At 39.8% G+C, this 140127-nt stretch overlaps 1 protein-coding gene across 1 annotated transcript; it reads left to right on the plus strand.

The window, feature by feature from the left end:
• Positions 1–27893: 27893 nt before the first annotated feature.
• LOC144521873 (solute carrier family 23 member 2) lies at positions 27894–84949 on the plus strand. Its single transcript, XM_078256512.1, has 12 exons — positions 27894–28037; positions 39622–39774; positions 50976–51133; positions 53251–53416; positions 55938–56119; positions 59047–59164; positions 61266–61422; positions 67084–67337; positions 72060–72224; positions 78514–78622; positions 82182–82277; positions 82377–84949. The coding sequence occupies exons 1-12, from the start codon at positions 27966–27968 to the stop codon at positions 82556–82558; spliced, it is 1812 nt and encodes a 603-aa protein (XP_078112638.1). The 5' UTR covers positions 27894–27965; the 3' UTR covers positions 82559–84949.
• The last annotated feature ends 55178 nt before the right edge of the window (positions 84950–140127 follow it).

A 140127-nucleotide genomic window follows, 5' to 3' on the forward strand; every position in this document is an offset into this window, starting at 1 on the left:
TCTCTGAGCATCACAACCATGAATTTATTAGAAGCATTAAACATTAGATGAGAGATCCGAATAAGGTGGCTCACTCATTCTGATGAAAGTCACCCTGAAATTCCACCAGAAATGGAAAACATGACATGATAGTGAAGTCATATGGATCTAGGTGACATTTAAAGGTCCCATATTATGCTCATTTTTAGTTTTCAGTTTACTAAACTATAACATTCAATCAAGTCAGGGTTGACTATGAAATGTAAGTCTCATCTTAGTTTTTTTGCAGACCTCGAGTGCAGAGATTATATTACAAATTGTTTTTTACTTTTGTTTTTTTGATTTAGGAATAAGGCTTTTAAACTTGATACTATGATACTGTTACAAGTAGGGATGCAGCGGTTAAACAATTTCACTATTAACCGAGCTTTATAATGTCACGGTTAATTAATCAAAAAGGCTCCGCTACACCGAGTGTTAACTGACTGCAATGTTAAGAGTAGCAGTGTGTGCAGTTCTTATTAAACCTCCTTGACAACATACAGTAAATGTTGTGAACAGAGTGACCGTGGCTTTACGAGGTGGGATAACTTACTGCTGCATTTTTTTAACGTTACATAAAGTTAGCAAACACCAGGAAAACACAGAGCACAGCCCCAGCAAACCCAAGTTGGTAAGCTTGCTAGCGACATTATTATTTGTTAACGTTGTTGTGAAGTGTTTGTTAGCTTGTTAACATTACCAGTTAGCTACCGTTAGCCTGTTTAATGTAAACTGTAACATTACAGTTAACAGTTAACGAGTCAGAACCCGACGTTTGCATTTACAGTGAGCGAGCTGACTTAGCGTTATGTTCGTACGAGTCAAAACTCCGCAACGGCTCAATCATGTCACTGCCGTTACCACTTAACGTAACTTACTTCTCTTCATCCCCTATTGGGGATAAGGCTGCAAAGAGATCTCTCCTGGCTTTTATTCCTTGGCAACATGCTGCACATCTCCCTGTGACAGCTGCATCTTGTCTAGCAGCAGGGCCATTTCTAGCCCAAAAAGGGCCAACTTCTTCCTAACATTCAAAACTGTAAGTGTGTTATTTCTGTTTCAAAAGGCAGCAATAAATAACACATTCAAATCTAGAGTGTTCATGTAACTTCATACATTAGCAGTGAAATTAATTAATGCATAATAATCGTGATAATCGTGAAACTGTGACTATTTTTTAGACTATAATCGTACCAACAAAATCTATAATCGTTGCATCCCTAGTTACATGGCTAAGCTGGCCTGGATGAGTGCACGTCTTTTCTCCTTCTAGAAAAGGTGTATATACAAAAGTTGTGTTGTGGGAAAACAAGAATAGCGTTAAATTTAACCTGGGTTAAATCAGAACTAAAGACACTATCAGCTGACACAGACTAAAACGTAACAATGCGATTTGGCTTCTTGTAGACATTCTAGTAGGAAGGGAAATCATTGTTCCAAAACAAATTACAGACTATAATGTAAGAAGCAAAATGCAAGAGATTGCAGTTATTTAATTGTACATTGAAGTTCTGAAAAATGTTGAACAAGCCTTTAAACTGTCTCCAGAAATACCTCAAGTATTTTTATTATTGACTAAGGATTGAAATCCTTATATTATCTGAAAGTGAATTCCAGGGGAACAATACAAAACATTTTTTATTAATGACCAGTCATGAGATATATGGGGAGACAGGAGGAGGAGAGTTTGGTGGGTGGAGGTGTTTGATTCATATGCTCCCTAAGGCTATTTATTTTGGTTGGATGGAATAGCAAAATCCATGAAGGAAGTTTGGATGGCACTGTATGACATCAAAGGGATGTCTGTATTTGGGAGGGTGATGGACTTGGTGTGACAAACACAAGTAGACCATCGCCTTGACATGGGACAACCAAAAGATACGATACTGCACAGTAAAAAAAATCCAGAAATTACCCGCAATTCACACAACCTACATAATCTCATATCTGCTCATCCCATTGGAAGCACTTTACATGTACAATACATTTAAAGTACTTACTTATAATTGATGCTGAATTAGATGTTATTCATTAGTGAGTGTTTATTTGTGTGGCCGGTATCACATTTGCAAATGGTTATTTACATGTTTATGTCATTTATTTTTATTGTAATAGCCTGCAGAGATTAATATAATAGTTTGAAAATTATTGCTGTCCATCATTTCCAAAAACAATGACTTCTTTCTACATACTTAATACTGTATATGCACGGACATACACGCACACACATTTCTACATTTATTTACAGGCCTCATTCCCAATAGATAACACTCCCCCACAGTCATGTGTTACCGTGTGATGGCCCATTTCTAAATTGGTCTTTACACCGTGCTTTCTGCTCATGTGGGACAGGGACTGAACTCGCTGAACTCAGGGATGTGGTCTGTTGCACACAAACACTTCCTCTGTAGTGTCCATTTACTCGATTTGGTTTCTTTGTGAAGCATTTAAACTTGTGTGAAATGCATTATAAAAACTTATTTTAATAAAGGGCATTAAGAAACTAAATCCAACTTTTATGCAAAGTATTTATTTTAAAGGAATAGTTTCACATTTGCCAAATGCATTCTTCCATCCTCGTCATGACTAAGGGCCTCTTTACAGTCGCAGTTCCCGACCTGTCGCGCGACAATGTGATGTCAAAATGACGTAGATCTCGCTGGCGCGCCAGGATTTAAAGTACTCGACCAAAGGTTGTGCACCACTCTATTCTTTTCAGCGGTTAACAGGAAGCATGGACGCGTTCGAGGGCAACCGCATGCCAGGACTCTCAGAGTGACTGCAAGGCTTGATCCGAAGAAGTAGGTCATCAAATCGTTGTGCAGACATTCTGAAGTATTCAAAGTGCTTCTCTTCATCAATGCTGCTGCCAGTTCTGCCATTGTTTACCTTTTTGTTCTTCTTCTAGTCCGTAGAAATAGAAAAGTCGGTAGCCTTTCCTCAGTTGAGAAGACTAGTGTCAGGAGAAGACTAGTGTCGCGACCACCACACGCGAGTATAAATAGTTACGCTCCCAAATAGGCGCTGCCATGACGTCACACTGTTGCGCGACAGGTCGGGAACAGCGAGTATACCAGACGTTTAGCCCCCAGGAACACTGCCAAGCTTTGAAGCAACCATGAGCTTAGCGGCCAATGGTGGAATTGCAACATCTGGCAACCCTCTGGCCCAGAAAGACTAGACACGTCTATATATCAGCTGATACATTTTATTTTACATACCTGCAAACTAGTCACTTTTCGGCGAAAATCGCCGTTTTGAATGGGAAAATGTCGTCCATGTGAATCGTGTAGATCCGAAGAGTTTTTATTTGGGGGGGGGGGGGGTTCGAGACCCGGTGCTAATACGGCACCGGTGCCTTAAAGGGGTGATAGAATGCAAAACCGATTTTACCTTGTCATAGTTGAATAACGACAGTTCGGTGGGTAAATAGGATATACATAGAAGCTCAAAATCCCATTGATACCCCTATCCTCTGCAAATCTCACATTTTGAAACTGCCGCTGAAAACGGGCGAATCTCAACAAGCTGGAAGCTGACGTAAGCATCCCAAATCCTAGTCTTTGTCACGCCCCAACATTTGCATAGACTACAGCACTGACCTGAGGTCAGCTTAGTCTTCTGAATCTAGCTAGGTCATGCAGATCTCCAGAGGTCCACTATTGAATTACTAAATTCACTTCTGAGACTTTTTTATGTGAGAAATCTACTATGTAGAGGTCAAATATGGTTTTACGAGAATTGATGGCTAATTGCAAATTTTGTCCGACTGCGTGTCGCAGTTCAGCAGGAGCTCAGCAGGCTACGTGACAGCGGTCGGTGCTGCCTCGCCGCCCGGCGTGTCCTACTTCATAGACTTCGGCTTGCTGTGAGCTAGCTGGATCTCCTTCACGAAGGGAAGCCCACGGTGCTCGATACCCGCGCAAAGTCACCGGTTCTGGGTTACTGGACTACAAAATGCCAAAGCCCTGATGGGGGGCCTGCAGCTAGCCGCGATTAATAGGATTGAAGGGACAGTAGCAGCTAACGAAATCCCTAATGTTCACAAAAATGCATTAAATTGAAATCGGACCACATAGTTAGCTTTATAAGACCTTGGGGTAGATGTTATATAAGTGTTGTGACGAAATTCAAACTGTAAATATACGAAAGTTATGCCGAAAGTGTAGCAATGATCTTTTCCAATAGGATTAAATGGGACACATAGCCTAGCTTGCAGCTCCGGAGCTCTGTGGTGCCCCAAGCCCCGAGCCCCGGTCGTCCAGTAACCGAGAAACGGTGACTTTAACTGGGTATGGAGGTTGCCGCTTTCTCGTCAGACTGTGTGGAGCTCCTAAAGTCCGACACGTCTTACTAAATTTGCAATTAGCCATCAATTTTCGTAAAACAGCCCATATTTGAGCTTTGTATAGTTGATTTCTCACTTTAAAAAGTCTCAGAAGTGAATTTAATAACGAAATAGCCCGACAAACAATGTATAACGTTGCAGTGTCTGAAATATGAGACCTGCTGTCTCGTCTCCAATGTGTTTCTATGGGGTTCGCTCAAACCAATCAGCGTGCAGTTCATCTAAATATTCATGAGCATAACATATTTGGAAGAAAAGCTCTTGTTCCAAATAGAGCCATATTCACAGGGTAGTTAAGGGCCTAATAAAATAGCATTCGGGCAATTTTCAGCCCAACCAATGTTACATACCCTATTAGGAGACCTTAAGGAACAGTGTGAAATACCCTATATAATCATTCTATCACCCCTTTAACGACCGTTCTCTACCAGACCGAATAGTAACGCGGATTTCGGTGCCTTATTTATGTGCCACTTAAATGCCTACGCTTCTCTCTGATGCTCCGAAAACGGACGTTAGAGGGAACTGAAACATCGCTGCACGGGACGCTAGTCAACACTACACCTGACAGCAGCTAACGTTAGCTTACCGTTTGCTAGCAGCTGGAGTAAACACAGTTAAAATGCTGACAGCTAAACGGTGTAAAAGTGTCTGTATTTCACTGTTGAGGATTCCAACAGTCAGTTCTTTAATGTCGCCGACTGTTGTTTTTGGCTCCTTTTTTTTTTTGTAGATCAACTTTTTATTGTTTTATATTTTTGAACAAATACAATTGAACAAGATGCTCCTTTTTTATATATATATATACATATATATATATATATATATATATATATATACATATATATATATATATATACATATATATATATATATATATATATATATATATATATATATATATATATATATATATACATAGGGCTGTCAGTGTTAACGTGTTAATCGCAATGCGATTAAGGGCCGACGTGATGCGATTCATTTTTTTTAATCGCATTAATCTCATGCCGGCATTTATTAATTTATTTTACACTTCACTCGGCTTTGCATCGTGCCTAACAGGCTACTATTTTGACCCTTTGAAGCACCATTACTTATCATCAAGCTGCCACTTCCTCGTAACACATCCCGCTGCTGCAGGCTGCAGGCACGATGGAGAAAGACAGCAGCAATGAAATCCTGAATGGCGCTTTTTATTTTCCAAAACTCCCGGACGGCTCGTAGACAAGTCAAAAGCCATATGCACATTGTGTAAAGCCGAATTAAAATATCACCGAAGCATGTCAAGCTTGAGCTACCACCTACGGAGCTAAGCATAGTAGTAGAGTTCACACCGCGAGCGGGTACGCGCGACACACGGCGGAAAAGTTGAGAGAAAGGAAAAAGAGACTGTGCTGTCGCGTCCGTGTGTGCGTGCGTCTTTGAGAACTGTAACTCGTATAACTTATGTTGTCAGTTAATTGTAGCATTGACCAGTATGCAACTTGCCGACCTGTGGATGAAACCAAATCCTAAAAAATGACTACAGCTCTTGTGAAACGGGTGGCAACTAACTGCAGACCTGTCAGCATCGTAGAAGTCTCTGGTCTTAAAGACGAACTACGGTTGACCTGTCTCGTTGCCGTCGAGGGGGACAGTAGTTTTCACGGATACACAGCCTGTATGACACGAAGAAAGCAGCCACAGTGGAACTGCTGCAAGGTGCTGCAAACGCTGTCTCATTAACCGGTGATCACTGGACGTCAGTGAGTAATCAACATTATTTAGGAGTTACTAAACACTATATTGACTCTAGTAAGGATAGGGATTTTTAGTGTTTTAGTTAGGTACTTGGAGGAAATGTGCAATAATGACAGATTCACACATTTTTCTTTTGTTTACAGTAAATAAATAATTACAAATCTTAAAATCAAGTTCATAAAGTAACTTTCTTTGCATTCATTTGATTCCCAATCAAGATACACTGGTAAGAATTGCTTTCGATTGATAATATGTACTCAAAAACTGTTCTGAAATGCAAAATAATAGAATTTTAATAATGTGATAAAATATGCTACAATAATAAAAAATATAAGATTAATCGCGATTAACTATCGAAATTCAGCGATTAATTGCGATTAAAAAAAAATTATCGTTTGACACCCCTAATATATATATAAAGTATCGTTTTAGCGCCAGGAAAATGTTTTCCCTTTATTTTCGGCGGGGGGTGTCACCTTCTTCAGCTCTTCTGAGTTTGCAGGTATGATTTTAGGTACATAAACTTTAACCAGTCAGTTTCTGAGTATGAGGGCGTGCCACGCTAGCAGCTAGGTGAGCAGGGAGAGATGGTCCCCCGCACCCTGAACAGCATCGGAATAATTATGGCCAGCAGAAGAAATAAATACAGAAGGACACTTGTGCGCTAGCGCGTCCACTCCTAGCGGCACGCTCTGATCGTGCAGGGAGAAGAAGGACAATGTGCATTCTACCACGATGCAAACAGATCTACTGTTGCACAGCCAAAGCGCCACCAAATCTGATCCACCACCACCGGATGTAACCTCAATTTTCCATAGAGGGGGCACCCTCTGAACAGGAGATCCGCACCCAAATTCTTAACCTCTGGGACGTATGTCGCTCTCACTGGGTTATTCTCAACAGCCACACCGAGATGGGGCTCGGGTGCATGGGCAGCGAGAACGGGGCCCCGGTCGGAGAGGCTAGCCTGTTGGGCTAGCTAGAATAAGCTGATGAGGGTGGTGAGGTGACCACGCTGCAGCAGAGTTAGTTTGCTTGGAGTAGCCAAACAAACTTGTGCTAGCTAGGAGAAATATTCCAGTGCTTGGAGACAGACTGGAGTATTTGAAACTAACGTTACCTATGGTGAAGGCAGTCGCTGTGGTATTTGGACCCGGCAAAGGAGGTGTTCGCTCCGGTCTGCGGACAGTTAAGCTAGTTAGCCCAATAGATGCTGAAGAAAACAAGAGCTTGGCTCCTGAAGCGAGAAGAGGTGATTGAATGACAGGTGACGCTGCGTCAATCGTATTTAAGGCAGGTTGCCTGATGCAGACGTCACGACTGCCAGCCACTCAGGGTACGAATGCCAAATACGAATGCTATGAAAGAGAACTCCCTTTCTCTTTCATGTTACTTCACGTTATGTGCCACTCATTATGTCTATTTTACCGATTTTATTTTAACAATTTGAAACAAATACATTTTTTCCCCCACAATCCGTTGAACCAGCGTCCAACTCAGAATGCTTTGATTGGCCAATCAGGAGTCGTTCCAAGTAATAATCGCCCGGAGTTTAAACATACATTTTTACCTGCTTCTTCAGGCTTTGCAGCCTGGCCAAGTGCCAGGGAAAGCATCAAGAACAATTAACCTTACACACCAGCACCATACGAGTTAAAATACGTAATACGTCTCCATAATACGTAATACGTCTCCATAACAGTAGGCAGCGCTAATCTGTATTGTCGCCCAAAAAATTAAAACCAGCAGCTGATTGGACGAACACGTCACGTGGGTCTGGCTTCTACCAAATTTGATAATGGCGGCTCGTTTGGAATGCGATCTCGTATTTTACAAAAATAGTTCACCGAAACGTGTTTCTGAAAACATTTTAAGCGAGAAATAGGCCATGCAGTTGCTGAATCTGTCTTCATTTCAGATTAACAAAGGTCAGTTTAAAAGATTTTCGTCAGATTTTGAGAGGCGTTAGTCAGGCTCATCCCGCTCGTCATTTCCGGGTTAGCGCTCCACCAATCAGATTGGCCATTGAGTCCGATTGGCTGCCTTCCGATTCAACATGTGAAATCGGCCCAAATGAAGGCCGATGGCTCCTCCGACTGACGATGGCACGGAACACACTGAACAGACTCGAGTCACTGATCTCGCCAGACTGTCCGACGACCGATAATCGGGTTGGTTTGTAAGGACCTTTACATGTTATTGCATTCCTTCTCCTGTCCCAACCCACTTATCTTTTCTTAAGTTTCTGCAACAAATCGTAAGTTCAATGCCAGTTTATTTTAAGAAAAGAGATCAGACAATAGCCAACTCAAGATGTGAATAGGACAGCAGTATCTATGCTAAGAAGTTAACTATCTTGCAAATGATAGCAAGGTCAGCCTGTTATGCTCTGTCTAGACAAAGTCTGTTGACTGAAAACAGCAGAGTTGTGGTCTGACAAAGCCTGATTATCAGACTAGCTGAGGCTAGTATTCAAACATCTTTCACGTTTGAATCAGCATGCTGAATCCCTATTATAGGATTGGTCCTATAGATGTCATCGGCCATCGCATTCGTGATGAATTCATGAAAGACATCGTAATGCCTCTCCCCATTCCTTTGTGCTTTTTGCCCCGGGGAAATACCGTTAGTCAAATTAATAATAATACATACAGGAAAGGACACATCCTCTTTGTTTCAGCTAATCCAATGGATGAAGTCATGGTTATTTTTCTCCTTTTGTTTTAGAAACATAGTGCCCAACCATTACAACAACAGCATCTGTACTGTATGCACTACTTTCCCTCTGCAGCTTTGTAACCATTGTGACATCACAAATTACCATCATCATCATCAAACTACAAGAATCACATCTTGATAGTGATGCTAAGGCGATCAGTTCAGCAGTAAAAATATGGGATTAGTGCAGCCTGCTGTGTTGCTGCTTGTATCGTTTTCTTTCTCCATTTTTCCTTCATCTCCACCCCACCTCACCTGACCTCACCTCCTGTTGCCCCTCCCCCTCTCTTTCTTACATAATAGGGTGATCATGGCTGTCCACTGGGCGGACAGGCGATCTGAATGAAGAGGAATTAATTCAGGCATTTATGAATGAATAAGCAGCCATTCTAAATCTTGTCTCTTTCTCCCCGCTGCCTTCACAACCACTATCTCTGGGTCTCTTTCTCGCTCTGTGATCTGTGTCTCCGTTTGTCATTTTTTAGCTTTTCTGTCTTGCGCTGTTTCTTCTGACATTTCCTTTTTTTCTTCCTCTCATGCTTTTCTTTCATTTCTTTTCTTATACCCATCAGCTCAGGATTACAGCAGCATGGGGACTGTTGCCATGCAGATTAAGTGCTGTAGTCTTGAAGCGCAGTGATTTAGCGCATGCCTGTGAGTGTTCGTGTGAGTGTTGTCTGCAGAGGACCGGATGTTTCTGGATGCCTTATAACATGGCAACAGCAATTATCATCATTCTTGCTCCATCTTTCAAATGTGGGGGGGAGGGGCACAGCTGAACCAATGGTGAGGTCATAGGATAGTTTCACTGCTCATTCAGGAAAATAGCAGCTGGATGAAAGGGGGGGGAAGGAGAGAAAAGACTGGAGAGCCTGAGCGAAAGGGTAGCATGCCGTCATCGAAGGAAATATACCCATTCAGGAAAAATTGGCTTCGACAGAGAGTGAAAAAGAGAGAGGGAGGAGAAGGGAGGGATATAAAGACGGGTTTATATCAACAACTAGCTTACATAATAATAAAGTGGAGTCTGTTTTTTGAATGCAGTGGATGGAATTGGAGGGAGGGTAAAAGATAGACAGACTGAGAGAGTGAATAAAGAACGAGGAAGGATTTTCAGCTAAAAATGATACGAGCAGAAGGAGTAATGTACAGAAGAGGAAGCAATGCATTATACAGAATAATTCCAGTGCTGTGCAGAATGAATTAAAGAACCCTGAGACAGCAATATTCCTAGTTTGTATCAGTCATGCATAGTCAAGCCAATGAAACGTTAGAGGGCAGGCACAGCCAATGTACTGACCAACTATACAATGAATTTGTAAGCTTTAAAGATGTGCCTTGCTCGGTGCAGTGTACTTAAGAGGAAAACAAAAACTGAGAAAGCAAGGCAGAGGGTGAAAAGAGCTCTACATGTGCTGTGATGAAAGGGACAGGGTGTGATGTCAGGTTTTTGCTCTCAAGCTACTTCATTATGAAAAAAGTGACATGACAGGAAACAGTGTTAAAGAAGATATGGAGGTCAACGTTGTCCTGTTCCAACTGTAGTGAAACCTAGGCAGGCCCAAAGACTCAGCAACAGAGTAAGATAGAAAATATATCTGGCTTATCGAACAAAGACATAGAAATATTGGTAACACTTTATTTAGATAGTCAATCTGTAGATGATCTACAAACTATCAACAGATTATCAGTACATTTCTCATCTAAATGTCTGTAGACTTTCAACAATTAATCTGTAGATGATCTACAAACTACTTTCATAACTGAACATCTGTAGATATTTGACAATTAATCTGCAGATGATCTACAAACTACTTTCATAACTGAACATCTGTAGATATTTGACAATTAATCTGCAGATGATCTACAAACTACTTTCATAACTGAATGTCTGTCGACATTCAACACTTAATCTGTAGATGATCTACAAACTTTCAACACTTTTTATTGTGATAATCTATATTATATATACAGATATATAACTGCTTGAAACAGCACATTTGTAGTGTTTGTGACTATCCAAATAAAGTGAAACACAAGTGAAACTTAGTCGACTGTTTATGGCTTATCTACTTCGCATTAACTAAATATATATTGATCAACATGTTCAGTGCTTTCACAAACTCTAGAAATAATCTTTGATCTACCTTATGACTATCCAAATAAAGTGAAATTTATTTGACTGGTTATGGCTTATCTACTTCACATTAACAAAACATCTACTGATCAAAAAGTTCAGTGCATTCACAACCTAGTAATATTCTATATGCCTATGAATTCAATGGGGAGCCATATTTGGCCATTTGGGGGCAGTGCAAAGTCAGGCAGTTTAGCAATAGAATTGTCAAAATCTTGATTTCTTTGGAGCTGGATTTTCTCCAATTCCAGGGTAGATATGGACATGCTGGGTATCAATGGGAAAGTGAAAAGCTGTAGTATGTGAATCAGCTTTCAAATTCAACGGGGAGCCATATTTGGCCATTTGGGGGCAGTGAAATTCAGGCACTTTTAGATAGATTAGATTAGATCATCATAGGATACTTAACCATGTGCACTGAGTTATCTGATTTCCAGGGAGTGACACAGAAAGACATGTCGACGATTGAGAAGAAGCATTAGGACTGGGTCCATTTTCTATCGGTCTCACTCGGATGAAATACACAGGTAAATACCTTCTTAATATGTATTTGGTTATATAACAGATAAAAGGTAACTGCAGTAACTTACATGGTCAGCAAGGGTTTCTCCCTCAGGTAGGTTGGGAGCCTGCAACTTAACATTGACAAGTGATCGACAGCTCACACTTGTCTGAGTTTTAGGTTGGACGAGCAACATAGAAAGAAGTGAAATTGCATGTCACTAATGCCCAGAAGCAATGCTTTATTTGACTCACTCTATATTGCTTCAGAAGACACAACTTTGACAACTGTTAAACAGTATTGATTACTTGCATTATATTCTTTAAATCCAGTTAGGTTGGTTGTGCCATTAGATTAAACACATAGAAAACTATATTTTGTCCTTTCAATTTAACATGTTTGACATTTTTATCATGTTTGTTTATTGTGCTTTTAAATTGTTAAGATTGCATTCTTCACCCATATGACAAAAAATACAAAAAATCTGACATTCCTTTTGCATTGGATGCAGTTAGCTGATTTTACTTGTATATGCACTTAATATAATTCTGTTTGGTCTGGAATTTCTATTTAATAACACAATTGCTTGAGAAAAAAAAATAGTGTTCTATTTGTCATAGTGCAGCTATATTTCTTTTTTTAAAGATTATTTTTTTGGAGCTTTTCTGTTTATTGAAAGTGGATAGATATGAAATGGGGAGAGAGAAGGGGGATGACACGCAGCAAAGGGCAGCAGGTCGGACTCAAACCCTGCGCCATTGCAGGACTCAGCCAACATGGGGCAAATGCTCTTCCTGGGTGAGCTAGAGGTTGCCCCGCATCTATTTTAGGGTATTGACTTGCTGGAATTTGGTTGTGCTTTTAACTGTAGATGGTTGAAAGCATAGTCGAAAAACTGGGAATTCAACAAATTTACAGACCTGTTTTGAGTGGGTGAATGAAGGTGTAAATTTCCTTTCTCAAGGACAAACTGTATAATGTCCACTGAGAATTAACCACATAATGCCAAATTACCTGTAAAAATTGCTATGTGTTTTAAAAGTGTATAAACATTATTCACAATAATGAATCAAATATCTAATATTATGTTTCCAGATTTTCACAAGGTTTATGTATGCGGCAAGTGGATATGCTGCAAGATGAGATTTCTAAGAGTAGCTCCACACTCTCAAGGATGGCAAAGAAAGTTCGGCACATCTGCACATTATCTACAAATCTGTACGAACAAGATGGTTCATTCAATTATATTCATTTCTAATTAAATTGATCTTGCAAACCAGCTCAATATCTTGTACTACTAAATGATTTTTATTTTTTTAATTGCAAACTGTGTCTTCAAAGCATTGGGAGACTCCTTTTCCACTCATTATATTTAAACATTATTTTATTTCAGTATGCCAGAGGATGCTTTGGTAACACATGGAGGAGAAAGACGTGGGTATTTGGGATGTTGGAGATACGGGGCAACTCCAGACGTCCCATCCTTCGTCTTGTGGAGAGGAGGAACAATGCTACCTTGGTTCCTATTATCATGAAGCACATAAAACCTCAGAGAACGGTAGTAAGTGATGAGTGGAGAGCATATTCAAGTCTTTCACAGGAAGGCTACAGACATGTGAAGGTCAACCACAGTCAAAATTACGTAGACCCAGCTACAGGTCTACACACATAGAACATTGAGAGGGCATGGCAGACCTACAAGGAGGAGGTATGGTGGTTGCGTGGAAACCGAACAGAAAAGTCTCTGAAAAGGCAGCTCTGCTTCATAGAATGGACCTACTGGTTGGGCAAAAGACATAAACATGGACTCCTTGGTAGACTTTTTAAGAACATAAGATATTCATGAATGGAGACACATTGTAGATATTAGCCATTGTACAGTTTATACTCTCCTCCTCCTATACTAACCACTCCTTAGGTTAAGGTTAGCCATCCAACACTAAATGTGACCTCCAAATGTGACTTGTAGAGGCGAACACCCTTTAGGGGCACATATACACTTTTGTTGCTTGACATACTGGAATTTCCGAAAAAAAAACATTCAACATAATGTTCAGCGTTAGGCTCTGTAATTTCTTAAATTATGTTCAGCAATGTTGCGGCAGATTTCGGTGCGTCGTTTGTATTAGAGGCTCTGTTTTTGTATAAGATGTGCACATTTTGGTAGACCAGGCAATACAATGCTGTGGTTTTTTGTTTCATTAAAATGTTGTTCTTTGTGAATGTACTGAACATGTTGATCAGCAGATATTACGTAAATGTGAAGTAGACAAGCCATAAACAGTCCACAAAGTTCCCCTTGTGTTTTATTTTTATTTTGATAGTCATAGGCATATAGATTATAACTAGATTGTGAATGCACTGAACTTTTTGATCAGTAGACATTTTGTTAATGTGATGTAGCTAAGCCATAACAAGGCAACTAAATTTCACTTTATTTGGATAGTCATAAGGCACATGCTGATTGGTAGATGTTTTGTTAATGTGAAGTAGATAAGCCATAACCAGTTAAATAAATGTCACTTTATTTGGATAGTCATAAGGCATATCATAGATTATTTCTAGAGTCTGTGAATATACTGAACATGTTGACCAATATATATTTAGTTAATGTGAAGTAGATAAACCATAAACAGTCGACTACGTTTCACTTTATTTGGATAGTCACAAAGCATACCTACAGATAGTTACTTGAATGACAACACGTGTTGTAAAAGTGTTACAGATGCATTAGTGATGCTGCTAATAGACTTAGACATTTGCGGTAGATACACTACAAATGTGCTGTTTCAAGCAGTTACATATCTGTATATATAATATAGATTATCACAATAAAAAGTGTTGAAAGTTTGTAGATCGTCTACAGATTAAGTGTTGAATGTCTACAGACATTCAGTTATGAAAGTAGTTTGTAGATCATCTACAGATTAATTGTTGAACGTCTGTGGACATTCAGTTGAGAAATGTACTGATAATCTGTTGATAGTTTGTAGAGCATCTACAGATTGACTATCTAAACAAATTTGTTGTGTGGTTAACTCTGTATGTCTAGATAAAGGTTAAATTAAAAAAAATAAAAAGTGTATTTTGGATCCCGCTTTTAGCTGCCCTTAAAACATCATTTCAATACCATTTCCCACATACATACATCTAGTCCAGGCACAAGGGAAGGCCCAAATGGTTTGAATGTTTGAAGCATTAGAGGTCACAGATTAAGGTTTGTGAATATGACATTGGACGAGAGTCTTGGTGGATATCATGGGTAAAAGAAAATCAAATGAAACTATAATGTACTGTGTTGCACGATCTGGCGCTGAGGTCCTAAGGTCTATGATGGCAGTCCACAGGGAAATGCTTTTTTATTGTTTTTAGCCGCAGATGGCCACCTGAACATATTTCCAGAAAGACATGACTGCCACAACGTATCCAGCTTGCAATACAAAGACCGTACTCATGTCCAGCAATAGCCCATCATCATTACAAGTACGGGTAGAACATAAGTACTTACCGCAATCCCAACACTGTTGCCACTTGAAAATGTGACTTTAATTTTCATTTTGAGATGTAAAAACAATGTTGCAAGCAAAGAAAACTAAAACTGAAAAAGATATTTAATTAACTAAATACTGTATAGCTGACTATTTCTCACAATTCATTTTTTTTTGCGCTCACAGGTACAGTATTCATCCTCGTCCAATATTTTCTTAATGTAGATGTTTGAGGAATTTAAATATTCTCTAAACTGCTCCATTCAAGTCCAGAGTGAACTAATGTTTGCTAAATGCCTAAAACATCAGTCAGTCAAACTCACTGAGGCCTGAGGCCATTTGTGTCGACCAGTGCTTGCACACACACACACACACACACACACACACACACACACACACACAGTACAACCATAGGTCAGGAGTCAGGAAGTACGTGTGTGTGTCAGTGGTGGGGTTAAATGGATTTTGACAATGTGCTTGCATCAGTATAGAGTTTGTGTTAGAAAGAGATGCAGTGATTGAGAGTTTGATGTGCCTAAACGTGAAACACCAGGAATTTGCAAAACCGTGACAGATAACAGAAAATAGTTACCTAGTTACTAGATGTAGGTAACATGTTGAAAGCACTAACTAAGTGAGGGAGTGTGGGTTTTTGTGAGAGTTCACCTTTCTTTGATGGTTTTCAGGCTTTCCATTAGCATTGAGAATACCACTACAGATTCTGTGTGTGTGTGTGTGTGTGTGTGTGTGTGTGTGTGTGTGTGTGTGAGTGAAAGAGAATAATCAGTGGACTAATGGAAAGCCAGAGATTAAGGGGAATACACACACACACACACACACACACACACACACACACACACACACACACACACACACACACACACACACATAGATGCACATCCGCAATACCAATAGTCACACACAAACACATAAGTGCAAACACATGCACAGACAAATATGCTCAAACAAACATGCCCTCATTTTTGCACACACAAGAAACACACATCAACAGTAAAACAGTAAACAGTAAGTTTGCTTTCTCACTCACACACACACACACACACACACACACACGCACACAGGCGCACTAAGCACTGTGCTGACATACAAACACAATACCATTAACATGGCTAGCCAACCTCTGTTAGCAGCAAGGCCCTAATTAGCCACTCACTCCTAACTCAGGGCTTCTGCCCGTTTCCTGTGAATTTACATAAACGCTGAGCCATTAGAGGACTAGCCTTCCCTGAAATGTTAAATACCAGCATCTCATTGCTGTGTCCCTCCATTTACCTGATTAAGAAAGAAAATTAAAGTTGTGGACCATCTATTGTCTATTAACATCTACTGCTTAAACAAATGTTTACATCTTAAAAATCTTACAATATGACCTCAGGGGGTTATGGCTACAGATTATGATTTACCACATTCACCCTGGGAATGTTACCTTTGTAAACCTTAACCTTATGCATCCATGGGGTGTGTGTACTCAATGAAAGGGATTACAAGGGACCTACACAAACAGGGATTTTGTTTACACTGCAATAATGAATCTTTACTGCTGAAGAAAGTAGGTAATTATTTTCGCTGACTTGAGTATGGATTTCAGTGTGTTTGTAGGGAACAAAAGACCTGTACACCCACAGTTATTCTGACTAATTAGACTTTTGCTCTTGTTGAAGTTAAGAGGAGCTATGCAGGAAAATGTTTAGATTGTGTACCGATTTTGCATCGATATGACTACTGTATGCAAATATATACAAATGTATTTATTAAAGAATATTTAACAATATTACACATTATATATGCAATTGTTACATTGTCAACCAGTTCTATAAATGAACACAGAGAAAACAAAGAATACATGAAATGGCCAAATAAACATCAACTTCAGTATCAGTCAGTTGCTGACCATTTAAAAGAAGATTAAATAAAAATAAAATAAAAAGCTATATGACACAATGTCTGTCGCCCCTAGCATCGTTTTCTGCATAAGTTTTGTAAATATGCTTTTCATATCAGCGCATATCGAAAAACACGGCGATACCGCAAGATACTTATGTCTGTAATAGGGCAATATCAGCTGATATTATCCGCCACCCGATATATGTGGTCTAGCTCTGTGTTCTATTATCTTGATTTGTTTCCACTTTTAACAGCTTTATCGGCTATAATAATAATAATAATAATAATAATAATAATAATAATAATAATAATAACAATAATATATACTTATACTTATACTATATTAGTCCCTGCAAGGGGAAATTACAATGTTTTCACTCTGTTATTACACACATTACACACAGGCCTGAATTACACACACACATGCTCAGTACCTATACATGCACTAATGGAGAGATGTCAGAGTGAGGGAGTTGCCCATGGAAAGGCGCCCCGAACAGTTGGGGGTTTGGCCCAATCCTCCAGTTCCCAACCCAACTCCCTACAGACTGAGCTACTGTCACCCCTATATGCAGAAATTAAACACACAGTTCTTAAAATATAAATAAACATGCTGTCTCATTCAGCTTTTTAAAACCCTTAAAATGATCCGCAATTACTGCGGATGTAAATTTTGGTCTGTGCACGTTTGTATCTTGACTGCTTTAGTGCTTCCATACCCTAAACCTGGTACCAAATTGTTCAGATGTGATGCAGAACTTTTGTTTTCTAGCATAGTGTTTGTGTTTCTCTGTTTATTCAGCAGTTCAATCAGTTTAGCAGAGAATTGTCAGATCCCATCTTAGGATATACCACCATCTTGTGGACAAAAGAGTTTACAGCCTAAGTATTATCAGCTTTCTTTTTGTAATATGGGAAATATACCTAGTGTTAAAAGCTATTTCAAAGAAAATCAGTTTGATTCAGTAAATCCAATTAATTTAACAGTGCACAGTAAAGGGATTTAAGTATGGAGAGAAGACTGGGAGGTTGGATACAATGTGAATACAAAGACTGTGCTTCAATTGCCTGATTATATTACAATTTAACTTTATTTTAATTCCTGATTTAAGCACTGCCATGTTTGATGCACCCATGAAGAGAATAGGAGTTTTTATCTACTATTAAAATGAAAGGTTCTGATTGGGGTTATAAAAGATGTTCCACGATAGGCTCTTCAAAAATAGACAGTTCTCGAAAGTATCAGAAATCCTTTGTAAGATATATAATTTGATTTATCATTTTTTTAGGGTTGTAGGGCAGCATGTCTTTGTACTCAGTCGGAACAAATGTCTTTGTTCAAAATGATCCGTTTAGAACATATGCTGCTGATTGGACTTGCATATTTGATTTTCTGATCTGTACAGTTTTTCATTTTAATAGTAGATAAAAGACCTCCTACTGGTATGTTCTTTCATGAGTATTTTTCCCCGTTCGCTCTAATCTAATCTAAAGGTGTGATTGTGTCAAGTTATTATCCAGGATTAAGATATTTTACTACTAAGAACAGGGTTTAAAAAATCATTTGTTCTTAGTAGCTTAAAACTTCAACTATTGATATCACGTTAGCTGGTCAATTGCTCATTCTCGAATGACCCTGTTGCACACCAAAGTCTGATCCGGATCTTGAGGTGATTTATCTGCACTGGTTGCTGGACAGAAGCAGATTGGTGGTGAATGACTGAAACATCATTGCATCAGAATACGCCAATTTCCCAGCATCAACTCTTAATGCTATAGTGCGTAGTTTCTGTCTCCCCCATGAGGAATTCTAAGTAATGACAACACTGTTGGCACGTCCATTAGAGTGGGGATCGGGCCATATTTTTCTGTCCAAACCTGGCCCGCGTGCGACAGAGCAGTAACCGAACCCGACCCGAGCCCTGAGCCCCGAGAGAATCGAGAATCGTTTTTGAATCAAATCGATTTTGAATCGAATCTTGAGCCTAAAAATCGATATTGAATCGTGACATTTTCTGAATCGTGCACCCCTAGTATGCAAGGAGGACACGGAGGATTAAAAAAAAAATGACGGGCTCTTCAGAAGAGGTAATTATCTTCACTCGAATTTCTGCATGGGAAAGTCACCGGACGACACAATCTTCTGAACACAGTCATGCTGAGAAATACAGAGAGAGTTGTGTGGAGCTGATAGTCTTAATAAGCTTTGTAGCAACTCATTTAGCAATGGCTTGAATGTAACAGATGTTCATTAATATAATTAATATAAAAAGTTACGCACTAAAGCTTTAAAGAAAAGAAAAAGTGAGTTAATCACATTACTCAAATTGTCAAACTTAACTAGTTCTTCTGCCTTTATGATACAGGGCTGCTCGATTATAGAAAAAAACATCACAATTATTTGGATCAATATTGAAATCATGATTATTTAACACAATTATTCATTGTCTTTTGTAAAGATGTTGCAAGTGTTGAATTTAAAAAAAGTTTAACAGTTAAAACAACAGTGAAAACACCTTCAACTTTTTTTTTTTCCATTCAGAACACAAGACAAAATAAGAGTTTACTTCCAAACGTAATGTGCAAAATAATCGTTTTTCTTGATTACTCTGTTTTTGGGATCATTAGCAGCCAAAATCGCTATTTCAATTATTATTATTTAGAATAATTGCACAGTCCTAGTCTGATACATGTGGATTTCACAAGACGCTTGAATTTTGAGGAAAAGTACTGGAATACCTTGAAAATGGACTCTTTTTTAACAAAGTACTCAAAAAGTCCTCACATTTCAAATATACCACATAACGCTATCTAATACTATCACAAAATGAATTACACGTGATCGACACGTCATGAGCTGTGTCAATAGATTAGCAATGCTCTGTGTACAATTCAGTCTAATCAGGTCTTCCATTCTGTCGCGTGGGTCTGTGCCAATATGTCAAATATCAGAGTGGATCCGAGTAGTCATATGATTAGCTCAGATCATGTGCTGCGTTGTACTTATCACAAGAGAAAAAAAAGAGAAGGTGTGTGACCTGTAAATTGCAGGTGGAAATTACGTTTTACTACTCTTTTCAATGGTGGCTGCTTGTTATGTGATTTTGGATTGATTAGATTTATTCTGGGCTCTGTTTCAGACCAGTCCTGATCATAGACAGTAAAAGAACCAACAGTTCCCGTTGCTCTGGACGGAGACCAGTGAAGGATATTAGAAGCACTTTTCCGGTGATGGCTGAGTGTTACTGCGCAGCCTCCAACTGAGCTTGAGGACGTAAATGTGACGTGAGTCACATTTACCAGTCTTCTGGTAGCTGTGCCAAGAGAAATCTCAATCATTCATCTTGCAGAGACGGAGAGCGTAGGTATATGTAAGGAGATAACATAGGCACAGGCTAATTATTGCTAACTAAAATGCTAGTTAAAATTAGTAATTAAACTTAAACGGCTAATGTAAGTCGAAACTGCCTGTGATCTTCTCCTGTACTATATACGGTAATTCCTCTACTATGCGACAGAAAGTCGCGTGGTTATGACACAATCGTTAGCCTATTTTTACAAAATCATCTACTACGGAGCCATAACGTGAGGTACAAGGTAATAGAGCCTTTTATACATTGTCATGTTTTTTTAGAAATAAACAATGGACAAATAAAGTCTTTAAACGCTTCAGATGTAAAGTTATACGTTGTCAAAGTGACGTCAAAATGAATGGCAGTCAATGGAATGCTAACGGCGGGTGAGTGCTTGTTAGCATCAAAATGGCGCCATAGGAGATACACGCTGAGGAGAGAGGCTTACCCCCTTGGTTCTGACTCTCTTTCTCTTTTTATTTTTAATTCGTTACAATTCCGGCGCACCTAGGGGTTATTAACAGATGTGTACCCACTCTGTCACTCTCTGGGACATGTTTTCATGCTAATTGAATGCGTTTGGAGCTTGAAAGACGCTAGCGCAGACCGCTGATTAGCTTTCAATGCTAGTATTCGGGGCACAGGGACCGTAAAAACTAATCGCTATTTATACCCCTAAAAAGGCTCAAAATATCACCAAATGTCAACGGTAGCATAATGAGGGTCCCAGGATTGAGAACTTTGGAAGTATACAGACAGTTTATTAAACGAAGAGCTGCGGGAGCTCCGTAAAAGGGCTACGAGAGAGAGAGCTACCTGTAGTCAATGCCGCAACACAACCTCGTACTTCGGGAAACTGGTGGTGTACCTGCGGACATTGTGAAGCTATGGCCACCGAACAGGAGTGTCTGTGTTGCAAGGAGTGGGACCTATTGCGTTGCGATGACCAAGAGACGCAGTGTTTTGTACAGTCTGAAGATTTCCCCTCTCTGATAAACAGGGCTGTACTTTTTCAGCGACCCAGACCGGAGGGACCAGATGGACAGTTATCCACTGAGTAAGTACACTAGACAAGTTATGCAGAGTGCGATTATTTCAGATATATTGAGCAAATTGCTTTGGATTTTAGTTTGCATCGCCAGCTGTAAGTCATGACTGGTTTCCAATACGACGGTGTCTTTATAATCTATCTTTTCAATAAACTGTCTGTACACTTACAAAGGTTTACATTCGGTTAACATTTAGGGACCCTCATTATGCTACCGTTGAAGTTTGGTGATATTTTGAGCCTTTTTAGTGGCATAAATAGCGATTTGTTTTTTACGTTCCCTGTGCCCCGAATACTAGAGTTGTAAGCTAATCAGCGGTCGGCGCTAGCATCTTTCAAGCTCCAAACTCATTGGATTAGCATGAAAACATGTTCCAGAGAGCGACAGAGTGGGTACACATCTGTTAATAACCCCTAGGTTCGTTTTGCGCCGGAATTGCCCTTTAATGCATGTCAGGTTCAGGTAGCTTTTCCATACATTCTCTACATTCCATAACAACCCCTATGGGAAAAGATTTGTCCTTATTGAAACTGTTAGGAGGAGACGGGACGACCTAACCCTGTCTCCAGTGTCAGAGTCAGCTGCTTTGTACACACATCACCCACCCTGACCTTCTTATGACTTTTCGCTACGCTATCATAACATCACGTTACTTCCTACTATGCCATTAGAGGTTGATTTAAGCTGTCTTTCTGCCGAGGCCAGTAACACTCATGCTGATCACTTGCTTGTACACGGGTCAAGAGCTGCTCCTCTTGTCTGGAGCGTCACACCATCACAAGGGTCCACGGTTCATCAAAGCCTGGAAATTAAGCTCTGATCGATTTATTTTCGATGGACATCTACTCACATGTTTTATTAGTCACTGTCTACCATGTCTGTTCTCACCATGCTTTCAGTTAATGAAGCTACAAAATGAAACCAAGGCTAACTTTCTTATGATGGAAGTATTCCGAACTCTTTGGTTTCATCACGTGAAAGACTCACCACGACATTGTTGTGAACTGTGAGAAGCTGAAGGTACAAAGAATCTTTTCAGTGTAAGTAGTACCATGTCAAATCCCTTCAGACACCTGCTTTACAGACTCTTAGCAGCAACTTTATGGAAAAAAAGTCTGTAAGCTGCACTTAAGGCAAATGGGAACCAGTAATCAAGGGAGAAGAATTACCTGACTGGAGATATCTGTTGATGATTCTGAGGTGTCCTTTGAAAACAGACATGAATGACAATTTTGCATGTGAGCAGAAACAATGTAGCGTGAAATGCTATTTACAGGGCCTCTTTGTGGTGATACTGTAGGTACGTGTAAATCAAAGAGTTGCTGTTCAGGGCAGAACATTGAACGGCTTTGATGTTCGCCAAGTTGGCTAAGAGATTCGGCCTCACACCAGGCAGCATTTCTAAAGCGAACAATCACAAACTGTTGTATCTCTTTTGACTCAGCTCTACATGGTGCAATGACACACAATATACAAAAGTCACAGAATTGTTTAGTTTCTTCATTCAGTTTTGCTTCAATCCAAACAGCTGCACTGTTTCTTCATCTCAAGCAAGTACGGACTTTCTTTGCTCTGTGCAAGACAAAAATAAATTTAAACATGCAAAGCTAGAAAAGAAAAGGAATTTGTGTCTGAAATATCCTTATAACCTTTAGAGTGATGGAGGGACAAGAGTGGTATAAAATGTTGTACATATTTGTATTTTATTCCTTTTGCAATGACGTGATTTATCTTTCTAAGTAAGTGTATGTAGACATACATACTGTATGCTTACTGTGACCTACAATAAAAAAAAAACTATCGCAAACTGGCTATAAAACCTTTCACAATATGACACCTTTGCCTTATCAGAGCTAAAAGTATGGTAATATTAAGCAAATTAGAAATGAGAATTAGTGAATATTAGAAACATTCTTGATTCCATAAATTAACTGGACACCAACAAGTGTTTGTTTGCTGTTTTAATATTGTTAACTGTGACGATAACAGATTGGCAGTTTAGCCAAAGAGCTTAAAGTTGGATGTTTTTTTTTAGTTCATTAGATAATTGAGAACCGCAGATTTAAATTAGTTTTATTGCATATTTAACAACTAAACTACTATTATTACTACTACTATTCAGCTGCCATTTTCTGTTTAAAAAGGAATTCACAGCTATGGATTTGTCACCTTAATTCAACTCTGTAATGAACCCAAACTTTTCTGTTTTTTTTTTTAAACTGTCCTTTGTTTTTATGATATGTGCATACGTCTTCCATAACTAGTACATTCAATTCAAAATGATTCACTTATTCGTGGTCCCAGCTTCTGTGCAACTTAATCTGTGCAAAGTTTGTTCAAATCCCTCACATCGGTGACATGTGAACTTATTCCCTACATCAAATGTACATTTTCCAACTACCAAGCTTAGAAAAGCATCAGCCCTCAGCTGCTCCTAGCCCAGCAGAACCTTTTCTCAGTGACTGCCACCTTTTAAGACAAGTGTCCCAAAATATGCCATGACATAGGAGTGAATTGATTTCTTGTTCCTTTAGCAAGTAAACGGGTTCCCACTTGGCATGCGGGACGGTGATGCTAAACATAGTATTTAAAGTGTGCATGTATAGTGTTTGCTTTCACATACCCAGAGTGTGTCCAATTCCTCAGCATTCTTGAAAAAAGGAACTTAGACTTCAGATGAGGTTTCAATTATGGATATATTTCAAAGCTTGTAAAGACGGAAATAAAGGTTTAGAAACCCAACGTTCAAAATCTTTTTTAGGATTGTTTAAAAAAAAAAAAAATCACAATCATGAAATACATTCTACTTAGATATTATTGTAGCTGAACGTGGGCTGAATACACACAATTCATAGTACTCTGAAAATACTGCTGACATTTGTTCAAATTGACAACAATATCAGAGCATGCTAAAATCATCTGTGTGTCTGAAGACCCCAGAGGGTAGTAGTGGTAATGTGAGGGGACAAGACCCAAGGCTCCACACTGTGACCATGTAGTCTCAACTCGCAAACCTGACTATGAAATTGATCAGGCACGGCATTGCAAATATACTCTTATATTTATCACGGCATTTATCAGAGTTTACCCTTCTAAATTGTTCAATATACAGTGGGACAGAGTATATATGATATTTAATTCCCTTTTAATGCAATGTTTTTGTTTTTCATTGTTGGTACATCTTGGAAAAATGGACTTGAACTTGTGATGAAAAAATAGTTTAGTGTTTCAAAATAAAAAAAACTTTTTTTTAAGTAAATGTCTCTTTTTATAGGACTTCTTTAAAGGTAATACTTTATTGAGATATCTAACTCAACTCTTAATAATACAGTACCATTGAAGTATGATGAATGAGCCTGTATTCAAGTAAAAGTATCTTTATTGTTAATAGTATTTAGAAAAATATGATAGCCAGCCCTACCTTCTCAACCTTTGCCTGTTCATGTTTACATACAGTAAAGGAATGTGGACAGACTGACCATGTAAAGCACTCTTTAGTGAAGTATCCATTCAAACTTAGTGTATAATTTTAAGTGAATTTCCAGAAAATCAGGATTAAATATTGATAAGCAAACAGAGCTAACTAACCAACTTTCTTAACCTTTTTAACAAAATCCTCAGGTTGCAGCTTAATCCGATGATAATTTCAGATGTTTATTTATACCAGAGGAAATTTTCTTTTGCCTATCGACAGTTGCAACAAGACAATTCAGTAAATTACTGCCCTTCAATATGATTACTGAAACTTAACGTTTCCTCATCATGTTTCTAAAAAAAAAATTAGGGAGCATTACATTCCGGGAAAACATACTTTCGTAAATTAGTAGAACATGAATGTAATTTCAAGGAGACAAGTTTGAGAACAGAGCACAACAACAAATTAAAGACATTTAAAAACACAAAAAATAAGTTTTTTTAAAGTTATATGAGATATATGAGAATAATGAGTAAATAACCAAAAATACTAGTAGTAAGTGAAGATACAATAGAAGATCCTACTAGGGCTGCCCCCTCAAAGTGAAATATTCAAATCCTCAGTCAATTCTTCAAGTCAGGAAGTCATTTTGTTTTTGTCAGTCAGCGCTCAGGCTCGGGGATGACGTTATCTTCTGCTTAGAAGTGGTGAACTTACAGCTCAAAGCCACTTAATGCAATATAGTCTCTGGCTTTTTTTAATGTATCTAGTGTCTGCAAAATATGTTGTTAGCATAGTGTAAGATATTTTATTGATTTGTCTTATAGTGTAATGCTCTCAGTGATAAAACATAAAATGTGGTAAAAACAGAAAATGTAAAGCTGTAGCGTTATGCGCTGCCGTGCAAGTGTGTTGGCCATCTTGGTTCACGCTGGTTAAGATTACAGAGCCCTGTCTTTTTATTTTATTAACCTTGGCTACAGTAGTCAGCACCAAGGTTATAATCGTTAACGAAAACGAACGAAATAACGAAAACTAAATGGGAAAAAACATTGTCGTTAACTGAAATAAAAATAAAAACGAGTCATCACAAAAAAACGATAACTAAACTAAAACTGTAATGTCTGTTTGCAAAACTAACTAAAATAAAATAAAATTATCGAGTAAATGTACTTAGTTTTTGTCTTTGTCGATGTCTTTCATAGAGCAAATAACGTTATATCTTTCTGACCATGACATTTCCCGTAGACAGTTTCCGACTGGGAACCCAGAAATTCTGACATTCCATGTCAAATTGAACACAACATGTCCGTGCCACTCGCCTGGCATCATGGTGGTACTGAAAGTCGGAAAAAAGCGGCAGTCCTATGTGATTATTATAAAATAAAAAGCAAGTGCCTTGCAGTGGAAGGTGGTAAAATATGTGGACAATTTATTACAGGGAAAAATCCCACGAATTTGAAAGTACATTTGAGAAGCGCACACAAGCTAGGAGGCTAACCTAGCTTACCTTAACAAGGTAAAGAAGAACGCAAAGGCCCCTTTCCCCGAAACAAAAAGAAGCTAACCCCGGTAACGTTACGGGCAAGAATGTATGGATACAGGGCCAGGCAGCATGACAGAGACAACAACAGGACAGAAAACACTACAGGAAGGCTTTCACTGGTGACCCGATAGCTGCTGGTTAGTAAATACGCCGGAACACCAAAAGCGGGAGGAAGCGTGGGTTAATATGTGGATTGATACTGGGATGTCTACACAACTGTGTGAGTCGATTGACTTCAAAAAGTTCGCCACTTTTCTCGAACCAAAGTTCAAAACACCTGTTCATGTATGTCTTCTTTAGTCTGTTGGCTATTTAGGTTTCTTTCCTGGAACACGTCACTTATAGCCTGACAAGCCAGACCCACATCAAGCTGTTGGGTCTGGGAACTCACCATTGGCAGGGCTCAATCTGAGGGGCGGGATAAACGATTGTCTTTCAAATTCCCTCTGCACGCAATAGCCAACCAGAGCAACGCTAGTTGATAGATTAAACTTTCCGGTCGGCAAAACTCCGAACATATCTTCCTTTTTTAAGAATGACTTCAGTGCTTAACTCCAAGTCTTCCAGAGTTGCGGCCAAAACCGATTCGAAACACAGCTTTTCGCCAGCAGCAGCAGCCATCTTCTTTGTTTTCAAGTAGCAGGGAACCGTCGCAACTCTGCCGTCCTTATGTTAAGCCCGCCCACCGACTCTACACACGATGTGATTGGCCTGACCAGAATTTGTTTTTTCCAGCTCGCAAGCCAACGGAGAGTTGCTAGACTGATCCTAGCTGCAAATTACATTTGCTGTTGCTAGGGTGCGTCTAGATTTCTAGGCTACGTCACTTACACATTTTGCATTTACTGTGGCGTCTTGTGTAGACTGTTTACATATTTATGACTATATGTAGGCTACATTTTATGTACTGGTGTTATTGTTAAATACATTGTGAATACATATTTCTAAAATTGTATGATGTTTTTGTTGAGTTATTATAACACAATACTTTTTCTGACCTTTTTGAATCCCCCGACAAATAACCCATATTACAAAAAAGACAAACTAAGACTAAAACTAATGAAAACTAAACTGAATTTGAAAACAAAAACTCAAAACGAAATAAAAATAAAAACTAATGACAAATGCAAAACTATAATAACCTTGGTCAGCATGCATTAGCTCAGAGGGCTAACTTGGCTTGTTTACATTATTACGTGAACGTCTTTGTCACCCGCCAAACAGTGTTCCAAATTCTGTCAGTTCAATAAAGCGTTGCTTGATACTGAGTACCTGGAAAAAAGGGACGTTTAAATCAAACAACAGAGGTTGATCTACTGAAACTCAATGACTCTTAAGTCACAAAATGTGTGAACTACAAACTTTTGATAAAAGAAGAACTTCTTAATGAGTATGACAAACTAAAGATTCATGTGACAAACGTGCTTGTCCCCTCTCATAGGATCCATCATCACAGCAGCAGGCGCATGACTGTAAGTCAGAGTAACTACAGTAAAGCCTATATTAGCTTAGCAGCAGACCAGAAATGTTTCAGCACCGTAGAAGAGATTACAAAGTAACTGAGCCACTCTCTTTCTCACTGTGATACCCGGTTTCCCTGGTGACATGAGGCGGTCGTTGATGTTGTCCTATTAGGTCTGCGATCAGTCAGAGTTTTACTCCCACCGTGTGTGTTCGTTGATCTGTGTGGAGTCCACTTCAGACCAGAAACAACTATACGCCTCCTTGCCTCATTTTATCAGAATGCGTCTCAGTACAGAGGAGAAAATTGAGCTGGGACTCAAGGACCTGGGGACAGTCAACCATGCATTTGGGGTAAGTGTAGTGTCATATTAATTCTCTCTTCAGTTTAGTTTTGAGACAGCCACAAAATTAAACACAGAGTGAGGGTTTGAGATAAAACCAAGTCACGTACTAATCTTTTTCTTATGAATACACATATTTATTATTTAGTTTTTACTTACAGACCAAGAGAAGGAGAAGTACAGTACTATTTTCTCACATTGCAGCAGTAAGAGCTAAATGTAAGCCACTGTGGAATGTGAAATGACTAAAGTGTGAATGTGTTCCACAAAAGACGGGATACTTGTGCAGTGAAATCAATTGCATGGTTTCAAAGAATGTGGCAAATATCAGTCTTGAGTGTAGTTGAGACGGATCAAAAAGCTCTGAGTTTAAACTAGAAATGCTCTTTAATTAAATGTCAGAAAGAAACAGAAACGCATATTGAAGCGGGAATGGTTGTTTGTTTGTGAGGTTGCAAGGTCTGGCTGCATAGGGTGTGCAAGTGTACACAGCTGAGCCCAGCATTGATGTTTCCCCTTTTTTTCTCCCAATCCCAATTTACTGAAGAATTTAGAAAAATGGGAACACCAAACAAACAGCACAGCTTCAACTGCAGATGGGTGAACATGTCAGTAGTCAACATCTGCAAAATAATACAAGCAAGAAACAAGGCCTCATTTATTATTATGCTTAATTATACTACCTGACACTATACAAAAGCCCAACGAGAGACTTTTACCATACAACGATTTCAGAGATGTTAAACTAGGATTTATACATTTAATAAATCAATCAATCGAGATTGCTGACTTTGGCATCCAGATTAAGTTTTCATTACATTTTAGGCTTTGAGCACGTAGATATATTTCACAAGGACCTCTTTCGAACTTTAGGCCCTACTTTTTTTTCGTTCTTTTTAATCAGTTGTAGTCACACTTAAAGAAAAAAATATGGGTGAAAGGAAGATAAATACTTTTGCTGTCTCCTGAGAAACGTTTGCACTTTCTCGCAAACCTTTTCAGGTTGAGGGGGGAAAAAAGTCGATGTACTTCCGGGTCAGTTCAGCACCATGGAAACAACCACAACAAAGGACACCCATGGGAGAGTTTCATAGAATAGAAACCCTAGTGCCATATATTAATATATCTTAGATACAGAAAGTGTGTATGTGCTAAATACCATATTTAGTGGATTTTTAAGATTTTCTGCATTTCTGTTAAGAGCTAAAAACATATAGCATGTGAGAAATAATGATAGTGGATAATTGATTCAAACCATAATAAACTGGAAGCAGATAAGTATATAATTTCAGCGAATGCAATAATCCTGTTTTTATTGGATGCTTTCATTTGATAATGTTATTACTTAAGGTTTTAATGAGGGGGTGGGGTTGACCTCAACAACCCAACTGCATTTTACTGCAAACGTGCAACTAGTTAACTTTCTAAAGCAGGCACAATCGCTTGTTTGCTAAGAGTCGGGTCGGGACTCCAACATTATCACACTGGCAACATTGCATTCAGAATATAAAATATTTTTATAGCACTTTTTAATGTGTGATTGTGTAAAGGTTTTCACAAGATAGATACCAACCTTTTGTGAACTTGTAAATTTCGCCTGGCGTCTTCTCACCTTTATGGAGACAGACGCTGTGTGCACGGTGGGAGGAGCTGTGTGTGTGTTTTATGTGTTTGTGTGTTTGTGTTTGTGTGTTTGTGTGTGTGTGTGTGTGTGTGTGTGTGTGTGTGTGTGTGTGTGTGTGTGTGTGTGTGTGTGTGTGTGTGTGAGCGAGACACAGGTGACAGAGAGACGGAGAAAAGCAGGGAAAGGAAATGCAGCTGAACATGTTTTAAAAAGAAATGTAATAACGAAACGCAATGTGCAGCGGCCGGTGTTGATAGTGTGGCGCACCACCACACATTACTCTATGTGTGGGAAACACTGAAAAGTCATATACTGATTATGCCTGGATTGTAATTCTGGATTGTACACACTTTCATACACAGTACACCTGGTACAGAATGTCTTTTCTACCAAGGCTACAGTTAGGACTCACCAGTGCAAAGCAATGGAATAGGAAAGCAAATGTGTTTAAGGCATTTTTCTTGCCATTAGTACAAGTGAGCTTTTGTTTGTCAGTGCAGCTTTGAGTTCAGTGAAAGACAATTTAGGGTTTCAGGTATCAACACAGGATAGAAGCTAAACTCCAAAAACAAAGGCTGGCTTCACGTGAAACAAAGCAAAAACTCACATCTCTCATTCATTTTTTAGTGGACTTTAGTAGCCTCTGGATATTGGAACACTGCCATGGTACAAAAACTCTGACCCATGATCTCCTCACTGGCGATTGTTTTTACTCATTGTAAATTATTTTGGATGTAAGTAACACAACTGGCAAACATTTTACATGTTTATACAAAACTGTGCTAGAAGTAGTAGCTATAGTGGTATACAGTATTTTGTTGTAAACAAAATTAATTAAAAGAAAGCAATGCATTTATGGACAGGGAAGTAAACATTAGCCATTATGCTTACAAAATGTTGTCACCCCCAAAAAACTCAAAGTAATGGCAAACAAGTAGAAGTATTTAAAACAAGGCAAGAACATGTCTTAGAGTGGATAGTAGTTGGTGTTATTGAATATGGCAAGTACTGTATGTACGTTTGTTGCATGGATGTTTGTAATAGAGTGTGGAAATCAAACAAACTCAGTCACCTGCTTGTCTGCCAGTCGCACAGAGAGAGAGAGAGGGTCACAGAAATAACAGCTTTTTTTGTTTGCTTGACTTGTCTCCTCAAACAGGTATTAAGCCTTTAGTTGAAGTTAGGTAAGATGTAGAGCATTTTTCAAAACTTTAAAATTCAGTTTCATATGGAAAAACTACTGTCCCCCCTTGGAAATAACTAGGTATAGTTCCCACTTTTCCCTTTTTTGTAATTAAATATGCAGATGACATTGCTGTGTTGCTTTGCAAAATTATTTTATTCTACCAGAACTTTATAGTTAATGCTGTGACCAGTGTTTCCCCTATATTCAGTCCCTCCAGGCAACAACTGACAACATCTGAAGCGTTTAAAGAGTCTATTTGTCCATTTTGTTTATTTCTAAAGAAACATATCAATGTATAAATCCATTACCTTGTACCTCACTTTATGGCTCGGTAGCAGGCGTTTTTGTAAAAATAGGCTAACGATTCTGTCATAACCACGCGACTTACTGTTGCACAGTAGAGAAATTACCGTAAAGTACAGGAGAAGCTTGCAGGCAGTTTCGACTCACATTATCTGTTTAAGTTTAATTACTAATGTTGACTAGCATTTTAGTTAGCAATCATTAGCCTGTGCCTATGTTATCTCTTTACATATACCTACGCTCTCCGTCTCTGCAAGATTCGGAATGATTGAGATTTCTCTTGGCACAGCTACCAGAAGAATTACAACTTTCAGACAGGTTGCTCACGTCACATCTACGTCTTCGAGCTCAGTTGGAGGCTGTGCAGTAACGCTCAGCCATCATCGGGAAAGTGCTTCTAATATCCTTCATTGGTCTCCGTCCAGAGCAACGGGATCTGTAGGTCCATTTTATATATGACAATGAACAATTCACGCAAAGTCAACCAATCCCCATGAATTTTGTGCGACTCGCAATTTTTACCAGTCACTGCAACTTTTCCGCAACTTTGACCAATAACAGCAGACCCAGGAGTTTGTATCAGTATGTGACTCTGAGAGCCACTGACCAAGCGGGAGTGAGAACGGGTTGACGTACACACGTACGTCACCAAATTAATTTCCTTCTGTCTGATGTGAAGACGAGACATGTGTGACTCGAACATCGCACATTTACCAACAAAACGTACAACGAAAGACCGTGCAAAACATTTCAGACCGTCCTGCCAACCTGTATACATTTTAACATCAATGTACACTGTAACGTTTTTTACTCTAAAGACACTGAAAGCTGCTGCTGTTTCAATCCTATTGGCTCTCTGCAGCGGGCGGGGCTGCTGCTCCGTTCCCCCCGCGACTGATGCACTCACACACACACACACACACACACACACACACACACACACACACACACACACACACACACACACACACACACACAAACACACATGGTGGATGCAGGAAAAAACGGAGATGAGATGTACAGGATGACCTAAATTGAGGACAGCTACGCTCTTTATCGTAAGTACAATGATAAGTTAAAGTTCAATAAGTACTTTATCAAACCGTATGAATGTGTGTCCCAGCCCAGGATAGGAAATTAACTAACAATGTAAAGATCAACAAGCCACTGACACATATGTTCAAATTTGATTTATTCAATAAATTATTATTTTTTGTCTTAAATCCACCAGCCATTTTTATATTATACCAATATTTGCAGCATCCTGAGCCTTTTTGATAAGGATACTAGGAAAACTCAGCCCAGAGTAGTTTTATTCTCCCCAAAATAAGTTTCCTTTTTATTTTTAAAGAACTATACAAAAAAACAAAATCGCGACTTTTTTTGTGCAACTTTCACTGTCTCTCGCAACTTCATTGCAACAAAAATACAAAACACATCGCAATTTTTTACAAAAGCTCCCGCGAAATCAGGCATTATGGGCCGCAACAATCTCAAAAAAAGGCCGCGAAATCCTGGAGGGACTGTATATTCCTTGCCTCAAGTGACACACACTTGAGACAGCTGAGTTCCGACCAGCACAGGTGATCACAAAAGTCACATTGAAAAGACAAGTGTAACCACGGCCTCTGGCCTCTGACAATCAGTCATCCGTAAACTAAAACACTTGTCTTCCTGCTGCATCACAGCGTCATTGAACCAGTTCTTTAGTATTCTTCAGTATGCTTTACAATCATTGACTAAAAGGGTCTCTTGAAAATCATCCATGCAGCCAGCAAACTAATCTTCCCACACTCAATTTATTTAGTCACAGCTGTGACGTGGAAGGCACACATCTCTGCACATGATGCTGTGCACTAAATAATCACACTGGCCAGCATCAGTGATGATTAACCACATGTTAAGCGGCATCAGTTTCTATCTATTCAGGTACTAGTTCTCCACTTTAGGGCTTTTTTGAATGACTTTAATTTTGCTTCATTTTAGAGTGTTGTGATTGGTGATTGGTGCTTTTTGATCATAATGTTTATATCTACTTGTAGCATTATTAACATTTTATAGTTATGTTTAGGCAGTCACATAACCAAGGTTAAGTTTAGGGAAAGATTGGGGGTTAGGGTTATTGTGTGTTAGGGTTAGTTAGGGCTATTGTGATCTTGACATCTATTGTGGTCTTGGCTTTATATTAAAAAGGTCAATTGTGACCTTAAGCAAAAGTTTACTGCAACTACAATCCTTCCATAACTCGTAACCAAAGTCCTGTTACCTAAACCTAACCACCGACGGGACTCGGGATGGGAAGCCCGGTCCCTGTTGGCATAGTCCTGCACTCTTCACACTGACCATCCACCATAGCCACCTAGAGTATAAACCAGAGAAGTATATTGAAATAGTCAGATCTCCATCTGGACCATTACAATACACTTTTAAACTGTTAGTTCTTCACAGAAAGAATTTAGTTTTGATATTGATTTACGTTTTTACTGCTAATACCTGTGTTCTATTACTTGAGTGTGATTTTGAATACAAAGCTTTTACATGAATTTTCTGTATTTTTCATGTTAACAATGCTACTTTTTAGTTCACCCAAATCTCTCTCTCTCTTTCTCTCTCACTCACTCACTCACTCACTCACTCACTCACTCACTCACTCACTCACACACACACACACACACACACACACACACACACACACACACACACACACACACACAAACACAGAAAAACACATTTCCCTCCCTAATGGTGTTGCCATGCAGATAGTTCTTTATTTTAAGTATTTTTGGGCATTTTTGCCTTTTTAAGTTGATATAGCACAGTAGAGATATGACAGGACACGAGGAAAGCGAGAGAGAGGGGAGATGACATGTGACAAATGTGGTTACTGGAATGCAGTTGGAAAACCACTAGATGGAAGCAAATGGCCATGTAATCACTGAAGCAAGCGTCTCTGTACACTACCTGCTGAGAACTTTGTCGGGCTCACCCTCTGAGAAACCGCAGCTTTCAGAGCGATTGCTGCAGTATGTGGTTTTGTTCCTTGTCTTGGGACCTTGGTGTGGAATATCCTTAGATTCACTGGTGTCTGGATTTTTTCTTGTGTGCTGGCTCTAGTCTGTAATATTTGAGACATACAGTGAGAAGAATGAATATAATATATTAAACATCTATTATAGGGGAACATTTTACCTGTGGTTTCTGGTGTTAGAATATCAACATTGTTTTCATTGTTAAAAGTAGTTTATGGGGTTTTTAACCCTTTATGTTACTGGTGCTAGGTTTTAAAAACTATTTTGAGGTTTCATACTCAAATATTGATGTGATATATTTGGTGTTAACATGTAGACTTAATAATTAATAATAAATAGTACACAGGACAGAAACGTAACCAATCAGTTTCTTTATGTTGTTTCATTGAGGGTTCGAATTGAGTTTGGGGTGAGGGGTTTAGTTATGTCGTCCACATTACAGAGAGAAGTTCAACCTTTCCCATAGTTCCCAAGCTATTTTCGAAAATCAGAAGTTGGTCAAAATTAAAGCCATGATGCACGTTATCTTCTTCTATGAATGAATAATAAAAAAGTAAAATTATTAATTCCCTCATTATGATTTGGGATGTACAAACCCTTTGGAAATGGATCTATCTAATGTGGACTGTGTTAAAATGGGACTGACCTCTTTGCATTTAAATACAGCTCATGTGTCACATTGGGCGTCCCATAACCTACTGTTTCCGCATAGAAAATATATGTTTCGGAAGTTTATGGTACCAATTACATGGTAACGAGCAAACCAGGCATACTTACACTTCAATCACATCCTCAATGGTGTGTGTAAAATCCCACAGGAAGTTGATCTTTCCAATGTGGCTTTTTTAAGAGGGAGTTGACCTCTTTGTCTTTAAAGACCGCCCCTGGTCGTACATGTATCAGGTGGCAGAATCCCTCCGTCTTCGTACAAGTCACGCTCACATCTGCCATTATTAGCTATCATTTTTTCCCAAAGGATGCCAAAGAAAATACTATAAAACCCTGGACAGAACAGGATGCCTATGCATCACAGGGACATAGACAACTTCCTGCCAATGACCGAGAAATAACAAAGTTTTAAAAGTAGCTACAGATTTGAAAATAGGTAAGGAGAAAATGGGAACAGACGGGAAAACAAGTCATTACAGCACAAAAAACATCAAATTCATTAATTTCCTTTATATGACAATGGTAGGGATATTATTTAGTTCCTTATTTGAAATCTAAAAAATTATAAGATACCCGAGTTCAGTGGCACCAAAGTATTGTATACATTTAACCCTGTATGACTGAAATCTGCGTACTCTGCTTTTGACGAAATAATTGCTCCATTACATACAGTAGATAGCTTTCATAATTTCAAAACTTATTGTAATATAGGCAGTTTAGGCTGTAACCATTTTGTTGTTATATTTTTCGTACTTGCAGCCTAGATTATTTGAAAACAAATACTTATGTCTGTACGATACTATGTATGTAGTCAAATAAACCTAAATAGAATTTTGGCATCAAATACACTCTATATAAACTTTTGTATGCCCTGCCAAAAGGAAATGAATTACGTTGCAGTTCCAAAAACATATGATTTCTTAATTTGTATTGTTTGCTTGTTGGTTGTTTGTTTTTATTTCTTATTTTGCTTTGTCCTATTCCTTTTTCAGTTTGTGCTATGTATCTGACAACATTTAGATAGATAGAGTCTTTATTGTCCCATAGGGATAGTCATTTCCACACATCTTTCAATAGCACAACACCATTATTTTTTTAACATTATTAAAAGAGTAATGATGAGAAAATGTCTATGATGTGCAAACCGAATGAGTTTGGAAAATAGTTTTATTTATGTATAACATTTGTCACTCTTATTGGGACGTATTCCCCTTCATACTAACCATCTGACCTACTCTATCTGTCTTTGGATTGTGGGAAAAAAAACAAGAACCTTCAGTGGTACATACCTGAAGAGTAGAGGACCACACTTGATATCCATTTTTCTCACATGTATATGATTTGTCTTGTTCTTCATCTTAACCAAATGATTTGAATGGCAAAGAAAACATGTATTTCCTGGAGAAAGATCCTTTTAAGTAGAAGTAGTGAAGAAATACATAGGATCTCTGGTTTCAAGGTTTTTTCAGTATTTGTAAGAGTATAAAAGGTGAATCTAGCAAAGGATAATGACTTTGCCTCTAAAAACATGAACGGTGAGGGAGTTACATGTCACATAATTTATCTTATTTAGCCGACACTTAGCTGTAAAATACCTTAAATCCCCTCCGTACACATTTAAAGCGTCCTTGGGTCCCTCGAAAGGTGCTTTCAAAATTCAAGCTGTAATTATGGGAACAGAACCTCTGGCGCTGTTGGCGTCATAAATAAGAGCACAGAGGTCCAGTCTTCAGTATTTATTTTTTATTTGTTAGATGTTATGTTGCTGTGCTTTGTACACTGTGGAAATGTGAAAGTTGGACACCATTACTGTTGTTGGACTTCTAGCCCACTTGTATTCCCCTCCCCCTTACTGCACTGTATGTCGATGTTCGTTCAGGTATTGTAAAATTAAAATAAAAAGTTTCCCCCGGGGGACAAAATACAGCTGACAGTTGTTAAACCTAAATACAACTGAGTGGGTACAGACGCTCATCCCTTCAACAAAGGTTTACTTTTCATACTACTGATAGCTGCTGCATAAGGTTTAGGAAATTGATAGCTGCCATTTTATTTATCTGAAGAACTACAAGTTGGTGTTGGGCACAAGTTGATTTTCCACAATGACCATGAGATATTATAGAATACAGCCACTGTATTTCCTGGTAAACTATACAACAGGTTTAGAGCCCTTAAACGGAAACATGGACATTATATACTGTATGTCTATTAAAAAATGCATTACCTCTTTTCTAGGGGTGCACGATTCAGAAAATGTCACGATTTGATTCAATATCAATTTTTAGGCTCACGATTCGATTCAAAATCGATTTTCGATTCAAAAATGATTCTCGATTCAAAACGATTCACAGTATCTAAATTTAGTTACTTTTCCCATGTGATTGCAGTTTTTTTTTTATTTAAATATGAATCGATTTTTGGAATTCTATAAATCGAATTTGAATCGGTAGAGCTTGAATTGCGATTTGAATATGCATCGATTTTTTTTGCACACCCTTACTTTTTTCTAGTCAGTGTTTCTTATTTCACCATTTGATTTCTAATTATTCTCCACCTTATTTTAGTTTTTATATACTCACAAAGTACTTTAATCTGCTTACCTTGCTTTTCACACACGCCTAAACCTCTGCTGAGATGGGGGAGTGCATGCATGTGTGTGCTAGCAGCTACATACAGCATGCTAACCTCGACAATCAAGATCGCAGAGAGGATCTCTGTGGCGCATATCCCTGGTGTGGCAGTTACTGTTTATATTTCATATTGCGGAATCCAGAAATACATGCAGGGCTGTAGTACTCAAGAAGCTTTTTTGGTTGTCTCGGACTCGTTGGTATTTGGACTTGGACTTGACTTGGCCATTGGACTCACCAAATTTTCTAGTTGGTCTTGACCGAGTCCAGCACTATATGCTTTTGTTCTAAAGTAACTTCCTGCTTCAAAACAAAACCATTGATGAAGCGTGCTCGTTCAGAAAACGGGAATTAGTTTAATTCAGAATCCATCTAGAACAGCCATCGAGATTGGACGCCTGGTATAAGCCTGGCTGCATCATATACCTCAATCATCAGGTATCAATCATTTTCATTTTGGCCACAGACAATGTCAGCGAGAACTTTGTACTATGAATTCTTCAGGACAAGTAGTAAGTTCCAGAATGGGAACATTTTAATTATATATTTTAAGTTAATAATATGGCCTAATTTGATCCTATAGTGTGTTACTGTGCACTACACTGATTATTACAAATAATAAAGCAAAATGATCATCTTAAAATACAAGATATACTGTCTCTCTCGTCACATAAATTAACATAAACAAAAAAAACAGGTAAGTAAGTGGTCTTAAAGAGGATTCTTTTTTTTCTGTCTCGGTATTGACTATATCATGCAGACTCGGTCTTGACTTGGACTCAAACAATTTTTGGCTCGGTCTTGACTTGGACTCAAACTATTTTGGACTTGGTCTTGGCTTGGACTCACACTATTTTGGACCTGAACCTCTTTGGACTTGGTCTTTACTCAGTCTCGACTAGTCCTGGTCTTGGACTTGTCTTGGACTCGACAATGGTGGACTTGACTACAGCCCTGCCCCTTTGTGCCAGAGTAATTTGTTTAAAGAAACATATAGACCGTGCCAGTTTCCCCTTTTATAATAAAAGTGCATGTGAACCAAAATAAGGTGAAAGATGCTACAACCACATACAAATAGAAGCTTAAATCAAGGTGCTTGGCAGCTGTGTCTTTTAAGAGTGAATGTGTTTTTCACATGTGACATGGAACACCGTCTGCAAACAATTACCTTACAAGCATTACATTGAATTGATTAAAGTTAATGCAAATATGTAACATTCATTATTTATTATCATTTTTCCCCCTGTAAAACAATATGTCACACACATACCTGCATGCAAACATACCAAACTACCCGTGTAATTAATACAATGCAGAAATATCTACTTTCTCTCACTTTCTCTCTGTAAGCACTTACAGCAGTCCCAGTGGCTACAAATAGTTTTCCTATTTAAGTTTAACAATGAATAGAAATAGAAGCACATGGAGCTATAGGCTACTGCATTTTATATGATCTCAAAACGTCCTCTCTTTATGTTTTTATTAACCGCTTTGAATGCAAATCCAACCACTCTCAGTAAGTTGACCAAACTCAGTTCTTCCTCGTCACAGCCACACATCTTAATTTAACACAATAACAGGGATATTGGGATTTTTGAAGTTGACAGTGATTTAATGACATTGTTGCACTATTTCCCTTCACTCCCTCTTTTAAAAAACACATTCAAGTTTCTCTTAAAAACATTAAAATTGTCTGTAGCGCCCAAGCAATTTAGTTCTAAGCACCTTCATCATCAGCATCTTGATGGAATTTGGGTTGGTATGTTGTTCACCCCACCTGTCCTCCAATATCGCCCACATGGATGTTTCGCACGTCATCGCTTAATTCATTAACTCCATTGCGTATGGTCACTATTTATGTTTCACATCTGAGCTAAACTAACGGCTCCAAATTACAGTGAAGGCAAAATAATTTCTCTGAACTACCCTTAGTTTCAAAGACAAAGGAAAAAAAAAAAACATTATGAAACCTTTGGCCCTGTGAGAGTCCCTGGTATGCTCACAACAACAGTGATTTGTTTAAGGTATGTTTGGTGTTCAAATAGCTTGGGTGGAATTCGTAAGAAAATATTGTTTTTTTTATTTGATGTTACATGGATAGATAACATTGCTGAATTAATGACTTGTTTCCCTTTGCTTTGCTTCTCTTCAAGGACAAAGACAGTGATGAACAGCCACAGCTGACTGTTGACATTGGGGAGCCACACACAGAGGCCCTGGGGGAGACTGTGGACAAACGTGCAGATTTGGTTTACTCCCTCAATGACAGGCCGCCGTGGTACCTCTGCATACTGCTCGGTTTCCAGGTAAATTAATCCCATGGCTTGTTTTCGGTTCAGTTTGATAGTATTAGTTTAAGCCCTCCTATTATCCTCCATAAAATGAATATTGCTGCAGAAAGCCTTCTTTAAAGCTGAATTATTTCATTTTTAACAGAAGAATACAAAAATAAATTGACAAACACAAGCTGGTTGCTAATTTTTAGTACTGGGCATGTGTACAGTGGGCTTATCAAGGCTTGTTTGCTGAAACACCTTGCTGCTGCTGCTGGAAACGAGGTTGATGAGTGTAACGTGACTGGACTAGAGCTGCAAAGTTAAATCGATTAGTTGTCAACTATCAAATTAATTACCAACTATTTTGATAATCAATCATTCGGTTTCAGTAATTAAAAAAAAAAATTCTCTGATTCCAGCTTCTTAAATGTGAATATTTTCTAGTTTATTCACTCCTCTTTAACAGTAAACTGAATATCTTTGAGTTGTCATTTTTCACCATTTTTTTTCACAATTTATAGACGAATAACAAACCGATTAATTAAGAAAATATTCTACAGATTAATTGACAATAAAAATGATTTTTAGTTGCAGCCCTCGACTGGACCATACAGTAAATGTTCCAAAATTAGTGGAACTTCAAACGTTACATTTGTAGGTAAACACTGCAGCATTAACGTTAATGTGTCCACCTCGGCTGAGAACGGAGAAATGTCATTGCCTTTCCTACCGTGTATTATATTTATTTATTTTTTATTTATTTTATTTATCTCAAACAATCAACAATGTTGCAAGACATAAAAAACATAAAATGAAACAAAAACAATCTGAATCTAACAACAAAAAACAAAATAAAAATATAAAAGGGATTAGTACGAGAAGGAGCAGGCGGAAGCAAATAGCTTATTTGGTCCTGGCCCTTATTTCACAAAATCATATTATACAAAGTAAAATAGATATGCAAATACAGTATACAATCTTTCGGTCTTACAATAATTTACAACAGTACAATAATATACAACAATACCTTTAAATTACAAATTCCAATCCTATGTTTCAGTTTATTCTTTTCTGTATTGATCAAGTAATAATGTCTTTAATCTATTTTTGAACTGGATGATATTATGGCTCTGTTTGATGTCATTGTTCAGTCCATTCTATAAGGTCACCCCACAAACTGAAACGCACATGCTTTTAACTTAATTAATTAGTTCACACAAGAGGTTGCTTGAACATACAATGACCTCTTAGATGAAATCCCCCGTCTCATTCATTAAACATTGCACGTATGTAAAAACATTAATTGTGCAGTTTTGAATGTAACAATGTCCATAAATTTCAGCCAATGTGAATTAAAGAACAGATGATTGGTGTGCTCATAATACCCAATGTGATTTATTATCCTAATTGCTCTTTTTTGCAATGCGCACATTATTTTCAAGTTGCTTTTGTAAGTATTCCCCAAACATCCACACAATATAACATATATGGTACAATAAGTGTACAGTACAGAGTATGTAATGTATTTTTGTTCAAGATTTATCTAGTTTTGCTCAATATACCAATACTCCTGGCCATCTTTATGCACAGATATTTAATGTGTGGCTTCCAGCAGAGTTTATGGTCAAGAACAACACCCAGAAATGTATTTTCATAGACTCTTTCAATTGTTTCATTATCAATTACTATTTTAACATCTCTATTTATAGTGCGATTTCCGAATATCATAAATTTAGTTTTGTTTAAGTTTAAAGAGTTTTAATTTATTCATTTAATTAGTGACCATTTCCAGCGTCTGCTGCAAGTTATCCCCACAACCAAAAATATTTGTGTCGTCTGCAAAAATAGTACATTTTAGTACATGTGATGATTTACAAATGTCATTTAAGTAAAGGATAAACAATTTAGGGCCTAAAACTGACCTGTGGAACACCACAGGAAATATTAAGAATCGCTAACCGGTGATTACCCATTTGAACAAACTGACTCCTGTTTTCAATATAGTTTTTTATCCAGTTAAAGGCCACACCTCTTATGCCATACCTTTCCAATTTTTTTAACAGGATTTTGTGATCAACAGTATCAAAAGCTTTTTTCAGATCTATGAAAATCCCCACTGCATAGTTTTTATTTTCAATACAATTTGTTAATCTTTCAACTAACTCAATAAGTGCCATAGACGTTGATCTACCGAATCTGAATCCATACTGACTGTCCATTAATAAATTGTTTTTATCAATGGAGTTATCTAGCCTGTTGACAAATAGTTTTTCAAGTATTCTTGAGAATTGTGAAAGCAGAGATATTGGTCTATTGTTATTGAAAATATGTGAGTCACCAGATTTATACAATGGGATGACTTCAGCTACTTTCATCTTATCAGGAAATGCTCCTGTTTCAAATGATAGATTATGTATATATGATAGTGGGTCAACTATCCCGTCTATTACTTTTTTTACTAGAGACATATCAATGTCATCACAATCTTTGGAAGTTTTATTATAACATTTATTTACAATCTCTATAATGTCCCTGCCTTCTACAGTTCCCAAAAGCAATGAGTATGGGTTATTGTCCACATGGTCCATCACATAGTAATTCGTCCCTGTGTAATTTATGTCTTTGGCCAGATTAGGACCCACATTAACAAAGCAATTGTTGAATCTGTCAACCACTTCATTCATATTTGACCTCGTCTTGTCATTCTCATTGAAGTTTTCCGGATAATTAATTTTATTAAGTCCTTTTGTAATAATGGTATTTATTGTATTCCATGTTTCTTTAACATTATCTTTGTTATTTTCTAGTGATTTGTTATAATAATCCTTCTTACATACCCTCATTATGGTAGTTAATTTGTTTTTATATTTCTTATATTTTAACTCAGATTCTTTCCTTCTATATTTGATGAAATTCCTATAATTTTTTACAGGCATTTTGAATTCCTTTGGACATCCAGGGTGTTTCTGAATGTTTCCCTTTATTACAGTATTGTTTTCTTGGACAGTTTTTATTATATAAAGTTGTAAATATGTCTAAGAATAGTTCATATGCCTTGTTAGGGTCAGCGTCCTTCTTTACTTCCTTCCAATTATACTTTATTAGCTCCATTCTAAATGCAGAAATAGTTTCTTCAGTCCTTAATCTCTTGAATATAGTCTCATTGCACTCAATGTTCCCAATAAAATTACAGTCATGAGTCACAAAGATTGGTAGGTGGTCAATTATGTCATTGATTAATATTCCACTTAAAGAATTGATTTCCATATTGTTTGTAAACATGTTATCTATCAGAGTGGCACCATTGCATGTTATTCTGGTAGGTTTTGTGATTGTTGGAAAAAGACTCAAACTATAAAGTGTTTCAATAAACTCTTCCGTTGATTTGTATTTGTTGGGATTTAGTAGGTCAATGTTGAAATCCTCACATGTATAGTTGACTTTATGCTTTACTTTATTAAACATTTTTCCTCTCTTTCTGTGAATATTTCAACATTGGATCCTGGTTTCCTATATACACAACTTACTATGACATTCTTCATTTTTTTCATACATAATTCAATTGAGATACACTCCATTATATCATCCATGACTACTGTCATGTTTTCAACAACCTTGTAAATTAGCCCTTTATCAATAAAAAGTGCCACCCCTCCCCTCCACAACCGTTTACTCTATTCACATAATTAAATTCATATCCCTGTAACTCAAAATCCATGCCCCTAACGGCATTAATCCATGTTTCTGAAATGGCTAAAATATTAATGGGTTTCTTGAACTGTCCTAAATATTCCTTTATATTCTGGAAGTTTGAATACAGACTTCTGCTGTTAAAATGAATGATAGATATGCCGTAAACAATTTTAGTATTATTATTTAACTGTTGCTCTGTGTAATAGCTGCAGTTATTATTTATGTTAACATAAAAGTTATTTTCTGGATCAATGTTCTGTTCAAAATCAGGCTCACTTTGGTCATTGTCAGAACAACTAGAAAAATGAAAACTAGTCCTATTGTTAGACATAACAAAAAGCTAAAGCTTTAACAATGGAAAAATAAAATAATATAAAAGCTACATGAACCAACTCATAGGAATTTGAATTAGGTACTTCCAAACTAGCCGAGCTACTCAATGCTTCTGATACACATAACTTTAGCCTGCTCTGGTGGGCCATTCAATTTAACAAACACCTTGCAGTTGGAGGACCAGGTAGCTTGAATCTTCCCTTGTTTCTTCAAGAACCTTGCCTTTCTTGCAATATCTGCATTCATTTTGGTTAAATGCTCATTGATGTAAACATTTGTGCCCTTTAATTTGCGGCCCTGTCTGAGCAGGTCAATTTTATGCTTTCTGTTAGGAAAGCGTACAATGACAATGTGATTGTCATTCTGGTTTCTTGATGGAATAATGTGATATGCCTCAATATTGTGTCTGTTTATGGATATGTTTTTGTCATGAAGGAAGGCTGTTACCTGAGCCTCAGTTGAATCATCATGGTCTGCGCTCTCGACTCGCACATCCCCCTTCAGAGCATGAGCATAAGACCGAGGCTTAATGTTCAGTCCAGTTATCAAGACATCATTCATCCGAGTGTACTGCTCCAAGTCAGAAACACGAGCTTCCAAAGAGTTGATCTTGAGCTGCTGTTCCTCATTCGAATTTTTTAGATCAGAGATTTCATTCATAAGATTAATTATAGTATGCAGTTGTTTGGCTATGGTCGCCAATTCCTCACCCATCATGTTCATGGCTGTTTTTAGCTCTTCAATGTCTTTTTTAATTTCTTTGTGGCCATCTTGATACTTTAATCCCAGTCGGAACACTGAGTTGCTTAGGCCTGATGTTAGCTGGCTGCTCCTGATTCCCCAGCCTGGTGTCTGATGGCTGCCCTTGGATCCTGGGCCTGATGTTAACATGCCGCTCATGGTGGTAGTTAGCCTGCCGCTCCCGGATCCTGAGCCTGGTGTTAGGGATGGACACCCGGTCAGCCTCTAGCTCCGCAGCCAGCCGCTAGCGTCGCGGCTAACTGCTCTGTGCAACCGAAGCCGAAAGACAGTGTCCAGTGGTTCTCACTTTCTCTCTCTGGCTCTCTCCCGTCCCAAGCAGAATCCTCCCAGTTCCACCCGGGTAAAAAGTTGACTTGTTAGAAGTAAAACTCGGCTGTCAGCAGTCGGTTCGTATCCGTTTTTCCAGCGGGGCAGCTGAGTTGAGTTGGGAATGACTGTTCTAGAGAGTCTTTGGTGTAATATTAAACGTTACCTGTAGAAACCGACCCGACCCTGGATAAGCGGATGAAGATGGATGGACCTGTAGAAATTATTCATAATAATCTGACACACAAAAGAAATTCCCCATATAGCTATCTATATATATCTATATATAGGATAGAAGACAGTCAATGAGGATAACTACACAATGATTATTGCTTTCATTATATTTTATATCACAAGACATCTGTTCTCCTGTAACTTTCAGCAGCAAAAGAAAAAAAGCAGTGATGATATCATCTCCGCTGTAGTCTTACGTCACCGCCGGATATGGTTATCATCGCAGCCCTAGGCTAAACCAAACACAAAGGAAACGCAAGAACACAGTGTCTTGGGGTGTGTGTTGATTTTTTAACAGTTTTTATAAAATTGATCATGTCTTTACCTTCCAGCGGGTAGTATGAAACAAGACGTGTGTGTTGACCGACCGCTGTGATAATTATAACCATCGGCTGCTTAGTGTATTGTTTTCTCCAATGTTTTTTTAATATTGATGTGTGTGTATTTCTTTGAAGGAAACATTAAGTCACCTCACAATTTATAACACATCAAAGGTAAAAACGATAGCCTCGTACCCTTGAGGGAGACATTTGTCAGTGATTTAAAACATAATTTGCTTGTTGTTCATTAAGGCATCATTGCTGTGAACATTTACCTCGTGTTTTAGGGCAAAGATTTGTTTTATTGTTTTGTAGCTTGCCGTGCGATATGATACCTGGCATTGTGTGGAATGGTGGGCTCCAGTACAAGTTCAAGACTAACAGATTTAAAACACAAAAATGGAAGAAGAAAAAAAAAGTTACATTTGGTTGAAAATAGGTACGTTTATCTTAATTTGTGAGTCACATGTACATCATTTGTGAATATGATGTACATGAACAGTATATTGAGCCAAAAAAAGAAAAAAGGAATTATGAATTACTTAGCTTTGTTCATCCTGTAAGAACAGAACCCTCTTCCTGCTTTGTGCCCTAAATCCAGCAGATCTAATTCAGTGGCTCTCAAGTATAAAATTTAGAGTAACTCAGTCCTGTTCTCAGCACAACAATGTGGTAAGGGAGTGTCAAGTTATGTGGTCAATCGTATTAGGATGTTTAAACACTGCTTGTTATACAGTACAGTAGTTAAAACAATTCACAGTACTTAGCATTTTTATGTGAACATGTTACACCCCTTTGTAAACAGCTGTCATTTACATTAGGTCCGTACTCCACAGGGATTCGATTTTGACATTAATTCTGACATCCTCTGATCCAGCAGTTGTCAACATGTGACCATGATTTAGACTCATGAAACTCATGTTGCAGGACAAAACTTGTTTCAGACAAGTGTTCTTAGTTGTTAGGCAACATCAGAGATGAGGGAAGGTATTTTCCACAGAAAAATGAAAGATTTAGAGAATATTTATAATATACAGGGTAATGTACAGGCAAAATTTACATGATAAAAGGTCTTGCTTGAGTCTACATAAAAAACAGAAGGTCATGAGTTTGATGAGTTTAAGCAGCCATGACATTTGAATCATGTAATAAAATTTGTCACAAGGAAGCCCTGCAAAATGGATAAACGTTGAAGAGTTGGTCATGAATCAGCAATGTAGAATTTTTTAGAGTGTAATATTTTCCGTGACGGTATAGTTTTTTTCTTACCGCGGTGAAGAAGCAACATATCACCGTGGTATGGCGATTAACCGCCACACCCTTACGAGAGTAGCCTAAATTAGAGCGAGAATGGCGGGCTGCCATGAGTGAGTGACGTCAGTGCCTGAGTGGTTGCGCAAGGAGAGCGAGCGGTAACGGAGAGTAGCGTATGAGTGCTGCTGTGAGGAAAAAGAGATAGCTGTTTGTAAAGTGAGGTAAAAGTGAACAATAAAACAACAAGTTTGAGCTTCTGTTCTTCTTCGGCTTTATCTGCTTTATCAGTACTGCCGGTAAACTGAATGGCTTTACCCCCAAAAAAACATTGGCTAAAACCTTACAGTTAGTTAGTTTTATTTCATTTCTGTGTCATGCCAAACCCTTGGCCCATCCCGTAGCCTATGGGATTACAAGACACCACAAACCTATTTAAAGGGGTGGTTCAGAATTTTGGACATAAGACCTCAGTTCCAAGTTAGCCAGTGTGTTATTTATCAGTGGAGACCATTTTCAACACTTTTCATCCAGTCCTTCCAGTTGCAGAGTTCGCTGGTGCTAGGCTAGCTCAAGTCAACAGTATCTGCTAGCCTGCCACTAAAAACAGTCTAAATTATAACGCCAGACTATCGATATAAATATTTGTGTTGATAGAATAATGTTAGAAATAAAACTACCCTTATATCGCATTGCAATAGTTATACTTTGTTCCCTGTAGATGGTAGCATAGGCCAAAGTAGCGGCGGAGTGATATTACCTAGGCTACTGAGAAAGCCAGTTTCCAATCTCTTGAATATAGAATAGAAGACAGTTGATGATTATTGCTTTAATTATATTTCATATCACAAGACATCTGTTCTCCTGTAACTTTCGGCAGCAAAAGAAAAAAGCAGTGCTGATATCATCTCCGCTGTAGTCTCACGTCACCCCCCATATTGCGGTGATATGGTCACAGGGCTAAACCACACACAAAGGAAACTTCCAGCGGGTAGTATGAAACAAGACGTGTGTGGTGACCGACCGCTGTGATAATTATAACCATCGGCTGCTTAGTGTCTGGTGTTCTCCAATGTTTTGTTATTATTGATGTGCTTTTCTTTGAAGGAAACATTAAGTCACCTCACAATTTGTAACACATCAAAGGTAAAAAACTATAGCCTCATACCCTTGAGGGAGACATTTATCAGGGATTTAATACATCCTTTGCTTGTTGTTCATTAAGGCATAATTTATGTGAACTGTTACCTTGTGTTTTAGGGCAAAGATTTGTTTTGTAGCTTGCCGTGCAATATGATACCTGGCATTGTGTGGAATGGTGGGCTCCAGTACAAGTTCAAGACTAACAGATTTAAAACACAAAAATGGAAGAAGAAAAACAAAAACAAGAAGAGAAGTTTAGTAAGAAAGAATGTATTTTTTCCCCCAGTTAGACCGATTACTTTTACAGCTACAACAACTTTTTTTTTTAACAAGGAGCATTACTTTTCTCCAGCTTTTCAATTTTTAGAACCCATTGCATCTTACTTCCTCTTTTGAGCATAACAATAATGAGCTACATCCATTTCTGACCATGTACCTAGCTATGAAAGCTTGTGTTTTCTTTTGTTTTTACAAAACATATGTATTATATTTAATGATTGATGAGCAAGCAGAAATGCCAAAACTCTTCTGGGTCAGGTTTCTCAAATGTAATTATGTGCTGGTTTTCTTAGTTTTCTAAGACAGTAAACTTGGTGTTTAGACGGTTGGACTGTTGGACTCCAATCATTTAGTAACATGGTGCCACTGTATCTACTATAGAAGTATATTACTGGGGCTGCCTTGCTGGTTTAGTGATGAGGCTCAACTGAAAGGTTTTTTTGGGCTGATACATCTTTTTGGACAGCCACAAGCCAAGTTAGCAAGCACTTACTGTAGTATCTCCATGGCCTTGCCAAATAGTTTTCTTGTTTTTGTTGTTAGTATGAAGTCTTGTCTTGGTTATAGGTATTTGTATTTTTGTGGAAAAGAAGAAAAATGACATTAACACCCAACTGAAACCATGATAGAAGCTATGACCAGTTTAGGGTCTATAAACCAAGCTTTGTGCCGAATGGAGCTCTTTCATTGGCCATTTTAAAGTCTCTTACATAAACATAAGGGGAAGAGTAGTTGAGCTATAAAGGTGGATGACATGCTGTAAATTCCCAGGGTGACTAAAAACAAAGTCAAAAGACCACATGTGTCCATGTTATCGGGGTCACCTCAGAGTCAGAAAAGCCTGGACTTTGTATTTATCACATCATTAAATAGCATACAAATCTGCAGGATTGTTTGAACGTTCACTAGCCACCGCATCTGAATGTTGAAGGGCACATCGCCGGGGGTTATCAGGTTGTCTCCTCCTTGCATTTCATTTTATTTAGACCCTGATTCTTTGAGAAGGCATATGAGTAGTTCTTTCCAGCATCTGGCCATCCTTTAACCTTTATCTATACAATTTCACACCGTGAGGCTCCTAGGATCTGAAATAAGGCACTGACTACGACTGCACCGCTCCTCCATCATACACACATACAACACATATATATGTATTAGTAGTAGTTTTTATTTCATAAATTGAAGGAACTATATTATATTATATTTAATATGATTCAATATGATTTCACATGTGTGTGTGGGGCTGGGCATCGTTCAAAATCTTTCGATCCGGTGCCAATTTCAATACCTCAGTTTTCGATGCCGGTTCCTTAACGATACTTTTTTCGATACCATATGTTTTAAAATCCATTTCAACATCAACAAAAATACATTAAACACAAAACTTTTATTTTCCACCTTACTAATTCTAATTTAAAAAATCTGGTAACACTGCTCACTCAGAGTAACATTAATACAACTAGTTGTGCTTTTGGATAGGGGTGCGCCAGTCAGATACTCAGGATTGGTATCAATCCGAAAAAGAGAAACCTTTTTGCCACAACATGAACATATTATAAATTATAAATAAATAAACAAATTATGTTGTGTACAGACTAATATAGAACTAACTAAAATGCAAAGGAATGGAAACAATAAAGACTTTTTAGTGCAAACTCCATAATGACATAAACCTTTAACAATAAACTTGGTGACTGCCCTGTTGTCAACATTCAACTAATGGAGAACTAACTTAAGTGCAAAGGAATGTAATTGAATTGCCTTTTTGCTGAAAGGTGCTGTAGAAATAAAGCCTTACAACCTCAGCCTGTCAGTCAGTCAACAGGGCGTAGAAACCACTGTTGCGCCTGCTTGTCTCAGAGGAAGTGTAACATCAACAGCACCGCGACCGCTTTCGCCTCTCCATTAATATTATATCGCAGCAAACGCTGTCTGCATGAAGTTTTGAAAAAGTGTTTTTTTGGCATTGCCGTGACTCACTGTGACTTCAACAAAACTGCTGTCAGTTTTGAAATTTGGGACTCCGGGTGCTTGTTACAGTAATGGAATCTGTTTGTGTGTGCTGTACTGTTCTGGCCAAATCGTTGCTCACCCCACACACTATAGGAACAAAATCTTTCATTGCATGTCATTATGTGTAGGGTCTTTCACATTTTCAACATCTGTTAAGATTTAAAAAATATTTTAGTGTGGGCCAGGCATAGAGTACGGCCCTGGATCAGACCACACTCATAGTTGTTGTTTTAGAAGGCAATGATAAACGACTTGTTCAGCTGTTAAAGGTGGAGAACACCCACACAATGTGATCTGGCATTGAGCTGATGTGCCAGGTACAGTATTACCATAGCTTTCCAAGTTACTGCTGAGCTACACAGGTTGGCTTCTTTCCTCCTAATCTGAACTAAAACAACACTGACATAGGGGTACGCGGCTGCTTAGTGGTTAAGACGCATTTAATGTAATTGCAGCATCCCAAGTTTGGTTCCGTTCTTGGACCTTTGTTGCATGTCATTACAAATCAGTTTTCTATATTCACTGAAAATACACTGTGCCAAAGGTTAGCATTTTGGCATTTTGACAATTTCAGCTGTGTGGTCGTTTTGCTGCAGTTCTGAGTCTTAATTTGTATTATTCTATATTTCAAATAAACTATTATTTATCTAGATATATCAGCAATTATAAAGGGCTTTTAGCATCTTATTTTTTCACCATTCCTTGCAATGTAGTAAGCAATAAAGACAAATGTTTTGGTTTAAAGAAACATAAATACTTCCTACTTAGAATGGAGGCCAGCTAAATTCAGAGGAAACCAGAAAGACAGGATTAATTGGGTGTAAAAAAAAAAAGTTAAAAAAAAAAGTACCCCTTCAAAGAGTCACCAAATTGATCCACTTTTGTCTTCCTCCGCAGCATTACATCCTCGCATTCGGGGGCATCATAGCAGTCCCGCTGATCCTGGCCGAGCCCCTCTGCATAAAGGACAACAACATCGCCAAAAGCCAGCTGATCTCCACCATATTCTTTGTGTCGGGACTATGTACACTGCTGCAGACAACTGTCGGTATCAGGTAACTCCCACTTATTGTCTCACAGCACCAGTAAACCGTGTACGAGGCCACACAGAGATATTGACATGTACTTAAGAAGTTACACAAGTTGTAACCCAACAATTAACAATTGTAACCCTTTATGGAATGATAGTTATTGGTGTGTGTGTGTGTGTGTGTGTGTGTGTGTGTGTGTGTGTGTGTGTGTTTGTGTGTGTGTGCGTGTGTGCATGTGTGTGTGTGCACATTTTAAGTAGTGCTGTCAGTCAGGCAGCTACAAACTGAGAGAATGCCCTGGTTAAGAATGTTCCCAAGATGAAGGAAACTCCAGCATATTTACCTTTTTCCACACCTTTGCCCTGAATGTTTTACACCTTTATTGATGAGGACAAGGAAGTATTTAAATCTTAATTTATTGACGATTACATGACAGTATGCCTCTTTCCTCCAACACTTTCCCTACATACATACACTGCCTCCTTGCAATGGTCCTGTGATGGTTTCACAATCTTCATGCCAGGCCAAAGCGGCGCTGAGCTGTATTTGCAACAGCCTGAAGCTTAGCTCAGCTCAGCTCAGGCAGAGGCCCCTGTGGTGGCTAATGTGGAGTTAACCAGTGAGTCACACCACCACCGGGCTCTACGTGACTCTAACAGTGGAAATGAGATTTACCCTTCAGGATGAGTTCTAAAGTTTTCCTTACTATCTCCAAAGTTTACGCGGCTTAATTTGTGGCTTTCCTTTCATAATAATGTGAAATCCTGGGAGCTGTTTGGAAAATCCTTCTAAAACCGATGCATCAATCTCTATGCCTTACCACAGTGCAGCTGCCTCCCACACATACAGTACAGTACAGTACAATAGAGCACAAGGCTCCACACACACTTTCCTGCCCCCACTGATGTAACAGTAAGCCTGAGCAAATAGCTAATGCTTTTGTTTGAGTTCTCCACCTACACAGTTTGGCAAAAGCTTAAAGGGACAAAAGTGGGATCCCACACTTTGACATTGAATAATAAGTAAGTACATTTTTATTTTTCAAACCTGTGGAATGAATGGCTTTGTGAAACAAGGGAATATGAGGATAAAAACTCAAATGGGAAATGGGTTTCCATTTAGTTTTAAACAACTTCTTGCAAAGTTTAAGTTGAACATGTACAGCCACCTCAGATTCAGTTTTCAGAAGTTTCTAAAACTATTATATTAAAGTGCCCATATTATGAAAAAAACACTTTTTCTGGGATTTGGGGTGTTCTTTTGTGTCTCTGGTGCTTCCACACACATACAAACTTTGAAAAAAATCCATCCATGCTGTTTTGAGTGAGATATGGTTTCTGAATGTGTCCTGCCTTCAGTCTCTGGCTGAGCTGTTCAGCACGGCTTATAACGTCACAAGCCGAAACGAGCTGGCTAACCGCAACCGTTAGCTTGTAGCGTTAGCATGCTAATGCTAATGCTAACACTAGCATGCTACCTCGTTCTCAATAGCAAAGCACTGCTACACACACAAGTTCACCATAATCTACAAAAGGACTACTTACATGTGCTCCCTCATTTAGAAGTCTCCCAGCTAATCCTGCCTTGTAACTGACCGAAGTTGTAGAACCAGCCTCTCTTTTACTGTCTATGGAGCTAGCTAGCTGACATGATCTACATCTGAGCTACTGCGCATGTGCGAGTGCAATCAAAGATAGTACAGAAGAAGAAGAAGAAGAAGAAGAAGAAGAAGAAGAAGAAGAAGAAAAGAGGTCTCACTCTGTAGCTAAAACAGAGACCAGGTGAAAAGAGGATCTGCAGCAGTGAGAGAGAGCTGTGCAGTACAACAAAAATATGGTGTTTTTTGAAAATTAAACCATGTAAACCTATTCTGGTACAACCTTAAAATACAATTATGAACCTGAAAATGAGCATAATATGGGCACTTTAAGAAATTCTGCCATTGGGTAACATAATGTGAACATTTTGAGCTGGTTTGAAAGTAGGTACCTCATGTAGCACTGTTTGTGAAGTTCTTGCTGAGATCATTTTTTTTTTTAAATAATCAAGATTTGTCATGGGATTTTTTCTTCAGTTTATCCTGGCCTAATTTGCTCCATCGACCTATGACCTCTCAACCCCGTCACCTTACTGACTTGCAGGTTACCGATCCTCCAGGGAGGGACATTCAGTTTTATCACTCCGACCCTGGCTATTCTCGCTCTGCCGAAGTGGCAGTGTCCAGCCCCAGAACTGCAGCTGCAGAACAGCACCAGTCCGCAGCAAACGGAAAATTCTGATGAGGTGTGGATGTCACGAATGCGTGAGGTATGTAAAATATTCACTTGAGGCAGAAGATGATTCTCAGTAACTTAAGTGCTTCTGCAGGGAATCCAATCGTTCACCTTAGCAGCGCTAACAGTTTTAAAAGGAAAGAAGACCTGTATCATTTTGTCACACTTTAATGTTGGCATGACAATAGAAACAGTTACATGGTTACATCTGTGTGCATGCAGAAAACTCTCACAAAATGTAATCATTTAAGAGATTCCAACATTAGCAAGTACAAAAGTTAAGACTTGATTACATTAAATGTTTAATATAGTGTTTTTGTCATAAACTATGGGAGCAGATAAGAATGATGAAAAAAATCATGTGAAATTGTCAAAAAAGCTGGAGACCTGAAAAAAAGACAGGACGCGTGAAGTGTGTTTAAATGCAGTAATGCATGAAACAAATACCCCAAGGTGAAACAAATTGCTTAAAATATTTATTTTTAAATGTGAAAAGTAGACAAATACACAAAAAATAAATAAATTATAAAGACAACTGGGAATACAGGTGAAGTATTACCGAAACACCTAGTAGTGTAAGTAAAAAAAAAACATGACCCAAAAACTGGACATTTGGGGTAAACAAAAAAAATCCAGAATTGGGTGAAAGAATACCCCAAAATTGTGTTCAAATGCTTAGATTTTGTGTGAGTAAACATTTGGGTTACATTTGAGTCGAACAAACTGTATTGAAAAGAAAAACAATTACAGCCCAGAATTTCAGATAAAAACCCCAAACCCTCAATTTTTGGTTTAAAAACTTTAATTTGCCCCACAAATGTATGGATTTTATGAAAAAGCAATCATAATAATATCATAACATTTAATTCAAAGATGTTTTTTTTTTTTCAGTTATAAATGCTAATTGTCATTATAATAAGACAGTATATACTTTATTTCCGTCATATAAGGTGTTATGTTGCTTTAATAGAGCTCTTCTCATGTTCGAGCGGGTACAACGGGATTTAATGTGAACACTTCCAGAAGGACTCAATATCTGGAATTTCATCTAAATCAATTTCAGCTTATAGCTTGTTAAATATGTTCTCTCATATCTCCTCCTTGTCAGCAGGGTTTTGCACAACATGTTTCCCTGTTGCAACATATTACAGATGCATGTTTCTAAAGGGGGGACCTCTAAAGGGGATTATACAGTTACTACACCTTTCCTGTTTAAGCTTTCAGTAGGAGAGATTGATAAGAAGTGCTACAGCTCTACTAGTGTCTGTAGCAGGGAATGTTCCCATGTGTCTGAAAAAAGGTTAGAACAATAGTTCCCAAACTTTTTTTTACTTTTGTAGATACACATATTTTTAAGCAGATTCTACTATAGTCATAAGTCATATTCCCATTTTAGCAAGAACCTTTTTTTTAAACTTTGAGAACAAAATGAAGTTGTTTTTCAAACAATATTTGGTGAACACTGTGGTTAGTCAGCATTGTCAGGAAATGACAAAATAAATGACAAAATATGAAGATATGAAATATAAAAATGTACACAAAATACACTGGAGTTAATAGGTTAGAAGCCGTTGGAATAGTAATACGCCATTATCTAGAATCTAGGCTCTATAAGGAGGATGATAAGTAAAACACAACTACTGCTTTATGAAACAGACAACAAACATGTATCTACAGTACAAAACATAACACAAATTTTACATAACTCAAGTTTCAAAATGGTTTTTCACAGTATGAACAAATAATCTTTATCTTTGAATCTCTTATCACAGTTATTGCTTATTTAAATGTCCGCAAAAGAGCTTGTGACTAGAAAGGCAATATTTTCTGCTACCTACACTATTTCACACTTTAAACCTCTCATGATCATGTATCATACATTCTGCAGTGCTCAATTTCTGTTAGACACATGTTCCTCAGTAATGAGTTGAGCACGAACTAACCTCGTAAATGGCAACTCCTGTAATATGAACTCACCTTTTCACAGTACTGGAACACATTAAAGTTAATTTAAAGTTGGTCTATATCCAGTACCATCCACTTCCAGGATTGCTGCTTTGCCACCGGAAATTCCGCCAGATGTCCATTACCTTCCGTTTTCTTTGTGTTGGCATTTTAATCTCCGGTGGATTTATGAGGACTATGGTTAACTGCTCCTCAGATCTCTGCAGGGTAAATCTCATTTTTCTGTTGTCATGACTAAAACAACTTTTGAACATACACATGTTCCACCAGAAAAAGTTCCTTCCCGAGGCTGTTTTGCAGCGGTACCGCTGCTCCGTCTGCCGCTTAGCACCGACGATTGTGATTGGTTTAAAGAAAGAAATAAACCAGAGCATGTTTTTCTCCCATCCCGGAATACTATGTGGACTAGCCAGACCCTCTGCAGCGCTGTGGAGGAAGGTCTGTCATAGCGAGACTACTTTAAAGTTTATTAAAGTTTAAAGATGCCTCCAGGAATACCATTGGTATGCTATATGATGCACACACGAGTACCAAAGAACTGGTACAGTATATGTATCTCAATTGTGTCCGTCTTGCCGTGTCTTCCACAGATCCAGGGGGCCATCCTTGTGTCCTCTCTGCTCCAGATCGTCCTGGGATTTTCCGGGCTGGTGGGTCTTGTGCTAAAATACATTGGCCCGCTGGCTATCGCTCCCACCATCAACCTCATCGGCCTGTCACTGTTCATTGAAGCTGGGAAGAAGTCTGGAGGTCACTGGGGAATAGCTGCTCTGTGAGTGGATGTGTTTTATATCTGTGTATTGCACAAAATATATGAACATATTCGTATAGCAAAGATATGTGTATATGTACTTCAACATCTGATCTTTTTATTTCTGATTTGGGCCCCTTTTTGTACGTGGTCCTAAATCAGATACAGATTAGATTTTTTTTCTAACATCGTAATTTATGCAACTTTTACTGTACGTCACTCTAGATCATATGTGTCAAACTCAAGGCCCGTGTGCCAAATCCGGCCCCTCGCAAATTTTGATCTGGCTCGCGTATCAATTTAGGTTCACAATAAATTTGGGCCCACCTAGTTTAGTGCTCTAAACCAAAACGTTTTAAACTACAATTATGCAAAACTCAAAGCAGAACTTGGCATTCTATGGTGGCTAAGGAACTTTTTTGCTGACTTTTTTCAGGCTTTGTGCAGACTAAATTGGATGTGAGAAGACTATATAAAACATGCAACAATACAGTCAAAAATATTTTACTTTTTCGATTAAATAAAAGCATGTCAATAAATCAATCAATGTGTGGCCCTTGATGTGTTGCCCTTGATGTGATTCTCATTTTCCAATGTGGCCCTTAGTGAAGTTGAGTTTGACACCCCTGCTCTAGATCAACATTAGTTCCTGACTCCAACTCCGCATCCACACACACCTCCATGCAGAATAAGCAGCTGTTGCTCCACAAAAAAAGGCATAATTAAATTGCTGTTCTCTTTCTCCTCATCCTCGTTATCATCTGCTCATGAATTTGCTGGCTTCCAGTGTCAGTGGCCTCCATGTTTACTCCCATACTTGTTCTTTTGAGCATGTGGGTTAGTTCAGGGCCGTGACCAGTTCACACTAGAATTTGATATTGGCCACACAAAAAAATAAAAAATCTGATCCGTGCAATAAATCCGATTTCAGATGTGAACCTAGCCTTGTTCACCACAAACCTCCAGAGCTTCAATTTGTCTCCGAATTTCAGTGACGGGATCAATACCATTCTGCCAAAAGATAGTTTCTCATTTTATGTTTTTATGATGACCCCTGCCCAAGTCCCAAATCTCCCACACATGTTCAACTGGATTGAGCTCTGGGGATTGTCAGGTCCCATAGCATATTATTCACATCATTCTCATCATACAGTTTAAGAAACTTTAATAGCTTTTTTTGGAAGCATCTGTATTAGATTTCTCATCTAATTTTATCCTTTCTGTCTGTTTTCTGTTATCTGTCTGTCTGGCTGTATTTACTATAATGTACTGTACGTCTCTCATAGCATAGATAGGAGTAATGATAAAATTGCAACACTTGACTGACAAAATAAGATTCACGTGGATATTATTATTCTCCATTTATGTTACCGCTAGCTCATTTTTTTTTAAAATAACTACTGCAACTCAATATGCTACATTAACCCTACTTTCATTTACCTTTGCTCCTGACCTGTCCAACTCCATGAAATCTGTCTTCATTTACCGCCGCCATCTCCAGATACGTAATGCAGACTAAAGTCATTACGCAGAGTGAGCCTTGTGGGTTTTAAAAGGTTCAGCACATCCAGCTTCTGGTGGTATGGATGGTCATCAGTCACATCCTTCTTAACCCCTTAATAATAATGCAAATTATTCGTAATAATACGTCAATTATGTCATCACACCATACCGATGATGTCTGCATTCTTCACTTCACTCAGTATTAGCCTTCTGATAGTGTCGCTTTGCCATATCCTCCTCCACAGTGCGGAGGAAGGTCTGGCTAGTCCATATAGCCAGGGGTGTAGCACAAAATTAAACCATGTAAACATATTCTGATATAACCTCTAAATACAATTATGAACCTAAGCATAATAGCATAATAGCATAATATGAGCACTTTAAAATAGTATATATCATTTATATCACGGTATAAATAAGGGAGGAGACCTCAGAGGTCTGGAAGCTCTAGATTCTCAGAAGATGAGCCTGTCGATTGCATCACATGTCCCTCTCTCCTATATCACATCACCGTCTCCTGCATCTTTCCCTCCTCGGGCGTCCTGGCTTTGTCTCGGTCTTTGATACAGGGTCGATTAAGATTTCGCCAATTTCTGGCGACCGGATAGCTCAGTTGGTAGAGCAGGTGCCCCTATATAGAGGTTTACTCCTTGACGCAGAGGTCCAGGGTTTGACTCTGACCTGGGGCCCTTTGCTGCATGTCATTCCTCCCTCTCTACCCTTTCATGTCTTCAGCTGTCCTATCAAAATAAAGGCCTAAAATGCCCCAAAAAAATACTTTTATTATTTAAAATAAGATTTCTCAGATTTGTATTGTTTTTGTTTTTTTTAGTTCAAACACATTTTTTATTCTATATGTTCAACCAGATGTTTAGACTGGTTTTGCTGCTGCTGCAGTCATACATTTAATCTGGATCAGGTACAAAGTAAATGTTTAAATCGGATTTGAGTGACTTGCTAATTGTATGAAGTATCCCTTTCTTCTTCAAAATAGAATACGTCTTTCTTATTTCCCACAGTTACTTTCTCTAGTAGACATTTCAGCAGGCTGCAGACTTTCTAAATGAAATAACATGCACCATGACACTCGCATTGGTCCAGAACAGTGTTTAATGCACAGTGTGCAGTGTTTTCATGCACAGCATGAAGTGCTTCACGCGCAGCATGAAATGCCATTCAAAGGCAGGAAACTGAGTAAAGTATTTAACAATGTTCAAATGGCCTGTCATGCACTGTTACTTACCCATAATCCTTTACACAATTATTACATAGGCATGCCTGTTGGGTAAAATGGCATGTGTTCACTTGCTCTGACCTCCCATTAACTGTACGGTGTGGAAGCATGCCATGCTTTAGCACAATTATACTAATAGCTGTGAGCGGGGGAAAGGCCTTGGGGGAAACAACTGAATGACACATTTGTCCTGTCTTCTGTTTTCCCACAGCACGGTCTGTCTGATCCTCCTGTTTTCTCAGTATCTCAGCAAAGTCGATGTTCCAATGATTGCTTACAAGGATAAGAAGTGGAAGATTTTCCAGTATCCCCTCTTCAATCTCTTCTCTGTAAGTTGACAACATTACCCAGGTCTCATGCGTTCGGGTTATCTTCTATTGTGAAAAAAAACAAACAGAAAAATGTAATTTAAACACCTATGGCCCATAAAACCTGCATAGAACACCCATGGCTTGCTTCAAAACAATACATTTAAAAAGAAATACACTGCAAAAGAAATAGCTAGTATCAAGCTAAAGTCTGCCAATCCAGAATGCAAGAATAACTTACAGTGAAGACTGGGGACCAAATCAAAGATAAATCAATCAAATAGTGTGCTGTCTATATTCAAAACAAGCGCAACTTGATTTTTACTTCAAATAAAGTATATCTCACGTGCTTACACATCTGTTTATTTTTTTTACAATATAGGTGGTCTCATCTCCATTCCAGGAGCCTCTGTGCAGATTTTGCTGCTTTCATCGCATATGCCTATAAAAATAATGAGTACAGGAACTCACACTTGAGTCCACTTGATCCATAAAATCAAAGCAAATAGCTTCGTCAGAGAAAATAGTGCTTGCTAGAGTGCTTGGTCCTTCACAGTAGGTAACATCTTAATGTCAAAGAGGCCTGGAACAGGAAATCCTACTGATGTGGAGTATTCAGTTTGTACAGCTAACAGCATACCAACAACTTTTTAGAAGTACTATAATAGATACTAATTATCTTCTTATTATTTTTTCATTAACACACAAATAGCAGTCAATTGGACTAAGAAAAATAGATACAAATGTATGAAGAAATTACAGGTTTGCGTCTTTTCTTTTTTACTTTTTTGGGCTTGAGTAAACACAACCCCAGTCAAAGTCTTTTGTGGAATGATGTGAGCCAACATTTCTAAGCCCTTTAAATATGTTTGTCCTGTGACTACAGTAACAAGCTATCAGGTAGAGATCACCTGTGGTTATGAGCCGCCTGTGTGTTTTAGTCATATCTGTAGTGACTTAATAGCCTATATCTAAATAAGACACTGAGGGCGAACATGTTTTCCCATGATGTAATTCACATCATGTGAACACCTATGAAACAAAAAGACCTGAAGGTCTCTTGATCTTAGAGTAAACAAAAACATGTTTTAATAGATATTCATTAGTAGTTTTGTCCATCGAATGAAGCCAAATCATACAATGCAAAGCTTTTAAGCGTGAAGGGACAAAGCCAGTAATTTTATAGCAGCGGGGAAAGAGCACATCTACTTTCTGAGGTTAGCTAACACTCAATAGTATACACAGTCAATTGCACAGTTTACACAGTCCTTTTCATCATTAAGTGGTCATATAATGCATACAATACTCTGGCACTTCATCATCATTAGTAGTTCAAATATGAGGAGCTTATGGATCTCACTTAAGTTATCTTCTTCTTGGATCTTATAGATGATGTCAAGATAGTATCAAAGAAATGAAATATGAAGACATTTTTCTGATGCCTTAAGCTACTATTTCAATTCAGTTTCAATTCAGTTTTATTTATAGTATCAAATCATAACAAGAGTTATCTCGAGACACTTTACAGACAGAGTAAGACAAAGCCCCAACAATTACAATAATTCCCTCAAGAGCAAGCATTAGCGGTAGCTATTGCGACAGTGGCGAGGAAAAACTCCCTTTCGGGAAGAAACCTCGGACAGACACAGACTCTTGGTAGGCGGTGTCTGACGGTGCCGGTTGGGGGTGTGATGAACAGTGGCAGAAATAGTCACAATAAAGATAATGGAACAGTGACTACAATGGTAGTCGTAGTAGTTCATATTTGACTTTCCTAGGAAAGCCCTGCAAATGGTAAAAGCATTCTTTTGCTCCACTCTTTGCTCCCACTTTATTGCAATCAGAAGTGCAGACCTGTGCCCAAGGCGTGTTGTATGAAGACGTATGCAGGCTCAAATTGAATGCTTGTGATACAAATCAAACAACAAGCAGGTAATTTTGGCCACGTGAGGCTAGGCATGTAGTTGAGTTTAATACTTTACTTAATAACTTTAATGCTTTTAGTCTTCAAAACATGTAGTAAATACTGCCTTGTCAGGCCTAAAATCAGTAATGTTTTATATGTTGGTTGAACTTCAGTTTAAATGTAATGTGACATTCTGGATCTGATTACAAATTCTAGGCTTTGTTCGGGATGTGTGGCGCCTGGCTGGTCTGCTTCTTACTGACCGTCTTTGACGTCTTTCCTTCAAAGTCCGATGAGTATGGCTTCTCAGCCAGGACCGACATCAGCCTGGATGCTGTGGCAAACTCCCCTTGGATCCATGTGCCTTACCCAGGTAAGTGAATGAATATCATACTTTAACAATTGTTTTATGCGGTATACTTAATTGGTCAAACCTGGTCACCTTAAGGTATATTTCCCAGAGTGTGATTTTAGGAGTAGTAGGAGCAACACAGATGATAGATAACTATGAAGGGTGAGTTATTTGCCAACTCATTTTTAATTGTTTAGCCATTAGTTGTGGCACTAACAAACAATCTGTCAATTATTGCTGTAATAAATGTCAAAGTGTTCCAACTGTTAACGGTTGTTTGAAACTGCTGAGTACTATGGTTCCTTTAATTTAGTCAACTTATCTGTCAGCCTCTTTATAATTTCATCTTTGACAAACATCTAAATGTAAATGTAAAGAGATGACATTTTGTAGCTTAGCTGAGGGTTGCACAACTGCTCTTTAATCATCTGTCAAACTGTCGCTGAATCTCTTGGAGTGGATTCAAATTATCAGTGTTTGCTTTAATTGCTTAATCTCCTGATAATTGAGTGTCTGAAATGGGATGATGATGATGATGATCATGGTGATGATTAAGATGATGATGATGATCTAGAAAGTGATGATCTACAAAATGATAAGATCTTTTATAACTGCAGTGGGACAAGAAGCCTCCCGACAGTCAGTTGGCTATGGCTTGAAGTTGAACTGGCAGCAACCTGTGCAGGATTTCCATGTGGAGCATGTGTTCCTTAGTTTCAAAGAGCATGTGCTGCTATAATAAAATTCTACAACCTTTGGACTGATTTTCAAAACCACTCATGATCATCATTTTAGTAGTTCATGGTTCTTATCTTATAACAGTGACATAGATATACTGTTTTTCACTACATATTCTTTGTTCTGCCAAATATTAAATGCATATGTGTGTCAAAAACAATCTATAGATTTGTGATATCGGAACACTCACTTGCAGGGTCAGTTTGGTGTCAGTTTTTTATTCATGAATGTGAACGGCAAAGTCAGTTTCATGACTCTTTGATTATTTGCACATGGCCCCTGCTGTTTGCAGACGGTACATTAACTCAGGTCCTGTAATCCATATTATTGCCAGAGAACAATCTAAAATGATAACAGGAACAACTGTGCCAATGAAACACATAAACAAAACTTCTTTTTTTTTTATGATAGCAGCATGTTAACAAATTGGAAAAATGTCTGTACGCAATGTTTTTGGCAGGACATTGTATTATTCAGTGTGCATAAACGGGTATCAAATAATTAACAGAATAGAAACATAAAAGTCAGCTGGTTTCACTTTGTTATCCAAATATGAACCCAACCTCCTCTACTCTTCTAACTTCAAGAGTAGGAGTAGTTGGTTATCAAAGGGAAAATTTGCCACCTTTTATTTGGATGCCCAATCAGTGTGTTGATTGTAGTCAATTTATGCAATACATTCTTCAGTGTGTGCTATATTGTTGTCGCATGTTTTGTTATGCGTTTCTGGATTATTCTTTTATATATATATATATATATATATATATATATATATATATATATATATATTGGCCGATATATCGGAATATCAGATTTTTAAATCACCAAATATTTGTTTGCTCAGTTAAATAAAAAAAATAGTTTATCAGTAATGTGTGTAGTGTATGGATCTGTGAAGTTTTAGCGATGTACAGTAAGAAAGTAAAAGTAACTCAACCAAAGTCCAAGCAACCTTAAGGAGGGAGGGAGAGAGAGTGACTGCCCAGGCACTCTCTCTCCCTCTATAGACATGTGAGCAATCAACTCATCCAGGCGTCAGTCATCAGTTGTTATTAGCCAATCCCCAGATCCGAGCAACCAAAGGGAATTAAAATAGGTCTTGAGGCCTAGGAGCTGTTACACCCCCCCCGAATAGAATTAAACAGAATTAGAACATGGATCCGTCTTGCCTTGTTACCACTGTGCAGGCTGGTGGTGGTGTAATGGTGTGGGGGATTCTATCCTCTCAATATGGGCCAACATTTCTAAAGAATGCTTCCAGCACCTTGTTGAATCAATGCCACAAAGAATTAAGGCAGTTCTGAAGGTGAAAGGGGGTCAAACACAGTATTAGTATGGTGTTCCTAATAATCCTTTAGGTTCCTGCAGTGACATGCACAAAAAATAACACGGAAGAAAAGACATGCCATGGTTTTTCAAGGACTTTCCATTACATGTACACATTAGGTTTACATTTCAGCATTTCAGACTGTAATTACAGTTGAGAGAATAGTTTATTTTGGAGGTAAAGACCTGAAAAATATGTTTTGATAAAATAACCTGTAGGAAATGGATATGAAAGGAGCCTGCTTTAGAAGTTCCACTAGATTTTAATAATAATCAAAATATTTCTGGGAAAAAATAGTCCAACTGATCAAACAGCATGCAGAGTGCTAAAATACTTCTATTAAATATATTGTAAAGGAGTGAACCATTTTGAACCATTTGTGCATTTCAACTTGTACATAGAAAATGATGGGTGGAAATTGTATTATTTCATTTTTTGTTAATTAATGAAAACATATTTATGTTATACAACGGGATCCTGCAGTGGCTGCTCCTGCTTCTTTTAACGTAATTTAGATGAACATTTATGTCATATTGCAACTCATTGTTACAGGCCTACACGCCACCAGAAAGGCCAATAACTAAGCAACAAAGAGAGCAGGGATGTTTGGTGTTTAAATTACCACAATGTCCCTGAGTCATTGCAATTGCTATATGTTACTCCTATCTTAAAGGTGCTGTAGGTAGGATTGTGAAGATCCAGGACTTGTTTGAACATTGACAACTTCTCAGTCCCTCCCCCCTTTCTGCTAAAGCCCCATACCGGTCTCCTAAGCCCCTCACCCCACAAGGCAGAGCTGTGCATGATAGAGCGCATGTGAAGAGGGGGGAAGGGGAGGAAACCTATCTGCAGCTCGTGTGCGGGGAGGGTGGAGGGAAGGACGCTATGATATGCGCGTGCCTGAGCAGTGATTGACACGCAATTAGACACCTCCCCTGGCTGTGATTGGTGCATCTGAACAGGGAGCGGTGGATATCTGCAAAGGAGCCAGATTTTTTTTTAAATGACCTGCTTCATATAGTTCTACTGGAACATAGGGTCAGTTTTAGCAAATATGTTAGTTTTATAAGGCTTACCTACTGCATCTTTAAGTGGAAAGTTAACAATGCAATGCCAAGATGACTCAAGAACTCAGATGCTCAATAAATATAATACTATGTAATCATGTCATGTCTTTTATGTCAACATTTTAAATGGAATCTGGCTAAAAAAATTGCATGAACTTAAAAAAGGTAAGTTTTTCAGTGGGGGGGTCCATAACCTAAAAGACATACTGTATGCCTAAAACCACTAGCAGAGCCAGAAGCAAAGCTATTTGGACTCCTCAAACAGCCCAACAGGTTAACCATGGCATGTGGAGATAAAAAATGTCTCCTAAACTGAAAATTTGCATTTATTTAGTTTGTGCTGTAGGTCCTATGAGGGCATTATCCATATGGATCAAATGATCAGTAGCTCACATTCACCTGTTGCTTTTTTTATGTGCGGAATTCTAAAATCCTGAATGTTTTTTGCTGGGATGGGTTCAATTCCAAAATGGTATGAAAATAAATCTTTGCATGATATTTGAGTAAACTGGACTAGGGCTGGGCGATATGGAGAAAATCAGATATCACGATATTCTTGACCAAATACCTCGATATCGATATTGCGGCGATATTCTAGGGTTGACAACAAAATATCTTCACACTTAGATTTTAGATAAATAATCATCAGTAATGTGGACATAATGTCTAAGTGGGGTAAAGGCAAATAATAGAACAGCTAGAACAGTCTGGTAAGTTCAGAAAAGTACATCACTTTACTGTAATGCAGCCTTTAAAACCAGAAAAAGACAACACTTATATCATATCACGATATTACGATATCCAAAATCTAAGACGATATCTAGTCTCATATCACGATATCGATATAATATCGATATATTGCCCAGCCCTAAAGTGGACATAGTGTCATGTAAACCTTTGGTCTAGCAGATGTTTTGGTTTAGGAGGAATGGTTTGTCTGTTGACATATGGACACTTCTTGGCCTCTCAGGTCATCTGGGATCCGTTTCAGGAAGGAGGTTGAGTTTAACCCTGATGTCTGAGTTGATTTACCCTGAGATGGGTGTTTTCGGTTCCAGAACAGCTTATAGGAGTTGGTTCAATCAACTCCGAGCATGTTCACGCGCGTGCACCACCACAAGAAAAAGGCAGTATGAATGGAGCCATGATACTACGATTCACCATGATAACAACCACAAACAAACGGGCCGGCGGAAATACTCATGCGCACAAACAATGAATTTGAACATGTATTTCGTTAAAAAAGCAAGACAGCGGTTGCTGCTGCAACAGAGAGAGAATTGGTGTGGGAGAAAATTGCTGCTCGAGTCAATGCGTAAGCATTAACAGTGTATTAATTTCATATTTAATCACAGTTAACTTATAATATTACTGGTGAAAACTGGAATTGTATTACACCTATAATTTCATTTGGGTGCAATCCTGCGGTCGAAAAAGTAAGCTACTACTATATCCCATTCTGAGGCTGCAGCACCATGATCATTAACAGAACTATAATTTATAATCATTTATTTCTTTTTAATGGTTCTCACTGGTTTGTGTCCAGGGAACAACTACACAAAAACGTTTAAAAACCTCGAGGTTTCTTGAAGAAAACCTGCTCCCGACCAGGTTAGGTTCACAGACTCAGTTACCATAGTAACTGACTCTGAGGTTACGTTACCTCTCTTTCTGAAACAGAAAACTCAGAGTTTCCCTCATCTCAGGGTTAACAAACTCAGAGTTTTCACTAAACCTGCTTTCTGAAACGGACCCCTCGTAGCAGCCATTCCCCCAGTCAAAACGAACTTTCAAACTTTCAGGTAATGTCAACCACAGCTGGATCTAGCCTATGAAATATTTAAAATGTTGAAGGATGTTGGCAGTAATCTAGTTACGTATATGGTTGAGTGTTTGTAGCTATTAGGGCTGTGCAATTAATTGAATTTTGATTTTGATTTTAACGATCACAAAAACAATGTAATCAAGAAAATCAAACATTTTGCGTCGTGCAAGTAAACTCTTTTTTTGTCTTGTGTTCTGAATGACACTCACACTTTCGCCCCTCCCGAATTAGTTGAATTGAGTTTGACAAAATGTTATGTTTAATGTTACATGTTCAATACATTAAGACCTTTCAGTATATCAGCAAATTCATTTTGATCTAATTTATAAATTTTTTTCTTTTATTTGCATTTTATTTATTGTTTTCAAGAGATTCTGAAAGTGCACTACAGCAGTTAATCTCATTTTGTGTTCATTATTTAATACTATTTAAACATTTGAATATACATTTTTATATTATTTATTTTAAGGACAATTCAACGGGAAAAGTATTAAGGGAAAGGTAACAGTCCAAGGTGTTTTCACTGTTGATTTGTTTTACTGTTTCACTGTTTTTTTAAGTTCAATAAATGCAACATCTTTCCAAAAGTCAAGGAGTAATCGTGTTAAATAATCGTGATTTAAATATTGACCAAAATAATTGTGATTATAATTTTTTTCCCATAATGGAGCAGCCTTAGGAGCTGTATGTATGGAAACTAAAGTATGCCTATTGTGAACACACAGGTCAATGGGGTATGCCCACAGTGAGTGTGTCTTCAGTGTTGGGTATGATGGCAGGCGTCTTGGCATCAACCATGGAATCAATCGGTGACTACTACGCTTGTGCTCGCTTGTCTGGCGCCCCTCCTCCACCGACTCACGCCATAAATCGAGGTATCGCAGTAGAGGGCATCGGCTGCATCCTGGCTGCACTGTGGGGAACTGGAAACGGAACCACCTCCTACAGCCAGAACATCGCTGCACTGGGCATCACCAAGGTACGCAACGTAATAGTTTCCTGAGCAAACAATTGATTATTTGTACATCATCTAGACAAGCTACATAAGCATGTATCTGGAGTCATGTTTCTGTTGACCTTTTAGTTTTGTTTTTGTCTCCACCAAGAACATATCCAGCTATTTCCAATATTCCACTTTCATTACCAGTTAGTTCCTTCGTCTGTGGACAATCTGATGCTGGGACGGTAGAGTAAACTGGGTTTATCTTGTTTGCTTAAAAGAGCTTCCTGCTGCTGCTGGAAAAGGGGCTGAAGAGAGCACTGAGTGTGAACCATTAAGCAAATGTTATGTAAATCCAAAATAATGGGTTAAAAGATTTATTTATTTTTGTAAAGCTGCAGAGTTAGTGATAACTCTCTATTGGCATGTCCCTACGAATGAATCTTTTTTACATTGCTCACAGTCATTTGAGTCATAAAAAAAATCTAAGTGCAGCTTAAACATCACTTTGTGTCGGATTTGTAAATCCCTTACGTTTGCATCATCTGGGGGCTGTTTCACAAAAGCAGAATTTATAAATCCAGGATAACCGATAAAGCGAGGCTTGACCTAGTCTAATCTGGGCAGTCTGGTTTGGTGCGTTTCACGAAGGCCAAGCCAGGCTGATGAGGAGCGACTAGGTCGAGCCAGGCTGAAGTATTTCAGATAGATGCACGTTCACGTTTACTTGACAGACCACGAGGTCGATAACAGATGTACTGATGCTAAAATGGAGAATATGCATTGTTCATACTTTATACACAGTGAGCAGCAGCTTCTTGTTGAAGTATGATAATGTGAAACATATTAGCGGCGCTGTAAAGAAACAGCGAGAGAAAGCTTGGCAGACGATCGCGGACCGACTGAATGTGTAAGTAGCCTAAACATATACATTAACTGACCACTGCTCTGAATTGAAACTGTCATAATCATACCATTCAAGGATTAGGCTACTAATCATTTGCACAAATTAACCGTTGTACTCTTTGCCTTAAAAGTAAGCAGAAGAAGGTTACTCTGGAAATTTACCATAAAGATCCATTTTCAACTACGCTAGAAATATGATGCATACATATCTCTTTCGCTCTGTTTCTCCCTCTCTCTCATGGGCTAAAATGGGCATATAAAAGAAAGACACTGAAGAAATTGGACTCTAAAATCTAGAAACTATAAAGATAATTAAGTGATAAATATAATGCACACTGTAAACATGAATGTAACAGAGTATATTCATCAGTTATTTCCCCCCAGGCAAAATATAAAGTAAAAAACCATCGGGGTGTCCTCTCCCTGTTGTTACATGAATGTACAGTAGTCTACACTATATAGTTACTGGTTCAGTGAACTAAGACTATAATTAAGGAGGGTTGTACAATTAGGATAGGTTTTTATAATTGTACAATCCTCCCAAATTATAGTCCCAGTTTACTGGACAACACAAATTGTGTGCTAAGAATGCCAATTTATTGAATCCTTTATTGTTAAAGAATACAAAAATTAATCAACCAAAATAATTTATAGTGCATAAATGAACAGCAATATGCACATGTTGTATTTTAATGCAGGCTGATAACAATAGGGTAAAACCACTGCTGAGTGAACAGAAAATGCCCCAGGGTTAATAAATCCTGACTGTTAGCCTGGTCAGGAGCAGGCTAGCTGTAAACAATAAATCTCCATGCTAATTTAGGTGCCTCTGCTTTTGTGATACCGAGTCAAGGCTAAATTGAGCCAGGATAACTGGGAAATCCCGGCTTAATCCTTTATCTAAAGGATAAGACAGGCAGATAAGACTGACTCTGTGGCAAACAGATTTGAAATGAATGAACCAAAACGAAAACAAAGATTGTTTCTACAAACAAAACCTTATGGTATGAGAATAATTCCAAAGCTAGTATAATCACATACACATTTTCACACTGTAACTTTAATATACACAGTGGAAACCAGCTATAAGCCTCTTGTTTACATACCTCTAAGCCTAATGCTGCCAGTGTAGGATTCCGCTTTTGGTTATTTTGAGAGCAGGAACAATTTACTGTGTCTTGACATACAAATGCTTGTCACTTCATGCCTTTTAAGTCTCGCAGAGCGTTAGAGTTAACTGCCCCTCGGCCCTTTCCCTCGGAAGAATCCGTCTTTAGTTCCGGTACATTACAATGAAAACTTGAGTGAACTTTAGTGAGCTCAACCCTTCAGAATGCTTTGGGATCTTCTTCTATCAGTTCCTCTGCACTTTGCAAAATGAAAGGTCAAATTATTAAATTTAGGTAAATGGTTTTGATAGCAGTGAATTAATTATTCTCAATTGTTTGGCCTGTTTGTGGGCAACTGTGTTTGCCATGTTAAAGTGCCCATATTATGCTCATTTTCAGGTTCATAATTGTATTTTAAGGTTGTACCAGAATAGGTTTACATGGTTTAATTTTCAAAAAACACCATATTTTTGTTGTACTGCACAGCTCTCTCTCACTGCTGCAGATCCTCTTTTCAGCTGGTCTCTGTTTTAGCTACAGAGTGAGACCTCTTTTCTTCTTCTTCTTCTTCTGTACTATCTTTGATTGCACATGTGCAGTAGCTCAGATGTAGATCATGTCAGCTAGCTAGCTCCAGACAGTAAAAGTAAAAGAAAGGCTGTTTCTCCAACTTCGGTCAGTTACAAGGCAGGATTAGCTGGGAGACTTCTAAATGAGGGCGCACATGTAAGTAGTTCTTTTGTAGATTATGGTGAACTTCTGTGTGTTGTGTGTGTAGTGCTTTGCTATTGAGAACGAGGTAGTATGCTAGCGTTAGCATTAGCGTTAGCATGCTAACGCTAACGGTACGAGCTAACGGTTGCGGTTAGCCAGCTCGTTTCGGCTTGTGACGTCACAAGCCGTGCCGATTTTGAACAGCTCACCTGGAGACTGAAGGCAGGACACATTCAGAAACCGTATCTCACTCAAAACAGCATGGATGGATTTTTTTCAAAGTTTGTATGTGTGTGGAAGCACCAGATACACAAAAGAACACCCCAAATCCCAGAAAAAGTATTTTTTTCATAATATGGGCACTTTAATACCAGACTTTACCCATGCTCACACTGCAAGAGCTTGTGGAGGTAAAGGAAGGTAGACTAAATGAGTTATTGAATTCACAAATAATGTTTATTTATAGGTGATTAATGTCTGTCTGGCTGAGAGCTTTGCCAGCTAGGTGGCACTCTCCTGTAATGGCATAGAGTTCATATTGATGGTGTAAAATCCTCATTAAAAGCTATAGTGCGTAGTTGCTGTCTCCCTCCTGAGGAATTGTAAGTAATGACAACAAAACTGTTGGCGCATCCACATGATACAAACCTTCCGTGATACCGTTTGGGCGGTTTTGTGTGTGTTTGGCTTGGAAACACTGGTTGTAGTACTAATCCTACATTTCCTATGAACACTTATGTCGTGACATGTCGTACAACCATTGGTTACGTGCCTAGCGTCCGTGTCGATTACCGGCTATGCTGAAACAGAGAATACGAATGGAACGGCGCCAAACAAACCAGAGGAGCTGAAATTAAAGTTAGTTAGGAAAAAACAAACGTGGCTAGTGGCTGGTGATCAAAAAAGCTAATTTAAAGTCCTGTTCCTTAATTACGTACTAAAGCTTTAATACATCCACTGCCGGCATCACCCAGGCATTTGTAAATCATAAGAGTATGAATAGAAATTAAGAAAATATAAACTAGCACAATTGCATGTATAGCATGGATGAATGAAATGGTCTTTAAAGCTCAGTGTTTTGGGTGGACAGGGGCCTGTATCACCTCCTGAGGAAAGATAGTCAGCAGGGTTAGAGGGGTCAGATATGATTTAGCTTGACCTTATGAGTATGATAGGGAAGCCTATTATTTTGGATGATTTATTGATTATGCACTGCAGTTGTTTGTGAGTCTCAGTTTCTGAGATGCTGAGCAGACTGACAGTTTAAATGACGGTAATGTAACTGGAGGAGGAGATACTGCTTCAATTTCATCTTCTTTACAGGGCTTTTTTGTGCCTTTTTTTGGCATGTGACTGAAGATGAATTTCAATTTTAGTGAGTTGCTGACGTGGATGCCAATAAATTTGGTTCAGTTTGTGATTGTAATGAGTTATGATTTGCAAAACTCCCACTATACATTGTTGAATAATAAACGATCATCTTTACATTCTGGCAAAATTGGGAAGGAAAAACTATACAGAAGAATCAATGATGTTAAATGTGAGAAACTACATTTGGAAAAAACTGCATGAGCAACAATCAGCATCACACAGATAAGAACATCCATAAAGATGCCTGTAGTCTCTTGGCACTGACGACATTAATGTTGAAGTAAGAGACTTGGCATGTATTTAGTTCATTTTTTATGGCATATTTCACTAGAACGGTATGTAAAAAAAATATAGCACTGAGCCACAGATAAATAGCACAGATAAAAGCCCCTGCTACAGCTGAATGTTTTATGACTTAGGTGGGCTTGACCCGAAACTCTTTTTCTGACGCCGTTTTCTCTGTTTTCTCACGTCTACATCCAACTTAAAATCATTGCAGATGAAATTGATAGCGTCCTTGTTAAGACTTCTGCATGCTTCTCAAAGGTGTTTTCCCTACACAGCATCCTGGTACAAAAAATAAAGCTGGCATAGTGAGAATGATGGATTAACCCCTCTCGAAAACACAGGATAACAAGTCCCTGTGCTCAATTTATTCCAGGTTGGCAGCAGACTGGTCCTCCAGACGACCGGCATTCTGATGATCGTCCTGGGGATCTTTGGGAAATTTGGAGCAGTTTTTATCACCATCCCAGACCCGGTCATTGGAGGCATGTTCCTCGTTATGTTTGGAATGATCGCAGCAGTGGGGATATCCAACCTTCAGGTAAACACATTTTAATATTGTAACAGTCTGTATCATATGTTATTATTTTATTTCGCCCCACTTCCTTTGAAAATTAAGATCCTGAGACACAAAACTTCCACCCTGCTAAGGGGCCCTTGAACTAGATACTGAGTCTAGCTGGTTCCAGGGGTGCTGCTCTGGCACTGACCCGGTGACCTGAAATACCAGACTGTCCTCACCAAAAAAAACGGCTGTATAGGTCAATTGTGCAAGCAGCTTATTAAGACCAATCTTTACGTGTTGTCAGGCTTCGACCCCTAGTGGCCGTAGTAATTATGGCGGGAGCAAAAGAGGAAGTATCATTTTAGTGAGTTGCTTAGTAAAAAGTATTTAAGAAAACGGCGAACAAACACAGGACTTTCACCCCGGAGACTGCTGCTGTCCCATGGGAAAAGTTGACTGTTTTTTAAGTTTACCAATTTTAAATATTTAAATTTAAATTAATATTTAAATATATTTGCTCATAAACACATTGCAGCGTAACTATGTCACAGACTTAGCAGACAAATTTTTACCCAAACCATGATCATTTCCTAAACCTAAAGGGATACTTCACCGATTAGCACTAAGCTTTGTTTCAGTAGAAACCCGGTAGTATTTTCAAATGACCGTGCTTCGCTTCCTCATGTCCCCCTGAGACGATAGAGCTCTGTATTGTGTGTCTGGAAAAAAGCCTCCGATGAAGCAAAAATCGTCATGTAGCGTCATCTGAGGCATTTTTGCCCAGAGTCTATGAACTACAACCAGCTAGTTCCGCATGTTTTCAACCCGCCCATAGGGGGTGGGACTGTCACTGGCCGATGCTAGCCGAGTGGAGCCGAGTGTCAGCCATCTTGAAGCTTCGCTAAACAGGCTCTGTCTTTTCAGCAGAAAACTTGTACAACAATTATGTGCATTCAAACTGCCGCACATGTGTACCACCGGGATACATTGGTACAGCTTGGAGAATATGCAGGGCACTTTATTACAGACGGAATACTACGCGAGCTTCGCCTGCTACGGAGACCAGCACCTCAGCCAGCGGTGTTGCTCGATGCCGCTAGCCGGGTAAGGGGGCATTCAAAGCGGTGTGCGGAAAAGCGGGACGAGGGCAGGAGTTCCAGCTAGGTGGAAAGCTAACGCTAGCCAGCCACCTGTGCCATCCATGCTGCTTGCAAGTGTCCGCTCATTAGACAACAGATTGGACTGCATCCAACTTCAACGAAACTCCCAATGCTAGTTCAGAGACTGCTGTGTTTTTCTTTTTGTGGAAACGTGGCTGAACGATAGTGTACTGGACTATCCAGCTACCAGGCCTGCTAGCCTTCCGAGCAGATAGAGATGCTGCCGCCGGATAAAACTTGTGGAGGAGGGCTGTGTTAACATGGACCGGTGCAGAAATGGGGTGCTTGTAGCCAACTAACTGCTCACCACTGGTGGAGTTCGTGACTGTTAAATGCCGACCATTCTAGCTACATTCCACGCAAATTCACGGCTGTGTTAATACTCGTTGTGTTTACACCAAGCACTAATGCAATGCGTTAGCTGAACTTTACGGAGCATATAATGTGTGTGCACTTAATGTAGCCTGTTTCATATGTCGTTTTTATATAATGTTGTATTTATATATTTTAAATGTGTAACACCACTTGAGCTACGGTGAAACATTGTTTCGTGTATATGGTTGAAATGACAATAAAACACAATAGACTTGACTCAGTTGACTGCCTCTCTGTAAGTGGTAGGCGTGGCTTGGGGGCGGCCTCGTAGTGAAGCGAAGCAAGTGTGTTCTGGGATTTGGTGTCTTTCATCCACATGAGCCAAAAACACATTTTATGGCTAGGCCAAGAATTTTTTTTTCACATTTCTACTACAAAAGTGACCCAATTTAAAGATATATTCATCTTTCCAGCCGTGGAATATCCCTTTAACCAAGTAGTTCCATTTTTAAAGTGTTAATAACACGTTCAAAACTGTGACTGTTTCACAACGTTAAATACAATGTTCATATATATTGTGTTGTGAGTCATTGGCCAACGACCAAGTATGTTTACGTATGAGGACGTGTTGAGCAAGAAAAGAAGATTTCTATGGGAGTCAATTAATAAAAATAAACTTTATTTGGGTAGCTCAAATTGCTAAAAACTAACCAAACAGATTAACAGGTTGCAGATGAAAAAAAAAATCAAAATCCAACATAACAGAACTATAAATCAATAAATATAACAAAAAAAATAAAGCTAATATAAAATCAGGAATATAAATATCAAACTGACTAGTTAAAATTGCGATCAAAAGAGTGACTATTCAGCTGTTTCTTAAAAGAATTAAATCATTTACTGTTACATGTCAGATATTAAATACCATAACATTGCTCTCTCTGCATGCATATTTAGCATGACAGTTACTGGCCCTCTGGAAGTTGAGTGAAGCAAACTTTTGCCTTGCGTTACTCGCACAAGTTCACTGGTGTAGAGCTGTAAGCAGCCACAACATTTCTGGATTCCTTACATCATCCGGAGGTGTTCACAGCTCGATGAATTGCATCATCTCTCCAAGAAGTATGTCTGGATGACTTCTGCGATCTTTGCACTGGCTTTGTATGTAATCGGGACATGCAAAATGCTCGCTTTGTGTTTGGTGTGAACACATCATAAAGTTGGTTATACACTTTTAGTCATCAGTGTAGTCGGAAAACAGTCCGTGCAACAGGCAACCAAGTGAGCTCAGGTCAACTGGGATCCTGTTTCCTGGCACGAGATATCTCTGTGTGATTAAAGCAGGAGTGCTGGGGCAGGTCTTTAGCACTGTTGCCTATTAAAACAACCCACAAAGATATCTTTTACATTATTAACATCAAAAGATAGTGTTGTACTTTGGATGTTAGTTCAAGAAATGCTATCACTTTGTAATTATTTGCTATATCATAAATAGAAATGTGAGGACATTTTCCTGGTGAAAATAAGGGTGTGTAGGGTGTAATAAGGGACTTTTAACAGGCAAGCAGTAAGGTTGTTTGAGGGAGTATTCACCAGAAATTGTAACTCTAAATACAGAACTATGTTGTACTTTTCAACCATGTTATCTATGGGGTGCCGAATGTAAAAGTTTGGTTAAAATTTTTTAGCTGATACATTTTCAACATTTAGCTCACTTTCCTCACATTTAGCGCATTTTCCTCACATTTGAGACAGAAATTATATATATAAAAATCTAAATGTTATATCTAAATCTAAATGTTAAATCTAAATCTAAATGGTAAATTTATATCTAAATGTTAAATGTTAAATCTAAATATTATATCTAAATCTAAATGTTAAATTTATATCTAAATGTTAAATGTTAAATCTAAACGTTATATCTAAATCTAAATGTTAAATTTATATCTAAATGTTAAATGTTAAATCTAAATGTTATATCTAAATCTAAATCTTAAATATATATCTAAATGTTAAATCTAAATGTTATATCTAAATGTGTCGCCAAGTGTAAAGCAAAATTTTTAGAAAATATTCAAATCCCCAAGGAAACCACGCCCACTGCAGTGGCTTCAAATCGCGCTGCACCGCAATTTTCAGTCAACACCTGTTGGTACAGTAAATACTGACTACAGTGGAGCTGTTCGACTAATGTTACTGGATTAAAACACATTTCGGTCAGTATTTTGTATTATTGACTTATATCACAGAAATGTCTTAATATTTGTGTGTACTATAATGCCGTTGTTTTGTTTGACTCATATCTCCTTGTGTGTTTAACGTTAGTTTGTCTCATCCTTCACAAGCAATCTAGCTCACACACTGCACCTGACATGTCATCTGAACAGGCCAGCACTGTAACTAGCTAAGTTAGCTAGGTCTTGCAATGCGAGACTGAACAGCAGTAGGCCTGTCACACTATAGCCACATATAAGTAGTTTTCAATACTTTGGTTACATTACCGTATTTTATTAACCTGAATTATGTTGCTATATTAGCTTGCGAAGGAGCTATCCGTTGCTAACGCTAATTTATCTCAAAAAGCTAACTACTGCCAAGATATGATTTCACTAGAGACCAGAGAGGTGTTGTAAGACTCGTCAAGTGTTGTCATGTGTTTACACTGTCTTACAATGAAACCATATTTTGGCAGTAACATTAGTTAGCTACTGCTTTTTTACATAAATTAGCTAGCTAACGTTAGCGTTAGCAACAGATAGCTACTTTGCAAGCCAATAAAATATAGCCTTAGCAAACAGAATTAAGGTTAACAAAACACGATAACTAGCTATGTAACCAGTATTACAAACTTCTTACAAGTGGCTGGATTGTGACATTTTAGTTGTGTTCGGATGAATATGTTGGATTGCATAGCTGGACATTAGCCCAGCATGCATGCTGGGCTAATGTTAGATTGCTTGGGAAGGATGACGTTAGTCACACACGGAGATATGTAATTCAAACAACGGTACTGTGATTAACACAACTATTAAGGCATGTCTGTAACATACCGGTCGGTCAATAATATAAAATACTGTAGATCAGTGCTATCCAACCCTTGTGGTCTGAGGTTCCCCACAGCCCTGTCATATAAACTCACATACCCCGACCTATTAATTCCCAATGTGTTCACACTATTTATCATATTAAAGTAAATATTCTTACATTTTCATGCAATTGAACTGTAAACATTTAGGTTGGTTTGGTCAGAAATTCTACTAACTAGACCTTTTACTTGAAGTGTGGTTAATGTTTCAAAAGTCATCCATTACTTTTAGCTAATCATCTCAACTGTTAGCTAAGTCAGTAGGCCACTTTTAGCTATTTTTTTCTACCATTGATTACTTCGCTATATGTTTTAACATGTGTTGAGCTGTTTTAGCTGATATATTGTTTTAAATCAATCATAATTCAATTATTATTTTGATTAGTTAAGCTGCTCCACAATCTTTCTCCACAAGTACCCACTGGCTACAGCAGAGATACCCCTTGCTGGGGCATCACTGGGTGCACCGCTATTTGAAGCCACTGCAGTGGGCGTGGTTTCCTTGGGGATTTGAATATTTTCTAAATATTTAGCTTTACACTTGGCGACACATTTAGATATAACATTTAGATTTAACATTTAACATTTAGATATATATTTAAGATTTAGATTAGATATTTATATTTAACATTTAGATATAAATTTAACATTTAGATTTAGATATAACATTTAGATTTAACATTTAACATTTAGATATATATTTAACATTTAGATTTAGATATAACATTTAGATTTAACATTTAGATATATATTTAATATTTAGATTTAGATTTAACATTTAGATTTAGATTTAACATTTAGATTTAGATATAACATTTAGATATATAGTTAACATTTAGATTTAGATATAACATTTAGATTTAACAATTAACATTTATATATATAGATATATAATATATATATATATATTACTATATTATATAATTTCTGTCTCAAATGTGAGGAAAATACGCTAAATGTGAGGAAAGTGAGCTAAATGTTGAAAATTTATCAGCAAAAAAATTGTAACCGAACTTTTACATTCAACACCCCATAGCTATCACTGAATCATTAATATAAAGAGCCAAAGTCCCACCCAGACAGTGTGTTTTTCCCGTAATGTTTTTTTTTCTTTCCCATCAGTCTTTGCAAAAGGATGAAACCTTATACTAGGGTTTTATGTCCTTGTTCAAATGCTTATTTTGTCTGCATTGGACAACTACAGCTCCCTTGAGTCTTAGTCATAGGTGTCACAATCTCATTGGGGCTACAGTATAGAATATATACAAAATAATCGTTTGCACCGACAAGGTGGCCAGATTTAGCTTAGAGTGAGGGCAGAAAACCCTGGTTTCAAATTTCAGTTTTTTTAGAAAGACTAATGAAAGAACTCTTCATTCGGAAAATAAATTCAAGCTGAAAGCTAGTAGAACAGAAGCTAACTCAGAACTGTGTCAACCCCCCTCAGCACCACGGTCATTTTGTGTAGTAGGGGTGGATAAATGTTGCTTCTTTATACTTTAATTAATCAGTCAGAGCACATTTATAGACATGATTTGCCCCTAGACTGTCCTGAGTTGACCTGTCATAACCACCATAAATGTGAGAAAAGAAATCAGGCCTGTTTTAAAGTTCCAGATTATTTCGGATCACATTTTAGTTAAGTTCCAAAACAAAGACAGCAAACAGCTGAAGCTGGACAGCAAAATAAAGTCTCTCTGTCTCCCTCTCTCTCTTTCTCTCTCTCCCTTTCGCTCACTTTGTCTCTGTGTCTCTTTTTCTCCAGTATGTAGATCTTAACTCATCCCGTAACCTGCTCATCCTTGGCTTCTCTACCTTCAGTGGCCTTGTTTTACCTACCTGGTTTCACTCCAATCCCGGCATCATTGACACAGGTGATTTTCAGGCACACACACACACACACACACACACACACACACACACACACACACACACACACACAAACACACAAACACATCCATACTGGCTCAGCCGTATGGTGTGCTTTTTATTGTGTGCAAAACATTTAGTGACAATCCTTATTATTTGATGCTGAGAAATGCATCTTGGATCTCACTGTCTTGTTCGTGCAGGAAAAAGCAAAGATTGAATCAGCAATAATGCCAGAAATAGACACATCCAAGCTGCTAATCCTTATCAGAGGAGCGATGGTCCTCTGACAATGAGTGGGAGGCTGTGTGCTCCCACTGCTCCACTTACAGATTACCCTTGAAAAGATGGCAGTGGTTATACCAGCCTAAGATTATAAAGTCAAGCAAGGTGTTTCCAAATCCCACAGGCCCAGATGGCAAACACTTGGTTACCTTCACTCTTAAGCCTACATATGGTAGTGGCAAAGACGATTGTCTAACCTGATCCTGAACTCACATGCATTTGTTTAGTTTTTCTTTTTACCCTAAATAGGCAGTTTAAGGATAGAAATGTCTGTCGGTTTGTATCTCAGTTAGTCAAACAGTCAAACCACATGGGTCCAGTTGGGTGGTTAGCTTGAAGGTGCAACATTGCTAAACGCTTGTCTCACATTGCCAGACATTACTTAACAGCACATTGGAGTAGCTAACGTTAGATGCTGGCTATATTGACAGTCATAAAAGCCCGTGCTCACATGGAACTCTGTACATTACCCAACTGACAGACACACTTAGAATTACTGTAGGAACTGCTAAAAACACAACAACCTTCGCTGTCCTCTCCACCTGACGGACAGACACACTTCCTCGGCTTAGATTTACGGTGAGAACCGCTGAAAATAACACTAACGTTAGCTACCTTGCCGTCCTTGCCACCCGACTGAACACACTTTATTGGCTTAGAATTACAGCAACCATGGCTAAACACACTGCAAACTCACGGTTTACAGCCTCCCTCTCTTGGCTTAAAATAACTCACCGTTGTCAGCTGCAGCCACTAAACAGGCTAAACGTTGTAAACAGCCCGCTTGCCTGGTCCTCCTGTAACGTTAGCAGTTAGGTGGCGTTAGCCAGGACCAGTCTGGATCATTTTACTGGCTGTGCCTCAATTATTTTTGAGAGTAACCAACTCGGGTACTCTATATAATTCAATGTGAGTAGCTATACAAATGTTGAAATGACTTAAAATACCTGTAAAGTAAATATATTACATATTGGACCTTTAAGTTATAATTCAGATAAGTAATGTTATAATGCAGATATGTAATGTACACTAAGACTCGTGGTGAAGTGCTGATCACTGGAAGTAGACTGTGTTGCACACTGGCTCCATATGCATTTTTATTTAGGTGGAGTTTCGGCCCTCAGGCCTTCTTCAAGATCAAGTCATCTAAATAAAAGACAAATGCATATGGAGCTGGGGGAGACAGGAACTTGGAAAAGGCAAAACAAATTTAATTTAAAAATAGCCCTCGTCCTGCAGCTCTCTTCTCTCTGTCCTAACCTGTACGAGTACTAGTCATTCAGCTTAATTATCCCGATCGTGATTGAGATCCCGATGCACTTACATAGTGGCAGAATTCTATGAGAAGTACCGTTCGGTTTTCATACTGCCATTTGAGACGTTTCAGAGATGGAGAACAAAACGGTACACACATCTGCATTTTGTAGAACAGCTAATAGGAACGCCCTTTCTCCGAAATGAGCGGTGATTGGCCAAAGTCTTCCGTCATGACTAGATTTGCTAAAGCATCTGCCCTGACAGCCAAAGTTAGCAGCTAATCACCATTTGCGGTAGTTTGTTTCAAGCTAGAGACACATTCGATTAGCATGAAAACAGATCCCAGAGAACGTTCGACTCGGTACACATATGTTATTAACCCCTAGGTTCATTTTGCGCCGGAATAGTCCTTTAGTAACCAAATCACTTTACATTAAATAAACATAATACGCACATGCACTCACACACACGTACAAACGTATAAGAGGTATAACCCAATTACTTTTATCCAGCCATGAAACATTAATCCAACAGATGAAATAAGACCACGTGGAGCTTTTACAAATGCAAGTCTGATCAATCAGAGAGCTTAGAAGCAATCAGAGATCAATCACTGGCTACCAGCGGATGATTCCCCTGCTTTTGATGACACATTGATCGGCTGGGGAGCGTGTTTGTGGCCACCTCCCCTGAAGCGCCATCAAAAGAACAATCCTTAAGATTAAACAGCTCTTCTCTGCAGACATCAGACCCTGATCCTATGAGTCGTGTTATGCAAGCATCTCCCAAGAAAGATACCTCTGAACTCTGTAATCCAGAGTTCAACACTTGGCATGAGGGTTTGTCTGGTTCTCTCAGGTCTAGGCTGCTTACCTCCCAATCCTCTTGGCTAACCCCTATGTCACGGCTCAGATAAAGAAGTCTTTCCCCCTGAGTTTTTCCCCAGGCGCCACACAAGAGGAGGCCTGTCCGCACTCTTTGTAAACACACTGCTGCTCCCGCCCATGTCGCCCTGCACTGCACATGTTCATATGACGGTTCTCCTGAGGTCCTGTAGCTTTAATAATGGATATAGCCTATGGTTGTAATTCACCATGTGTTCTATTAATACATCCATGGTATTATCTTATGATACATCCGAGGAATGTATGAATGTATGTATGCTGTAAAGCCTGTAACGTGGATGTAACGTCATTAGTGTTTCCCAAACTGCCGGGGCTATCGGCTAGTAGCTAACATCAGCGGTAGCTAGCATGGGTGTATTAAGAGAACGGTAACACTATACATATAGGCCTACATAACGTTACTACAGACATAGTGATTACATCCCCTTGGTTCTCTCAAAACATCCATTGTTTATTTTGATAGCATTACTATTTAATACATGCCAAAGTGAAGTGTTATAATGAACATTGTCGTTGACTGTTGATGTCAATGACTAGCTATATACAATATATCTACTGTATGTCTGTAATAAAGTTAAACGTTGTGTACGGTGGCACTCAGTTTCACCTCCTGGTGATAATAATAAAAGCATTTAATTTCCTTTCATATCATTATATGAGACTTCCAGATGCCTTTATATGCACCTTTGGGACTTAAGGCCAACTTAGCGGGTGCCTTTGAACTTTTCACTGCTTCCTCTCCTTCTTCTGTGTTTGTGTGCCTGTGTGTGTTTGGATGGGTTCTTTGAACAAGTGTTCCTCAGCGCAGTTTGCAATTTTCGATTTAATTCATTGAATTTCTTACAACTGTAGTAGGCAGTTGACACATGAGAGACAGCTGGACTGTGTGTGGATTAGCTCTTATCCCATCCTACAGGATTTACTGCCAGGCTCCAGTTGCTGTTGGTTTGAAGGTGCTTTTATGTCTTTCACCTTTAGTAGGTTAAATTTAAACCTGACCTCTGACATGTGGAAGAGGTCCGAGCAAACAGAATCTGCCTACGAGATTTATAGTGGTCACATTGCTGTCATTACTGGTAAACAAATGTCATTTCTTTACTCTCTTCTCTGTTTGAAGGAATAAAAGAGCTGGACCAAGTGATTGTAGTGCTCTTCACCACACACATGTTCATCGGAGGATTCTTAGGGTTTATATTGGACAACACCATTCCAGGTTTGACAAAAAAAACAAAAAAAAACTTGTGTTAATAATAAGAAATGGTTAAACAAGCCATAACATCACTATCAGCTAACTTTGTCTTTTCTTTTTCAGGCACTGACAAAGAGCGAGGCATCAAAAGCTGGAGGGACAAGGTGCAACAGGAAGGCAGAAACTTTTGTGACCAGTCGTGCTATGATATCCCTTTCTGCAACGGTGTTTTTAAACGGTTTAGATGCTTCCAATACCTGCCCTTCCTCCCTTCTTACAAGACCACCCAACAGGGGACATCCTAGTAATGAAGTGTTAACTTACAGGGTAGCATTGTTGCTGGACTAATAGCCAATCAGTAGTTGAGGTTTTATTAAATACATTCTATCTAAACATTATATCTTCTTAAGGACTCCACGTTCAATACTTTTGTCCTTATATAGAGTAAAACATTGATTTAAACGTTTTAATGAATTTTGACAACAAAGCTGAGGTACTGTGTCTCCTTACAGTTGGAATTCAACAAAATAAACCCCCTCCATGTCCAGGTTAATAAAACATCTGAACAAGCAAAGAGCAGCATGATACACTTCACTGAATCATCAGTCCTCACAAAGAGCTTGCAAAGACATAAATTAGACACATTTTGAAGATGAAACATTTTGTTTATTTAGAAAAAAATGTCTTTTGGGTGTGCAAAGCTTTTTGAAGCTTTCAGCATGCACGAAATCTTTGCATTACCCATGTTTCAAACACAGCCGAATGACCTTAAGAATTTTTACCTTACCTTATTTTACCTTCATTTTACCAGGAAGTCTCATTGACATAAAAAAAAATATATATATCTTTTACAAGAGACCAGAGGCCTGTACTACGAATCCAGATCAACATGCCCTGGATTTCTGGAGTTCCCAATTCAGCGGCGCGCACGTTCACATAAAAGAGGCGGTGTTTGCACAGCATGACAAAATCTCAAACATCTACTAGAGCCGCATATTTTACATAAGAAGAACAAACTATAATTCTATATAAAAATGAAGAACACAGACACGGTTTTACAGGCAAAACGCAATACAGTCGCTGCTTCCTAAAACAGGAAGAAAAGCTGGCAAAAAAAATTGCAGATGCTGTAAATGTGTAAATTACAAGACTTATCAATTTCACTTCCCCATTAGTCAGGCACAAGATCTGACCATAATTACACTTGTGTTTTCCATAAACTGTCATTGCTTTATATTATCAGTTGCAACCCTGGCAGAGGTAAGCGATTGACAAATAAGACAAATAGCCTATAGACCTACGTAATTCCCTCTAATTCCTCTCTCTCTCTCTCTCTCTCTCTCTCTCTCTCTCTCTGCGCACCGAGCTCCACCATCTTCTAAGAACGGGTCCTCAGAGTTAGTGCATGGGGGCCGCCAAATTATGTTTAAAAAATATTCTTTTTAAAGTTAATTTTTTCAAAAATGTAAATATGTCTGGAAGTATGAATCCAACATGTTAATAGCAAAGATAAATGTGCCTATTGGTGGGGAAAAAAAACATTTAATGTACACATTGAAGATAGGCTTACTATAGGTAAGGTAGCCACTATGGTAGAAATACAGTTAAGCTTAAGGATTTACTCTGCTTTCCACATGGATGTTTAACGTTTAAACATGATGTATAAACAACATCTGTTTATTTTCATTCATTCGGCCCAGTTTAAAATGCAACTGAATTGTATACGGTATATGCAGCAGGGGGTCCCTACTCGGTCTCTCATTCAGCTAAGGGGTCCCTGTCCTAAAACACTTTAAATACCCCTGCTCTAAACTGTTTCAATATTTGTTAAACCCATAGACAGATGTAAAAGTTGATCAATAGCATGGATTTATGAAAAAAAGATGTAAGTGACGAAATACGGATATACAAGGTTTCTGCCCGACAGCGACATTATTCAACATGATATACAAAAATTCACAAATTAAGCAGAAGAACAGCTACACAGTGGCCTCTCAAGAATAACAACCACATGTCTCCATCACCGCATTCTTTATATTTGATCCCAGATCTGTCACAACCTGGGGTACATTACAAAGCAACCTGGAAGGAACGTAGCTGGTAACTACCAGAACTTAGACAGAGAAGGGTACAGAGGTAAGCTGGAAGTGTACCTAGTATCACTTTCTGTGAGTGGTCAATGATGTCCAACCCACCAAATCATAAAGAATGCAATGATGAGTGAGGAACTTTGCATTTGCAATGAAATGTAACGATGAAGTACACTGAATCAAGGCTCTATTATATTAAATAAATTGATATATGCTCAATAAACTGATGCACTTCCAATTCAGCGTCCTGATGCTGCACAGAAGCTACTGTTCACGTGTTACAAATGTGTTGTAACCCATACGTTTTTAGCAGGATCATTACTACCTCATCAAGAACAGTAACTTACAGAATCAGAATTAATGGAAGGCATTTTCATTAAATAATATTGTCTGTTTTTTAATTAACATTTTATTATTAAGCTTACTGCGTTAATTTTTTTTGTCACTTTCTAAAAAGACTTTTGAAATTTTTACATATGAGGCTTTTACATTTAAGAATATAAATGCAGTTTTACTAATGTTTGTACTATAATGTTTTATATCATCATCAATCAGTCTAAACTAAACTGTGACTGTCGTTGAATAAATTCTGAAAATAGACTTTCATCATGTTTCTCAACATGTTTTCAACTTTAGACATTAGATAAGGTTTGTTTTTGGCAAGTATTTATTTTCACAGGTGTCCATATGATTCTCTGCGTGTGTGTCCATGTTTAAGTGTCTTCTCACAAACACACACTCAATAGTGATGCAAACACATGGTCCATGGAGAACGATCCATGTAACCCCAACACTCACTGATACTCACACTTTCCTGACCCCTACTCTGACACAGCCGGTTACGTGATCCCAACTGGTGCTGGCTTACGCCGCCATGCTAACACACGCTAACTGCTAGCGTTACCAGAGGACTGGGCAAGCAGGCCACGGCTGTTTACAACCACGGTGACATACATATGAGAGAAATCGCAGGTTTGATTTCCTCACAATGGAAACATGCAATTTAACTTCGGCAAAACAACTGTGTAGTCTGTTCAGCGGCTGTAGCCGACAAACTGTGACTGTGACCTGGGTACAGACGACCACAGGGTTGCAGTGTTTTTAGTGGTTGTTGCCGTAATTTTAAGCTTAGTAAAGGTGGCTGTCAATGACAGTGAGAGCACAGGCTTTTATTACTGTCAACAAAGCCAGCATCTAGCTCCTCCTCTACGCTGTAGATTAATGTGTGGCAGTGCGAGCCTAGCAGCTAGCTAACATTGACGTTGTGGGAAATTGGGTTCAGCGGTCTCAACCTGGCAACTCCCGTGAACTTCGGACCGCGGGAGAAGACTCTCTCCAGTATTTTTAATTTGGACTGCAGTAACCATTTTAAACGCTAGCTGTCGGTATTATGCATTGCACCCTTAATAGTCAGCAACAGTTAACTATAGTGAACACAAGGACATCTCCACAATACCTGCACTGTACCACCACACTTCTCACACATCAGCAACTGGATCCTGGAAGCAAATTAAGAGGTAAAGAGAAAGAGCAGAACAGAAACATGCACTGATGCAACCCAAGGTTAACATAGGAAATTAACCCACTGGCCAGGGGACAAAATGACCGCCACAGTGTGCGCAAAGGCACCCAATCTCACAACTTTGTCTTTAATTGCGCTTGTATAGTTTTTTTTTTTAACCTCTTATGTTCTTACCTCTTATGTTCTTTTTTATTTTGACTGCTCTGTTTATTCATACTTATTTCTATTGTGCTGCACCAAACCCCATTTCCCCTCTGGGGATCAATAAAGGCTAATCTTATCTTAAATTAGCACTAAAGACAAACTACAGCTGAGGCTGATTGGTGAAATTTCCAGAAACACCATGTTGTGGTATGATGAGACTAAGGGGACGAGAATATTCGACCAGTCTCTAACAACCAAACCTCTTCATGTATAACTGTTTGTCTTTTTACAGATTCAGAGAGTCTATGTAGGCAGCTACATGATAAGGGTCAATTTTGTCTCAGACCTGACTCCTTTTGGAGGTCGGTGGGCCAGCCACACGATTTAGTATGTGTTAACGGCGCCTGCAATATATTTGTTCAAGTTTCATCTAAACGTAACGTCTCCACTATAAATACACCTTCAGGAGGACAGGAACTTCAGAGAGTTGGGACGGCACTGCACAATAACACATTGTGGTTGTACTGTACTGCCTGCTTAATTGTCTCCTCAATTGAGTGTTCATTAAATGCTCCTGTGTAATTCATCAAGGTCTCCTGACTTCTTCACATATGTGAAATGAATTGTGCTGCTCCTGAGTTTTTTCTTAAAGGAACACACTGACTTATTGGCACTTTAGCTTATTCACTGTAACCCCTAGAGTTAGATAAGTCCATATATACCCTTTACATCTCCATGCGTGTTGTAACTCTGTCCGACGTTCCACCGGTAGCTTAGCCTAGCACAGATCCTGGAGATAATCGGTTCCAACTAGCCTACTGCTCCGAATAAGTGACAAAATAACGCCAATATGTTCCTATTTACACGTTGTGATTTGTATAGTCACAGCGTGTACAAATAACAACGTCACATTAGACACAGCCATCTTCTAACCGTATACAAACAGGGAACTATATTCTCAGAATAGCAAAGCCGTGCTACTTCTGCTACTTGGGCGGAGTGATATGCTTGCAGCACCTGAGAAGCCCTGAGCAGATCAGCAATGCTTCGCCTTTCTGAGAATATAGTTCCCAGTTTGTATATGGTTAGAAGATGGCTGTGTCTCATGTGACATTGTTATTTGTACACGCTGTGACTATACAAATCACAAGATGTAAATAGGAACATGTTGGCGTTATGTTTTTTTTTACTTATTTGGAGCAATAGGCTTGTTGGAACCGATTACCTCCAGGATTCGTGCTAGGCTAAGCTACCGGTAGAACCGTCGGACAGAGTTACAACACACACAGAGATGAGAAGGGTATGTATGGACTTATCTAACTCTGGGGGTTACAGTGAGTAAGCTAAAGTCCCAATAAGTCGGCGTGTTCCTTTAACAGTAATGGCATTCATATTGAATCATAAACAAGGGGAGATTTAGGAAATTACCAAAGTAATTGCACTTTATCCTGAGGGTGTACCAAATTGTCACTGTCTGAAGTCGAACAATTTGCATATTATCTGTGGAAGGCATCATGTGAATCAGTTACTGTGAATAGGTCTGGGGGTTTGTTGCTTTTAATTGGCACAATTTAGGATCAATTACATCAAAAGTGGATTGTTATAAGTTGATATTATATCAAAAGATACTTGAGGCTATGTTTGCTCCGTTGTCGGCTTTGGCTCCTTTGGGCTGCTCGTGTGAACGCTGGGGACTTGTAATAGCATGTTAAATAACAATAATTGCAAATCATGTTCTAATCGAAAACAGACTTTGGAGGATTGTTCTGTGGTTGAGTTCTCCGTATCACATCATAGAAGTTATATTTCGATTAGCCCTTACTTGCCGCACAGCATCTTGTTCTGATTTACAGGTCATATAATGGCTGAGGATGAGGTTCATTTGGTAAGATTAGCTAGTGGTAAAGGTTAATTGAATTGAGGTTTAGGCAATGCAGCTAAGATACCTTCACAGTTATGGTTATAACCTGGTGCCTATAAATGTGTGGGTTTGCACATGAATGCATGAGTAAGTATGTGTCCACATGTTTTGGCATTTCCAAATTCTAGTCTTTTAAAAACAAGCTTTGAAGTTCATGTTTCACTGTTTTGTCTTGCTCCATACATCTCTGCAGTCTTTAGCCTTCTGATCAGGCACATCATCTTACAAAAGAGGTCACAGTTTTAATCCCCTGTGGTATTTACTGACTATCTGCATGTGCCTTTATACTATGAAAACACACTTTGGTAGGAACAACTATGCAAAACATTGATATATACAGACCCTTTATCTTTAAGCGCTATATGCTGGCCCAGCTGTTATCCATGCTCTCTACCCTCTCCTCGCCAATTAAAAAACAGTAAAACAGTTAAATAAATCAACAGTGAAAACACTTTAAACGTGCCATTTCCCTTAATACTTTTCCCATTTGAACTTTTTGAATTCCCCTTAAACTAAATCGCTCTTTGTGGCGCTTGTTCTGGCTGGGTGGTTGAAAGATGTCAGGGACAAGGCCAGGCAGCTTTATTTGTATAACACATTTCAGCAACAACAATTCAAAGTGCAAAGAGCAGTTAAAAATGAGTTGAAAAAACATCTGTTAAAGAGAATATAAAAACAGCTAAAATAGAATAAGACAGCTTTGACACAAAGAATAAAAGTTACAGTGCAGCGTAAGAAATGCACAATTACTTCATCAAAAAGAAAAGAAAAACAAATAAAATGTCCTCGTGTTAAGGGGTGTAACTTTTTGCTTTATAGTACACATAATTAAGTTTGCTGCCAACCATGTGCACCACCTGGTTATGTTCCCTTATGTGTAAATCAAAGAATCAAGGCTCTTTGTCGTAACACATTACCAATACTCACACTTTCCTGACCCCTACTCTGACACAGCCGGTTACGTGATCCCAACTGGTGCTGGCTTACTCCGCCATGCTAACACACGCTAACAGCTTTATAGCAGGTAAAAATGGGGTAACACACAGTGAGTTAAAAGAAAGAAAATACCTGCACACACCTTTCCCCCTCTGCATTTGGTTTATTGAAAAGTGTGAAAAGTGTGGGCGGGAATTTCCTTTCTTTTTGAAATGGATCTTCGGGGGAATTAATTCTCTGCACCGCAAAGGAGACGAAGCAAGTGTTGTGTGTGTTGCTTTCCACACCAGTGAGTTTTCTTGCGTGTTGCTTTCGACACATACAGTGAGTACCATATGTGAAAGCCATGTGGCAGGGACAACAACCAATTTTGTTACCAATGCCATCACCTGGTCAAGGAACAGGCCCACTGCACAGATATACATTTAAGATGCTTGTCGAGCCTTGCAACTCTGTTGGCACAAAGCTAACGGGATTACTAAATCTTAACCAGGATTGAGTTGTATCGTCAGATGCGAGTGTTCATTAAGTGAAGAGGCAAAATTAGCCACAGTGTTCTGTACTGAACTGAGGTATTCAAGGCATTACCTACCCCGGGTTCAATCATCTACTGGCAAACGGGACCCGTCTTAAATGTGCGCTACCTCTGAGCTGAAGGTTTGGGATTCCTGGATGGAGAAGATAAAGGTGGAAAATACTAAACTAAGCCTGCCAACTATACGCTTGGAATCTAATCAAGAAGAAAATGAGTTTCTGTTTTTCCATTCAATAGTATTAATACTAACCACACCCAAATCTTTTTAAAACAATTTAAGAAATTCTCCCCAAGTAGAATAAAAAGTACATCTGTACATACTGTTTTTTCACCTAAAGATAGATTTTGATTTGGTTATAGTGCCCAAAAACTCCAACTTCACTAAAAAATAAAAGATCTGCTCATAAACATTTAGAAACGTACAACAGTTCACAGTTCAATAGACACAGTGAGGAAATTTGAAGATTTCGGCACATTATTTGGAGTTGCAAGAAAATCAGGGAGAGTGAAAGAAATTCATCTCCGAGTGCAACCAATGCCAAATATCAGGGAGCGGCACGGTGGCTCAGTGGTTAGCACTGCGCCGACAGCCACTGGCATTACAACTGGAGTTGGTCCCCGGCCACAGGCTGCCCACTGCTCCTAATTATTTAGGATGGATCAAATGCAGTGGAAGGCACTTCATTGCGCATTGTACTGTGTATGATTGTGTATGTGACAACAACAACAAAAAATTTAATTTGAAATTTGGATTCTAGCATAATATGGTGCAGGGTTTTTTACTCGTGCTATAAGCTTAATGCAGCTTTACTCCAAGGTACAACATATTGAATTAGTCCATGGGGCCCAGAAGGCTGGAAGCTGCTATTTATTAGTCTTGATAAGGACATGATAATACTGGAAAGTCTCCAAGTTGGTTATTATCAGAAAAGTTAGGAGAACTTTGGGGTAAATGTGATTTACACTGCATCTCCCATGCACTTTGCTCCACTGATTCACTAAATACTTCTAGAGCTGACTGTCTCTCCCACCAAAGTAAAAGTTCTTTTCAGTGGGTATATACAATATGATCTACAGTTGTGCTAGATTTAAACATACTAAGTTTTATAGTGTTTCAAAATGAACTGTTGTCTGCACACTGACACTCAGCACCATGGACAGGGCACCATCAGGCTTTAAATATTCCTCTGTGTATGTGTGTGTCCATGTTTAAGCGTATCATCTCACTGCATATCTTTAACACACAGACTCAATAGTAACGCAAACACATGAGAAACGATCCATTTAACCCCAACACTGATACTCACATGTACTCTCTGACCCCAATAGTTTGCTTTTGTCTGTTGTATACATTTTTGTATACAGTTTGTTAACACAGAACCATCTGAGAAGCCATGGAAACTGTTTGGAAAAAAAGATGGATGGATGGATGGATGGATGGATGGATGGATGGATGGATGGATAGATGGATAGATAGATAGATAGATAGATAGATAGATAGATAGATAGATAGATAGATAGATAGATACTTTATTGATCCCCAAGGGGAAATTCAAGGTCCCAGTAGCTTAAAGACATCACACACAACACACACATACATCACAAACAGGATGATACAATAACAAATCCACATGAATAGCACTGACACACATATCTATACTTTACCTCATTATTTATATTTCTGGGAACTTTTACTTTTACTCCACTACATTCCCCCTATACTAAGCCTTTTTGTTACTTGTAAGATAACATCAGAAGAAATTTGTTAGACTGCATAAAAGCAGGTTTGGCAAATTATTGCTCCTAGATTTCCAGTTAATACACGCTCCATTCCAGTTGGTAATGTAATGCTTGTTTGTTGCCAAGCGCCAAAACTAAAGAAGAAGAGGAGGAAGCATAATAACTGATTGCATCACGTAAACACCTACTGCAGGCTCTGCTGCCAACATAACAGACAATGACCCTCCCTACGACATTTGTAAACAGGGTGGTGACGAAGATAACGTTACACACCTGTGGTCGTGTTTGCACGAAATGGTTTCGTACATTGGACTGAAAGGTTCTTCCTCAATAAAAACAAATATAATTCTTTTTTTCTCTTTGTTAATGTCAGACTTTGAAATTGATGTTTAAGACAGTGTGGAAACCCTGCATATTATATTTACTATAAGGAAGCCATAATAAAGTTCATAATCAAAGTTTTTTTTACTTTTACTTTTAATACTTACGTACATTTAATATCACAAAATTACTTGCGATACTTAACAACAGGAAATATACCTTAAAGTAATATTCTAAAAGGTTACTTTAACTTCTACCAAAGACTGCAGGTGATGAACCATCTGGAACAACAAAGGAACTCGGTTGTGCTTACTTAAATATATAACTTTATTACATCACATCAAATCTGATACTGCAGGGAAAATATTGATACAGCTCAAATGCATGGCTACAGTCCAAACAAAAAGAAGTAAAGTGAGATATTCACTCAGCTTTATACCGTATGTCCCAGATCATACAGAATCGCGTATACTCACGCCAGCAGGGAGGACGCAAAACGATATTTTGTAACCATTGGTCCAAATGATTTAGCATGGAAGTTGGGAAAATCATGTAGGTCTTTGTCTTATCCTTTTTTTGGGGCATTTTTAGGCCTTTATTTTCACAGGACAGATGAAAACATGAAATGGGAGAGAGAGGGGGAATGACATGCAGTGAAGGGCCTCAGGTTAGAGTTGAACCTGCAGTCACTGTGTTGAGAAGTAAACCTCTATATACAGGTGCTGGTCATATAATTAGAATGTCATGAAAAGAGTTGATTTATTTCAGTAATTCCATTCAAAAAGTGAAACTTCTTTTAATGTATACATTCATTCCACACAGACTGATATATTTCAAGTGTTTATTTCTTTTACTTTTGATGATTAGAACTGACAACTAATGAAAACCCCCAAATTTAGTATCTCAGAAAATTTGAATATTACTTAAGACCAATACAAAAAAAGGATTTTTTAGAAATGTTGGCTAACTGAAAAGTATGAACATGAAAAGTATGAGCATGTACAGCACTCAATACTTAGTTAGGGGCTCCTTTTGCCTGAATTACTGCAGCAATGCGGCGTGGCATGGAGTCGATCAGTCTGTGGCACTGCTCAGGTGTTATGAGAGCCCAGGTTGCTCTGATAGTGGCCTTCAGCTCTTCTGCATTGTTGGGTCTAGCGTATCGCATCATCATCCTCTTCACAATACCCCATAGACTTTCTATAGGGTTAAGGTCAGTCGAGTTTGCTGGCCAATTAAGAACAGGGATACCATGGTCCTTAAACCAGGTACTGGTAGCTTTGGCACTGTGTGCAGGTGCCAAGTCCTGTTGGAAAATGAAATCTGCATCTCCATAAAGTTGGTCAGCAGCAGGAAGCATGAAGTGCTCTAAAACTTCCTGGTAGACGGCTGCGTTGACCCTGGACCTCAGAAAACACAGTGGACCAACACCAGCAGATGACATGGCACCCCAAACCATCACTGACTGTGGAAACTTTACACTGGACTTCAAGCAACGTGGATTCTGTGTCTCTCCTCTCTTCCTCCAGACTCTGGGACCTTGATTTCAAAGGAAATGCAAAATGTACTTTCATCAGAGAACATAACTTTGGACCACTCAGCAGCAGTCCAGTCCTTTTTGTCTTTAGCCCAGGCAAGACGCTTCTGACGCTGTGTCTTGTTCAAGAGTGGCTTGACACAAGGAATGCAACAGCTGAAACCCATGTCTTGCATACGTCTGTGCGTGGTGGTTCTTGAAGCACTGACTCCAGCTGCAGTCCACTCTTTGTGAATCTCCCCACATTTTTGAATGGGTTTTGTTTCACAATCCTCTCCAGGGGTGCGGTTATCCCTATTGCTTGTACACTTTTTTCTACCACATCTTTTCCTTCCCTTTGCCTCTCTATTAATGTGCTTTGGACACAGAGCTCTGTGAACAGCCAGCCTCTTTAGCAATGACCTTTGTGTCTTGCCCTCCTTGAGCAAGGTGTCAATGGTCGTCTTTTTGGACAGCTGTCAAGTCAGCAGTCTTCCCCCATGATTGTGTAGCCTACAGAACTAGACTGTTTTTGAGTTAATTAGCTGATTAGAGTGTGGCACCAAGTGTCTTCAATATTGAACCTTTTCACAATATTCTAATTTTCTGAGATACTGAATTTGGGATTTTCATTAGTTTTCAGTTCTAATCATCAAAAAGTAAAAGAAATAAACACATGAAATATATCAGTCTGTGTGGAATGAATGTATACATTATATAAGTTTCACTTTTTTGAATGGAATTACTGAAATAAATCAACTTTTTTCATGATATTCTAATTATATGACCAGCACCTGTATGTGCACCTGCTCTACCAACTGAGCTAACCAGGCCACAGGTCACTTTGTCTTATCCTAACCTCCAGATGCCCAGAGTGTGAAGGACTCTGATTCCTCTCAAAATACCAAATCATGATAATGCTTAAATAAAGGTTCCTTCATGTGTAATACATTTTTTTTCCCACAACACCAACCCATTCATATGGAACCTATTTGCACTGCCTAAATGATTCAGGGAGTAAATGTTATGCAGCTCTGATTACATTACACTGGCAACATTTTGTTTTAATGCAGGAAAGTTATGTGATTTTCTTGGAGGACAGATCATACGGAGATGTCAGGGTAGCATGTCGTCTCGCGTTGCCAGACCTTCCTTCACAGCACTGCGGAGGACGGTCTGGCTAGTCCACACAGCATTCCAGGATGGGGAAGAAAACATGCTCTAGTTTATTGGCATTTCTTTAAACCAATCACAATCGTCATCGGCGGCACTAAGCGCCGGATGGAGCAATGGTGCCTCTGCAAAGAAATTCCAACACAAAGAAAAGCAGAAGGTGACGGACATGCACACGCGGCAAGGGAGGCTACTAAACAAACAGAAAAGCGCAGATTACACATACAGAGGGAGAGTGACTTCATTCTCTGCTAAACGCCATTGCTCCACTATCTATTACGTCTTTACATAGTAAATAATGTTTTTTGGTTCATCTGTCCAGATTATTTTGTTATTGTTTTAATAATAATAATAATAATAATAATAATAATAATAATAATAACAACTTTTAGTTATGTCACACCTTTCATCAAACCCAAGGACACTTTACAGAATGACTGTGGCTAAACTAAAGGAGGTTGTAGGCTATTGTAAGCAGGTGGTGTTTCAGGAGTTTTTTAAATATGTCCAGGGATGTAGCATTTCGGATATTTACAGGGAGGGTGTTCCAGAGGGATGGGGCTGCAACACTAAAGGCCCTGTCTCTGAAGGTACAGTCTGGTGTGGGGAATGGAGAGCAGGCCATTGTCTGAGGACTGCAGGTTTCGGGGTGGGGTGTATGGATGGAGGAGGTTGGAGAGGTACAGTGGGGCCAGGGCATGGAGGGATTTGTAGGTGAGGAGGAGGATTTTATATGTGATGCGGGACTTAATTGAGAGCCAGTGAAGGTGGATGAGGGTTGGGGTGATGTGCTGCCATGTCTTGGTGTAGGTGAGGACCCTGGTAGCAGAGTTTTGGACATACTGGAGCCTGTCTAGGTTGTCTTGTCTAAAAGAGTTGATTTGTTTAAGCTGACTGAGTTGAAAGTGGACACTGGTGGATGCAAATTGAATTTCTATTATGAATAATGAAAATTAAGAGGGGGTAGGACCAGAAAAGTCCTCAACTTCTTCCTACCCCTTTTGAATTAGTCTGGTGTTTCTTGTTTCAGTGTCAGATCACGTTTGTTCCTGGCTCGCAGTGTCTCTTCCGGGTGTAATTTTCTTCCAGTGTTTTGTCTTTCTAGTGTTTCTGGATTTTCTTTTTTTGCCTGCCTGTTTTTGGATTCAGCTTTTTGTTATTAAAGCTGACTATTTGTTCTATCAACCTGCCTACTGGAAACTCCCTTTCCCTTGAAAATGGATCACAACATATTGTGCAAGTTGTTGATGCATGACAATTTAGTTACAGATGATGCTACTGGTCCCATATCCCATGAACATCCTCCCGTGGATGCACGAAAACACAAACATGCGTCTGTTCCTGGCTCGGTTTTGAACGAAATTATCTAAACATTTCACAATAGCGTTTCCAGTCATGTTAGGTATGCCATAGACTAGGTAAACCCAGCCCGATCTGCCGGCGATTTGATTTTGACCTGCAGCTCAGGCTGGAAACGTGTACGTTTATCTATCCTGCTTCCGTTACAAATTTGCGGGAACCAATCGCAACCTGGCTTATCCACCTGGATAAACCAGGTTGGCGGGTTTAACACGATGACAATAGAGAAGCGACCAAGCTGTCCACTGAAGCGCAGCACTCCATGGCAGCAACCCGCCGTTGGCCTGATTGGTTGAAGGACTATCCAATTGTGTACAGAGTCATTTGAACTATGCCCGTTGATCACGTCTCTTGTGCAGAGAAAATACAGAGCTAAGAGACTAATGTTCAATCTTAAAAGATTGAGCTTGGCTCCGGTTGATAGCCAGACTAGGTGGGCCGGGGTGGGGGGTTAGTTGATATTTCATCATAACAGAAGCTAACTTTAACGTTAATAGTCAGTTGTTAATTGTCTAATTTTATTCTTATTTCTTTGTATTACCTTTCATGTGTAGTATTTGGCAAATGTATTTTATCATAACTGTAACCTGTGAAGGGTCTGCATAAATATGTTATATTTGTCAAATGATACATGATATTCACATACAGTGATTAAATGAGCCAAAACTGATATAGAAAGGTGCATATTGAAGAGAAATGTGTTCTCACATTTTATTAAGAAAATGTCCCCATGTATTCACCAATAGTCTTTCAGTAAACCATTACTGGCCATCACAAGCACAGTGGCACCCCACAGTATTAAAATATGTAGCCCATATGACTTCTAAACATTTGAACAATTGTCAGTGCATAGTCACATTAACTGTGCAAACCATTCAGCGGTGCTATTTTGACAAATACAAATTGTGTGGCTGACCTTTGTTTAATCTCTCAGAACCTGCGGTGGCCCTAAAGTGCAAATCACAACAGCAAATAGAAAAATGCAACAGCAAATCATAAAACACAATGGAAAATAGAAAAACATTTCAACAAATCATAAAACACAACGGCAAATATGAAAACAAAACGGCAAATAGGAAAACACAACAGCAAATAGGAAAACACGACAGCAAATATGAAAACACGACAGCAAATATGAAAACACTACAGCAAAAATGAAAACACTTCAACAAATCACAAAGCACAACAGCAAATAGGAAAACACGACAGCAAATAGGAAAACACTTCCACAAATTATAAAACACAACGGCATTACAGTAACTTCTACCGGAAAAGGTAGGGCCTATCTAGTAGTGGACGGACCCTCCTGATTAGACAGATAGTCTTTTGTCTTTCAACAGGAAGGAGAGGTGAAAAACACGGAAAAGCACCTACTTTTAACAGACAGACCAATCAGGAGGGTCCGTCCTCCACTAGATAGGCCCTACCTTTTCCGGTAGAAGTTAGTGCCGTTGTGCTTTATGAGGTGTTTTCATATTTGATGTCGTGTTTTTATATTTGCTGTCGTGTTTTCCTATTTGCTGTCGTGTTTTCCCTATTTGCCGTTGTGTTTTTTGATTTGTTGAAATGTTTTCCTATTTGCTGTTGTGTTTTATGATTTGCTGTTGCATGTTTCTATTTGCTGTTGTAATTTGCACTTCAAGGCCACCGTACAGAACTCTTATTTTAAAGGGGTGATAGAATGGTTATATACGGTATTTCACGCTGTTCCTTAAGGTCTCCTAATAGGGTATGTAATATTGGTTGGGCTGAAAATGACTCTTTTGTTGTTGTTTTTTGGCCCTAATGCTCCCCTGTTAAATGGGACTGGACTGAAATGAGAGCTTTTCTGCCTTATATGGTCTGCTCATGAATATTTTGATGAGCTGCACGCTGATTGGTTGAGCTTAGCACACACACACACACACACACACACACACACACACACACACACACACACACAGACAGACACACACACACACACACACACAGAAACACACACACACGTTCCCCTCTATGCCGTTACAAAGATAGAAGGTAGAGCCAAATGAGAAGGAGTTGAGAAGTTGACGTCAACTTTTAGCTTTGTTCAGATTCACTCGTTTTCAGAGGCAGTTTCAAATTGTGAGATTTGCAGAGGAAAGAGGTGTCAATGGGATTTTGAGGTTCTATGTATGTCCTATTTACCCTCCAAACTGTCGTTTTTCACCTATGACAGGGTAAAATCGGTTTTGCATTCTATCACCCCTTTAACTACTGGTCCAACATGTCTTGCTGAGTTGCGTAAAATGTGCATCAGCCACCTACAGCACTACTTTCTGGATACATGGTTAAACGTAAATTGCTGTTAAGCCACCTTCACATTGGCACAGTAGATACGCCTGTGAAACGACCGGAAGTCATTCATTTGCTATGGAGATTCGCAGAATGCATGCAAATGTGTCCGAACCGATGCGATCGAGTGTGGTGCAAAAAAAAATCAGGTCCGTTGGTCATCCGGATGCGTTAAAATAATTTTACTCGTACGACAGGCAACGGACGGTTCCTATCTCACAATCAGAGCGGAAGTTAGCGTTCCTATGGTACTGATAAACAAATCTGAATTCTTAACTTTTAATAAAAAACATTAGTGTGTAATTATAGAAAGGGGTAAAAGATCGATTCATTTTGGAGTATGAGAAAAGTTCTTCGGTGCAGAAACAATGCATTGGATACCTGCTATGGCTAAATTGGTTAGCAATAGATATCAAACTATTGATATTATACCGCTATATCACATTTAACCGACCTGACTTATCAACATCCTGGGAAGCTTTTCTCCATGCAACAGCCTTTCTGTTTATATCTCTCAGCCTAGAAAATTGGACATTCTAGCCTCTACGCCATATTTTTTTTCTACTCGTGTTGGAAAGCTTGTCCACGGCCCCTGCAGGTGAACGGCGATACTGCAGTCTGATGTCGGTTGAGTGAGTGGCACTGCGCTTTGATGTCTGTTGTAGAGAGGCAGCGGCCTTTTCCTTATTCCTTTTCTTCATTCTGTCTGGTTTGTGCGTTGGTGAGGAAAACACCACAAACACAAACACCAACTCAAAATAAAGCTCTGTTAACCAAATATACTTCCTCTGGAGCCTGATTCTTTGACCGGAGTCAAGTCCATATCTGCCGCCTCAACCAGTGAAATTGTGGGAGGTCACCACCCTCCGCTCTATGGTCCTTTGAGCCGGAGTGAGTGCACACTCTTGACGATATGGACAGCGCGGCTGTAGACACACCAGCAGAGAACAGGGAACGTACCCACAGAGAACATCATCCACCTGCTCACTTGGCAGATTATGAAGTTGGATACTTTCCCCGACTGGATCATCCTCCACCTGCTCAACCCTGCTCAAATAGCAACGGCAGTGGCAAATCGAGGAAAACATCCAAGAGAAGCATATCCAGCTTAGTCTCCAAGTCCAGTGGGTGGACCTCAGTCTCTGGAGGTTCAGCTCCCTTTCTTGCTCTATCTACCGTACACGCCGCCGTTCTGGAGAAGAAGCTTAAGGAGATGGAGCTTAAAGAGGTTCGACGTCAGATAGAAGAGGACTCATGTGCTGACATTGAATGCCAAAGGCTAGAGCTTCAGGCTAAGGAGGCCCAGCGACAGCAAGAGGAAGCCCTCAAAGCCAAAGAAGCATTAACAAAGCAGTTGGAGCGCCAGCGTCACCTCAAGAAGGCTGAGAATAGACTGGAGTAGGCAAAGCTTGTATCATCCCTGCTTCAAGAACAGGATGCAAAGGCTCCACCGGACAACCCCCCAACACCAGATAGCTTTGCCGCACTTCCCCAGTTGTCGCAAGCCGACAAGGCCATGTTGATTTCCTCATCTCACCAACGACATTCAACTCCACATCACGCAGCCATTCTTCACCCCGCTCCAACATCCACGTTTAATCATCACTCCTTGCCAGGACATGCTACGCCTTACCATGGGAGTCCGACATCAGCATACGCTGTCTCCCAACCCCCTCAGGTTGCTTCAGCCCTCACAGCTCCGTATCCAGGATATATGCAAGTCCCCAGAGCTGAAATGCTGATTGCTTCCACCTATGGCATTCCTAAGCCTACTCTTCCAGTGTTCGAGAATGTGACTTTGCTCTACTGAAGATGGCCCTGGACAACTTACTCAATGACCATGGGCACCTCAGCGAGCAATATAAATTCTGTGTTACTTGGCCACCTTAAGCTCCCCAGTGCACTACAGCTTGCTAAGGCATATATGTATGATGCAAGACCATACACTACAGCTCTGCAGGCACTGCAAGAAAAGTATGGCCAACCAAGACAGTTTGTCCAATCGGAGCTAGGCGCCATTCTCAACAGCCCAGCGCTGAAGTATGGTGATGCCAATGCCTTTAACACCTTCACATTATCAGTTCAGTCGTTGGTGGGGATGCTGAGGACCCTAGAAGGGGAGAATGGATATGAGTGGACCGGCTCCTGAGTAAAATGCCTCCTGCTTATCGTGATGGGTTTGTTAAATACTGCCTGAGTCACCACATTCTGCAGACTGGGACAGACATAACCTACACTCTCCCGGATCTAGCAACTTGGTTGCAGGTTAAGTCACAAGCTAAGCGTATTTCCAGTCGAGCAGCATCCTTGTACCAGAGTGAAGTACCCAAGCCAGTCAAGAAGGATCCACACATCATTCTAAGGTGCGACCAGCATCAGTCTTCCTCACTAAGGAAGAGCAATTAGACACACCAGAGCTGGTTAGAGACAAACACACAGCTAAACCTAAGCTATTGCCCATATTGCGACAATAAAGAGCTCTACCTCAACTCCTGTGAAGAATTCAAGAAGTTGACCACCAGCCAGATCGTCAGGTGGATTAAGGAGGGTAGAAGGTGCTGGAGATGTGGTAGAGGCCATGCTGTAGACAGCTGCACCCTTAAGCGGCCATGCAAAGTCTGTAAGGAAACATACCTCACCATCCTGCATGAGTCAGTCCAAGAGGTCGAGCGCTCCGTTCTCATGGTCAGCCTACTGCCTACTAAAATCTATTTAGACCATCCTAACTGCTCCCAGAAGGTCATGTTGAAGGTCATTAAAGTCCTCCTGCACAACGGTGACCTTACGATGGAATCTTACGGTGTACTTGACGACGGATCAGAACGTAGTATTGTTCTCCCACAGGTGGTGCATCAGTTGAAGCTTCTCAGACATCCAGAGACTCTCCCCTTGCGGACAGTTCATCAAAGGGTCACTCAGCTGGATGGTTCATCAGTTACTTTTCAAGTGTCCCCCATTCATGCACCTATGGAGAGGTATCAGATCTCACATGCCTTCACTGCCGATAGCTTGTGCCTCTCTGACTTTTCCTACCCAGTGGCTGCCCTACAAAGGAAATACAAGCACCTGAGAGAGCTCCTCCTAGCTCCAGTGGACCGGGCTCAGCCATTGCTTCTCATTGGGTCTGATATGCCACAACTACTTACACTCAAGACACAGTGACTGAGCAACAATGCCTACACCTGGCCACAGCACCGTCTGAAGAGCTCCTCCGGAATGTTGAGCGCCTTTGGCAGCTGGACACACTTCCCTACAGCGCTAAGCTGGTCACCCGTCCCAAGCAGGATCAACAAGCCCTCACTCTGCTCCAAACAGCTACAACGCGGATAGACATCAATGGCACCCTGCGCTGCCGTACCCCGGAAATAACTCTTCACGCTCCCAAAGAAGCTGTACTGCCTAGTCTTCGCAGCACAGAACGCAGACTTGCCAGAGACCCTAAGAAAGCAGAGTCCTACTGCAACGAGATACGGAAGTTAGAACAGGCCAGATATGTGGCTAAGATCTCTTCCGACCAAACCGACCAATCCACCAGGTCCTGGTTTATTCCCCATCATATGGTCCATCATAACGGCAAGGACAGGATCGTTTTTAACTGCTCATACCAATACCAAGGACAGTCGCTGAACGAATTACTCCTGCCCGGACCTACCTTAGGACCGTCTATGCTTGGTGTTCTTCTCAGGTTCCGGCAGCACTCGTTTGCAGTGAGCGGAGACATAAAGAGAATGTTCCACCAGATCCGCCTGCTGCCCACTGACCAGCCACTGCTGCGGTTCCTTTGGAGAGATATGAAGATGGAGCAAGAGCCAACCATTTACGAGTGGCAGGTGTTGCCTTTCGGGAACAACCTGCAGTCCATGTTGCGCAATCTATGCACTGCAACGTCACATCCAGGACCACGGAGAGCAAGCTTTACCGAAAGATGCAGTACAACAGTCATTCTATGTTGACAACTTCCTACACAACAACTGCAACGTAGAAGAAGCCAAAGACCTGGTTGACAACCTGCGGAAGTTACTCTCCGATGGTGGTTTTGAGATAAGGCAATGGGCGAGCAATCTTCAGTCAAAACTCTTTCAGTCATTGAGGATCTACCCCCGAAGCTAGACCAGCAAGCAGCAAGCTTTGGCTGTCTAGGAGTAGCAGCAACCTACAAGAACCAACCCTGGGCTTAAGATGGAACTGTCTCAGCGACACACTAGGGTACAAACATCGAACGTTGGAGCCCTCAGAGCCCACCATGAGGACCTTGTATAAGATCTTGGCTAGCCAGTATGACCCGATAGGTTTCATCGTGCCATTCACTACCAGGGCCAAGGTTCTCATTCAGGACTTGTGGAAGCAAGCAGCATCAGTTGGAATGACCCAATACATCCTCAGACCTTCCGGGACCAGTGGCTCAGCTGGGAAGAGGAACTCCCAAACCTGCTTCACCTGGAGCTTCCTCGACCCTATACTCCAGTCTGTGCTGACACCCCTGCTTCGACAAGAAAGCTCAACATCTTTAGCAATGCTTCCGTATCTCGTTGCAGTAGGACTCTGCTTTCTTAGGGTCTCTGTCGAGTCTGCATTCTGTGCTGCGAAGACTAGGCAGTACGGCTTCTTTGGGAGCGTGAAGAGTTATTTCCAGGGTACGGCAGCGCAGGGTGCCATTGATGTCTACCCGCGTTGTAGCTGTTTGGAGCAGAGTGAGGACTTGTTGATCCTGCTTGGAATGGGTGACCAGCTTAGCGCTGTAGGGAAGTGTGTCCAGCTGCCAAAGGCGCTCAACATGCTGATCGACCTTTCCTGCCCGACAGTCGGATTGGCTCCCTTTCTCCGGAGTACGAACGGGACGCTATGCATCCTATTATCTTGGATCCCAGGAATCACATTACCAAGCTACTGATTCAAGAGTTTGACTATAAGCTGCATCACCCCGGACCATTTGGGTACTAGCGGAGTTATGTCGACAGTATTGGATACTGCGGGGACGGGAAGCTATACGGAAACACCAGCATGCTTGCTGAGAGTTTTGGAGGGCAAAGCCTAAAATTCCAAAGATGGCTGACCTCCCGCATGCACGTCTACGCCTTTACAAGCCACTGTTCTACTCAACAGGAGTGGACTGCTTCGGCCCGTTTACTGTAAAGATTGGCCAGCAGAATGAGAAGAGATGGGGTATTGTGTATAAGTGCATGACAACGAGGTGTGTACACCTAGATTTATTGGAATCTCTGGATACAGATGTCCCTGCGACGTTTCATTGCTCGTCGTGGTAAGCCCTTTGAGCTACTGTCAGACAATGGCACAAACTTTGTCGGAGGGGACAGGGAGCTGCGAGAGGCAGGGGAAGCGACGATGGAGACACAGTCAGGTGGTGGCTGACAACTTCTGGTCTGCGTTCATCCGCAACTACCTGCCCAGTCTACAAGAGAGGCAGAAGTGGAGGACGGACACCAAAGAGCTTACTAATGGACAAGTGGTACTGATTGTGGATCCCCAACTCCCACGTGCTCTTTGGCCTGTTGGCACGGTCACAGAGACTTATTCAGGATCGAATGGCTGCATCCGGACTGCTGCTGTTCAGGTCAAAGACAGGACTTATGTACGTCCTGTGGCCCAACTGGTAAAGCTGCCCAAACTAGAAGACGAAGACCAACCTGCTGACAGACTTTCCTCATGATATCAAATGTCCTGAGAGACATTTGGGGGCGGCTGTGTTGGAAAGCTTGTCCACGCCCCCTGCAGGTGGACGGCGATACTGCAGTCTGATGTTGGTTGAGTGAGCGGCACTGCGCTTTGATGTCTGTTTAGAGAGGCAGCGGTCTTTTCCTTATTCCTTTTCTTCATTCTGTCTGGTTTGTGCGTTTGTGAGGAAAGCACCACAAACACAATCACCAACTCAAAATAAAGCTCTGTTAACCAGATATACTTCCTCTGGAGCCTGATTCTTTGACCGGAGTCAAGTCCATATCTGCCGCCTCAACCAGTGAAATTGTGGGAGGTCACACCCCTCCGCTTCAACTTGCTTACGACGCTTTCAACGGTGTAGTACGACGTCCACTGGGGACTCTCCTCAGTGAAAGACGCATAAAAGTCTCCTTGGATTTTCAAAAAAGCGACAACTCTGACTGTGAGAAACAAGATTTTCTGGTCTGATGAAACCAAGTTTGAACTGTTAAATGAATAGATAATTCGTAAGGGATTTGTAACATCTTCCAGTGGATGAGGGCAAGTCAAGCAATACTAAAGTCCATCGAAGCTGCAGCCTGGTTCTAAAACACTGGCAATATCTGATGTATCAGTGTCTGGTGATGTGCTTATCGATTGCTATTTCCCCACTTAGGAAAAACAATTGATCCAATCAGAGCTTTGTGGGCGGGGTAATGAATGATCTCTCAGAGCAAGGCACCATGGAGGACACAGTTGCACAGTTCTTTTTCTAAATTGGCGTTACTCTGCGACTTCACATGAAAAAACAATGTGCTCCTACCACGCAGATTCTTTATCAGCTGATAATGACAGGATTGATATGTTGCGTGTAAAAAAAAAAAAGTCAAGACAAGAGTGCAATTCAGTTATTATGGGGCTAACTTGAAGCTTCACAGTCTGCACATCACATTCAATCTGTTTTTGTTTAAATACAATAACCATTCTGTTCATATGATCAGGGCATACAGTGAAGTCACTATTTACTTTATCACTAATTAGTAGTTTAAAGTTAAGAACCACCAACCTTGTTTGCCTGTCCACAGGCAATGACCCGACCTCAACATGACATAAAAAAATATATCAGCCATGAGAGCTCAACAGTGTTAATAAATACTTCCTAAATTTTAAGTTTCTAAGAGAACCATGAAATAATATCAGTTACACATTATGAAAGACATCATGAGAGGACAAACTGCAACATTTTGAACTCATGACTTTTAAAAAACTGAGACAAAGATTCAATTGGCAAATTACAAAAAGTTAAATATTCATTTATGAAACTAAAGAAAGAAGGTTAAGATAACTAAATAAAACATCTTTGTTTGAATGGAGTTAAAGGCTGGAGCTAAGCAGGAAGTTCAGGTCATTTCATTAGACTCTTGGCATACTTCAGAGCAGATATTTTACTTTCCTGTAGATGTGGAAGTAAAAGCTGTTTACATGTATTTTATCCATCAGCTATCAACTTTAAAAATAAATAATGCAACTCGCCTGGAACCAGCTGTGAATGGAAAAGATGTCCAGGGTGTCCCCTGGTTTCACAAGATGGTGATGAGTGACAATGACAATAGTGACATTTGCGTCAACCTGTAACATGTTATATTCTTTTCGTGGTGGTCAGCACGTAATGGGAAGCATCTATATGGAGGTTGTGTTTGGGAAAAGAACAACGGGGAAATGAAACGTCACATGCGCGACACGTCCACGCTTTTAACCCATCCACCACCCCAACCAACCTCCCTGCGCGGATTTTCGGCATTTCATACTACTCACTACCGTAGTTGTGCTGTGATCACGAAAGATGCTTCCCATTGAAATACATTAGTTTAAAAAAACATGCTGACCACCACGACAAAAACGAGATAAACATGTCCGTGTACATGAATCAATAGAATAAATAACGTGACCATTTCACGAACTGCCGCGAGACTGGGTTGTATATTCATTGTTTACTGTGTAAGTAATGTTCTTTTTGCATTTATCATTTATTTGACTACTTCCTGTAAAACAAATTGCGTGCAGTGTGCACCTTCGCCAGCTCGTGTCTCCTGAATTTTGTCTAATGCATGTATGCGTTGTTTACTGTGAATTCCTTGTGCATGTGCATGCCATTTGACTCCAGCATGGAAGTGGTGGACTTCGACACTAACAATGCAGACTACTATACTGTATAAAGAGATACAAATCTCAAACAAAATGAACTCAAACTAATTATTTTAAATCTGTGTAATGGCTGTAGCAGAATCATTGTCATTGGATTTGATATGACATTTTCAAAATATTTAAAAATGTAGTCTAGGTACAGTAAGAAGCTTTCTGACGTACAAGTTTGATCATAAACTAATTTAAAGTTTAGTAATTCATTGAAACACTATGTTCATTCCAACTCATTTTCACGGTCTTTTCACCACTAGATATATAGCCATTGACGGTTATTGACTATATCATTATTTTTTTTATCATGTTAATAAATGACATGGTCCTGTCCCATAAAAACATAAAGAATAACTAGTTTAATCATACACTTTCTTTAGCAAAATATAAGGAAACTAAGAGACCAAAACTCAAGAGCTACGATATCTGTTTTCCAATTTAACATGTGTGGTTATCACAAGAGTTGACAGTACTGACAGTAAGTAAAGAATGAGACAAGATGCTGACTGATTGTAAAGGAATCCAAAATAATTCCTTAGAAATATGTCCTGGAACGAATCCATTTATGATGTCTACTAGTCAGTCTGCCAGACACATCAGAATGTGATTGTAAAAGGAAATTGGCAGGTAAAAGAATCAAATGCAGTTCTCTGGAGCCAGTAGTGATTAGATAAAGTGGCTTGCAAGACTTTTTGTGGTACAACACTATAAAGGATATGATGCAATAACTGGATTACAGAGATTAGATAAGTATGCCTCTATCTTTGGTCCAAAGGTCACTCTCAGATTTAATGCTAAAAGTAAGACTGGTCTTGAAGTTACAAACTGTTGTTTGTAACATCATATATGTTTGGGGCAATATTAAACCATTTTTTATTACTCGAGATCTGATAAAAATGGTCAGAAGTCCTTGCAAAATACCAATGGATGGCAAGTTCTAGTTCTCAAAACTGCTAAGAAACCCTCTTATAGACAATATACATAGGGAAGCCATACATCTTCTGAATGCCCTAGATTTGTAGTTTGTGGTTGTAAAGGTTCATGAGGCTGTGATTATCCTGGAGGTCAGGTCATTTCAAACAGTGAGGTCAAGTTTCAAGAAAATGCTGAGGACATTGGAGTCACTGCAAAGCTCATTGAATGCACATGAGTCTTAGTTCTCCAGACATTCCTAATTTATGCAATTCCAAGACTGTTTTAGGGACCCCAGCATGCAACTTTCCTCAGATCGTCTTGTATCGACTTGGTGTGTGGCATGTTGATACAAATTGGGCAGCAAGATATGCCCTGTCTCTTTCTACCAGGAGTACTTTTAGGCAGATACTGTATATTACAGTGGCGTGACCAGAGATCTGCTCCCATTTTTTCTTCAGCGACAAGCAGTTTGAAGACTTCGAAGAACAGCAGTGTCCGCCATGTACCGAACACTGGCGCGATACTCACTGCTGTGTAAACAGCCGACACACAGGCACGCGCGTGCCGCTCTCTCAGTCACGCTCTACCATGGGGCTGTGATGACCAGGCACTTGCTTCTCACAGCGCGGGAAGGCTCAACGCTCTCTGTTGCTATGGCAACAAACAACACACGGCTATACGCCTCAACTCGCCAGCCTTCATGAGTTGCGCGAAGGGATTAATCCAATAAGGACAGCCCTTAGAGGGCTACGCCTATACTCATAGAATCTGGAGTTAAAATACATAACTATCGATCTACCTAATTTTGCTCTACATGCATTTGTTGTAAAATTTATCTGCAGAATTCTGCATGAAAAGGATCTTTTAGCTGTTTGTCTCAACGTGTATAGCTCAGATGACTTAGTGGATACTTCACTACCATACAGCACAATGGGCTGCATGACGCTCATCAAATTTAAATATTTTTTGCTGTGCTTACCTGCCTTCTGACTGGTTTACATCGCAACCACTGTTCAAACACTTTTTGTTAACACTTTACTTGACAGTACCGACATAATCATGACATGACACTGTCATAACTACGACATGACACTGTCATGGATGTGTCATAAACCTTATAAACAAGTCATAAACGTTTATGACTTCTGTCATTCAGTGTCATTCGGTTTTGGTCATGACAAGTTGACATAAAATTTGTTTGGGACGTCTTTGTAATGACAACTTGACATTAACCAGGATGACATTACCAGAGGATGTCTTTGTCATGACAACTTGACATAAAAGAAAATCGACCTCTTTTTGTATTCATGACATGTTGACATAATGATTATTATAATTAGATGTGCATGGTTAGAGACCAATTCCAGCACTTGGTCAGATAGATGTGTGACAGGATATTTCACAAAACTGGCATGACACTATTATGAAAGTGTAATGGATAGATTCTTAGACCTCAAGTAAAGTGGTACCATTTTTATTTGTCATTAAGATATCATGGATAAGACTTTCTGTTATGACACTATTATGACAGTGTAACTAATAAATATTTTGACCTCAAGTAAAGTGGTAGCATTTTGATTTGTCATTAAGATATCATTAAGGATAAGACATTTCATCGCACACCAAATTACCTTCCTAACACATTATCATGTGATGTAGAAATCTTTGTTGACAGTATGGTTATGTAGTTGATATCAGTGTGAATTTGGACCAGAACCAGAAGAAAACTAGATTGTTAAGAGCCAGAGAATCAGCAGGGGTTGTAGCCGATTCCGTGGTCTGTCCCGGGACCATGGTCTCTGGCAGGGACCAGTGGTTACTGCCACTAGGGGCGCTAGAGACACTGGTCGCGACCAGCTCCTCAGTGGTCTGCCCTGTGGTCCCTGTGGTCTGTGAAGCAGCTTTAGTATTTTCTCCCACTGTCCTGTCGTTTTGGCAGCACTGTTAGCTGGATAAATGTCAGAGATCATAATCTTTTGTCTATAAAATACACTATATCAGATATATTATGATTATTATTGTTATTATTATTGATTATGAAGATCTGTGTGGTCAGGACCAGCTGGTCTCTGGCACAGACCAGTGGTCACAACCACTAGGTGCGCTATAGACACTGGTCGCGACCAGTGGCACAGCGGTCATGACCAGCTTCTTACTGGCACAAAGGGCACTAAAATTACTGGTCCTGACCACCTCCTCTGTGATCTGTTCTGTTGTTTGGACCAGTTGAGTGATCTGTGGAGTGTTTGAATTTATTTTTAATAGAACTTTTCACGTTTCTCACTGTGTTAGTAGAATCGCCTAATGTGAGAAGCCATAATCGTTTGTCCATCCAATAATATTGATCACTATTATTAATAGAAATCATAATAACAATGATTAAATTATTATTATTAGTCATAGTTGTATGAGTAGTACTGTGCTACTGCTGCTAATCAGTTGCTTCCAGAGCTTTTTTAAAAATAATTTCTCTCTGCTCTTCTGTTTACCTCCCCCTGGCATTTTGTTCATGCAAATTTACTTTGAAAATCCACTGTATGCGGCGATTCCATTGGAATGGCATGCATTTGCACCTCCCATTTGGCCTGTATTCAGAAAATCTAGCCATCATGGGAGATTTTTGTCAATTACAGGTGAGAGAGAGAGAAATCGTTCCAATTGGCTGTTCTTACGCTTTCAATGCCCATGTGACAAAGAGGGGAGAGGGAGAGTTGCAGGAAGAGGATTCACTCTACCTCAAATTCTGGCATTTTTTGCATTCTACTCTCTGTGGCTTTAACAGCTAAAGAGTACAATTGGTTTTTCAGGAGTTGGTGGAGAGGAAAACAGAGCTATAAGGAGAGTCAATATATTGGCCTTAGATTCATCAGGTTTGCAGAAAAATTACTCAAAATTATCTTAACATTGCTCCATGTCTGGTAGATAGATAAAGAGGCAATTGTTTGCAAACATGTACCATATGAACTTTATGAGATCATTATATGCGTGTGATTGTCATCTTATTGTGGACTTCATCCAACAAGTGGCAATAAAAACAACAAAATTTCAATGAAGCTTAAAGGTTGACCATATCAATATTTATAATAAAAGTTAAATCAGTTATTTTTTGTTAAATTCTACAATATTTTACTCAGAACCCAGATTAGGGGGTAAAACAGAAGGAAGTGTTTTTTTAGTCCTATATGTTTTATATTTTTGTTCATTTGGTTTGTGTGTGATAGTTATCAGGATGCCTCAAAAATAATGAGTTTGTCTGTTTTAGTAAAACAGTCTGGATTACATCATCATTTAGATTTGTTCACTGGACGAACCGTGTGCCTTATTTGAAAGGGGTCAAGATGGACTGCCATTGTATTTTGTATTCAATGTTTCAGGAATGTTTAACGAAAACTATTATTAATATTAGGTCACGTTCACTTCCACCATTTTCTTCTCAAGTTTCCTATGTAGCACAATGACTGTTACTGAAAATCCTTTTCCTTGTACTGATCCATCCTGTTAACCAAGTTGGATACATGCCTATTTTCTAAAAACTGGATTAAGCCAATGATTTATGGCTTTATATGTGACAGGCACAGTTCCGGCTCAAATGTCACAAAGTTGTTGTTTGACAAAGTAGTTAGTGTTAGTTGCGAAATCTGGTTTCTGGCTGCTGACAACAGATCTAAACAATTAAAAAGTTGCTTAAAAATGCTGTTGAGCTGCAGAGTTGGTGATTATTCTACTTTGGTCCATCAGTACTGTTAAGGGGGAATGACTATCAGAACCCAAATGCAGACAGTACTCAGAGCCAGGACAGTAAATGATAACAAGGTTTATTTGAATGTACTCAAGTGTGGCAAAATCCAGATTTCCAGGGGACAGCTCCGAAGTAATCCAAGAAGGAGCGGGGCAGAGCAGGCTTGTGGTGGGATCCAGTGAATGGGATTTCAGGTCTATAGGAGTCCAATACGGGTCCTTGGTCCATGTCTGGCAGGAGTTGAGTGAGGGAAGGAGTCAGGTCCAAATGGCAAGCTGATGGCACAAGAAACAGGATAAGAGGTTGAAAACGTATAAGTAGAACTAACTAGCAGAGTTGGCTGGACCGAGACTAACTGTAAACATTTTGTCTAGGATCTGATGCTGAGTTGAGGAAGAACCAGGTATGTGAAGCAGAGGTTGATTGTGGCTGATGAGAAGCAGCTGGACACCTGACTCCCACACACCTGGCTTTACCCCTGAGGCACAAACAGAGAGAGAGAGAGAGAGAGAGAGAGAGAGAGAACACTTCTACACAGAGGCAGCGGGCCTGACTATGACCAGTCCCTTTCTTTTTACATGTAGTCATTTGATTAATAGATAAAATAAAAAAATGTCATTAATCAAATGGATCGTAGGCACTGCAGTTCTCTGGAGCCAGTAGTGATTAGATAAAGTGGCTCGCAAGAATGTCTGTGGTAGAACACTGTATAAGGGAAATGATGCAATAACTGGATTACAGTGATTGGATAATTTTATACCTCCATCTTTGGTCAAAAGATCACTCTCAGATTTGGTACTAAAAGTGAGACTGGTCTTGATATGACAGCTGTGAAAACTGGTTTCTGGCTCCTGACAACAGATTCTATACAATTAAAAAGTCTTAACGGTGAATGTCAGGAAGAAAAGTGTGGATCTGAGATGCAGATAAAGTAATGTTCATAAGGAAGTGAAGGAACTCGGTCAGACAGACATCTTCAAATATATGTTCTCAGCTTTAATGCAATTGGACATTGTCAGATATGGAAGGCCACTTTAGGTATGGCTTTATGGTTTATGTTCTGTTTTCTGGAGCAACTATGAGTTAAGTGTCTTCCTGAGGGACACATTGGTTGATATATCACCGTGGGAATTGAACCCAGATCACACCACACCACCCATAATGCTATAATAGCACACAGAAACTTTTCCTGCCTTTTGGCAGGAAAATAGAAAATCTTGCATCACTGTTGTCCTTGAATTAAAGGAAAGTTAAGTCAACAGTAATATAAATAAAGTCTTTGAACGTGCAGTGTGGCCTCAGTTGGAACAATTTTTAGCCTGAATTATGATTCCAGACCAGCCCTGGCCTGTGTTAAACGCAGTGTAAATAAGAGTATGAAGAAGACCAGGCAAAAGCTTTTCAATTCCAGCCATTGAACTGTAGATAATAAGTGGGCTTTTATTTCTCCCTTTTCATCATTTTCAGTGTCACAAACTCCCTATTATTACACTTTCAGATAAAGCCTTAATATTTTAGTGGTGTTCCCAGACATTTCTAAGTTTCTAAGTTCTAAGTACATCTGAGGTTAACAAGCTCCCTGGTTACCAAACAGTCACAAGGATACACAGTACTGTTAGGCAGTAATAAAAAGCACTCATGCCACATAAATCAGGTGGCTTGCTGTATAACTACTTCACAATCATTTGGCCTTAGAACCATTATGTGATAGGTAAGAGGCCCAATGGGAACATGGCTTGCAAGGCCCTGATTTTTGGGGTTTTATGGGGGAGTTTTTTTTGTATCCGAATCAAGCGTCTAAGCACAGTGTGTTCCATGTGATTGTAGAGCGCCATGAGGCAAATTTGTGATTTGTAATTTTGGGCTATATAAAATAAATTGAATTGACTTGATCTGACCCGACTTTTTGACATGCATAGACACCAATCAAAGTACAACACACACACTGGACCCAACACAAATTTCAAGGGAGCTGGCAGTTCTAACATCGCTGCAGGTGGGAGCGGGCGGTGCAAAAATAGACAATGGGTCCCAAGATTTAGGAGTGCTGCTTCTGATTAGTGCTGTAACTGGCTGTTCAAAGGTTCACCTAACTAGGTTTTATACAAAATAATAAACACACGGAGCATCCAGTTAAACACCAGCCAAACACTATTAAAATCCTCTACTGCCTCTTTCTCGCTTGTTTCTAAGGGCCCTCCCTGCCTTTTCTACGGAAACCTGACACATCAACAGGGACTAACATAAAATCTGTTACACTGCATTATTACAGAGCCTGGTTGATTAGCCTACTTGATACAGAGCATCCAGTTAAACAACAGTCAAACGCTTTATTAACACTCCTCTACTCCCTCTTTATGTCCTGCCCTTTCTCCTATACGGCAACCTGACAGATACGATCATCAGGGACTAACATAAAATCTGTTAAAGTGCGTTAAAAGACAAAGGAAAACATAACAAAATAAAACAATCTGAGCAAAACACACCACAGCCTGAAGTGAAAAAAATGAATTAACACAACGTGCATTTAAATAAGTAATTATAACTCTACTATGAATGTAATTAAGCACTAAAACGTAATTTCGCTACTTATTAATTAAGCATTGCGTTAGTTCATTCAGGACATGGAAGTCATAGGCCTAATTGAGTTATCATTCCAGCCAGTCACAACCAATCACAGCCATTTTCACATCAGGAGGTTGATTTAAATGTCTCTCTATTCCACCGAAGCGCAGCAACCCATTGACAGTGTTGGGAAGGATACTTTCAAAACGTATTCCGTTACAGAGTACAGAATACATGCCTGAAAATGTAATTTGTAATGTATTTCGTTACATTACTCAATCTGAGTAACGTATTCTGAATACTTGGATTACTTCCACATTGAATTGCATTTTACAAGTAGGAATGCGGCCATCACATACAGCTTACTAAACAGGCCTATTCTGGTGTGTTCTTAGATAGATCTAAGATGGCGTCGCAGTCGGTCGACTCGGTGTGTCTGTGCGCGTTGTTTTGTTTTGTGTCTTTGTTTATTGCGATGGTACCCGGATCTCTTTCTCCAGAGAAGAGCTCTTGAACATCAGGGGAACAATGCCAGAGGATTTATTTCCTACTTTTCTTCTCCCTACACTGGAAATTTTGGACATTCTAGTCAAAGGTGCGCTCACCTTTGTTCACGCAGCGAAACGTCGGAGGAGAGGGAAACGGGCTGGTGCGTCTCCGCCAGCGAGGATTACGCACACCGTTACCGGGCATATTTCTCTCTAACGTGCGCTCACTGCCCAACAAACTGGAAGAATTACAACTGCTGTTGGGGGGAAACAGGGACTTTTCTTCATCTACTGTTTTGTGCTTCACGGAGACGTGGCTCTGTGGATTAATACCGGTTGGTGCAACGATGTGACAGTGATCCAGCAGCATTGTTCTCCTGACCTGGAATCTTTTATCATAAACTGTAAGCCTTTTTATTCACCCTGTGAGTTCCACTAATTCATTCTGGTCGGTGTTTACATCCCGCCGCAGGCCAACGTGCAGGTCGCACAGCGCATGCTCGCCGACCAGATACTGTGTGTGGAGCGGACCAACCCGGACTCCCTAGTTATTGTCCTTGGAGACTTTAACAAAGGAAACCTCGCTCATGTACTACCTAAATATAGACAGCATATTAAATGCCCGACCAGAGAGAAGAACATTCTGGATCACTGTTACACCACAGTCAGGGATGCTTATCACGCCGTCCCCCGTGCTGCACTGGGACTATCTGACCATGTCATGTTCCACCTGATCCCCGCCTACAGGCAGAAACTTAAGATCTGCAAACCTGTAGTGAGGATATCAAGGAAGTGGACCAGTGTAGCTGTGGAGGATCTCCAGTCATGTTTGGACTCCACTGACTGGGATGTGTTCAGGACTGCAACCAACAGTCTGGATCAGTACACAGAGGCTGTGATGTCATACATCAGCTTCTGTGAGGACTGCTGTGTTCCATCATGCACCAGGGTGAGTTTCAACAATGACAAACCCTGGTTCGCATCCAAACTCAGAAGGTTAAGGTTGGATAAGGCAGAGGCGTTCCGGAGTGGGGACAAAGACAAACTTAAAGAAGCAAAGTACAAGTTTAGCAAGGCGGTGAAAGAGGCTAAACAACGGTACTCTGAGAAACTCCAACACCAGTTCTCAGCGAACGACTCTGTCTGGAGAGGGCTCAAAGAGATCACCAGCTTCAAGCCCAAAGTCTCCCACTCCACCAACGACCGACGCCTAGCCAACAACCTTAACGAGTTCTACTGTCGCTTTGATGGACAATGGGTCAGTCCTGTAACCATCCCCCCTCAACACCTCCCAACAAAGGGTCTTCCCTGATACCATTCCCCGCGACACCTCCCAACAGCTCCAGCTACAGTGCATCACCTCTACCTCCCCCACCTTAAAGGTCCCCCCCTCCACCTCCCCACCCACCTCAGTGACGACTCTCTCCATCAATGAGGAAGACGTCAACAGACTGTTCAGGAGACAGAACCCCAGGAAAGCTGCTGGACCGGATGCTGTCTCCCCATCCAGCTTGAAGTACTGCGCTGACCAGCTGTCTCCAGTTTTCACAGACATTTTTAACACCTCACTGGAGACATGTCACGTGCCAGCCTGTTTCAAGACCTCAACAATCATCCCTGTTCCCAAGAAACCAAGGACCACAGGACTTAATGACTTCAGACCCATCGCCCTGACCTCTGTGGTTATGAAGTCCTTTGAGCGCCTTGTGCTTTCTCACCTCAAAGCCATCACTGACCCCCTCCTGGACCCCCTGCAGTTTGCCTACAGAGCCAATAGGTCTGTAGACAATGCAGTCAAACTGGCCCTACACTACATCCTCCGGCACCTGGACTCCGCAGGAACCTACACCAGGATCCTGTTTGTGGACTTCAGCTCTGCCTTTAACAGATTGAATTGCTGTTTGAATTTCCAAGATAGAAACACACTCCTGCCCTGGCTCTGTTGTGCCGGTTCTGGCTCCATCTTTACCTCTATCAGTGATCACGCAAATAGCTAATTTTTTCGTTTTCATATTGGGGCTTCTGGGAAATGCATGGAGTTGCGAGAGTGAATAAACCCGTGAAACAGAGAAGTATTGTCATGTAATCCATTGATTTCAACAATGTAACTGTATTCTAAATACCAGCTATTTAAATTGTAACTGTAACGGAATACAGTTACTTATAATTTGTATTCTGAATACGTAACGCCGGTACATGTATTCTATTACTCCCCAACACTACCTGTTGATGCCGCTGTAGTTGCTATGTCACCCGGATCGTTGGTCTGATTGGTTGAAGGACTATCCAATTGTGCCCAGAGGCATTTGAGCGGCGTCCATTGGTGGTATATATATATATATATACATATATATATATATATATATATAATCTGGTCAATCTATAGACAATGTTGGTCTGAGACACATTGACAGGTAGCATACAGTGGATTTATAAGAGCTTGTTTACTAAAAAACAACTGCCTGCTGGAAACCAGATTGATAAGAGCGCTGAGACTGTACTATAGAAAATATGGAAATGAGCTTTAAAATTTAAACTAGCAAAAAGTTGATTCAAAATGCTCAAGTGCTGCAGAGTTGGATATAATTGGCTGAAAGACAAAGGAAAGGGTGTCAAACTGTAACCCAGTTTTTCACCAAGAAAGGTGGGTAGCCTATAGTCTGTGAGTGGTATTAACCTGTTGGCTTAATGTCCATAGTGAAATAAGCTAGCTAGCTACAGACTAGTGTTAGCCTACATTTAATCACCATTTAATCAGTGCAGGGAAACATTTAGCAAGATATTCATATTAAATCATTGTCCCTGACCCTTTTAGCAGACTTAACAACAGATGAGTCAGCAGCACCCCAGTCTCCCCCTAAGGTGAGCAATATTGTGCTCAATGACATGCCAATTAGCATCATTGCAGGGAGTCTGTGAAGATTTCTCTGTCTCTCTTGCTCTTTTTACCATTACAAAAAAGAAAATGAAATATTTATTAATGACAGAAACTCAAACACATTAACAATTATGTTTTCACATAATGATAATTATGAAATAAAATAAAAAAAACAACAACCTACTGTCTGTACTGGATGCTGGACAGTTGGAAACAGTGAGTAGCTTACCTGAGCCTGCATGTAAAATACAGACAATATTAACTGTATTGAACCACAAGAAGCAAGACAGTTGCAAGTCTTTAAGTAGAGTTATATAAAGCTTTTGATGGGACAGTTAGGTCCTAGAGAAGTGGTGACAACAGCTGCGCAGAGGGGGCCCAATTTGATTTTTTTGTCATGTGGCCCAAAATTCTTGGCAGCGCAAGTGCATATGTTACGGGTCCAAAGGTTAATACCACCGTAGCCTTGCATTGCCAGACCTACAGTATTTCCACAGTGCTGTGTCAGTGTTGTATCTGGGTATATCCCTTATCTATTCAGTGATAGGGGAACAAAACTGCGGCTTCTTTGTATTTCTTTAAACCAATCACAAGTTTCCTTGATTAACTATAGGATGCAGTGACAATTCCCTTGCAAAATAGATAACAAAGATAGTGGAAGGGGAGGGAGCACATTGAACACCACCATACTGTGGGGTTCAATTTCACACTAACATTCTCACTTGGAGCAGTCATTCACACTTGGAGAGCAAATAATCTCTTACACAATGTGACGGCTTTGATGAGGGGGTGGAGAATTCACATCAGCTTTGTGCTTGCCATCAAGTGGTATTTCAGACTGGATGTGCTGCGATGATTGCTCAGTTCACAACGACAAAACACACAGATCACTTTGGTCTTGTCAGTGGAACCATTTGGCAACTTTTTAAAAGTAAACTTTCCATTCACAATCTTATTGGCATCCATTTCGGCGTCTCGCGCTCGCCATCCACTTGAAACGTAACGTTAGCCTACTATTCTTTGGCCAGCTCGCAAGCCCAAACAAGTGTGTGCGGCGTGCCTGTTGTTTCGTTTCTGGTAGCTAGATCCGGTGTGATGTTTTAGTTTTTCTAACGTTACTAGTTGTTGCAACAGCATGTGAAAAAAACTACAAAGTTTGCTAGGCCAAAAAGAACGTTAATCTTGCGATAAAAAACGCGTTTAACTGACAGCACTAGTATGTTCAAAAGTTGTTTTAGTCATGCAACAGAAAACTCAGATTGAACAGATAGTCTAGCTAGCTGTCTGGATTTACCCTGCAGAGATCTGAGGAGCAGTTAACCATAGTCCTCATAAATCAACCAGAGTTTAAAATTACAACACAATGAAAGTGGAAGGTAACAGACATCCGGCGGCAACAGAGCAATCCCGGAAGTGGAACATTGTGGATATAGACTAGTACCTCAAAAACATAGGATTTGGGTTCAATTCACAGTTTCCTGAAAAACACAGGTGAAATGTTCAGAGGAATAAAGACACCAACCACACATTTCTCCTCCCAGTTTTCCTGTAGGGAGCTGGGCCTCAGAGCGACATCACCTCATTGGTGTCCGCTCTTCTCTTTCCTGATAAACTAAGGCTTTTTTTCACATCTAATGTGGAATTAATTACTTTGGGCCTCAATACTGAAATGTTCTGCTTGTCACAACTAGCAAAAATAAAGTACTCAATTTTTTTTTTTTGTTCCTCAATAAGAGCATGTGCAGCTTAAAGAAAATATGCGTTGGCACATATATAACAAAATAAGGCTCCAAATAAATTTAATTTATAATTTTTTAAAGAATAAATTACACAATTTAATCCTTATTAACACGTGCAGCATGCTTCAGACTGTAGTCCAAATAGTTCACTCAGAATTCTTTTAAGTTCAAAAATGACAAAAATATAATTTTCATATGTTCAAAGGCTTCAAACTAAATATTTAAACTATTATTTACATTCAGAGTTGCATCAAAGTGTGAAAAAGTTTTGGTTCTTTATTTTGACTCATTTAGTGTAAATCTAATGGCAACGATGTTCGATAGTTTGCCGCATGTCTGTCCACGAATTGCACTAAGTAAGTATTCACTAAATTTGTGTTTTGAGTCAAGTGTTTGCAAAATTATTGTTAAAATGTTGTCATGAGAATAAGGTTTAGGTTTAGACAAAAGCATAAACTTTAACCATGCTGATAAATTGAACAAACAAGTCTTTTCTTCAGTGAACAGTCATTTCTGTGGATTTTTCTGAACTTTGGCAATTTATTCTTCATGAAAATATAATAACATATATAATTAAAGCTGCAAGCAGCGGTGAATGGGCCCTCGCCTTCTTGCAGTCGGGGGTACTGGCAGACGCAACATCACATGTAGACAACACATTCTAAGTTTCATGTAAATCGGAATAACTTTTGCCAAGATACAACCGTTCATGTTTTAACAGCCACCTACAGGAAGTTGTTCCTCCATAACTTGCGCATTGTTTTAGCTATCAAAATTCTTTTGATAACTTTTAGTCACGAGGGTCCATGGAGTCTATATCCAAGTTTTCGTGCAGATTGGACTCACGGCCCAGGAGGAGTTAGACAAAGTATGTTTCCCATATATTGCGATATTGGTAAGATACGCAACTTCCTGTTTCGACAGCCCCCTACAGGAAGTTGGTCCTCTGTAACTTGCGCATTGTCTTAGCTATCAAAATTCTTTTGTTAACTTTTTGTCATGAGGGTCCACCGAGTATACGTGTACATTTTTGTGCAGATGGGAATCACACTCTAGGAGGAGTTAAAAAAAAAAAGTAGGTTTCACTCAAAGCGAATTTGCTAATTAATTAAAAAAATGAAAACTGCGCCATCTAGGCCGATTGACGCCATATTTGGCACACAGCCTCATTGCCTCATTGCTCATCATGCGTTGATAGCAATAATTTTGGTCGAGATATGGCAAAGTTGGTGTTTTCATACCTAGCTACCTTCCATATAGTGCATAGCGTTGGAAATTACATATTTCAAATTCTGCACCACTTTCTGTGTCCACTATGTGGCGCTAGCAAACACACTATTTATATGTCATGTTGCTGTATATCATATTTAAACCACATGTAAATTTTAGGTAAATTGAATGTTTTTTGTCAGGGCTTACTTCCTTTTGCCAGTAGGTGGCGCTATGACTATAACTAATTATTGACTTGTTTATGCTCTCTGGCCTGGTTTCTAACTAAGCATAACAAATTTGGGGCAGATTGGACAATGAACACTGAAGTTACAAACAATTACCTGTTTTGCGGCGTTATATGGTAATTTGACACCTAGCCACATCCACTCCATTGGACGCAAGAGCAAAAGCTTCGCAATTTAGCTTTAGCAAGGTTTTTAGATTGTACTGACCAATTTTGAAGTCGATTGAGATACATCTGTAGGAGGAGTATGTTAAAGTAGTCGACAAATGGTCAAAATCATCCATATTTGCATATTAATTTTGTATCGTTGACATCCAATTGGGTTTAGGGTATTGCTCCCAGAGGCTTTTTTGTAAGTTTGGACATGATACACATGCTTACAAGATCTCATACATCTAGGTGAAACGCACTGCAGGGGCTACTTCTTTGAAATTTTGTAGGGCGCGCTATTGAGCCAATTTACTATAATCAAGCCTGAGACTCATGTGGATTACTTTAGGCCTGGGCTAATATCATGCAGATTTGGGGCAAATCAGACAATGTATGTTCGAGTTACAACAAATCTTCAAAAAATCACAATCTTCAAATTAAAGCATCATCAAGGTCTGAAGGCTTTCCTGAACACTTTTGAGGTGGATCTGGTAAACCCCTAAGGTAGAGGACATCAAAGTGTAACGACTGTAACTTCCTGTTGCCAGTAGATAAACTGCATTTTAACTCAATATTGATATGTAGATGTCTTCATGCCAGGACTCTTATTACGCCTGAGCAGTTTGGAGCAGATTGGACAATGTACAGACTAGTTACAAACCAGTTCCTGTTTGTCGAGGGAACATCAAAATCCGCCCTGCTACGCCAACACCGTATGACCAAAAATAAGTCAATCAAGTGAAGAAGGAACTAAAACAGATCAAGGCAAGAAAGGCCCCAGGCCTGGATGGAATCAGCTCCAGACAGATTGTGCAGATCAGCTCATTGAGGTCATCTTGCACATCTTCAACCTGAGCCTGAGTCTGGAGCGAGTTCCAGTCCCGTGGAAGACTTCAGTTGTGTTCCCAGTACCTAAAACTGCACATTCAAGGGAGTCCAACCACTTAAGACCGGTAGCCTTGACTTCACACAAGACCTTGGAGAGGATTGTATTGCAACACCTGAGAACCCTGGTGAGCTCAGAACTGGACCCCCTACAGTTCGCTTACCAACCAGGCATAGGGGTGGAGGATGCCATTATCTATCTATTACACAGATCACTGTCACACCTGGAGAACACTGGGAGCACTGTGAGGGTCATGTTTTTTTATTTCTCCAGTGCTTTCAATACAATTCAACCATCACTGCTCTGGGGGAAGCTATTGGGAGCCGGTGTTGACTCCCACCTGTCTGCAAGGACCATCAATTACCTCACTGACAGACCACAGTACGGCAAGTTTGTACGCTGCTTACACCTCTCTAAAAAGTTACTCTTCTTCAGTTCACACTCACAGAACACATCTTTTTATCCTGGTCTGTTATAAGTCCACCTTTAAACCGGTTCACCTATTTTAATAATTGGACGCCTGAATCACTGCCAAAAGTCATATTTTATTCTTGTGTTCTGCTGCGGCTAGGAGGTCTGTTTTTAGCACTGGAAGCTAACATCGGGTCATCTATATCCCACTACAACAATGCCTGCTGTGACCCGTGATGACAGCAAGCTGCTCAGAAAGACAAATAAAGAGATCTCCGACCTTAAAGAAGGTGCAGGATTTTAAAGGAGGCTGTGCTCCAACGAGCTGGCGGACTCACTCACCCGGTCCTGGCAGGGACCTTGCCCAGCCCCAATGCCACTGGCTCAACACACCCACCCGCACGCAGTGCCATCTGTGCCCCCCCCAGCAGCAAGCCTTCTCATACTCCCTCTCCTCGCCCCCTGTTCGCACCCACCACCTTGATAGTAGGCGATACATCATTAGGAACATCCATTACTTTAATGCTTTAATAAGTTTTTTGTCATCACATCAACACAGCAATTCACAGCATGCCAATTTGCTCAACCTCTGTCCCCTTCCCCAGTCCTCCCAACTAATCCCAAAACAACGTCATCTGAAAATAGCTCTGCTCAACACTCGATCGCTAAGTAATAAAACTCTCATCCTCATCACCATCTCCATCGCCCTGTACTGAACCCTGAACATCTCACCTTCAAACTCTCTGGTCCCAGTCCTCTCGTCACTTCCGTTATCTACCGCCCCCCCAAGCCAAACCCCACCTTTTTCTCAGATTTTTCGCATTTCCTGACCCAGCTCTGTGGTATATCATGCGCTGTCCTCTTCCTTGGAGATTTTAACTTCCACATCGACAACATCAACTGCAAATCTGCCACTGAATTTCTCGAACTGTTAAACTTCTTCAACTTCTCACAACATGTTAACTTCCCCACCCACACTTATGGTCATAGCCTCGACCTGGTCTGCTCCACTGTCTCACAGTAAATCATCTCTCCAGCGCCAACCTCCATATCTCAGACCATCTTGCAATCATCACGGACATCAACATCCCCATTCCTATCCCAAAAGACAAGTGAAAAATCTCATTCAGGAACCTCAAATCCATAAATTTATCAGCTCCACCTGCAGCCTTGATCCCATCCCATCAGCTTTCATTAAGACCTGTCTACCATCGATCACCCCGCTCAACACTACAATCATCAAGTCCTCTCTCAGTTCCAGATCAGTCCCCACAACACTCAAGCTTGCATCAGTCACCCCCGTCCTCAAGAAACCTGGTCTAAATCCGGACACCATGTCCAACTTCCGACCCATATCCAACCTCCTATCAAAAATCCTGGAACGTGTTGTCGCTGCCCAAATGAAAACCCACCTCTCTTCCAATAACCTGTTTGAACCATTTCAATCTGGATTCCACTCACAACACAGCACTGAAACAGCCCTCCTCAAACTCACCAATGACCTCCTCCTCTCCTCTGACTCTGGCCATCTCACCATTCTTATCATGCTTGACCTCACTGCACCCTTTGACACCATCAACCTCTCCATCTTCCTGTCACGACTGGAAACTTACTGCAACATCAGTGGCACCACACTCTCCTGGCTCCGTTCCTATCTCACCAACAGCCAACAGTTCATACACATCAACAACTGCACCTTCTCCATTGCTCCTCTGTCACAAGGCGTGCCCCAAGGTTCGGTGCTTGGTCCTCTCCTTTTCATCCTTTACATCCTGCCACTCGGAAATATCATATGCAAACATGGTCTTCACCTCTACTGCTACGCTGATGATGTCCAGATCTACGTTTCTACCAAATCCATCACCACAGCTACATCCTCCACCCTGACCAACTGCCTCACCGATAGTCAAACCTGGATGCAAACCAACTTCCTTCAACTCAACTACAATAAATCCGACTTGATACTCATCGGCCCGAAATCCCTCACAAAGAACACCCATAACTTCGGTCTCACTGTCAACAACATAACACATAACTTATCCTCACACATCCGTGACCTGGGAGTCATCTTCGACAGCAACCTCACTTTTGAAAACCACATCAACCAAATAACCAGAACTGCCTTCTTTCACCTCAAAAACATTGCCCGTCTCTGCCCATCACTCACCTTCTCTGCCGCCAAAACTTTGATTCACGCCTTCATCACTTCCATAATTGACTACTGCAACAGCATCCTCTATGGTTCACCAGCAAAAGCCTTAAATAAACTCCAATACATCCTAAACTCTGCTGCCAGTCTCCTCACCCACACCCATTCCCATGATCACATCACTCCCGTCCTTCAGAACCTCCACTGGCTCCCTGTTTCCCAACACATCCAGTTTAAAGTCCTCCTCCTCACCCACAAAGCCTTCCAGGCTCCTTCCTACCTCACAGACCAGCTTTTAATTGCTTTTAATATGCTTGTTTTATGTGTTGCTTTTATTGCTTATCTGTATTAATGTGATATATGTGCTGGTTTTTACTGTACAGTGTCTTTGAGTACCATCAATAGTGCTATATAAATAAAATGTATTATTATTATTATTATTATTATTATTATTATTATGTCAGGCTCCAGGACTGTGTGTCTGATGTGGCGATAAGCACACTCCTACTACTCCGGTGAACATCCAGTGTGTAGACATCGAGATGGTGGGGTGTCGACATCGAGATGGTGGAGACATTCAAATACCTGGGTGTTCACCTAAACAATAAACTGGACTGGTCCAAAAACATAGACGTCCTGTACAAAAAGGGCCAAAGCCGTCTGCTGAGGAGGATGAGGTCCTTTGGTGTGTGCAGGACTCTGTTTAAAAACCTTTTTTGACACTGTGGTGGCGTCTGCAATCTTTTATGCAGTAGCTTGCTGGGGAGCTGGGAGCACAGAGAGGGACAGGAGAAGGCTGGTGAAGAGGGCTGGCTCTGTTCTGGTCTGCCCTCTGGACACCATAGAGGAGGTGGGGGAGAGGAGGATGTTAGCCAGGCTGGCATCAATCATGGGCAACACTTCTCACCCTCTACACAAGACTGTTCGTATTATGGCTATTGTTATTATAACTAATTCATAATAACTTATTATACTTTCTGTATATTTGTTCTCCTATGTCTATTTAATGTGTATTTGTGTTATTCTAATGTGTTTACATTTTGTTCTTAGAGCTGCTGTAGCACAGGAAGTTCCCCAATGTGGGATTAATGACGTCTATCTTATCTTATCTTAATAATTCAAAAAATAAACACAAAGGTGATCACTTAATTTGATTGAGAACAGAGGGATTTCAATATATACAGTATATTTACGCAATGCTTTTTTGACCAGAGCAGAACAATTAATGCAGGGTCACATGTATGATAAAAAATGTATGTTTTATTTCACTGTGTCTTTAAAGGATATGTGTTGCAACGTGATTTCAAGTTTAAAATGTTCAGTGAGTTACTGGAAATCCCTACTGTACATATTTATATAAACTCCTCACCCTCATGTGGTTTGGCAGTGAAATCCTGTTATGGTGCACAATGGGGAATGGAAACCAGTTAACTGGAAAGGAAATTAGGAACATACAAAAAGAAACAGAATAGGTGGCATTGTAAAGCATGTACTGAGATGAAATAACCTTGTTTTTTTGCATAATATAATGAGTAACTGATGTCAGTCTCATTTCTCTGCATCTCTCATACCATCTGCCCAAGCGTACTACAAATGTAATGCTGTTGTTTACAGAGAAAGCTTCTGTTGCAGGAAGTACAACCTGATATGTTGAACATCTGGTTTTGATGTTCAATATATCAGGTTTTACTTCAGGGATATCCTTATCGTTGTCCTTAAAAGCTCCTCATACATGGAAAAATAAATACACAGAGGGCAAACTGGAGTTTGGATTGATGCCCAGATTCAGTTTTCCTTATGATTTTTGAACTGTCATGAACATCAGACAATTCCAACTCTGGTGTCCTAAATACAATCAAGTTAAGTAGAGAGAGTGAAGACATAATAAATAAAATAAAAAGAGAAGAAACAAAAATATAAAGAACGTTGGAATATACAACAAAAAATACACACAGTCATACATAGTGTACATGCATAGACCTGTCAGTTAAAAATCCACATCATCATGAAACATTAATGTTAAGTAAATTGTATTTATATAACCCACAATAAAAATAAATCACAAATTTGTGTTAAAAGGCTTTATAATCTGTAGAGGATATGGCATCATCTGTCCGAGTCCGAGTATTTTCTTAATCAGCTTCATGAGGAATACTATGCATAAACACAAGTCAAGTCAGTTAGTTTTGGTTATATCCCAAGAGAGCTTTCTGTTTTTGTGGGTATCTTCTCACTGGTATCATACCTCATTCAGAATTTAGCAATATTTGATTCAAAATGTGATGACAGTTGTGGTTTTGTTTGCTTATCAATAAAAAAAATAGCTTATCTACTCAATTAAATCTGATCAAACCACACACACACATGCAGTCATGGTGAAGCACTTTAGCTATGTGCTTAACTGCTTTAAATAATACAATAGGATTTCTTTTTCACCTTTAACTTTTGTTGTAGCTCATTCAGTCATTATTATTAAGGTTATAAAGGTTACTTAAAGGTACTATATGTAACTTTTTAATGTTTATGAAACTGTGTAATTTTCATATAGTGATCATTTTATGACCTGTAACAGCAAACGAGACTAACAGTGAAAAGAACGCAGTTTTCATATAGTTTTTATAAGTGCCTTTTCCCAGGTCCGTTTTTTCCAGCAAAGTCACAGAATGATTTGCGGCAGGTAGATGGCGCTACAGAGCACACAATCTGATGGGTCACAAATTTCTTTGTAACGCTGCCATCTTGTAATTTTGGAGCCAGAGTCAGTAGTAGTGATTGGGCGGTGGAGCTGCAGTATCAAAATCCCGCCCATACACCTGCCTGACCAATCGTGAGTCAATCACAGCTGCACATCATGATGTTTCACCCCTTTTTTATATCATCAACAAACTAATAAATGCCAAACTTAAAAAAAAAAAAAAAAACACATGAACAAACAGCGTGAAAAATATTTGACGTTTACATAGATTTTTTTTTATTTGGTCCACGTCCCATCTGCTAACATGGAAGGGGCAGGATTTATAAACTATACTGCATCCAGCCACCAGGGGGCGATCACGATGTTTAGGCTTCACTTATACAGTCTATACATCACCCCCTGGTGCAAACAAGCACATTTTGAACGGGCACTGCACTAATGATAATAATAAGAGGAAAAACTTCAAGTAAAAAAAAAAGAGAAATGAGAGGAGCAACTGCAACTACTTAATTATGCTGTTGAGACAATTTGGCCACCTGTCGTCCACTCTGTGAGGCAAGAGCCTAGAGGACATTTAAATCAGGCAGTCGGTTCCTTAAGAGCCTTGGCTGTGAAGAGTAAAAGTTTGATTGATTTGAAGTCAGATAAAAAGTCCCAAACCGACAATTGTACGTAACGTGTTTTGGCGTCGTCAAGGTAATGTATGTGTCGCAAACTGTTGTCCCATTCCTTTTTATACCATTTCGCAACCTTCGGCACTCAAGCACTTACCAGGTGACTTCAATTTGGTTCAATTCAGATTGGGATTGGGACCTAGGCTACAAAACTTCCTCTGGACCATGAAGACCTTCAAATAAATAGTCCATACACATTAAAGGAATACATTAGCGGCAAAGCTCCAGGACCGTTTTCACAAAGAGGAAGGAGACAGAATGAGGCAGTTAATTGCAAACAACAAATCATGTGAAAACAGTTATGAGCGAAAGTGAGATAATATTTATGGAATATGTAAGGCCCTGTGAAAGGGTTATGATAATGCATATTTCTCCTCTAGAATCACAGAAAAGGTTTTCATAACAGGTGCGAACATAAAAACCTGCAGCGCCCTCTTAAATCTGATTGTAAAAGTTGGTTTAGTATTCCCTACTCAAAAGGTACCATATTTCTTCCAGAACAAATTATGAATGTAATGTACCTTGGCCACATCTGACAGTTATTGCTCTTCCAATTCAAAAAACATGTATGTGACTTGTACATCTGTTGATCATCAATGATGGCATACAGCTTTATACCTTATACAATACCAGATGAAAATATGTTTGGAGCAATTGGTGTCAAGTTTAATATTCCACCAGATCCTGTCAGATTAGTAACTGCTTTTTACAATTGAAGTAGTTTCACAATACTATTCATGATGCCTCTTTACAAGTTTACAAGCCAAATAAAAACACAACAAAGCAGCAACAGCAATCAGTTTTAAAGTTAGATTATTCAGTAGTGCTATGGGCCAATAACAACTGTTTTATTATTTTACTGGTTAGCCTACAAGCTGCTGTGGCGCCTGTGTGTTGAGAAGAAAGGAGGGCAGACATGATATTTACAAATGTCAAAAAGATCCTGTAGGGACTGGTGTTGGATTAGCCTTACCTTCACGTGTACAGTACACCGGACACTGCTTCTGCAACTGTGTTTCTTTGTACTTGTCCCTTACAAATAAACAAATACATAAAATCTAATCTGCAGTACAGTATTGTGCTATCAACGCAAAAATCAATGTTACTTGTTTGTAGCCTCTTCTCTGTTTTGGTTGTGTTCTTGGGATATTGGATATTCAGGCTGCTATAACTGATATCTTTGGAAACCTTGAAATGTCCATTCGAAATTTAAATTAAGTTTTGTGGTTTGGAACAAAGTTTCTCCACAAAATTGAAGCACAAAAGTTCATTCTTGATGTTGAGAACAGCGGTGTGGTGTGTGGCTCAGGAGGTAGAGCTGGTTGTCCACTGATTGCAGGGATAGCGGTTTGATCCCTGGAGTGTCCTTGGGCTAGACGCTGCATGCCATTAGTGTGGGTGAGTCAGAAGCAAAAATTGTAAAGCACTTTTGAAAGTGATATATATATATATATATATATACAGTGGGGAGAACAAGTATTTGATATACTGCAGAGTTTGCAGGTTTTCCTACTTACAAAGCATGTAGAAGTCTGTAATTTTTATCATAGGTACTCTTCAACTGTGAGAGATGGAATCTAAAACAAAAATCCAGAAAATCACATTGCATGATTTTTAAGTAATTAATTTGCATGTTATTGCATGACATAAGTATTTGATACTTACTATTTCCTGTAGTTCTTGACCAGGTTTGCAGACAATGCAGCAGGGATTTTGGCCCACTCCTCCATACAGACCTTCTCCAGATCCTTCAGGTTTCGGGGCAGTCGCTGGGCAATACGGACTTTCAGCTCCCTCCAAAGATTTTATATTGGGTTCAGGTCTGGAGACTGGCTAGGTCACTTCAGGACCTTGAGATGCTTCTTACAGAGCAACTCCTTAGTTGCCCTAGCTGTGTGTTTCGGGTCGTTGTCATGCTGGAAGACCCAGCCACGGCCCATCTTCAATGCTCATACTGAGGGAAGGAGGTTGTTGGCCAAGATCTCGCGATACATGGCCCCATCCATCCTCCCCTCAATACGGTGCAGTCGTCCTGTGCCCTTTGCAGAAAATCATCCCCAAAGACTGATGTTTCCACCTCCATGCTTCACGGTTGGGATGGTGTTCTTGGGGTTGTACTCATGCTTCTTCTTCCTCCAAACACGGCGAGTGGAGTTTAGACCAAAAAGCTCTATTTTTGTCTCATCAGACCACATGACCTTCTCCCATTCCTCCTCTGGATCATCCAGATGGTCATTGGCAAACTTCAGACGGGCCTGGACATGGCTTGAGCAGGGGGACCTTACGTGCGTTGCAGAATTTTAATCCATGACGGTGTAGTGTGTTACTAATGGTTTTCTTTGAGACTGTGGTCCCAGCTCTCTTCAGGTCATTGAACAGGTCCTGCCGTGTAGTTCTGGGCTGATCCCTCACCTTCCTCATGATCATTGATGCCCCACGAGGTGAGATCTTGCATGGAGCCCCAGACCGAGGGAGATTGACCGTCATCTTGAACTTCTTCCATTTTCTAATAATTGCGCCAACAATTGTTGCCTTCTCACCAAGCTATTTGCCTATTGTCCTGTAGCCCATCCCAGCCTTGTGCATGTCTACAATTTTATCCCTGATGTCCTTAAACAGCTCTCTGGTCTTGGCCATTGTGGAAAGGTTGGAGTCTGTTTGATTGAGTGTGTGGACAGGTGTCTTTTATACAGTTAACAAGTTCAAACAGGTGCAGTTAATACAGGTAATGAGTGGAGAACAGGAGGGCTTCTTAAAGAAAAACTAACAGGTCTGTGAGAGCCGGAATTCTTACTGGTTGGTAGGTGATGAAATACTTATGTCATGCAATAACATGCAAATTAATTACTTAAAAATCATACAATGTGATTTTCTGGATTTTTGTTTTAGATTCCGTCTCTCACAGTTGAAGTGTACCTATGATAAAAAGTACAGACCTCTACATGCTTTGTAAGTAGGAAAAACTGCAAAATTGGCAGTGTATCAAATACTTGTTCTCCTCCCCACTATATATATATATATGATCAATCATGGTAACATCAGGTTTAAAAAATGGTGCAAGTACCACAGTATCAATAATTAGATGTTTAGATACATTAGTTTTGATGTCCAGATCCGGTGTAATGAATATACTGCTCAAAGTTTTTGAATTACAGAGTGAACAATACAAAGCACTTTTTTTCTTTCTTTATATATATATATATATATATATATATATATATATATATATATATATATATATATATATATATATATGTAATGCTATATGCATGTATTGCAGTCCATGTGACAGCATCTCAGAAACTTAATTTAGCAAACTGAGCTGGCTTAGGTGACCAGCCATTGATACCTGGTATTAACATTTGATTTTTAACTGGATAGATAATAATAATAATAATAATAATAATAATAATAATAATAATAATAATAATAACTTTATTTAGTATTGCAACTTTTTACAGAACAAAGTCACAAAGCGCTTCACAAAAGCAAAATTGTTAAAAAAAAATAAAGACTACAGGAAAAATAAAGAAGCAATAAAAACAATAACAAAACTAAAAAAAGAAAAAGAAAAAAATGACAAACGAGATTAAGGCCAGTGAGTCTTCAGCGGCTTTTTAAAGGCGTTAACAGAGACTGCAGGTCGTAGAACTATAGGAAGAAAGTTTCACAGTGTCGGTGCCACAACTTCAAACGCATGGTCACCTTTGGTTTTTAGTTGAGTGCGAGGGACAAGAAGCTTGGGGCCAGTAAGCCCTTAGTCTCGCATTGCCAGACCTTCCTCCACAGCACTGCGGAGGAGGGTCTGGCTAGTCCACCCAGCATTCCGGGATGGAAGAAAAACATGCTCTGGTTTATTGGCATTTATTTAAACCAATCAAATCATCTTGGGTGGTGCTAAGCGCTGCAGGGATCTTGTTTTGGTGGAACGTGTACGTTCAAAAGTTGTTTTAGTCATGACAACAGGAAACTCCAATTGGACAGATAGTCTAGCTAGCTGTCTGGATTTACCCTGCAGAGATCTGAGGAGCAGTTAACTATAGTCCTCATAAATCCACCGGAGTTTAAAATTACAACGGCGGCAACGGAGCAATCCCGGAAGTAAAAGGTCGTGAACATGGATTATTAATCCCTTGTCAGAAGACCTACTGTAAGTGGCCTACAGTTTATATGGAGCAGGTCAGAGATGTACACAGGTGTGAGAACAAGAACCTTAAAATTAACTTGATGGGAAGCCAATGAAAAGGACATAACGTCACTGTAACTGTTGTTTTTCGGTAAATGAACAAAAGGCTCATTTGAAAACATTGCATTGAACCGTTTTTCTCATACAAAATCAGAAAAAAATCACCTTGTCACTGTTTAAATATTTGTAAAAACCCACAGACAAACGTGACCAAAAGCATTGATTTGTGTGGGGAATAAAATAGAATAATGAAATATGGGGTTACAAGGTTTCTGCCCGACAGCTATTGTATATATATATATATATATATATATATATATATATATATATATATATATATTGTATATATCAACATATCATATGTTGATCAAAGTAAAGCGACTGAACAAATATAACAGAGATTTCTGAGACTAGACTGTACAGTTGAAGAAAAGGACCCAATACACAGAGCAACCTTAGAAGATATGCTATCTGAAGCAATGATAAGGACCTTTCTATCTCTGTGTTGAGCTGTAAAAACAAAAGTTGTTCTCCATGCAGTCCTTAATGGCAGTCAGATAATTGCTTCAATCAAGCCTTCTACTGCACTTCTGAAATAAAAGATGCCAAAGGTGTGTCTGGCTCCCTGAAAACTTCTCCTTGAGTTTTATTTATATGGAACCAGGAACACAAGGAAATTAAGTACAGTGAGAATATAATGAGAAGACTGGCAACACAGGTCATCTCTGGAGGAAACTCAATGAAGGCAACTAGAGGGCAGATGAGGTACAACAAGCTTTCAAGCTTCAAAACACACACAAGATGTATTTATTTATTCATATAGAACCATAAAAACTGAGTTTGCAAAGTTCTTTGACAGACAAGCAGGGCAGAAGCGGTCAATAAAATAACAGACAGCTAAACAGTGGGGCCAAACCTTAGCAAGACAAAACTGGGTAAATAAAAGCAAGAGGCAAAAGACACAAAACATAGTAATGAGAAGATAAAATAAGCATATAAATATATGCAATAAAATAGAATAAAGATTAATAGCAATAAAAGATAAACAGGTCAAAAGAAACAGTAAAAAGAGTAAATAAAGAGATTAAAAAGAGTAAATAAAAAGAGATTAAAAAGAGAATAAAAAGAGAAGACGAGTGCCTCCTCTTCTCCTATCTCCTCCGTTGTGACACAGAAATCGATCCCAGCACGTTATCTTGAAGGATGTCTCAAAAATTCCTCACAAGGAAAGCGGAGGCTTGCCGGTGTATCCTTTGCGGAAAACCTTTCGGTACCTGTGACATACAAAAGAGGCGTGACGGACAGCTGGTATGTATAAACTATTAGGTTAAAACCTGAGATTCTGCAAATATCAAAGTGACAAAGTATCACAAAAGTTGTTTAGTCCAGCTGGGGCCAGTCACAGACTGATGGCAGCATTAATGTAGAGCCCAATAGTTTCTGTGATAACAGAATCATGGACGGAATTGCAAAATTGAGAATTTAAAAAAGTTATAAGACAGACTCCATAGGGCCTTACATTAAGTCAGTGCTAAACTCTAACTATAGATTTGAAAATGTGACTATGTCTACGTTTCCAACCTAAAAAATGTCTTAAAAATAATTCCCAGTGGCTCAGGCCTGGTCAGTGGCAAATAAGACCAAGTAGGCCACCAGGCTTGCAATACTATGGGAGAGGATTAGGGCCACATGTGAAAGAATGTACTTGAGTTCTGAGTTTAAAGTCAGAATTCTGAGAAAAAAGTCAGAAATCTGACTTCATTTTTAAAAACTTTACTTTAGACTTCTTCGGGAACCATCACCTTATCGTGGTGGAGAGGTTTGTGTGTCCCTATGAACCTGAGGGCTGTGTTGTCTGGAGCTTTGTGCTCCTGGTAGGGTCTCCCAAGGCAAAGTGGTCTCAGGTGAGGGGCCAGACAAAGAATGGTTCAAAAATCCTATGAAAAATCGAGGAAGGGATGAAGTGACCCTGCCCGGAGGAAGCCCGGGGGCCCCCGTCTGGAGCCAGGCCCAGATGGAGGGCTCGTCAGCGGCGTCTGGTGGCCGGGTTTGCCACGGAGCCCGGTCGGGCACAGCCCGAAAAAAAGCTACGTGGCGGACATCCCTCCATCCCATGGGCCCACCACCTGTGGGAGGAACCGCTGGGGTCGGGTGCGCTGCCACATGGGTGGCAGTGAAGGTCAGGGGCCTCGACGGACCAGACCCGGGCAGCAGAGGCTGGCTCTGGGGACGTGGAATGTCACCTCTCTGTGGGGAAGGAGCCGGAACTTGTGCGGGAGGTGGAGCGCTACCGGTTAGATCTGGTGGGGGCTTACCTCTACGCACAGTCTTGGTTCTGGAACCATACTCCTGGATAGGGGTTGGACTCTTTTCTTCTCCGGAGTTGCCCAGGGTGTGAGGCGCCGGGGCGGGTGTGGGGATACTCACAAGCCCCCGGCTGAGCGCCCGCTACGTTGAGTTTAACCCGGTGGGACGAGAGGGTCGCCTCCCTACGCCTGCGGGTTGTGGGGGAAAAACTCTGACTGTTGTTTGTGCATATGCACCAAACAAGAGTTCAGAGTATTCGGCCTTCTTGGAGACCTTGAGTGGAGTCCTGCATGGGGCTCCAGTCGGGGACTCCATAGTTCTGCTGGGGGGGGACTTCAACGCGCACGTGGGTAATGATGGAGACACATGGAGAGCGTGATTGGGAGGAACGGCCTCCCTGATCTAAACCAGAGTGGTTGTTTGTTGTTGGACTTCTGTGCTAGTCATGGATTGTCTATAACGAACACCATGTTCGAACATAGGGATGCTCATAAGTGTACTTGGTACCCAGAGCACCCTAGGCCAAAGGTCAATGATCGATTTTATAATCGTTTCATCTGATCTGAGGCCATATGTTTTGGACACTCGGGTGAAGAGAGGGGCGGAGCTGTCAACCGATCACCATCTGGTGGTGAGTTGGGTCAGGGGGGTGGGGGAAGACTCTGGACAGACCTGGTAAGCCCAAGCGGGTAGTGCGGGTAAATTGGGAACGTCTGGAGGAGGCCCCTGTCCGACAGACTTTCAACTCACACCTCCGGCGGAGCTTTTTCGTGCATCCCTGTGGAGGCTGGGGGGCATTGAACCTGAGTGGACAATGTTCAAAGTTTCCATTGCTGAAGCTGCGGTGAGGAGCTGTGGTCTTAGGGTCTTAGGTGCCTCAAGGGGCGGTAACCCACGAACACCGTGGTGGACACCGGTGGTCAGGGAAGCCGTCCGACTGAAGAAGGAGTCTTTCGGGATATGTTATCCCAGAGCGACTCCGGAGGCAGTTGCAAGGTACCGAAGGGGCCCGAAGGGCTGCAGCCTCTGCCGTGAAAGAGGCAAAGCAGCGTGTGTGGGAGAAGTTCGGAGAAGACATGGAGAAGGACTTTCGGTCGGCACCAAGGTACTTCTGGAAAACCGTTCGCCACCTCAGGAGGGGAAGCGGGGAACCATCAAGCTGTGTACAGTAAGGATGGGGACGCTGTTGACCTCAACTGAGGAGGTAATAGGGGCGGTGGAAGGAGCACTTTGAGGAACTCCTAAATCCGACTAATACGCCCTCTATGGTAGAGGCAGAGCTGGAGGATGAGGGGATTGGCATCAATTTCCCTGGTGGAGGTTGCTGAGGTAGTTAAACAACTCCCACAGTGGCAAAGCCCCAGGAATTGATGAGATCCGTCCAGAAATGCTTAAAGCTCTGGGTGTGGAGGGGTTGTCTTGGTTGACACGCCTCTTCAACATTGCGTGGAAGTCTGGGACGGTGCCTAAGGAGTGGCAGACCGGGGTGGTGGTTCCCCTTTTTTAAAAAGGGGGACCAGAGGGTGTGTGCCAATTACAGGGGTATCACACTTCTCAGCCTCCCGGTAAAGTCTACTCCAAGGTGCTGGAAAGGAGGGTTCGGTCGATAGTCGAATCTCAGGTTGAAGAGGAACAATGCGGATTCCGTCCTGGTCGTGGAACAACGGACCAGATCTTTACTCTCGCAAGGATCCTGGAGGGAGCCTGGGAGTATGCCCAACCAGTCTACATGTGTTTTGTGGATCTGGAGAAGGCGTATGACCGGGTGCCCCGGGAGATACTGTGGGAGGTGCTGCGGGAGTACAGGGGTGAGGGTCCCTTCTCAGGGCCATCCAATCTCTGTACGACCAAAGCGAGAGCTGTGTCCGGGTTCTCGGCAGTAAGTCGGACTCGTTTCAGGTGAGTTGGCCTCCGCCAGGGCTGCGCTTTGTCACCAATCCTGTTTGTAGTATTTATGGACAGGATATCGAGGCGTAGTCGGGGTGGAGAGGGGTTGCAGTTCGGTGGGCTGGGGATCTCATCGCTGCTTTTTGCAGATGATGTGGTCCTGATGGCATCATCGGCCTGTGACCTTCAGCACTCACTGGATCGGTTCGCAGCCGAGTGTGAAGCGGCTGGGATGAGGATCAGCACCTCTAAATCGGAGGCCATGGTTCTCAGCAGGAAACCGATGGAGTGCCTTCTCCAGGTAGGGAATGAGTCCTTACCCCAAGTGAAGGAGTTCAAGTACCTTGGGGTCTTGTTCGCGAGTGAGGGACAATGGAGCGGGAGATTGGTCGGAGAATCGGCACAGCAGGTGCGGTATTACATTCAATTTATCGCACCGTTGTGACAAAAAGAGAGCTGAGCCAGAAGGCAAAGCTCTCAATCTACCGGTCAGTTTTTGTTCCTACCCTCACCTATGGTCATGAAGGCTGGGTCATGACCGAAAGAACAAGATCCAGGGTACAAGCGGCCGAAATGGGTTTCCTCAGGAGGGTAGCTGGCGTCTCCCTTAGAGATAGGGTGAGAAGCTCAGTTATCCGTGAGGAGCTCGGAGTAGAGCCGCTGCTCCGCTGCGTCGAAAGGAGCCAGTTGAGGTGGTTCGGGCATCTGGTAAGGATGCCCCCTGGGCGCCTCCCTAGGGAGGTGTTCCAGGCACGTCCAGCTGGGAGGAGGCCTCGGGGGAGACCCAGGACTAGGTGGAGGGATTATATCTCTAACCTGGCCTGGGAACGCCTCGGGATCCCCCCAGTCGGAGCTGGTTAATGTGGCCCGGGAAAGGGAAGTTTGGGGTCCCCTGCTGGAGCTGCTACCCCCGCGACCCGACCCGGATAAGCGGATGAAGATGGATGGATGGATGGATGGACTTTAGACTTTAAAAAAGTCATAATTCTGAGGAAAAAGTCAGAATAAACTCGTTAAATGTTTTAAACTCAGAACTCAAATATATTTTTTCAGATGTGGCCCTAATCTTCTTCCATACTTCCTGACCACTACACTGGGGGAAACCCTGCCCGGGAATATTTATTGCAAATGTCTCATTTTGCTGTATATTAGTTACTTTAACTGTATCCTCACCCTGTAATCCAGTTGGTCTTGTTTTACAAATGCACTGAAGATCAGTGGCTGAAGCCATTAACCTCAGCTTTTTGAAACCATAGAAATTCAAAAAATGCACCTTCTTGTCACAAATGCCTCTTTATCTTCCCTTGGGGTAGGGGTCAAACAGGTTTTGCAGAAGTGGAACATCAAGGATATAGACTAGATTGCCACCTAAATGCAAAAGCCTCTGGGGGCCAATTAAATGGTTACACACCTGTGCTGTTGGAATTTGAGGTCCTGTTGCAGCTCTGCCCTTCTCTAAAGGCAGTGTGGTTTATTCTTGTGCAGTTAATCCTGCCGCTCGTCTAGTATTGGCCACAGTAACAGCTCCACTTCCTGTGGACAAGAGAATGTAGGTTAAAATCTGGCATAATTATAGACATTTAATTGTAAGGTATCAATCCAGGTATCATTTGTTTAACTTCATTTCCCTACACACTTTGGTAGAATGTAAGTAATGCATAACATTTTGTATATGATCACGTCTGACTTGGGATATGAATACATTGCAGCTTGCTGGCTAGGTATCATCCCTCCAGACTTAACCCACTGCCGGTGGCCTCGTCTTGAGTCACAGCCTTAATTTACTTATGCAAACAATTGGTGACAGTCAGTGCTAAGTCTCCATGTAATTGGTTCAGACATTAAGTGGATGCAAACCATATGTAAACGGAATCTATTTGGCTATAAAAATATTCCCAAAGATAATTGGATCATATTGTAGTCTAATTCCTACTAGTCTGTGATCTCTTACCGTATAGCCTGTGCATCTCTTCTTGGCTTTTTAATACCAAGTCTGACAAAATACAAAACACTAGGGCTTTGGGTGAACCTTAAACAGCCAATATTGGTGGTGTGGGGTCCTAGTAAATGAGGTGTAATGATGCCACGGTGAGAACTGAAGAGCTGTTTGGGTTGGCACGTAAAGACAAATTGTTTTCAATGTAAAATGTTGAACGTTAAACTAAAATAACTTTAGTCTGTTAAATGTACACACCAACTCCAAAAACTTGTCAGCCATAAAAGGTTTCATCGCTGTTTTGATTTTCTGCATTTTTCTGATTCACAGTAGTCATGTTTCCATCAACGTATTTTGATGTGCATTTTGAAGTATCGCATTAGAAAATGTTGATGGAAACTGCAAAATTTGAAAAAAGAAATTCTTCAAATTCACAAAAAAGGTTTTTACCCTACAAAAGCTGAGATAAAGATCTTTTATTTTTTTAAACACCACTTGGGGTGTAACAGAGATAAGACGGTAGAGATTATGGCCTCTAATTTGCCCTACAGCGCCTACTTTAAAATGTAGTCTTCTGAACAGCCGTGACTAAGTGCTCAATCTCAATGATTAGCCTACAATTTGTGGATGTAATCAAATGTGCTGAAAACCTTGAAAGTCTTTTTTTAAACAAAAACTTTTAGTGCAGTCAGCCTTTGTATTTAGATTGGAAACCGTTTTTACACTAATTTTAAAATAAGAAAATAAGAATTTCAGGAATCAATAATAGCCCAAAAATGACAAAACATGAAGAGTTTTACGGTGTGAAACCAAACACAGAACTTTCCAGTGTGTCACTTGAGAGAGCCTTACCGTGCAGTCGTGTAGTAGTTTTGGGGTCACTGTGTACTGAAGCTTGCTATTACAACCATGCTGTTTTAAATGTGTGTTCAAGCATTTCATTTAAAGGAATGTGCACACCTTGGGGCACACAGCATATTTACAGACTGATGGAGGCAATGGCAAGGAAAAGTAATCAAGTGTTGTGAAAGTAGAAGGCCTTCCAAAAGTTTGTCAAAAAACAATGTTAAATATGCTCTATTACATATATGTCTTGTGATAAAAATTCCAAAAGTATGCAAGTATGTTACTTACATCTGTACATAGTAGTCAAAAATGTATGTTCAGCTTTGTTTTCCTTGTTTGTAGCCCTATATCTATTTCTGTGAATGAACTTTGAGAGCAAAAAAAAATAAATCGGACTGTTTACTCCCAAATTCATTACATTTATGGTTTACTCAGCGCTTTCATCATCCTCGTGTCCATCAGAGACAGGCAGCAGTTATCAACATAAAAAAAAAAAATCTGACATAACCACAGTATGCTACCTGCCCTGCAACCAATTGCAGATAGACAATGTTAGCAACTACCTTGCAAAGAAAGTGGAAAATAAGCAGCTAAGGAGGCAGTTATTCTTCTCTGGAGTTGTGGGGAGACAAAAACAGAGCTAAAAGGAAAGTGAATATCAGTTCATCACGGGGGAAGAAACACAATTGCATGATAAAGTTGCTCTGTGTCTGCTTGATGTGTAATCAATTTTCTAACAAATTCGTAACATATACAAATCCAGTACAAATTCAATGACAAATTGCAAATCAGCTTTACAAGACGAATGCTAATAAGCCAGGGCATCATGTTTAGCTGCTTGAGTTTTTTTTCTGGCCCCTAGTGACCAAAAATCAATAAATGCAGCTATAATGTGGATATAGTGGCCAGATTCTCCAGACATTCCACAGGGGACTTGCATTGTAAGTACAGGAAATCTGCTTCTTTTAAGTCTGGATTACATTCATTCATAACCACACCACACATGTCTCATTCTTTTCTGATGAGTCCATGCAAGCAGCTGGTGACAGGACTGAGCACTAAATGCTCTAGACTTAAGGATACTGACCACAACACAAAAACCATTACTCTAAAGGACATTCTGCAGTTGCTGTCATTAGAGAATTTTCCTCAGGCACGGTAAACAGAATCTGCCGCGTTAAAGCCTCGACGGAAAAATAGAAGAGGCACACAAATAATTTAGTTTTTATGGCCATTTACAAAACTGATCATATTGAATCTGTAATTTATCTTATATTAAGGCAATATTATATGTAGCAACAATTATGATCTAAATAAAATCAGGCTTGTATTATATTATTTTTATTTAATGGTAAAATAGTACTGCTGGGCCTGTGTTAAAGTGTAACTAAACAGTTTAAGAATTGAATGTACTTTATTTTAAACAATTAAAAAAACAATAATAATGGTGAACAATAAGCAACATGAGTTAACATTTCATGTTTGAAAAGGAGTATGAAGAAGGAATAGGCTTGTCCCACCCCTATTCTATACTAATCTAATAGTAAGTAAAGTAAGTAAGTACAATTTATTTTTATAGCACATTTAAAAACAGCTCGCACTGACCAAAGTGCTGTACATAGCACATTAACCACAGAATAATAACAATAAAATAAAATAAATACACTGACAGATCAGTGATATAAGATGACATCAATAGACAAACACTTAATTACAGACATAGCAGGGTAAGACAATTAAAACACAGAGGGGGGGGGGAGGCCAATTTAAATAGGTGAGTTTTGAGCCTAGTTTTGAATATTGTAATTGAAGGGGCATTTCTGATGTCAGGTGGCAGTTGGTTCCACAGCTGAGGGCCAGCAACAGAAAAAGCTCTGTCACCTTTTTGCTTAAGTTGGGACCATGGGACATGGAGGAGACCTTAACTTGAGGATCTGAGGGACCTGACAGCTACATGGGGATGAATGATACCAGCTATGTAGCTGGAGGCCAGGGCGTGAAGAGCTTTAAAAAGTTTCAGCAGTATTTTAAATGTTATCCTAGACTGGAAGCCAGTGCAAGGAGGCTAGGACAGGTATAAAGCTGTTTTGTGTTCGTCAGCAGCCTAGCCGCTGCTAGGATGCATCAAAACATCCAAATCATAACTAAATTAATGAACGAGGCAATGCAGGATTTTAATAGATATCCAAATGAATAGATCGATAGAGATGAATAGAAGGTTTAACGGGGACATTGGGGTGGACAGATTGTGTCCTCTGTGTCTGTAGTCAAGATTTTGGGCTCCTTTGTTGTAAGACACTTTTAGACCCAACCATCCCACTACTTGCTCTTTTTGTGAGAGACAACAATCAACAAACAACTCGTATTTGATGTTTTTCTGGTCAGGACAGTTTCAGATGGATAAAGCATGTGACATAGACGACTAATAGATGACAAAGGTATTTGTGATGTTTAGGCAACCAAAACAGTTGAGTTTACACAGCGTGTCCACATCTTTGAGAGTATCCACTTCTGAGAACGGTTTGCACCTTACGTAATTGCCAGTT

The sequence above is a fragment of the Sander vitreus genome, chromosome 8 (genome assembly GCF_031162955.1).
Source record: "Sander vitreus isolate 19-12246 chromosome 8, sanVit1, whole genome shotgun sequence".
Classification (NCBI taxonomy): Eukaryota; Metazoa; Chordata; class Actinopteri; order Perciformes; family Percidae; genus Sander; species Sander vitreus.

Excerpts from the sequence above, each read along its gene's own strand:
- LOC144521873 (XM_078256512.1), top strand. The coding sequence starts at position 27,966 with ATGCGTCTCAGTACAGAGGAGAAAATTGAGCTGGGACTCAAGGACCTG. Across the intron at positions 53,417-55,937 it reads GGATGTCACGAATGCGTGAG|ATCCAGGGGGCCATCCTTGT; the intron begins GTATGTAAAATA and ends TGTCTTCCACAG. Across the intron at positions 78,623-82,181 it reads TCCCGGCATCATTGACACAG|GAATAAAAGAGCTGGACCAA; the intron begins GTGATTTTCAGG and ends CTCTGTTTGAAG.